Source organism: Lucilia sericata, unplaced genomic scaffold (assembly GCF_015586225.1).
Source record: "Lucilia sericata isolate MDLA Ls3-8-SP2 unplaced genomic scaffold, ASM1558622v1 Contig000018F_arrow, whole genome shotgun sequence".
Classification (NCBI taxonomy): domain Eukaryota; kingdom Metazoa; phylum Arthropoda; class Insecta; order Diptera; family Calliphoridae; genus Lucilia; species Lucilia sericata.
The window spans coordinates 1,131,921-1,276,099 of record NW_023994057.1 but is presented as its reverse complement, the minus strand read 5'-3'; the positions used below and the strand labels follow the sequence as shown (position 1 = coordinate 1,276,099).

The following is a 144,179-nucleotide window of genomic DNA, read 5'->3' as shown; positions in this document are numbered from 1 at the left end:
ACAATAAAATATCGGAGAACAAATTCAAACATACCATTTTTATTGGTTTGAGCTATATTTTTATAAAACGATATGATTTTTAAATTTTTGATTTTTATTTTTTTGGCAAAAAATAATAATTATTTTTTGATTTTTATTTTTTTTGGGCAGAAATAAAAATCTTTTTTAGATTTTTATTTTTTTGGCAGAAATAAAAATCAGTTTATTGTAATATTTTCCGTTTATAATGCATACATACATACATACATACATACATACATACATACATACATACATACATACATACATACATACATACATACATACATACATACATACATACATACATACATACATACATACATACATACATACATACATACATACATACATACATACATACATACATACATACATACATACATACATACATACATACATACATACATACATACATACATACATACATACATACATACATACATACATACATACATACATACATACATACATACATACATACATACGGTTATTACATAACGCTTACGGTCCCTGATTTAAATACATTTGAGAGGATGGTTAAAAATATTTGACAACGCTGTTCATTTCTTAGTTTAAAATTGGTGGCACGCTTTTTAAATCGAAAGCCGAAAATTTTGTTGAAGAATTTTTTATATATTTTAAACCAGAAAGCATGAAAAGTAAAAATTTAAAAAATAAGTAGTATTTATTTATACTTACAAACATAATGTAAAGGGGTTCAATAGACATTTTCATGAAAATAAGATTTTGATTAGTTAGTTAGTTACTAACCATAGTTAGTTAGTTAGATAGTTAGTTAGTTATTTGGTGGGTACGGTTGTGTGGGGGCTAGGCGAAATTATGCACCTATTTTGACCATTTTCAGTAGGCTTCGTCCTTGGGTCAACCGAAGAGTATGTATCAAATTTAAATTAAATTATCTTAATAATTGCGACCTGTAGCAGGCGCACAAGGTTTACACACAGACGGACGGACATAAAGTTTATTATTACCTCTGAAAAGAAACACATTTAGTTGGGTTACAAATGATGGTCCATTTATTAAAATCGATGAAAAAAAGTAATGAGTTATACTAAGCTTTGTAAAAATATTGCATGCTTAATTTCATATTTTCTCGTTCAATATTATAGCAAACTAAAAAAGTTCGTTTTTTGAACGAAAAAGTGTCAAAACGTTCCTTTTACAGATTCTCAATTACTCCGGGCTCTACTTGCTTAATTTTATGTTCTATTATAGAAAACTCAAAAAGTACCAATTAAAGAACGAGAATGTACCAAAATTAGTCCTTTGTACCAGAGTTACAAATAATACTCTATTGGCATAATTATTTTTTGAAACTTTAAAACTAATTTTTTTCAAAGACAAAAAATTTACGCTTAAAAATTATCGCATGTAACTTGAAGCGTAGAATGCGATGAAGATATGAAAAGCACGCAATACTTTGACCCGAAACTCGTAATGTGGATCTCCAGCTTTATTAGAATTCGTACCTTTAAAACTGCAGAGAATGTTTATTTGTAATTGTATATTTTTCCAGTACTTGTTGTAATGTAAAGTATTTTTCAATTCGTGTTGTTGGAGATGTTAAATAACAAACATTGAATGGTGCAGTTTGTAGAATGCACCGCATTACACGAAAAGCTGATTTTCTTGTTGCATTTTTTTTGCAAAAATGTTTTTGACTTTTTATTTTATTTGTTACACTGGTTGTACGTACTGTGGTTAAAAACATTGTGTTTATTTCATTTCATATTTGTTTGTTTATTTATTTGTTAATGTTTCTATGCTGAAACGATTCATTTTTTGCTCAACAAAAAAAATCATCAAATGTACAAATTTTTCAGTACACATTCAATTTAACTATTTTCAGTGCTTTTAATTGTTTATCTGGCTTATCATAGATTTTTGCAATTTTCATCTTTTTTGACATTGTAGTTTTTTATTTATTTTTTGTCCTGTTTTGACATGCTGTTTTCTGTTGTAGTTTTAAGGTTTTGGCAGGATGTATTGCCATAGATTTTAAACTAATTGATTTTCATACAATAGGTTTCTTCAGTTGTTTCTATTCAAAGAAATTGACCATTTAATAATGTTTTTATTTCTGAAAATCAATAGCAGGTAACTCGTACACAGTGTTATGAAAAAAGATATCAGACATATTGCTCATTTACTACAAGACTGACATAATCAAAAATTCGAATTTTTTTGAACTACTAAGTTCAAAAATCTTAAACAAAATATACAATAAGTGGTATCATTGGAATGGTTTTTTGAAGTCACGTCTAGTGTGGCACATAAATACATTTTAATTACAATATTAATGAAAAACCTAACAATTTAACGGACGGTTACTTATGATTAATATATATATCATTGGATATATTTGGATATATTTTTCACTAAAATTTAAAAAAAAAAACTTTTTTTTAACTTGGTCCAGCACAAGAACAGCCATCGCTAGACTTAAAATATTATGGGAATCATTTTAAAACAAAGCAAGGTAAATTTTTAGAGGCGTAACAAAAACTCGTTTTAGCTTTCCATACAGAGTGAGTCGATCCAATATATATTATACGCACCATCATATATTTTATACGCACCATCAAAGCAAGTTAATAATTATGTCTTAGGAGTTTAATGATACTTGTGAATACTTGTGTTTTTAATTTTATGAATCTTAATGCCGTTTTCAAAAGAGGACCTTATATGGTGGATAGGGTCAATTCAGATCCAATCCTCATTAAATTAGCTATATTTCAATAATTACAAAAGTTAATTCTGTCGAATTTCATTATTTTTAAGACATGTGTAGGGGGCCTTACATGACCCTATCATTTGTGGACCGGTTCTCCTAAAATTTGGTAGAGATATTTTGGGTATAACATTACCAAATAAAATAACAAATAGATGTTTTCGAAGCATTGTAGTTGAAATTTACCGGTTCTCCTAAAATTTGGTAGAGATATTTTGGGTATAACATTACCAAATAAAATAACAAATATTTAGATGTTTTCGAAGCATTGTAGTTCAAATTTAGGTGGACAAAATTATTTGAAGCTTATTTTATTAGAGAATTGGTGTCTCTATATAAATATATGTACATATAATATAGGTGTTAATATGTTTCACGTCCGAACTTAAGCTAAATTTTTACTTAAAAGATATACGTGAAAACATGGGTTTTAGTTTTTACAAAAGAATATATATTTTTGAAAATAGACAAAACTATGTAAGGGACGGATGTACAGACTTAATGAATACAGAAAATGATTCCGAGCCAATTGGTGTACTTTAAGGTGTGGTATATATAAGGTGGATTATAAACATCAGCAGAAACGAAAATATAACCTCCAGACTAATATAAAATATAAAAAATGTCTAATATTTAATTTATAAAATTATTTAAAAACATTATTTTTCAAATTAGGCCTTTTAATAATGTTTAATAAAAAACATTTCCAAAAACTTGAACAATTCACGCAATTTAAAGTTTGTATGTACAGTTTGTATGTATGTATTGTTAAATACATCTTGCCCGTTTTAGTAAGGAATATTAAGTGCAACAACAATCAACACTACTGGTAATTGCTTTCCTGCTCTACTTACATAAATATGTACGTATGTATGTATGTGTTCAATTTAACAACGGCATACATACATATGTATGTACATACATACCCTGCCAGCAATTTTGTAGTCGACTACGAGATTTGGATCAATGGGAATCATGGAAATAATGAACAAATCATTCATAATTTTATGGATACCGGTGTTATTATTAGTTCCCCTGCAGAAAACTGATGTCTATTAATTTTAACGAACTAATATCATAACTTGTATTAAAGCGAAATGTAATTTAGATAACTAGAAGTTAAATTTTAAATATATTTAATTAAAATGTAATTAATTAATACAGTAGGGAATACAAAAGAAAACTATTACTTGATTTTTCTGCAACTAACTTTAAGTTAGTTAATAAAGAGTTACCTTTAAGCTATTTTTTAGTAACTAACTTTAAGCTAGTTGAAAAGTCATGCAGAGTCGGACAATTGACTACTGCGTAGGACATCGTCATGTTAAAATAGTCAGTTGGCTCCATTAAAAATAATCCAAGAATCAACCATAACTAGTTGATGAAAAAGTCGGCTTTTAATGCATTTAAAGTTAGTTGAGTTGCTGGCAGGGTATTTTAACGTAGGAAAGTATTCATGTACATATGTATATGTATGTATTTGAAATTAATGTACATGTAGTATAATGTTCTTAACACGGAACTCATTTAACAACAATAGCGGAAAGATGTGGTTTAGAGGAGCAAAAAGAGAAAAAGCAAACAAAAAATTAGTTTACAAAATCAGAATCTCTTTTGCATCTGTAATGGGCATTTGAAAAGGGTCCGTTAAATAAACGAACAAAAAATGTTTAGGTTTTAAACGACACCCACACAAGTGTAGTTATACATATTTAGATACTGTCTAAATATTTGGACATGTTTATTTTTTACATTAGAGAGGCCCAAAAAAATTTGTATAAATAGAATTTTTTGTTAATAGGTGTCTTAAAACGGATAACATTTATACGATTGGAATGGAATTTAACACTAGTTAGATTAAAACGGTAATGAAGAAAATAAGATGAATCAAAAATAAATCTTTACTTTGGGCACCTTTTTGTATATTTACTGTATGAATTTTCTAGCCAGTTTATGTAGATATATGTAGGCTTTCCTCTCGGATCAAATTCTAATAGTGAAATTATGTTGTATTTTAACGTCAAATGGAAGACTGTAAAATATTATTCAATTATTTTGATGGCCGCGCATTGCCGCCAAAGTTTGTAAATGCTTTTATATGGGAGAAAATGGCACTTTTTGGAGTTTTTTTTTTTCTCTAAACGAGGTGTACAACATTGTCTTCAAAAAAGGTAAAAAAATTCAAAATTGGTTAAAAAAGTTTTAAATAATTAAAATATCCCCCGGAATTTTGTGATTCTGAAGACACATACATATATATTAAATTTTTATTTTTAATTTCGGAAATTTTATCAGAAATATCTTTCTGTGGACTCGGAAATAATAATCGCAATATACTTGATCAAAATTAGGCAACAATTTGTAATAATATAATTTTTACGAAATCCTTCAACTTCACATCAGAGGTACGCTAAAACTATGAGAGGTATTGAGCTCATTCTTTTTGTGTTTAATTCTTATATATATCCTTTATAATATCCAGTATAGAAAACCTTAAGTTTTTAAAAATCATTTAACTTACTAGTACATTATGATTCTTATAAAGGTAAACATGATACTTTTTTATACAATTTTTCAAAACTATAAAAAATGTTCTTATTTTTACTTTTATGTGTCTTCAGAATCACAAATTTTAATAACTCAAAACATTTTTAACCAATTTTAAGTTTTTTTATCTTTTTGGAAAGACAATTTTGTAGACATTACGATTTTGCTATAAAATGGTGTAACAATTAATACTTATTGCCTCATTTTTTGAAAAAACGCCGGCTCTTACCCTCAAAATAATTGAATAATAATTTACAGTAATCAATTTGACGTTAAAATACAACATAATTTCACTATTAGAAGTTGATCCGAGAGAAAAGCATATTTTCGACCCACCCTAATGTACATACATACATATGTATGTACATACTTACACTTTTTAAAGCTTTTTTTTAAGTATTCGCCATTTAGCATAAGCTTCAGGGATTATTTTTTGGGGTCTCTATTTTATTTTATTTTTCTTTTTTGTTTCTTTAGATTTTATTTTAATTGAATTTTACAGTTTGGCTTTGTTTGGCAAAATGAATTTTATTTATTTCTCAGGAATTCAATAGATTCTTTTTTATTTGAACTATTTAGCGTTTTTCTCTTTAAAACACAGCGCTACAGCATTAAAATAACCTCCTTTTGAGGCGACGTATGTATGTATGTTTTTTACCAAGTATTTTTTCTTGTGCTTTTATTTAGATTTAGCATTTTGGATTTCTATCGTGAATATCGCATTTATAATTTGTAGAGTTGTGTTTCTAAGCGGGATAGTTTTCCCGGGAATATTTTTTTATAAATCCCTGCAAAGTTTTGTCGGGAATTCCATTTGAAGATTTGAAGGAAACTCTTGCATCAATTTGAATAAACTAAATTTAAACGACAGACTAAATAACTATCAAAATATTGTTATCTGATATAAACTATTGAATCCGGCTCTTACCCCCCGAGATTGTAAATGTAGGAAATATCTTCTCGGGAACAACTTTGTAATTCATGTTCCGATCGGAATTTTTATACACCACCACTATAGTGGGGTATTATGCGTTTGTGCTGATGTTTGTAACATCCACCTTAAAGTATACAACAAATCGGCTAAGAATCACTTTCTGAGTCGATTTAGATTTTATTGTTATTCCGTAAAAATTAAATATAAATTTTACCACGTTCTAATGATACAGAAATGCCCGAAACTTATAAAAATTACATTATGTCTTTAAAATCATCATGTATCGAAAAATTGTACAAATTTCCCGGGAGATCTCGGGAATGAAAATTTTTAGACGTCAAATCTCGGGATTCCAAAAAGTCCGGTAAATTAGAAACTCTATACTGTATATATCTGCGGCAAAAGTATCATTACTTCCTCAAAAGACATCGCCAAGTATTTGTGCTCGTAAGAGCATTTTAATTTATTACCAAACATCTCTATTTGTTTTTGTCATAAAATAACAATTCGTTTGTTTATTTATTTTTACCAAAAAGGAAAACAGGAAGGATCCTGTTAAATGAAATAAATTTATAAGTGTTAAACAAACAATGAAGGTCATTAACAATTCTAATGGTAGTATTTAAGGCATTAATAGTTATTAAAATGTGTATGCATAGGATATTCCCGCCACTGCACAGTGGTATAGGAAAAAAAAGAGGGAAATAATTCGGTAACTTCTAAACGGTTAATCCGATTTTAATGAAATTTGGTATGCACAAAGAGGAGGTGTTGTCGAGTTTAGGTTTTGAATTTGGACCTTATAGGCCAACCAGGGGCCCGGCGGGGGGTCCTCAAATTAGGACACCTCGGCTATGTTAAATTTTTAAAACGATCCTATTTCTTCATTTGTGTTCCGATTTAAAAAAAAGTACTAGGTAAATTCTCTAAAAGATGTTGAGTTTTCCCTAATTAATTTGTCACTTAAAAAACATGTTATATATCAATGGAAAGGTAATTTTGTCTATTTTTCAAAACTGTATATAATTTTTGAAAATTAAAAAATTCGCGGAAGACTTTTTTTAAAAAAAAATTAAAAAATGTTTTTTATTCAGTTTTTGCGAAGATAAAAATTTTTCAAATTGCAATAAAAATTTTATTTATGAATATTTTTTGATGAAATTTTACAGTTAGGTAGATTTTTTTACTCAAAATCCAAAATTAAATAAAAATTTCGAATTTTCTTATTAGAAATCCCGGAATTCCCAAAAAAGTTTTAAAAGATCCCAAAAATGGGATTTTTTGGTTTTTTGCCTATTATATCCATACCAGGGGCGGGGTTATCGAAACCCGTTACAAAATGATTAAGAACATATTGGGTCATATAAAACAGGTCACTATAATTTGATATCGACTATGCGATTTGAGAATTTTTGCTCAAAATTGAATTTTCCATAAAAAATAGGGTTTTTTTGGATGGACCTGGTCCCCTCGGTATCAAAAATTTTTAGGTTTTGTTTCATTTATGGTATTTTATGTAAAGTCAGCTTTCCAAAAAGTATAAATTCTATATACATCTTCTTAGAAACTTTTTAGATAACTTAAAAAGAAAAAGATACTTTTTTCCCCAAAAAAATGGCAAAAAATCGCCTTTTTTTAATTTTTTAAATTAAAGTGCTTATAACTTTGGACTCAGTCATGATTTTTACATAATTCTTTCACTGCTTGATATATAAACTTGTTGTTCAGCAAATAAAAAAAATGGCGAAAATCGGGAATATTTGGACCCGCTATTATCAAAAAACTAAAGTAAGGACGGTAAAAATTTTAAAATTTTAATTTTCAAATGCGAATATCTCCTAAACTATAAGAGATAATTTACTGCTACGACGACATTTTTTGTAGTGCTCGATGAGGAGATTCTATATACGAAATTTTTTTAAATCGGAACTCAAATGAAGAAATAGGATCGTTTTAAAAATTTTACATAGCCGAGGTGTCCTAATTTGAGGACCCCCCGCCAGGCCCTTGGTTAGCCTATAAGGTCCAAATTCAAAAATTAAACTCGACAACACCTCCTCTTTGTGCATACCAAATTTCATTAAAATCGGATTAACCGTTTAGAAGTTACCGAATTATTTCCCTCTTTTTTTTTCCTATACCACTGTGCACTGCCATTTAATTAAAAAACCAAGAGGCGATATAGTAAGCCACGTCTCTATAAAGTAAGAATGTTGTATGTATTTGACTGTACCGTTTCATATCGCACATTTATTACAGGACCGGCATTAATCAAAAAACTTAGTTTTCAGTAAAACAATAAATGCTTTATGACAGTTTACTATTTTTTAAATAACTTTCAAAAAGATTGCCAGATTTGAAATAAACCTGATATATAAGTAGGTATACTTTTCTTTACTTCTTATATCTAAACTTAAACCAAGTTTTTACTTACCAAATAATGTAGGTGAAAACTTGGATTTTAGTTTTGACGTTTACAAAAAAAAAACACTCTTACACCGAAAAGAATAAACATTAGAGTTTAATATTATACATATTTCCTAGTACTCTAGTTCAAAAAACCCGAATTTTAGATTATTTCAGACTTGAAGTAATCTACTATCAAAAGGAGGGCATTGTTGCTTCCATTATAGATGCAGATACACACTTCGTATTATTAAGAATTCCATGTCCAAAGTTGTACATAAGTAAATAATATAAACAACGTAATGACATTGAAGAGTGTAATTGGACAAAACCTGGTCTACCAACTCACTTTAGAAAACCATTGATTTAACCGCATCAACGTTTATTAAAATCAAATTACGTTTCACCTCCTTTCTACATAAAAAGGCAAAAATAGAATTTTAACAAGAATTCACCCATTTTATTTAAATAAATACAAAAGAAGACATAAAATGTTTTTTATACTTATTACATCGAATTAAAGGGAAACTAAAAAGCTTTAGGATTGAAGTTATTAACTTTTCGGCCGGGTAACTGATTGTATTAATTCTGTATGTACAAATCAATTTAATATTACAATTGAATCATTACCGAAAAGGGATACTGTGAGGGTTGAAATAGTACTTAAGTAGAATATATTTCTAACTTATTAAATCATTGCCGCCATCGCAAAAGCAAAATGAAGGAAGAAAGGCAGGAACGGAAAAAATGACTTGCTTAAGTACCATCGGGACTAGAAATAATGATTTTATACAGAATAAGGAAAAGAGTTGTACGTACATACATACATAAATAAATAAATTGAAACAGAAAACATATTAACCCTCCCACCACAAGTATAATTTTCAATTTCTCGTCTTTTTAAATGGGATTGTAAAAGGCAGCGATAAATTATTGTTGATTAATTTTTCAAACAATAAAATTTTAATTCTTTATGAAATCAACACAACAAACCAACCAAACAACGAACTGCGAATTGCTTTACAAATGAGTTTTGAACATTTTTCCAAGTTGCCGTAGTCATCAACAGGGTGGGAGAAGTATTTAGTTTGAAATCTATAGATTGTTTCTTCAGTTGGTTGCTAGGATGTACTTTGCATGGGATTCATTTCTACTTCAGGAAATTTCCACAAAAATAATGTATACATACATACATATTAGGGTAGTTGCGAATGCCAGTTTAGTGAAAGCGAATAATAAATTTTATTTTTTGCGAATGCAAAATCGAATAGTATAATTCAAATTAAATATTCAAAAATTTATTTTTTGAGCGAAAACATAAAAGTCCATTTTCTGGCTAAACTGAAGGCACTAAGGCAAAAAGAAAAAAATCTGTGATCACTTTATTTTCCCACCAAAAATCGTTTTTTTAGCGAAAACATAAAAGTCCATTTTCTGGCTAAACTAGAGGCGCTATTTAAAATAATACATAACTAATGTACAAATACAGATCGGGGAATTTTAATTTTCATTCGCAAAAGTCTAACTTTTCGTTTTGTTTTCTTACAAATAGTATTCGCTAAGATTTAGCGAATCCGAATGTAAAAAAGTAAGCGAATAATTGTCGCATATGCGAAAGCGATCATTCGTTACGTCCCTAATACATAAGTAGTACATGCATACTATTCAATTTATAATTACTTACAGAACTACAAAGTTGCTTGGGAAAAGTGATTAATAACAACAATTTGTGAATCAAATTTGAGGAAAGAGGAATTTATGTTCGATGCTGATGGATGAAAGTGTTCAAGGACATTTTCAATGTGTAAAATAAAAAGTTTATTCTTCAGTTTTAGGCGAAAAGTAAAACAAAAAACGAATGGTATTGTTGCTGTGAGTGTGACGAAAATACAATAAACATAAAGAAAAAGTTGATTAAAAAGTTATTTGTTTTGAATAAAATGCAGACTAAATTAAAAATGTTTTCAAGTTGATTTTTTATATTCTCTAACATGGTCGTTTATTAAATAAATTATTTTTACATCATCATTAGTCGATGTACATAATTGGTTTTCTCTCCGTTTTCGTACTTCCTGTAGACAAAACTTTTAATGAACACAAATTACGGATGAAAATCTTTGTTTAAAACATATTATTTAATCAGTTTATGTTTTAGAATTTTTACGCCTTTAAAAAAGAATATAATCAAAACGACTTCTAGTACAAACGCTTAAAAGAATAGAAAAAAGCACGTGTGATTTTTATAATTAAGCATTTAGCCGAATTTATGTATGTAGCTGTGATACGTTTATTTAAGAAACTTACGGCTTAAACACATTATTTTCGCGTAACTGCGGCTGATAGCTACGTAACGTAAAAATATCAACTTTAAACTGGCAAAAATAATTCTGAATTTCATGCAGTGTAATTAATTTTTTTTTAATCCTTCTGCCGAAAAGATGTTTAGTAATTTAAAAAATAATAATGGTAATAGTTTCGTAATCAATTTTCAAGATACTAATTTTATGAAATTTTACACAAACGTTTCCTTTGAAAATGGTTAAAATCGGTTTATTATTTCAGTTAGCACCCATACAACCGTATTGGGTGCTAACTGCATGTCTACAAAAATCAACAAAACTTTGTTTCATATCAATCTAAATGATACCACCGATGTTAACGTAAATCCCTCTATGAAAATGTATAAAGATAGGCCCATATTACCCTTGCCCTCATATAACTTCTCTTCCAAAAAACCTTTATGTGAAAAAGTTGTTAAAATATTTCTCAGTTAAGGTAAAAACAACAACATAATACCGAAGGACAAACAACAATGTTATTGACAATTTTCCAAAAAACTGAATTATTGATGTTTGAAGATTTTGTAATTTTTCGTATAATTATACCCTACACCACTATAGTGGGGAGGGTATTGTGCGTTTGTGCTGATGTTTGTAACACCCAAAAATATTGATCCTACACCCACCTTACAGTATACCAATCGGCTCACTTTCTTAGTTGATTTAGCTATGTCCGTCCGTCTGTGTGTCCATGTAAACCTTGTGCGCACGCTACAGCCCGCAATTTTTAAGATAATTTGATGAAATTTCGCACCAACGCCACATTTGGTCCAAAAACGAACGCTATTGGTTGAAATCGGTCCATTATTTCACCTAGCCCCTATACAACCGGACCTCCCGAATAGGGCTTTTGAGCTCATAATTACACAGAGAAAACAGATTCGTTGAGACAACCGAATCTGTTTCCAATCGAATTTGGTCGGTTCTAAGAACTATCTCGCTATTCGATTGCGGCAACCGAAAAATTTGGTTTGTATTACTGAATAAGGGCCAATATTTAGATGAAAGATTAGCGATTAATTTAAATTTAATCCTCGAAAGTTGTTTTTGAGTACTCAATTAGTTAATTTTGTTTGCAAGTTTAAGCGCCCAATGGAGATGGTTTAAACTTAAGCATGAAATGCAAAAGTCTAAACAGCTGGTGCAAAAAAATAATACTATTTTTATAAATATAAACATTAAAATGTTATATTTATTGATTAGTATAAATTATGGACACTTCAAAATAAATTTTTTTGTTTTAAATTTAAATTTTCATTAATTTTCATATTAAATTTACAATTGTCTTCTTCTTTTTTGTAAAACATGCATTGGTTTTCTGTTGTTTTGTAAGGCAACACTGTGTAGTTTAATATTGCACTCAAAAACATCAAAGGGGATTAACATCAGATTGAATTTGTTTTTATATTAACTAATCTGATTATTAATTGGCATTTGATTGCCAACTCAAAAACCCGCTCTAAGTGGAACAGGGAACTGTTTTCAAACAATAATTCGGTAGCTATAATTGATACTATCAGTACAAGCAATGGAAATATTAATTGTTAAACACATTCTTGTGGATTGTATTTAAATTGTTCTTATTTTATTAAAAATACACAAAGAACATAAATACATTCATACATACAAGCTACATACAACTACAGACAGAAGAAGAAGACAGAACAAATACATACAGACAGACAGACAGACAGACATAACACAGAAATACAACATCAGACAACATACATACAACATACATACACATACATACAACAACATACATACAACCAGACATACAAACATAACAAAACATACAACATACAACATACATACATACGAAATAAATAAATACATACAACAGACAAAAATACATACAACATAATAACATACATACTACATACTACATAATAACATAATACATACAACATACACATACATACATACATACATACATACATACATACATACATACATACATACATACATACATACATACATACATACATACATACATACATACATACATACATACATACATACATACATACATACATACATACATACATACATACATACATACATACATACATACATACATACATACATACATACATACATACATACATACATACATACATACATACATACATACATACATACATACATACATACATACATACATACATACATACATACATACATACATACATACATACATACATACATACATACATACATACATACATACATACATACATACATACATACATACATACATACATACATACATACATACATACATACATACATACATACATACATACATACATACATACATACATACATACATACATACATACATACATACATACATACATACATACATACATACATACATACATACATGTATAAATATATTTATTAAAAATACGTACAAAATTTTCCGCGGTTACTTTCAGGCTTGTACACGATATACACTTCCCTATATTCTTCGGAAGATATGTATCTTCAAAAAATTGATTGTTTGCTGTAAACGTTGTATAAATTATGAAGTGCAAACCCACATTCCTAATAAATAATAGACCTTACCTGGACCATTCGTTAGGATTTAGGATTCATGCGAAACAACATCCTAAATAAAGCTTTTTACAAAATAATTTAACAATTTTGTTTTATTTAATAATTATTTTTTAAACGTCACACAAAACTACCAATTTTTATTTTTGGTCGATTGTGAACATCGAATTAGGATTTTTTTATCCAAATATTTTATCATAAGAATCAAAATATTTAGCATTAGACTATTTTTCGGTTGCAGCCGTTAATATTTGAGATTGAATCTATTATATTCTAAATGTCAATCGGTTGTATTTACCGAATTTTTAAGAATAAAATTTTAACGACACAAATCTGTTACATTAATTATTTTGAAAATTGTTAAAACCATAATTTGATTACAATCATGGTTTTATGATTCCGAATATAGAAAAATTTCTATTTTTATAGTATTAAGTTGTAACTTAATTTTAATTTTAGTTACCATAATACTGCACTGGGAACTAATTTTCTACCGATCTTTTTTCTGTGTGCATGTTAAATGGTATAGTGTTTCCACAAAAATTGGCAAAACTTAGTTTTATATAAGCCTAAATAACATTTTGCATAAAAACAAATCTCGACAATTTACTTTTATAAGGATCAGCCCAAGTTTTGGCCTAGCCCCCATATAACCAGATCTTCCGATTTGGGCCTTTAGCTCATAACTACGTCAAATGTTCTACCATCTTTCCAAAAATTGGAAGAACTAAGTTTGATATAATTCTAAATAACACTGTTAATTTTCGTAATGATCGGGCCTCATTTGACCCTAGCCCTCATACAAAGTCCCCTTCAAACAATACCAACTTTCATAAAATATTAAACTAACTTTACCACTCTGTGATTTAACAGTGCTGTTAACATATACATTTATTTTCGTGCCGTAAATGTTATCAAGGTTTATTCGAAGTTATATTCGAATTATAATACATATAAAGAGCTTTTATGAACATTTTTAGCAAAGCTTAAAACCTACCTGTGGAATGTAAAAGAAGTTACATGTAGATGTCATTTCGTAAAACGAAATCAAATTGAAATTGATAAAATTAATATTGGGATTAATTTGCATTGTAAATGTATAGTTTTGAGGCATCTCCAAAATGTTTGTAACAAAATTTCTTAAAAAAATGTTTTAGATGTAAGCTTTGTAATAATGTTATGGCTTTTATTATTACCTGAATTTAAATAAATAAAATAGAAAAGCAAGCTTTTGGATATACATAACGTTATCGAAATTAATTTTTTAAAATTACGATATTGGTAATGGTATATTTGAATTGCTATGGGTAAACCGCTATTTAATTAACCCCTCATTTTATAAAACGAAAACTGAAAATACGTTTCAACCATCAAAATAATTCTATCAACCAAAATGATGATATCAATTACCAAATTTCTAAAAAAATTAAAAAAATATTTTTTTCCAATTAACGAATTAACAGAATATCAATAATTGAGACAAAATTTAATATTGATCAATTCATTAATTGTATAAATTAATTTATTAATCAAATGAATTAAACTGTTTGGTACAAAATTTATTAAAAATCTGTTAAGTTGATTATTAAAACAATAACAATGTTAGAGGAAGGAATGCTTGACTTTTAACAATACGTTGGCTATTTACAAAAAATATCACTTTATTATGACATTTGAACATATGTACACAGAAAAAACTAAAAAAAAGTTTTGCACCTATCACCAAAATGATGATATCAATTATCAAATTTGTAAAAAAAATAAAAAAATACTTTTTTTTTCCAAATAACGAATTAATCAGAACAATTAATATCAATAATTGAGACAAAATTTAAAATTGATTAATTCATTAATTGTATAAATTAAATATTTAATAAAATAAAATCTAATTTTTATTAATTTATTAATCAAATGAATTAGTTTGTTTGGTAGAAAATGTATTAAAAACCAATTAAGTTGATGATTAAAACAATCAAATTATTAATTGATTACTCACAATGTTAAAGGAATGCTTGACCTTTAACAATGCGTTGAGCATTTACAAAAAATATCACTTTATTATCAAATTTGAACATATAAAGTGTTTTATAAATTGTCAGGAAACTTGAATATTATATGCCTAAATCGTATTGACTATTTAAGAATTATAAACATTGTTAGCATAAGAAATCAAAAAAAAAAATACTAAAATAGAAAAGTTGGCCAGAAAATTTTTTTCAATCAATTAAAAAACTAATTGAATCAATTAAAAATTTAATCAAATTTGTAAACTTAGGTTTTAAACAACGAGATAATTAAGACAAATAAAAAATTGCTTAAATTAAAATTAAAGAAAGAGAAAAACATGTTAATTGAAAATAAACTACTGATAATTTTTTCTGTGTATGTATATTGACTATTTAAGAATTATAAACATGCTTAGCATAAGAAATCAAAATTAAATATAAAAAAATAAAATAAAATAGGAAAGTTGGCCACGAAATTTCATTAGTCAATTAAAATTAATTGAATCAATTAAAAATTTAATCAAATTTGTAAACTTAGGTTTTAAACAACAAGATAATTAAGACAAATAAAAAACTTATTTAAATAAAAATTAAATAAAGAGGAAAACATATTAATTGAAAATAAAATACCGATATTTTTTTCTGTGTAGAAACAAAGGCAATAATCTCCATTTTAGTGCATATTTCTAAAAATTATTTATATGTTATTTTTCCTATTTACTAAGTACATATAATAGAATTATAAACAAGTTTCTTTCTGTCTTTGTTTCTACACCTCTCATACATACATATGCATATTAGGGTGTCCCGTGAACTACTTTTTAGGAGAAATACCATTAAAACGATGTACTAAATAGGAGAAGAATAAAATATTTTTTTTTTTTTTTTTAAGGTTCTCAGATCCCTACCTGCGATTGAAAATCTTGATCTCAGTACAATATGTTCAAAAAAAATTCTGCAAACTTTTCGAATTTGGTGTCAAAAATTCAGTAATTGTGTGCTTGTCGGGGGAAATTTTTTTTCGATTTTTTGTTAGTGTATTTCTGGTCCGCAAAACGACTTTTATTGTATTATAAGGGACATATAAATTTCAAAAACTTTAACAAAATTCTAAAATGGACTAAACCAAATGCCAAAATAAATATTTTTTGAATATTTTTCTGTAGGAGCTAAAAATGACGATAATTTTGACACACATATAAGCGAAAACAATATCACTCTCCAACCCACTAAAAATCATTTTGTGAACTAAAAATATTCTACAAAAATTTTAAAATTATTTTTCCCGTAATCAGCTTAAAATTTCAGAATTTCTGTGACCAATTTGGAAAAAATCGAAAATATTTTATTTTTCAAAAATTATACTGAGGTCAGGATTTTCAATAAAGTGCAAAAGTACTCATGCTATATTCTTTCAGCGAAAAATCTGTTAAATGATTATTGAATATGGAAAATTTTTTTTTAAATAATTTAGTTAATATACAATGCTACAATAATAACAATAAAACTAAATTATTGTACTTAAATTTTTTCTATATAACGTCTAAAATTAAAGTAAATTCACTTTTTTGTCGGACAAAATAAAGTGTAAATTTTATATATCACTAGCTGACCCGACAGGCGTTGTCCTGTCCAAATTAGAAAAAATGTTTGTGTTCGATTTGTGAATTTGTGAGAAGCTGTTTGAATTGTGTAGTGAAAAAGAGAAAACCACGCAACCGTTTTCCGATTTTAGATAAATCGAAAAAAGTGGGCCTAAAAGTGGGCGTGGTTAATTTTTCTTTCGGTAAAAACTTAAATTAGATTACTACGACCATTTAAATAAAAGATTAGCCATATCGGTGCAGCCGTTTTCCGATTTTAGATAAATCAAAAAAAGTGGGAGTAAGAGTGGGCGTGGTCAATTTTTCTTTCCGTAAAAACCTATGTTGGACTATGACGAACATTTCAGTAAAAAATTGTCCAAATCGGTCTAGCCGTTCTCAACTAACGCAATTACCAACGAACGACAATTGATTTTTATTTATATAGAAGATTATTTAAATTTCTTGTATATCAAAATTTGTCACCTATTTTGGTATTGATTTGGATATTTAGATCTACTTTAGCCATTTTGGTAATTTTTTTACCATTATTATTCGCAATCGCCTTACCTTCCCCTTGCTTTCCCCCATAAGAAATCCGTTTTCATTCACTATGTCATCTGAATTTTTTGATCAATTGTGGTCAAAAATTAAATTATTGGATTTAGGGCGATGCTCTGAACAGGTCATTCCAATTTTCCAGTGTTGTGAAAAATGGTCTAATATTCGACCAAAATTGATTAAAAAACTCCGATGAACTACTGAACAAAAATTGATTTCTTTTAAAAATAATTATATGGGGGAAAGGAAGGGGCAGAGAAGATGATAATAATGGTAAAAATTACCAAAATGGCTTAAGTAGATCCAAATATTCAAATCAGAACCAAAATAGATAAACAATTTATTTTATTTTAGATGTTATACAGAAAAAATTTAAGTACAATAATTTTGTTTTATTGTTATTTTTGAAGCATTGTATATTAACTTAATGAATTAAAAAAAAATTCCATATTCATTAATCATTTAACAGATTTTTCTCTGAAAAAATATAGCATGAGTACTTTTGCACTTTATTTTGTCCGATAGCGTATGTATATCGGTATCAAAATTAAATTACTTAAACCTAAAAACAAAAGAAGTACAAATAATTTAAAATCTGGAAACACAAAAGTTTACAAATATGTATTTAATCGCTTGATTTTTATTAACAGAAAGAATAATTTAAAAGTTTTCGAGGGTATCTTGATTCAAGTTTAATTGATTAAAAGCAAATATCATCATCGTATAGAAATTTTATTTTGTATCAATATTAAACTCGCTGCTTTCTTGCAATAAAAAAGGGGCATGATTTTTAACAAATTCTGCCACCGAAACTAATTAAAAGTCTTACAAAAACAAACAAAAAACTTCATACGATCGCAACAAAAGGATCAATAACACGTTTAAAAAAGTATTGCAAGCGATCTGAAGTAAACAAAAAAACTCAATGCAAACAAATTACACACATATTAATAAAATATGTATAATAAAATGTAAATTTTTAATAAAAAACACAACAACAACAACAACAACAAAAGCAAAGAAAATAATGAAACAAAATGAAAAAAGTAAAGAAAACAAAATATTAAGGAAGAATATGTATGTATGTATGTATGTATATATGTATGTGCGTCCATATGTTAACTTATAATCTAAAATTAAATATACGATTAATTTTGGCATTTAATATTTTAAAAAATATCAAAATTAATGATTGGAAAGATGAAATGAATGAAAAGATATATTTATGGTAATAATTATATTACAATACACGTTATTTTTATAAATTAAAGGAGTTGGAACTAATATATGTCGAAGGTGTGGATGTACTTACATTAGAGGTGCACAAAAAACTTAATTTTGTTTAGATAACCTGCCAAAATTCAGAAATTGAAATAAATATTACTCCTCATAGGACTGGGACTGTTCCAAAACTAATCCAAATATATGGAAAAAACATACTCCATTTAACATTGTGATGTCCTAGGTGAGGTCCACGTAATCCACCCATGCATTACAACGGAGTAATCCCAAAACAACTTCCTTGCTAAAATATGGGGGTATATGATCCTCAACATGGTCTCATGTAATGCAGATTATGGACCATGTTCCATGCCAAAATTACATAGGACTACGAAACGGATCATGTACTCCAATAATGTTTCAGGAGAGTAGGTTTTGGATTTCCTAAAAGAATCATGTACTCCAATAATTTTTGCGGGCTAAGTCTTATTTTGTTCATTAGCAAAGTTTTTGAGTTAAAATATGTATATTTTTTTATAGATATGTCCCTTGCATCCCACTTAGTGACCACATAGCTCTTAAAGGAATTGGTCTAAGCTTTCTTTTGAACTTTAAAAAGAAACGTAAATTTTGAAAAAAAATATGTGAAAATGAAAATGGTGCATGTGCCAAATATTGAAAAAAATCTTATTCTTGAGTTAAAAAAACATTTATATATCAAAAATATCACACTCGCATCGCATTAAGGGACTATAAAGTCTTTTTGAGCACATTTTAAAAAAATAAAAAAAAAATATTTTTTTTTTGGTAAGCATTGAAAAAATAGCTTTCTAAAGTCCTTTGGACAAATTTGAAAAAACCCTGTATGACAAATTTGTCCAACTTTGACCGTCTCTAACTGAAAATTTTTGTTGGCCGTCTATCCAAGAGCACTAACCTTGGTGCAAATTTCATACATTTTCTTAACATATCGACCAAAACTTATCTTTTCCAGAAAATTGTCTATCTAAAAGTTATCGGGAAAAATTATCTTTCGAACGAGGTATAACACAATCTATATTTTTGGGCCCCTCTAATGTACATACATACATATACCACGTAGTAAGCATTAAGTGTGAAGACCTTTGACACTTAAATTTTACTAAATTTAAAATTTATTTTATTTGTTATAGCAGAATGCTTATTGTAATTGTTAGTTTACGATTTTGAATCTTGACTGTATGTTTATGTGTGCAAGTACATTTATGAATTAATCAATCTTTCTTTCAATCAAACACATCTTTAAACAACAAAAAAACTGTAAGTTACTTCAACTAAAGTGTTATAAATATCACACATCAATGAAACTGATGTTTGGTAAGTTTTCGCAATTTGTATTTATTCATTTGGATTTTTTATTGATTGTCTCATTAGCATATATAGTTCTTAATGGAATAAATTTTAAGTCCCCACTCACCATAACGGCTCATTGCGTATACAAGTGCGTGTTTTGTTTTCACATGCTAATTAAATTATTAATTATGTTAATTATATTAACATGTTAAATACATACGTACATATGTACATTGTACATACATACATTTCCAGAAACGGCCTTATTTACAGTTTTAGATGGCAGCTTGCAATGATTTTTATAGTTTTGGCAATATGCCAATGAATTGATTTAACATTTCAGAAAAAGTCTCGACTTTTGAGAATTAATATTTATTTGAAGCAGTATTTTGGGTGGTCCTGAAATATATATACCCTACACCAATATAGTGGGGAGGGTATTATGCGTTTGGGCTGACTCTCAAATATAATGGTCCTACACCCACCTTAATATGTATATAAATCGGACCAGAATCACTTTCTGAATCGATTAAGCTATGTCCGTCCGTCTGTGTATCCTTGTAAACCTTTCGTCTAGCCTCCATATAACCGTATTTTATACAAAAATCGGCAAATCTTAGTTTTACATACGTTTAAATGATACTGACGATTTTCGAATAAACCGGTCCTACTTGGAGTCTAGCCCCCATACAAAGTCCCATTCCGAAAATGACTTCAAGTTTAAAATTCACTTTTAAACACTAGCATAAATAACTTTAATGTCATCGTAAATCGCAGTTTAATTTATATAACAAGTATAAAAGTATAGTTGGGCAGACACGAACATATAATATCGTACACCAGAGGCCAGTTATTTATATAAATAATCGACAACGCAAAATCTTTTTATTTTACTCTTCCGATCTTGGCACCAAAATTGTGTTTTAAAAAAGTTAGCATATTTAAAAAAAATAAAAAGAAAATTTATTTAACTGTTTAGATGTTTTATTTTTTTTTTAATTTTTAAGGATTTTTTTTTAATTTTAGAATTGTAATTTTTCTCATCCCTAACATGGTACTTTGTACAACAGTTGCTAACACAAAATTGCAAATGCCTAAAAGTAAATACTTACGTTACAGATTATTTGTAAGTCATTACTAGAATACTTAGAAGTAATGCAGATTGTATGTAGTAGTCATTGAAATGTAAGTTGTTGTGTAAGTACAAGTGATTACCTGTTTTGTTGCGGGGTATATTTAAAAAAAGTATTATTTATGTATTATATTAAATGAAATTGTTCTCTTTACGAATCTCATATCAAGCAGTACTTAAAAAGTGCTACAACATACATACATATTGTCGTTATTATTTTCAAAACATTTACTTCTTAATTATTTAAACATAAGTTGAACTTTTCATTTCAAGGATACTTGTAATAATTAGCAAAAAAGGAAATAAAAGGGCATGTAATATTTGTATGTGTACATTAGAGATGCCCAAAAATATGAGTTTTGCTTGGATTAGTCTCATTATGTTCATTAGTGTCTAAAACTAACTGGTGCAAAATTAAGGTTTTTAAAAAAATATTTTGTACTTGTTGTTGTACATATTAAGAGCTTTTTATACATACCAAATTTTTTATATACATACATCGATTAAATCTAATAAAAAAAAATTAAAAACATGGAATATTGCATAAATTTATGTTTCATCTGCAACCGTTCAAAAATTGTGTGAATAATGGACGAATTTATATTATGATATTCAAATAAGCTCGTATATCACGTGGAATCATTTAAGAAAAAGTTTTTTTAAATAAAAAAGCAATCGGCCGTAAAAAAAATCATCCTTAGAAAAAAATTAATTTATATTTTTGCATTATGAAAATGATAAAATCCGAGTGTCTAGTATGAAGCCGATAGTAAAAAATAAGGATGGAATGTACCAACTAAAATTTGTGAATGAACGTCTCAAAAAAGATTTAATTTGGTGGGACGACGTTATAAGAGCGTATTTATATTTGAAGTGTCGGAAGAACAATCGTGTAGAAAATAGAAAATTTATAGAAGCATTTAGATTGGCAAAATGAATGGGATAAAATCAGGGTAGATTGTTTGAAAATATTGTATCTAAATTGCCAAATTAGAAAAAAAAACAAATATGTATAATGAAGCTTTAATTTTTGGTAAATTATAATTTTTTCTCCACTTTAGTTAAATCGTCAGCTTCCATTTTTGAATAGGTTGAGAAATTTAAAATCGTAAAAATTTAAATTATTGAACTTGTCTTAACAACATTTGATATCGTAATGAAAAATATTGAAAATTAAATTTGATTAATAAAATTAATATATAAATGAAAACTTAGATTTTTTATAATATAACACCGTGTAACAGTCATATTCCCACATGAAAAATCTATGTGTACAAGAAACTGTGGACCATTAGTATTAACTCTGTGTACTCAGTATTTCATAATCGGCTCTTATGCCCCTGTAATGTTTAAAGGATATACGATTTCAAGAGATGGAATTCCAAATTTATATAATAAATTTGGTATTAGTATTAATATCAAATGAAGATGAGAACCTCTGCTTCAAAATAATATTATTATTTCATTTCATCAGGATTAAAAAAGAAATGGAAGCTTAAAGAAAATTTGCCACAAAAAAGTAATTAAAAGTTTTTGTTTCGAAAATGAGACCTTTTTAAATTTTATTTATTTTCCAATTTTCGTCAAATATATAATATAGATAGAATGTACAGATTCCCAGCTTTCATTTGATACCAATATTAGCATCATACAACATCATCATAAACATATAACATTAAAATATACTTACGTTTGAAATTGTAAGACCTTTTATAAGGACATAAGAGCTGATTATAAAAATCGGAGTACGCGGAATTGCTTTAAATGGGCTCTAGTTTCATATGCATATCGACTTTTCTATGTGGAAATTGTTACAGGGTGTAATATTAGAAAGTACATAAGTTATGGATAACATGACCAGACATCCCTCCGAAAGCGGAATTATCCCACCTTTTAAAGGTTGATCCCGACTTAGATTTAAAACCTGCTTTTCTACATAAGAGGTCAATCAATTTTGGATTTATTATTTTAAAAGCTTAAAATTTTAACTTTAAATTTAGAAATTTTGACGGAAAATAGAGATTCGAAAGAAATATTCTAGTATTTTTAATAACTTTGCAAAAGTGGGTAAATATTAGGGTAATCGACCCGGTTTTTCAACTGGTTTTTTCTGCTTTGCTAGGTCGGTTTTTTCTAAATGTTGGTTTTTCGAATATCGAATAACCCGGTTTTTTACTTTTTAAAAACCGGTTTCGAATACTTTTATTTGCTTTGTATTCAAAGATTACTTCAGTTAAATTTTGAAGTAAATAATAATACAGCCCGTCTAAATTTGAAAAATATTGGAGTCCATGAACTAGACTACATATTTCTAAAGCAATATTATCAATCTTAAGATTATATTCCAATTACAATAATTAATTTGCGTTTGTAATATTATGAAAGTGTTGGAATGCCTACGAGAATTGCCTTAGCAGGGATTTTAAAATAAGCTAGGATTACATAGTTTCTTATGTTTAACAGAAGTGTCCCAATTTTTCCTTATTTGTTTACATTAAAGAAATAATGTAAATTAGACGACTAAATCTAATCATTAGATTCTAATGTTATAATTTTTTAAAATGTTAGAAATCAGTTCAGGCCATGTTTTATTAATCAAATTTAAACATAAACGTAAAATTAAAATAGATTTTTTTATTTATAATGAAAAACCGGTTAACCGGTCAACTGTTCGAAAACCGGTTTTTGGAAAATGTCGAATAATCAATCACCCTAGTATATATAGAGTAATATCAAATAATTTCGAACAAAAAGGTTCAAAGTTCATATATTTTAGGACTTTTTTCAACAAGCTATAAATTTGACATCGTATATTTTCTAAAGCGTTTTTGTCCCTTATTAAAGACTATATCATGTAGTTTAATATTACTATACCTTAAATATTATAGTATTAATATAAGGATAATTATATTCAAAATTGTCCTTGAATGAAGGATATCTCAAAAAACGCACCTTCCATTTTTTTATTTCTTCACCAAAAGTATCTTATTGTGTCATGAGCAAAATATAAAAAAAATCAGAGTTGGACAATCTCAAAAAAATCAGCTTTTAGTAAAATTTCTCACATTATTTCCATACAAATTTCAAAATATACATCTATTCAACAAGAATTATTAAGAATTTTCAATATTTTTGTGATAAGAACACCATATATAAAAGGTTTTCTTCTATAAAAGAGTATTTTCGGAAAATCATCCAGATGCTCTTATTAATATCGATATATGTATACATGTATGTATGTATGACAAGGTTTCGATTGTGGGTATATAAGTTTCGTCTTAGTCAAATATAACGCTTTCACTTGTTTTAATATTACGTTTTATTAAATCCCGATTTAATTAATGGCTTTTTCAAAACATTTTCTTCTAAATCTCGCTTTTTAATCACTCGGATCCCGCTTTTATTCAAAAACCATCTAGCCAAGTTAGTTATGTACCTACAATATAATCCTCTATCACCATTGATTATTCATGAAAGAAAACAATTTAAAATAATTATTTCGTTACCTTTTTCAAAAAAGATGTAAAATGACTATAATCTATAAAAACTAACGTATAAAAAAACTGTAAGCAGGAATGGAATTCTACGTTAAAAACCCTTATAAAAACAACAGAAAATTTTATTTTTATACCTTGATTGCAACTATATTTTCCGAACCTGCCTATAAAGTCCATAACTATTGTTATTTTGATGAATAAAATTTTTACAATAAATCGTTTAAATATTATGATATACGCCTTTATACTTTGAAATATCAACTATAAACAAAGTGCAAATGAAAAATATATCGAGGCCACGGTCACTGCATCACTGATAGTTGGTGCAATTGCATACTAATGCACTTTTACACAACTACTGACTGCACACAGTGTTGCCAGAAAATTAATTTCAAAATATGCTAAAACTTAAAAAATTAAGTGCTAAAATGTTCTACAGAAGAAAAAAAGTGCTAAAAATATTTAATATAAAATACTGATTATGTAGACTCCAATTATGTAGATTACATGACTCCAATATCTCTGGTACTATATCTTCATCGTTATCTTCATTTTGATATGATTCAAATGATTTTATTTTATTTACAATATATGTATATAATTAGTTATATATTCATAAACAACATTTTATTTTGTAAAAGATTTTTAATACTAAATATCTATACAAAATTTGATTTATAAAACTTATGATTGAGGCATGCATTTCGAATTTTAATTCTTTTCCAATTTGTATTATTGAACATAAAAATTCAGCTTAAATAGGATTTCGAATTTTATTTTTAATTATAGCCATTGAAATAGAATATTTCAACTTCGGCATTAGAAAAAGGTGAAACGAGTAATGACAATATAAAACAAGTAAGAAATTATAGTCGGGCGTGGCCGACCATATGATACCCTACACCAATTGCGAATATTAAATGTGATTAATTTCAATAATAAAGCATTTCTGTTAATCTTATATAGGTTCCAAATAATGTCTGTTCATGTTCGATTGTATGCTGACTAGGAGAAATAAAAGACCGATTTCAATCATTTTCAACAGCCATCGTCAATGGATCCAGAAAATAGTATGTGACCCATTTTAACAAATTATATTCAAAATTGCGATCTGTTGCGTGTACACAAGGTTTATACGGTCACAAAGAAGGACATAGCTTAATAAGGACAAATATTTTTGAGTGTTACAAACATCACCACATTGTGCCGACTTTTGGATAGATAGTAGTATATTAGACGTAGTTAAAAAAGATAAACGGCCGAAATCGGAAGGTCCGGATGTATGGGGGCTAAGGCAGAAATTGAGCCGATCCTTATAAAATGTGTTATTGGGAATTATCTATATACATATATAAAAATGAATGTGTGTTTGTTTGTATGTTTATATGTTTGTTTGTTTGTGGGTTTATATGTTTGTATGTTTGAACGTTATAGACTACTAAACGGCTAAACCGATTTTCTTCAAATTTTCACAGCACATTCCTGTATGTCTGGCAATAGGCTACTTTTTATTTCCGATCATGGCGAAAAATGACAGTGTTATTTATAATTATATTAAACTTAGTTGTTCCAATTTTTGGGAAGATAGTAGTATATTTATAGTAGTTATGAGCTAAAAGGCCCAAATCGGAAGGTCCGGTTAAATGGGGGCTAGGGTAAAACTTGGTCCGATCCCTATAAAATTTATTGTTGGGAATTATGTTTATATAAAACTCATTTGTGCCAAATTTCATCGTGATACTAGTGTTTATAAGTGAATTGTGGACATTCAAGTCATTTTCTGAGGGGGACTTTGTATGGGGGCTAGGGTCAAATAATGCCCGATCTTTACGAAAATCACTATAATTATTAAGACATATATAAAACTAAATTTTTCAAATTTTTGTAGAGATTGTGGATCATTTAACATAATTATCAGGTCAAAAGCCCTATTCGGGGGGTCCGGTTGTATGGGGGCTAGGTGAAATAATGGACTGATTTCAACCATTTTCAATAGCGTTCGTCCTTGGACCAAGAGAAGTGCATGTTCCAAATTTCATCAAATTATCTCAAAAATTGCGACCTGTAGAGTGCGCACAAGGTTTACATGGACACACAGACAGACGGACGGACAGACGGACATAGCTTAATCGACTCAGGAAGTGATTCTGAGCCGATTGGTATACTTTAAGGTGGGTGTAAGACCAATATTTTTGGGTGTTACAAACATCAGCACAAACGCATAATACCCTCCCCACTATAGTGGTGTAGGGTATAAATAGACAATTGATTTCACCGATAAAATTTTCAAAATTATATACTTGAATTTAAAAAGACATTGTATCAGATTTTTCATCATAATGTTGTTTTGTAATATCCAACCAATAATAATCAATAATATTTTTATCAGTTAAACTATACCTACTTAATTTTTAATAGAAAACATAGAAACATTTTTTAATTTTTTTTATCAAGCAACTTATGCTTAAAAGCATTTAGCATAATTTTAAAAAACTTCAATGAATGTATTTTCCCGATGCAAAATGCTAAATCAAGCACTGAAGTGCTGAAATGGCAACACTGACTGCACATGAAGACATTTTTTGATAATCTTTAAAAAGAAAATAAAAAACATTGATAAACAAATCCTCTATGACTGTATTGCATAATGTCTACAAAGCCAAATTTCGCATGCATAAATTAAGGTGGTAGTGCACAACACGCGTTGTTGAATAAGTTGAAATACTTACACACTGTAGTTTGTAACGCGTCTGCCGCGAAATGTTCAGCAACTTTCAACTTTTGACGCGTCGGCAGCTGATCAGGGTTGTATTTTATTTTGTGTAGAATAAGAATAAACTAAAATGAAATAAATTTCAACTACAATGAAAGAAAAATATTAAAAAATAAACAAAAACTCTTTAAAATCATGTCAACAGAATATTTTATTTCCAAAAGGATAAAGGTCAATTTTCATAGTGTATAGTTCAATGTCAAATATGTCAGACAGCCCCGAGTTAAATATTATAAAAATACATGGTATGAGGATACCTAAACTCTCTTCTATATTCTAGTGAAAACTTTTCGATGGAGACTCGTGTAGTTCAGGAGTTATTAACCAAAACGTAATTTAAACCCAGTTTTTTATACAAAATCGTATGAAATAGTAAACAAACAAAAAATACACTTTAGTATAAGTTTCAATTTATATGGTAAATTCAACATTGTATCCAACATTGTATCCACTGGTCCGATTTAAATGAAATGTACAAGAAAATTATTGAGGACGATCAGACCTTACTAAAGGTATTCTTTGTCATCACAACATTAAAATAAAAGGTGGAAAACAGCGTGTAAGAAGTTAACTCTTCGACCTCAAAAACTATTTTAAAGCTTCTATCATCTATAAATGAGATCAAATTTAATAAAATAAGGCTAGATCCATATTACAATACTAAATGAATTTTAGGGTTTAAGAGATATAATTTAAATAAAGTAGTGGACAAATGTTAAACAATTAAACTAAAATAATTTTTAAATTTTATTTATGACTAAGTACTACCATTAAGTTTTATAATACCCGTAATGTCTACTATAAGAAAAATTTAACTTCAGCCAAATCGGCCCTTATTTGCAGATTTATGAAGCTTTAATATATTTTTTATAATCGATTTAACTCCACGTACCTCACCTTGTATTTTAAGAAGGTGGTAACAAAGTAAATTTTCAGCAATACTAAATTGTCACTAATAATTTTCTTATACATTTTATTTAAATTGGTCCTATAGTTTACGATATAGAAGAGAGTTTAGGTATCCTCATACCATGTATTTTTATAATTTTTTTTTTGGTCTGGAACTGGATTCCGGTCAAAAAGTTATTGATTTGAGGAACACTTTCAAACCATAATATGTGGGAAATTTCATTAAAATCGAAAATGGTAAATCCGAAAATATCTGTTTTGTTCTGTCCGTTTTAATATGGATTCTCCCAATAGGCTTAAAAAACTTTAAAAGAAAGATAATAATGACGCGTTGTGTGTAACTTGCAGCTTGTAAAGCGCAAAAGGTTTGAAAAGCGTAAAACGCGTTGCCGCCTCAATGCGTGTTGTGTATTTATATGTAATTAATTTATTTTTGCAGCAAATATTTGAACCCAGCAAACATTTAGTCATGACTTTGCTTTACTTACTTTTCAATGACTACTTTTTACCATCTGCATTACTTTTTATACCCACCATCAAAAAAGATGGGGGGTATATTAATTTTGTCATTCCGTTTGTAACACATCGAAATATTGGTCATAGACCCACAAAAGTATATATGTATATTCTGGGTCCTCATTAAATTCTAAGTCGATCTAGCCATGTCTGTCCGTCCGTCCGTCCGTCTGTCTGTCTGTCTGTTGAAAGCACGACAGAGTCCCAATGGAAAGAGCTAGAGGGTTGAAATTTTACATAAATATTTCTAACAGGTAAGGTTTGTTTGGTATTGAAAATGGGCAATATCGGTCCACATTTTCTGATAGCCCCCATACAAGTGGCACCTCGAAAAGCGGCTTTAACAGCCATAACTTGTTTAAAAATACGAATATAGCGATAAAATTCGGCATAAGGAAGTTTCTTATGATCCAAAATCATTATGCAAAATTTTCTGAGGATCGGTTCATAATTGACCCTACCCGCCATATAAGGTCCCCTTCAGGAAATGACTTTAACGTTCATTACTGGCTTAAAAATACTAGTATATAGATGAAATTCGACATAAGTAAGTTTCATACGAGTCAAAATCTATCTAAAAAATTTTATGAGGATCGGTCCATGATTGACCCTACCCCCCATATAAGGTCCCCTTTAGAAAATGACTGCAACGCTCATTAATGGCTTAAAAATACGAGTGTAGCGATGAAATTCGACACAAATAAATTTAATACGAACCAAATTCTGTCTACCAAATTATATTAGGATCGACCCATAATTGACCCTACCCCCTATATAAGGTCCCCTTCAGAAAATTGCTTTAACGCTTATAACTGGCCTAAAAAATACGAGTTTATAGATGAAGTTCGACACAAGTAAGTTTCATTCTAGTCAAACGAGGTTTGATGGTTGGTATATAAGATTAGGCATTGCCGAATATAACACTCTTACTTGTTAGTAGCCTAGTAATGACATACATCGGTTAACCGATAAATTTTTTCGATTAACTGTTCAAATAATTGAAAATTGCCAAATTTCAAATAACAAATAAATTAGTTATTTTGTTTCAATTAATCGATTAGTAAATTTTTATGGTTAAAATTACTATAGTTTCATACAAAATTTAACTTCTTTTTTATATCCTACACCACTTTAGTGGGGAGGGTATATTGGGTTTGTGCTGATGTTTGTAACATACAAAAATATTCATCCTATACCCACACCTTAAAGTATACCAATCGGCTTAGAATCGTTTTCTGAGTCGATTAGGCTATGTCCGTCCGTCTGGCTGGCTGGCTGTCCATGTAAACCTTGTGCGCAAGGTACAGGTCGCAATTTTCAAGATAATTGGATAATTTGGCACGCACGTTTTTTTTGGCCCAAGGACGAAGCCTATTGAAAATGGTTAAAATCGGTCCATTATTTCACCTAGCCCTCATAGAACAGAACCCCCCGAAAAGGGCTTCTGAGCTCATAATTATGTTAAATATACAGGTATATCGATAAAATGAGGCACAACTAAGTTTTATAGAAGTCTGCCAAATTTCATAAAGATCAGGCCCCATTTGATCCTAGCTCCCATACAAAGTCCCCTTCAGAAAATTACTTGAATGTCGATGAAATTCCGCACAATAAAATATTATGTAAATATAAATATATTCACAAAATTTTATCGGGCTTGGTCCATATTTGCCCCTAGCCCCCATATAAAGTCCCTTTCATATAAATCACATTTAATATTCATAACTGGTGTAGGGTATCATATGGTCGGCCACGCCCGACTATACTTTCTTACTTGTTTTTTGTTTAGTTTGAGGAAAGATATTTTGTATAAAAAATTAGTATGTATTTCTTTAAGTTTTTTATTCACAACTAATATTTTACGCCAAAGAAAAATAGTATTGATTATGCAACTAGTTCTACTTATACATATAGCATGTACTCGTTTTAATTTGGGACCAGTGATTCTTCCAACGAAAATTGTCAGCTTCGTTCGTATGTTTATTTAAAATTTCTATTGAGCAGAAAAAAACATAATGGACAAATACGCAAATAATTATCAATACATACTTTAATTTATTGAAAATTTAAATAAAACAAGAACTTATAATGTTTTTTAAATATTCAATAGTTTATTCACCCCCTTGATGACAATAATACAATTTTAATCTATAAGTCACGAAACTAATTTGCAAACTCTGAACCAATTTCTAGTCACGATATATGTACATATGTATAAGTTTATAATATATGATATGTATTTTTGTATACACATTTCTTAAATATTACATAAATCTTGCGAGTGCTTGCGTCAACTTTGCAGATGACACCCTTTTATGTTTTCCCATTGTACAGTGGTAAATATGACAAAATGAAATTAAAATTTCTAGGTAGCATCGTTAAATTTCATTTCAAAATTATATTGTAAAGTATCTATTTTTCGATTTTTAATATGAATTATTTTTAACAAACTCAAAATATATCATCAATACTAAAAGCAAACAGTCGGACGTACGATCTTAGTTAAATTTGGATCCAGATCTGACTAATGTGCACGTCTAATATGCACTTTAAATGAAACCTTATAAATATTTCTTTTTGTTTTTTGAATATTTTTTTAAAATATAAGTGGATTCCCTTTTCATTCTCATATTATTACACAGTTCGACAATCAAAATTAGACATGAACCGGATGATATACATACGTTTGAAACTATAAATTTAATGGAGAAAAACTGCGATTTAGTTTTTCATTTCGTAATCCTGTGTCCTTTTTAAAGGACATCAAAGTTTTAAAAAGTAAATTTTTCAAAAAATATTTTAAAATGCTTCTACTGATCAAATAATGCCAAATTTGATATCAAGCTAACATACATATCTTGTCAAAAGCATCGACTTTATTGAAATGAAATTCAAAAAGGCGTAACAACGAATTAGTCATTTCCACAAACCAGAAAGTCCTAAAATGCAAGATAATAGACAGTGTCTGGACCCACTTACATATGTATATTCAAACATGTTTATTGATTACACCCTGTAACAATTTTGAAAAAAAAGCTTTCACAAATGGAAAAGTTGTTATGCATGTGAAACTAGATTCCATTTATAGCAATTCTGCGTACTCCGGAAAATTCTTATTGAGAGCCTATACCCACTATGAAGTAGCTAGAATCTTTTCGATCAAGGCTTATTATTATTTCGAAAAGATTGCAGAAAATTATATATTTTTTATTTTTTCATCCTAGAAAGAAGTGGTCCACGGTACACCCTAATATATTAAACTATGCTAGATACGTACATACATACATACAACATACATACATACATACATACATACATACATACATACATACATACATACATACATACATACATACATACATACATACATACATACATACATACATACATACATACATACATACATACATACATACATACATACATACATACATACATACATACATACATACATACATACATACATACATACATACATACATACATACATACATACATACATACATACTACATACATACATACATATTTGTTCATACATACATACATACATATTTGTTCATAAGAAATATTTGAAAAATTCTCAGTGTAGACACATTTCTCTTTGTGTTTTAGAATGAAGCCAAGAATTTTACTATGAGTTGTATAGCAAAACACTCATATTGAAGATTATAATGAGTCTTTGACACCTTCATGAATTGTGTGCGGCCAACGTTCATTTATACGACGTCTTACGCATAAATAATAAATCTCAACTACACATTAAGTAACTAAACATGTAGAGAAATTGTGAGTAGAAAAATGAATTTTAAAAATAAAAAAAAAACTTAGTAAATGAAGCATGTTGTACGACAATTCCTTTAAAATGAATTAATCCAAGAAGCCAAAAATAAACACAATTGTCAGCCGAATCGTACAAACTGCTCACCCAGACATTTAGTCCGACAAAGACATTCGCAGTGACAACGCGCAAACGCACAAAAATTAAAAAACGCAGTTGTATGCCTTGTTAAAGAAAACGCGATTTTAAGAGGAACGAACGCATGAACTAAATCAGTGTATAATAATTAAGTACATAATAATACAATACCGCTAAACAACAACTCGTTTTCTTGTCGTATTAATTTACAAAAACAACACGTATGTATTTAAGAATATTTCAAAGTAAATCGGAAATCAAACATACGAAGCATTTTGAACAAAATTTTGGCACAAGATCTCAAGGAACATCAGAACGTTGCGGTTGCGCAAACTGAAAGCAACTATATCGCGGAATAAAATTGTGTACAAAAAATACCAAAAAAAGTGAATTGAAATTACGACACTAGTGTTGAAAATAAGGTTAGAATAATAATAAAATAATAATACAAAAACAATAATCCTTTATACTTATATAGTATATTTATAATATAAAGAACATCAATTTATATGAACATATTCCTATACTGTTAAATTTTAACTAAAAACTTATTTTTCATTATAATACGAGTATATACATATGTATATGTATGTACATATATATGTACATATTTATAAACAAATATTTTGTTTAAATGCTTTTCAAAGTCAAATACCTTTATGGTTTCTGCATTCTGACTTTGTGAAGCGTCAGAATGAGTGAGCCGTGTTTAAGTTTGTAAGTGTGTTTGAAAATTGCATTTTCTGATTGGAATACTAATGATCTTCGCTTTGAATCATAAGTACTAAGATGTCCAAGCAGCCATTCACTACCGTTTATTTGACCACATATAAAGTGGCACTTTATTTAAAAATATATCGATTAAATTGACAATTTAAGATATCAACAGACACTCTACTGTTTATTTTTGAAGTTCTCCATATTCATGTATTTATTTATAATAAACATTTTCTTTTCTACTCATTTCACATCTCACCAATTGATGTACATACATACATACATACATACGTATGTGATGGTATATTTTGATAAAGTTCCACATAATTCTTCTTAGAAAGTAGTGCATTTGGTCAAAACTGCATAAAATGTGAATCAATTGTCATGCATTTATTCACGTTTATCTACGATACGCCATAACCCGAAACTTTCTACGATGCAGTAAATAGTGAATATTACAATTAAGGAAAAATCAAATACAACGACATTGTAAAAAAATTATATAATTTATTCACGTTTATTTTTTACCAAAAATATAACAAAAAGTAAAAGTTATATATGTATGTATGTAGGTAACTAAAGCAACAAAACAATGTTTTTTAATATTACAAAAATATTAAACAATTATGGTTGTAATAGTTATGTATGTATTTAGCTGCAAATATATTTAAATTATTAAATAATAACAATTATATTGAAATCAAACCCATATAGAGTACTTTAACCGTTCAATACAAAACATACCCCAATTTATATGGCAGTTGTAGTTGTAGTTTGTAGATTTTTTATTTGGATACAATTTTTTCATAAGATAAGTACAAGAATATAATTTAAATAATAAAACTTAAAATTGTAATAAAACGTTTTGTCCGATAACTTTTGTGCATACCCGGTTAAGTTGGGTATTGACATAACGGTTTTTCGAGTTTAATATTTTATATATTAAAAGGAAAATAATGAGAAAACTTAAAAAATGTCTGAAATTTAAAGGTACATATGTATGTGATTAAAAAATATTTAATTTGTTTCTTAAATACGTTTTACTGCATTATTTGAAAAAAATATTACTAAGTGATAAATTAGAAATGTGTAAATGTTGAACCAGCCATATAAATTGTATGACATACCCGGGTATGTTGGGTATTGAAAACATAAATTTAGTATGTAAAGTGAGTATGTTAAAAATGTGGATTTTTTTAATAATAAATCATTTAATTTTTCATGCAGAATTTAATCGTGATATTAGTGCTTATAAGTCATTTTCTGAAGGGGACTTTAAATGGGGACTAGGGTCAAATGAGGCCCGATTATTACGAGACTTACATATATAAAACTAAGTTTTGCCGATTTTAATCATTTTCCGTAGACTTCGTCCTTGGGTCAAAAGAAGTGTATGTGCCAAATTTTATTTCACATGGACACACAGATGGACGTACATAGCTAAATCGACTCAGAAAGTGATTCTGAGCCGATTGGTACACTTTAAGTTGGGTGTAGGACCAATATTTTTGGGTGTTACAAACATCAGCACAAACACATAATACCTTCCCCACTAAAAGTGGTATAGGGTCAAATATTGTACGTATAATAGTTCCACTTCAATGTCCATTCGTTTTCTTCTTCATAATTTTTCATTTATTGTACAAAATCTTCGAATGAAAAATTCATTAATTTAAATCATCACGTAATACAAAGTAACCAAACTAGATTTTTTTCAAATTCTAACGGAAAAACAACATTACTTAAAAATTACTTGCAAACCAACAACAAATCGGATCTTGAATAATCTGGACAACAAATATGTATGTAAAGTGGCATTAAAGCATACAGGATTTACATACTTAAATTTTATGGTACATATTAGGGTGATCGATTATTCGACATTTTCCCAAAAATCGGTTTTCAAATAATTGACATTTAAAAAAAACCGTTTGACATTTTTCACTATTAATAAAAAGGTCTTTAAAAATGCAAAAATTAACATTCGAGTTTAAATTTGTTTTAAAATTTTAAAATACAGACTTTAATATTTTTTTTTTTAAATATAAGTATAAAATTATTAAAGTATGCATAATTTTACTCTACTTAGTCATATGTAATGAATAAAATTTCTTCATCAAAATCGGTTCATATTTGTAAATCCTACGGGGTCCAAAAGAGATTTCACCTACAAATTTATTAACTATGACACGTTACTCTGTATTTTTGAAAAAATTGGTATTTAATTCAAATTTTTTCATAAGATAAGTACAAGAATATAATTTAAATAATAAAACTTAAAATTGTAATAAAACTTTTTGTCCGATTATCGATTAGCCGTTTTTTACTATTAATAAAAATGTCTTTAAAAATGCAAAAATTAACATTCGTGTTTAAATTTGTTTTATAAAAAAATTAAAATCTAGACTAGATTATAATTTACATTATTTCTTTAATGTATAAAAATTAAGAAAAAGTGGAACACATTGAAATTAGGTAATTCTAGTTTATTCTAAAATCCTTTGGTGTTATGATAAAAGTTTTCTTAAATTATCAGCCTCAAATTTAAAGTATTCTTCTATCAACAATTTCCATTTATTCCGATAAATTTTGCGATTAAAATATTTAAAAAATTTGGAAAATTAATCCATTTTTCAAAAGCTCCACTTGAAAAATCCAACCTGCATCCAACATTTTTAAAATTAGGGTGGCTGCAATATTAGGTCCTTCATAAGTTTAAGTATCCATTGAATACAAAGCAAATAAATGTATTCGAAACCTAGTTTTCAAAGTAAAAAACCGACAGTAGTAAAACAGATAAAACCGGCTGAAAAACTGAGTCGATCACCCTAGCACATCAAGGTTTAAGCTTAACCAGTTGTTGTTTAAATTCCTTTATCATGGAATATTATAATTTAAAGTTCTTTGATATCAAACGTATACAAACACTTTAAATTTTACTGTATTCGTGCAAAATAATATTTCTCTGATTAAGCTCTAAAGAACTTTTTTTTCAAAAATATAAAAGGTAATTGTCAAAAAAAAATGTTTATTGGAATTAAATTGGAAGATAATAAATAGCCTATTCTAATCCAAAATTTAATTTTATTTGATCAATTAGTTTTGAAGATTAAAAATCGGTCGATTTTGGTCGGTTCAACCTTTATGTATATAAAGCATGGGCCTAAATGTTTTTCTTATTTTTAAATTATTACTTCAGATATAGTCTATCGATTTTCGTTATTGCTTCGCTGTATGATAACTAAATTATCTACATACTGATCTATACATAATATATTTTTTATATTATTTTAAAAATTTCTAAAACAATTAGTCATATGAATCATAGTGAACCCATAAGATGATTCAAATATTTGATGTATTTATGTATCTATACATGGGACTAATAATCAATTTGTTATTGTTACGACAGTTAAAACAAGAAATCACTTAAAAACAATATCTTTTGTTATGGAATACGTTATCAGAGTTTCCAACCCAGACACATTCGATAAATTATTGAATAAAATGAATCATGTTTTTAACAAAAATTTATTAAAGGAAACTCTGATTTTATTTTATTTGTTGTCTCTAAACAAAGAGATTAAAAACGATGGGATTAATTTATATGCCTTTTTATATGTACATACCACAAAAAAGAGGGACAAATATACGATAACAATTGTTCGGGAATATACTGTAAGTTATTTCCAATAATAGAAAATGAATACAAAATAAACAGTAGTAGTTGATCAAAATAATTTTTAACTCTTCATATGTAGTGGGTATATAAGATTCGGCACTGCCGAATATCTCATTCTTACTTGTTAATATTTATTTCACACGATTGTCAATAGATAAACGATTAATTCAATAATTACTTTCTATCTTTTACTCCAGTTGAAAAAAAATTTCTCGTTAAATCACCTTCAACATTAACAAATTTATTTAAAATAATTAAATGCATTTATTGCCATTTGTCCTAAAACGTCGAACGCAAATCAAATCAAACGTACTGAAACTACATACATACATACATATGTATGTACTTATGTATGTGTTACTTTTTTAATTGATTTAACTAGTATATATGTATGTGTGTACACTTTGTTCTCTTCAATAATATTGACTTTAGAAAATAAAAGTTTTTATCAGTAATTCATGACTTGTCTTTTTATTTCTTACCTTGAGTATCGATTTAGTGTCTTGTATTGAAAACGTACTTACTATTTAAATGCGGTATTGGACATTCAAAAGTCATGAACTGAATTTATTACACATAACAGAAACACTCATTGTAGGATTTAACTGTCAGATTTTAGAATCGATTTTGCACATCTTTAAAATTGGGCCATTACTTTCATTTAAAGAAAATAAATAAAAAGGTAAATAGAATCATTCAAAGAACAAGATTTTATTTCAATGTGAAGGCACATATACAATTTATATATGTATGTACATACATACTATGATACACTTTTTATTTATTTTGTTTTACAATATGATTGTTGCATGTTAAATTCATGAATTTAGTAATTGGTCTTAGATTAATTTTGTTATTATGGGTTTTAAAACAACTAGTTTCTAATATGTATCCTTAATTTTTTTCATTATGATTTAAATAAAAAACTTTCCAATAGAAAGTATACATTTAAATCATAGACAGAATCGGATCAAATTTATTATTTGATAGTTTTATCTATTTTTAACTCCATATACATATGTACATATACCAACATATGTATGTATATTGTCTGTACAATCCTCCATTTCCATTCAGAATAAAATTCTTTATTATTGCTTTTATATCTTGTATGGAAGATATCTTCCTAATGTTTGTAGGGATTATGGATTAAGCAATAAAGTGTTACTAAAGTACTAAAGTGACTCAACTCAAAATTTTATTTTTGCGTTTTTATATTCTTTAAGCCTTAAACTATGCACAGGATACTTGTTTATCTTTAAAATAAAAAAATATTAGTGAATTCTGTTCTTGTTAACTGTTCAAGAAAACCCATTACGTCTTTCTTTATGTTTTTTTAGAATTTGTAAAAATTTGTCCCTTTTCTGAAAAAAAAAAATTGAGTTGTGTCACATTTGTACTGGGTTTGCGATATGAAATCCAAAACAATTATACATATGTATTTATTTTATGTCATATCGTCCTGTTTGTATGAAGAAAAAATAAGGTATTGATGTGTCCACGGAAAATGAAAGCTTGGTTCATTCTATGATATAATTTCTTAAAATTGTTGTCCTGGGGTCAATATTTGGTCAAATTGGTCAAATAATAAAAAAATCGTTTTATAACGCTTTTCCTGTTTTTCATGTTTCATGCAAAGGAATATCAGATAAAATATTGATATGTGATATTTTACACTTTTCAATCGAATTCCAGCACGGGTTCCTTTTATCCAATTGGAATAAAATTTAACATCATTAATTATAGACACTAGTGACCAAAAAAAAAAAAAAAAAACAAACAAAATCGACATTTTTTGGGCACATATTTAATATGTAGGTATTAATTAAATAGCTAACACAAGATCGAGTGCTAACTAAATGGAATTTTGAAAAAAAAAAATTTGATATATACATATGTATTTAAAATCTCATAATTTCACACATTTGCATTAAAAATTCTATGTAAAAAATTTTTAAAAAATAATAACTTTCTAATTGCATATAAATGTTTGTTAGTTCCTTTCGAACATCTTTCACATATGGTATCAAAATTGCGTATATTTTCTTTATTAAAAATATGATAAAAATCGTATAAACCTTAAAAAAATACCTTTTCATGCTTTGATCCAGTTCATTATTCAACATTGAAGTCAGGACAAAAAATGCAAGAAATGGTATCTTAGAATGAATTAAATTTTATTTTCGGTGAGAACATCAGAAACTTTCGTTTTGGGCTACCCTAATGTACATACTTAATTTGATTAATATGACAAAACATTTTTTGAATAAAGAAGTAGTATAATTCATACCAAAGTATAACATTCATACAATTATTTCAATATTACAGTGACTCTGTCATTGACGTTGTATTTCCTTAAATCTTCATATAATTTAACGTGCTTGGATGTGTATATACATGTACACCATATGTATATACACATAAACATACATACATATGTATGTACATATGTATGTATTCATGTAGATACATACATAAATATCATGTTAAAACAATATGTATTAATATCCATATAAGATAAATACACAATAGCTTTGTTCCTTAACTTGTCAAGTTTGCAGGTTTTTACCAGAAATTGTAAAAGAGAACAAATTTGAGCAATTAAAATTATTTTCTCTTTGCCAGAATTTGCAGGTTTTAGCCAGAACATTTTTTCCTGGTAAATAGAAAAAAAAATTGTGAAATAAATTTTTTTGTTTAAAAAAATACATTGAAAACAAAAAATGTTTGATATTTTTGATTTATTTTCATAAATAAGTATGTGTGATCGTAGTTTTTCAATTTTATTTTAGGGTCTCATTTTATAAAACGAAACGAAAAACGTTCAAAAAAATTTGTATGGAAAAAATTCAAATTTTAAAAAATTTCCCAGTATTCTTCATACAATTTTTTTACGTTAACGAAAGTTTCGTTTTATAAAATGAGGGGGTTAATTTCAATAGAAATTTATATGAATAAACATCAATACAAATTTATTGAAAGAGAAATTTTGTTTTTTCTGTTCCCGTACTTTTTATAAGTACGAACAGAAAAGTTCTGGAACAAAGCTAATATCTTAACTACAAACAATCAAAACATTAAGAACATTTATAAATTCACAGTTCGAAATTAGATCCGGAGATTTGTTCGTTATTTTTGGATGAAAAATGGTAAAACAAAAATTAAATAGTAAATGTGAATGTATGCATGCATAAGTATTTATTGAAGCACCAATCTGTGAGTGACTTAAAATTGTCGTGACTATGGGATTCAATAAATGGAATACATACTTAAAATTTTATAGAATATTAACAATACCTGGTGTGCGTATCAAAATAATATTACAAAAAACTATTCTTCAATTTACAATAAAGTTGTAAGTGCTAATATAGTGATTGTTGTAGGAGTTGTATAGAGCTTTCCTAGGCTACAACGTTGATTGTGAATTGAACAAATAAATAAAGTAAACATTAATTTGTATGTATGTACATATGTATATACCCAGCAAAAACTTACATTGAAAAGTAATGAATTAAAAAACTAAAAAGCCACTTTTGTGTGTAAAAAATAGTTATCGAGTTTTTGCTGGGTATATACATATGTACATATTTAACATATACATATGTACATACATACATATATAATTTTTAAGGTGACACATTCGTTTTAATTAATTACCTAAGTTTTGGATTATGTATTTCATATTCAGCTTTTATTATTGTCATTGATTTCAAAGTTATTCACGGTTGTCTAAATGGATACAAATATTTATATGTATGTATGTATGCTTCACAAGCCAAAACGATTAACTCCTTCAAACTAAAAGTCTAAAAAAATAAAATAAATAATATATCGTTCTATTAAATTCCTGGAAAACAGCAAACAGAGAGTTAAGTACAAGATTAGTTTAATCTATAATAATTTGACAACACATACATACATACATACACACATACATACATATATGCACATACATACATATGTATGTATGTAAAAAATTCGGATAGAAGATTAAATCAATATGTCACTCGGTCATTATTTCTACTTAGATTTTACCTCTCACTTCAATTACACTTTTGAAAACTATTATGCGCAATTTAATTTATATGTAAATATGTAGGTAAAACTAATTAAACATTCATATTAGAATAATGTGCAAGTATGTACTTAGAAAGTGAGGAAATCATCACCGTCAAAATCATTAAGCTTAATATTTTAATACCTTTACATCCAGCGTGTAAACAAGGAAATTGGTCGATGAATAATTCTGCTAATGGAAGGGTTCAGTAGACAATAACATATATGTTCTTAAAATTGAGTGTATTTATTAAGCTTCACGCAATATTTTTGAAATTGTGATATCATACCTTTTATGGGCGCTTTTGGATCAGCGCTAATATTGGCGTAATTATTTTTTTAAATTTCAACTCCTTCATATCCGTCTGTCTGTGTGTCTGTTGAAATCAATTTTCTGAAGACCCCATATATCTTCGACATCCAAATCTTCAATAATTCTGTCAGACATGCTTTCGAGAAGTTTAAACCAACAACAACATACAGCTGTGTTACTTATTGAAAAAGCGTATGTATGGATGAACATTAGAGTGTCCCGAGGAACAGCCTTTTTAAGAATTTCATGTAGGAATGTAAACTCAATGTACTGAACACGAGAAAAATAAAAAATATTTTTTTTTAATTTAGTGAACTGAGGACCTTATCAGCAATATTAGTACATTGAAACGCATCGTTTTAGAGGTATTCCTCCTAAAAATGGGTCAACGGGACACCCTAATTTACATGTATATATGATGGTTTTGTAACATGAAGCAAATGTACACTTGTGGACATCTAATTAAGTCTTTTTTGCATTTCTAAATTATTTTTTTCGAAATAATTAATACTGATGATATAATTAACAGAATTAACTTAAAAAAACAACAAAAACAAACATAAGCTTATTGTCCTCATTTGGTAAATCTTTTTTCAATCTTCCAGCCGATTGTTTCATTTTGTGACTCGTTTTTTAATCGTCCAGACGATTATTAAAAAAAAAATATTTTAATGCATCAAAAGATGCTTTTGCGAGTAATTTTGACGATTGTTGAACGAATTAGCGAGCATCGAAGGATTGTTATTAGTCAACGATCGTATTTTACTCTTCCAAATGATACATCTATTATTGTAAACCGGTTTATTTATATTACGCTACAATCGCCGATTACGGATTCTGGAGATCGTTGGGCGAATTTTACCGTTATACGAATAAACATTTAGCAAAAACAAATTATTTTGTCTTCTTTTCAACTTAGTTTATAATCAGTGTCGAGACAAGTAAGAATAAAAAGTGGTTTTTGAAGTTAATTAAATTAAAAAAATAATTTTTAATAAAATTTCTTATAAATACTAACTATTAGCTCAAAAGTGTTTTATTGGAAATCAAAAATTAAATTTATAATATAAAAAATTATAATGCTATCCAATAAAGCAATAAGATTAAAGAGCAAACGAAAAGCAAAAAAAAAAGGGTGGAGTTTATGAGGAAAAGTCCTAATGAATTTTTAGAAGAATTTGTTTTTGAATTAAGTGAACTTATTAAAAATGGTTTTGAATTTAAAACAAAATCATATTCAGTCCAGGTTAGAAGCTTTGTAATGGACACACCAGCGAGGGCATATGTACTGGGCATAAAAGGACATAGTGGGTATTTTTCATGTACTCGATGTGAACAGAAAGGACAAAGTGTAGAAAATCGTTTAGTTTTAGTAACTGTAGCTCTGTAGGCGAACAGATGTAAGTTTTAGAAATCGTACTCAGACGGAGCATCATAACATCATGACTCCAATTGCTGTAGAATATATATGCACGTAGTGTGCTTAGGAGTAATGAAAACTTTATTAAAAGCTTGGGTTAAAGTAAAGATCAAACATATTCCCTGACTTCCTGGAATATAAACAAAATATCTGAAATTTTAAATATATAAATATCAATTTACATCTCTGCTGAACCCCTCTCTATACCTTATTCTTTACCTGAATATGGGATAGAGAGGGGTTCGCCTGACCGATAGCCATTTTATATGTATATTATGTCATTAAAGTGATAAAATATCCAGGATGAGGGGAATTTGTAAGTTTTTGTTGATAAGGATAATTTATGCGGTTATTACTTGCAATTGTTATAAACATCCGTAGATATTTATTATGGCATCTATCATTGACGTAGTGTTAATAACCAAATAAATATATTCGACCATACATTTGTATATCGTCATCTACAACGCAAACGGCCCTATCTAACATTTTTAAAATTTTACAGGAGAAGCAAAAAACTATTGAAATTGAAAAGTTTGTTTCTATCAACGCGATTTATTTGTAGAAAATAAACAAATTGTTTAATAGTGAAACCTATCAGTTGTTATGATAGTTGACAATGGCGTATAAAAAAATGGATAAATTGGGCTTTTTACCTTTAATATTTAAAGGTTTTTGTAGATAGGGCCTTTTGTTTTTTGTCAATAAAATAGCTAATTTTGGTCGGAGGAGTCCAATTTTTTGTGAGGACATTTTTGATGCAATTCATTATAATCAACAATAAAATCGATTTTGAATTTTTGGTTAGTTAGGGCCGTTTGCGTTTCAGGTGGCGATATGTACTTAAAGTTTTACTGTAAAATTGTATATTAACTAACTAAAAGCTTTTTTTGACAATATTAGATGCCTTTAAAGAAGTGTCCATTGATTTGGGTCTATTTTCCAAAATATTGTAAATTTGTTTCAAAGAAAAAAATGTGGTAGGCCTTACAGTATATAGTAAATTAGATTTATGTTTTTGGGATTTGATATGTTTTTGTTGTTATATGTTCGAGAAACAAAATTCTCTAAAATTTACAATCAAGGGGAGATATTTGTTAATTTCGTTTACATTAGGCATGGAAAGTTTTCAGTGTACTTATACAATCGGTAGATTGACTTCTATTACCTTGAATATTAAGTTCAATATATAAAGATTAAGAAATGTTTCTGTATTTAAATGTGTGTATATTAAATAAAATGAATATTTAATCACATTATTTACACATATTGTTTTTAATGAGAGGACATTCACTTTTTATACCAAGGAACCACAACAAATATGGGCAAGATATATATACAAATATGTATACATATGTATTTACGTACATACATACATGCTTATGTACACTATCAGACAAAATAAAGAGCAAGTGTACTATATCAACAAAAAAAAAAAACGGTTAACTGAATATTTAAATTGAAAAATTAATTTTGATTCATTAAGTTAATGTACATTTCTGCAAAAATAATAATACAACCAATTGATTTTACTCCATAAATATTTCTTTTTTGTCGGAAAATTTTATATATTATACAAGGACAGAAGATCAGAAGACACTTAATGGACTTCGAAAATGAATCACATTTTAGTGTACTTTAAGACGAAACGATGTGATTTGTTGATATTTAGGGTCTCATTTTATAACACGAAACGACAAACGTTCAAAAAAAATTTGTATAGAAAATTTAAAATTTTCTAAAATTTCCCAGTATTTTTCATACAAATTACATACATATGTATATAATTATATTAGGAGATTATATTGTCAATGCTAAAGTCTATATAACTTTAAAATTTCATTGAAAAATATTCATAAATATAAATTTAATTTAAATTTAAATTTTTTTCAACATAAATGCCAAATTTTTAAAAACAATGTGATTTGTTGATATTTAGGGTCTCATTTTATAACACGAAACGAAAAACGGTCAAAAAAATTTGTATGGAAAAATTTCAAATTTACAAAAATTTCCCAGTATTAACCCTAACCCCCATACAAAGTCTTCTTCAGAAAATGACATCAATGTTCATAATTCGCTTATAAACGTTCAAAAAAATTTGTATGGAAAAACTTCAAATTTTCAAAAATTTCCCAGTATTTTTCATACAAATTATATAATTATATTAGGAGGTTATTATATAATTATATTATTCATTGAAAAGTATTCATAAATATAAATTTTATTTAAATTTTTTTTTTCAACATAAAGCTGTTTTTGCTAAATTTTTACAACGTATGTCTACATGTTGTAATAACCCAGTAGGATTTTGAGTTAACTTTAAACTAACTGGCCATACTATTCAGTTTTTCAATGTAATGTCATAGGAACGAGTTAATACTCACTCACAATACATCAGTTTTAGTTAACCTGAAGTTTCCTCATGATGAGTTAGCATCTAGTGGATAAATAAAAGAGCAGCTGTGAGTAACCTGTGCAATTTTCTTATATTTTTATACTATTATGATCGCTTTAAACTACGCCTCATTACCATGGACCATTATGTACACATTCAAAACTTATCGGACAGACCGTTTAGAACTTACAGAATTATTTCCCTCTTTTCATTTCTATACCACTGCGCTGCGTTTAACGGTGTTAAGAAAATAATTAATAAAATTTTAAAATAAATAAAAAGAAGTATGAAAGTATTTTTTCAGTCGTGGTTTACATTTTCATGGAAATGCCCATATGCATTTTAAAATTGTAAACAACGTGGCAATTTTTTATCGATTAAATACTTACTTGGTATGCATATTCTCGAGCGCATTCAACTTGTTTAAATTAATTAATTTCATAATTATATTTTTATCCATAAAGTGTTTTTTCAGTTCATCTCAATTAATGACAACAAAAAAAACTAAAATATTATTTCCAAAATATGAATATACAAACATATTTTACAAATACTTACATACATACGTACATACTAACATACATACGTAGTATGTATATGTGCATAATTTGCATGATTCTACTTCCACGTAAACGAAAATATTTTTATATTTCACATTATTTGAGGTAGGTCAATTATACCGGTTTTAAATGCACATAACTCCAGTTAAAATTATATAAGCGGAAGATGGCATATTAAAGGAACTGGTTTAATAAGTTAATAAAAATGTTGCAAATACGCCTGCAATCATGATAACAAGCTACAATGAAAGCATGTGCTAAACATGTGTATGCATAGTAAATTATTGTTTATGTCGTGATTACACTGGTCGACAGTATTTTGTTTATATGTATTTGTTTTATGAAATGATATTTGAGAACATGTCACGAAGATGTATTAGTAGTCTTAAAAGGGTTTTTGCTGTATTTGTTGTGAATTGACTACCTTAAAGTGAAAAATTTTTGCTGTCCGTATTTTGGAATGTTTCCCTGAGGATTTAGTTTTGTCGGTTGCATTACAGTTACAAGAAAATTTCATTTATTATAATAAGCCAGCTTTGATGTAATAAATCGGATTGCCTGAAAGGCCATTTTTTAGCATTGAAAACAAATATGCTATATGTAAAATACTAATAAATGTATTAATTGTTTAGTCCCCAATAGTATGTGGTTTATTTTAACGGTAAAAATTAAAATTTTTCAATGAATTTGTATACAGCACAGTGGGTTCGACTGCATCATGCGAATTGTAGCTTAAATATACATACATGTACATATTTATAAAAATATTTAAAAAATAAAGCTACATTTTGTAATAGTAACTGTTATAAGTTTTATTGTAAAATTTAAAAGTTAATAATTATTTTTCAAGGAAATATTTATTCTCAGTTACAACACAACATAAAATATTTTTCAATTATGGTTTATGACATCTAGTTGTTGTGTGGATCTAATCTCATGATCTACACCAGCTTTTCCATCATCTTTTTATTTAGTTTCTTGTAAGAAATATACCGTTATAAACGTTTCGTATCAAATCTCATATTGACCTTTAATGTAAATTTTGACAGCAGGGTTGTCAATTATTCGTGTTTAAAATTATTCGAATAAAAATTTACTATATTTTTTTCATTCGAGTATTCGATTAAATTTTAAAAATTATTCGAACGAATAAAAGTTTTTGTTCGAATAATTTAATAAAATTTGCCAAACACCTTCAAATTCTTAAGATACAGGTAGAAAACGGGTTTCGTACATTAATACACTTATGAATCAGTAACTTAGTTGAATCTCAACCTATTTTAAATTTCTCAACGGATTTAAAAGTGGAAACTGGGGCCTTTATAATGATATACATATGTATACGATGTTTAACTAACAGACGTTTTTACAAACTGTTTTATATAAGAATATCGTACTATTTATTAATGTATTACAAACAGGTCACTATAGGCCCTGTTGTGCGCTGCTTTTTACGGGAGAAAATAATTTGTTGGTAAAAAAAAAACAACATAGAGTTCACTGAATGTATTATCTTTGAATGTTATGAAACTCAGTTTACTTGCCGTAATTCCTAAGAAATTTCCAATCAGTGTTCGTTGAAATGTTCCAATTGACCAAGACATTCTATCTGGGTTCAGTGTTTCAAAGTTTCCGACATATTCTGAATCTGATATGCGATCAGATTGAAAATGAATCACATATAATATTCGTAATTGGTGTAGGGTATCATATGGTCGGCCACGCCCGACTATAGTTTCTTACTTGTTTATTGAAATTGATGCATTATATATTCAAAGGTCAATTTATCCCTCCTATGACAACTTCCATATACCTAACGAATCAATAATATCTTCATTTGTATCTGTAAAAGTTTGTTTTCTTATGATTTATTATGTATGTACGTCTTATTAAGTAATTCATAATATTTCGCAAAATGACATTTTTCAACTAAATGTTATAATATTTTAAATATTTCTAAAAATTTCGGTTAACCGGTTTTTTTATACTCGGTTAACCGAAAAACCGGTTTTTCCAAAATTTGGTTTTTCATAAGCACTAGTCATAGTAGGACTAAGATCCCATTTCATTTTGATATTATCCTCTATGTGGTGTCTCCATTTTAATTTTCGGTGAAGGGTTACACTCTGTCTATCACCGGTATCTCCTTGCCCAGGAAACAGGGTTCAGTACACATAGAAATTGTTGGTTTTCTTGTAAAAGGAAAGATACTTAAAGAACCAAATTAATTAATGTTTATCTGTTTCACTTATTGCAAACATGAAAAAAATTAAGAGAATCAAAACTAGAACCATTCTATTTTTAACATTGCAAAACAAAAATTTTTATAAACTGCAAAAAGTAGTAAAAGTTATGTTCCAATTAAGTATAACATATCTTTTATTTCGATTTGTTTTACAAAATATTAACATAATTTCAATGCTATCTATAATAAAATATTCGTAAAGAGTAACATTCAAATATTATTCGAATATTCCATTAATCGAAAAAAATTATTCGAATTATTCTTTATTTTAAGAATGACAACCCTATTTGACAGTTAAATCAAAGATAGATGTTGTAAACGATAATCGGAGTAAATAAAGTGTTGTAAATTTTAAATACATACATATATTTTCCTTCGAAAATTGGGTCACTTGACACGAAATGACCCATATGTTATATTTTAAATTATTTCGTCATGAAAAATTTTATAATTTTAATTATATATGATATCCTTAAGGCCGGCTAGAGTTCGGGTTTTTTTTATCCTTACAGAATAAAATAAAAATAATACAAAATATGTCCCAACCCTTCTTGTTCGCTTGACATCAAATTTGACATTGTTTGACACAGGATCACGAAATGAAAAACTAAAATCGCAGTTTTTCTCCATTAAATTTATAGTTTCAGACGTCTATCATCCGGTTCGTGTGATTTTTAATGTTAAATTTGCGTAATTTTGTTATCTATATTATTAACACATACCTATTTGACTACTTCCAAAAAAGAACATAAAAATCAGCATGGCTTCAGACGTAGTAAGTTTGTAATCATAAAAAGAAACATCCCTCCTATGACAAACAAGTGTTTTCAGTACTTCCATCAAGAAAATTCTACTCACATAGTTTTACCTTCTTTGGAAGATATTTATTTTTTTTTTTTTGCTGGCTTATAGTACAAAACTCTTACGTGTTTGCATAATAGTCTTTACATAAATGAACATTCATATTAAGAACGCACAAATATAACTAGAATATAAAATCAACACCAATCTGAATGATGTCTTTGGCTTTTATCCAACTTGGCATATGAAAATGACATTAACTTAAATTTAAAATGCATTTTTGCATTTTTTTTGTTAATTTTTGATGTGACTGATGACAATAACATTTGCTATGGTTCTATATAGGGATGCCAATCGGGATTGATTTAAAAATTCCTGAATACCGATATCGGGATCCTGGGCCTTTCGGAATTGCTAAATCCGCTAAACCGGAAAATATAAATAAATTGAAGGGTAACTCGGCCATAAACTAAAAATATTGAGCAAAACGATTTTAAAGTTTTGAAAAATTCTAAAATTATGTATATGAAATTTGTAAAAGTAAGCCTATATAAAATAATTATATTAAAATGTTATGAAAATATTTTTGGTTGGGGTAGCGAAGACATATGGTAATGCAATTAGTTCATAAAATCAGTTTTCGATATCGAGTGGCTTATCATGTTACTGCAACAAGCCCTTCAATTTTCAAAACTTTGGGAAAAATAATAATTCAAAATACTAAGAATAATAAAATAGTATGTACTTTAAATATAGCACTTCATAAATACAAAAAATTTGGTTATTATTTCCTTTGTTTCCTTCGGTACAAAATTTAATTTAATTTCAATATTTATATTCAATATTTACAGATAAATTTATATCTTAAGAAAATAATACATCAACAATGTTGGATCTACCTCTTATATTGGTAAGTTAATGAGTCAAAGTTTTTTTTATAAACTATTAAATGTATTTTTATCAGTGTGTGTTGGGCTGCCTCTTAAGAGCACCTCTTGTATTTGGCCATGGCCGATTAATGGATCCACCTGCCCGTAATGCAATGTGGCGTTTTGGGTATCCAAATCCTGTCAATTACAATGATAACGAATTATTCTGCGGAGGTTATGCAGTGCAATGGGAACAAAATCAAGGTAAATGTGGTGTTTGTGGTGATGCTTTTCACCTAAGAACTCCACGTCCACATGAAGCTGGAGGAGAATATGCAAAAGGGATTATATCAAGATATTATACATCTGGTCAGGTAATATTTTTAACAAAATGTTATATACGTAGTACGTACATACATATATTTACTACATATTATTTAACAATATTGTACAAAATGTCTTTTCAAAAGGATTACTGGAGAAATATATGTATATTTCATACTTTATTTTTCGTATAATCTTTTTAGGAAATCGATGTTGAAGTTGAGTTGACTGCAAATCATTATGGTCGTTTTGAGATGTACTTGTGCCCAAATAATAATCCTCGTAAAGAAGCCAATCAAGAGTGCTTTGATCGTTATCCCTTGTACATATCTGGAAGTAGAGATCATCGTTTTCTTATACCTCGTGATACTAAAAAGAAGGATATTTTCCGCTATCGCGTACGTCTGCCACCCTACGTCACTTGCACACAATGTGTTTTGCAGTGGACTTACTATACCGCCAATATGTGGGGCACATGTTCTAATGGTACTGAAGCCGTCGGTTGTGGTAAAGCAGGTAAGAATTCTTACTTAAAATTGTTTAATGTATCTTTCTTTAAAAATGTCGATCAATTTTATTGCTTTACTTAAAGAAACGTTCCGTAACTGTGCGGATATAGCGATCGTTTCAAATACAGGAGGAGGCTTACCTCCTCTATTTGTCAACAATAGAAATCCCTATTTATTGTACTATAGAGATTATAGAGCTCCCGAAGATAAAAATGTTTTTCCATTGATTGTGAGGTAAGTTAAGAAGGTGTTTTTCGGATGCATTTAGACCCGTTCGTATAAAACGGATTTGATTTCGTTGGGTCTATATTTTGTAAATATTATTTAATAATAATCAAACTATTTGCTTTCTCGCTTTTTATAGAAATTCTTCAAGGCACTAATTAATGTACATACATATAAAAATATACACACATACATATGTAGTTATTTTTAGAGTAAGATATAGGTACATACATACATATTTTGTTAAAAAAAAAGCTTTGTATTAATTTGGATAATAACAACATTAACATTAAACAAATAAAAATATAACAGGTGCTGAATCATACATGTATAAATAATATACATACATCCACATATCCCCAAACACATATTCAGAATTTAAGTTACACAGTAAAATTACACACACACATATGTACATATACACTAAAAATACATACATACATACAAATTTATATATGTATATACAAAGCACAATGTTAACAAATACAAATTAGATAAACAAATTAAATATTAAGTGCAATTGAAAGTATGTAATATTCCTGCTTAATTATTTTTAAAATAAAATATTTTAATAATAAACTAGTACATTTTAACATGAGACTGGTCCAAATAAATCGAAGTTGTGAATTTCGAATATACAGATGAAAAACAATGTCTACTTTCCATTATTATAGATGGAGACACGTTCATTATTTTCCTAGCAAAAAACCAAGTACTCCCAAAAAAGTGTGAGGTTAATTTCATAAAATTTTAAAGCCCTCCAAAATTGCCAAATTAGTTGCAGTTTGGATTCAAAGTTCAAATTTTTAATATTTTTCGTATATTTTCCAAACTATTTATTCCCCTGTTGTTTAATATAACAATTGTAAAATATTATAGTTTTAATATAAGGGTAATTATGTATGTATATTCAAAAATGTCCTTGAGTACAAAAAATGTATATTACATTTTATTTATTCCTTCACCTAAATATATGAGCAATTATCAAAGTTTTTTAATTTTAGAGTTAAAAAAAATCATAAATAATTTTTGATGACACATTCAAAATATTTTGTGTGATTATAAACAGACCCTAATACGTGATGAATCCGTTCGCGTTAATAATTTTGATCGAGGGGCGCAAAAGTTCTAGCGGGTTTCACTTAAATATTTAAAAAAATTCTTAAAAATAGTATTTATATATGTAATATCTGAAAAAAATTGCACATAATTGTAAAAATAATTCGAATTTAGCACTTAAAAATACACAGTAAGAAATTTCATTTCAGTAATTTTTTAACTTGTTGCTTATAGTTTTTGAAAAATCGTGAATTAGTAAAATATAAGAAAAAAACTGTTAATATCTGAATTCTACGAGCTTGATTTATAAGGGAATGCAAATAAAAAATTATAGTTTAAAGGAATTAAATATTTATAGAGTGATGCTTTTTGATGCTAGGTACATTTTATTTGGCCCACAAAAACTACAATTATTTAACTTTTTTGATGCTTTTTTTACATTAAAGCATTAAGAAAACTTTCAACAAACTTGACGAATTTTGAGCATCATCCATGATGTATCTTGGCAAAATGTGTTTAGATAAAAGTGACGTCTTTGTAGCTTACAAGGACATTTTAAGTACGTTTATGATCCCAAACCATTGTGTTTGTCATTATCTTCATGTCTATTCATTAAATGTTTGTATAAGTCGATGTTTGATATATAAAATCGCAAAAATAAAAAAATGAAATTTTGCAAAATTTTTAAAAATTTCATAAAATTGTTGCATTCGAATATTTTTGCATGCTCCTCCGATTTTATATTTCAAAGTAACAAAAAACTCAATTTACGGAATAATTCAAATTATTTCCTATATAAGTGCGAATTTGCCGTGCCAAAAACTAATATTTTAAAAAATTTACGTTCAAGTTTTCCAACTTTTGTAGCTCTCGTTCCGATCTCCTATTCAGGGCACATTAACGAGATGTATACCATACTGTGTATAATTACATCAGCTAACCACTGTTGTCCCAATTTTTATATTTTATTAAGGGGCGTCAGCGCCCGGTCAAAAAACCTGTAAAAAATTCAAAATTGGAAAAAACCTGGTGACAAATTTCAACATCCAAGTTCTAATACGTAATAGCTTGTAAAGAATTTATCTCCTAAGTGTCTTTAGTTAACACTATAACGAATAGTGTCCAAAAGTTTAAAGCTATGGACCAAAAAAATAAACAGAAGGTGAAAAAATTAGTTAGTGACACACGTTTTTTTTAATTTTGTAAACTTTCAAAACCGATTTCGTTTAGAAATGAAGACCTAGAGTTTTACAATTTTTCAACTTATAGGCTGGAATTCTTGTGTATATAATCCTGTAAAAAATTTGTTTGACATTTTATTCTTACCAAAGTTATTAACAATTTAGTTTAATTTCAAAGGAATTAAAAAACTTTGATAATTGCTCATATGTTTATTCCTTGCTCATGACACTATAAGTTACATATTTTTGGTGAAGGAATAAATAAATCTCTTTTGACGTGTTTTGATATACATAATTATCTTATGTTAAGCTACAATATATAGCCATTAACTTGAGACTTAAATTATTAAAACTGGTTAAATTTTTTAGAAAATATGCGATATCAAATTTAATATGCCTGTTGAAAAAGAAAAAATTATCAAATATGAACTTTAAACCACGATAAAATCTAAACCGTTAAGAATTTTTTTAATTTTGGAGAACTTTAAATTTCGTAATTATACAAAAAATATATATATCGTCACCTGAAATCCAAAAAGGCGTAACAACACTTTTAAAAATTTTACAGGAGAGTCAAAAAACTAAATAAAATGAAAGTTATTTTTGTTATAAAAACGACATTTTCTTACAAGTATTGTATCCCAACATCGATTAAGACGTTTGAATATAACTGTACCGCCAGTCATTGTCTATTATGTTGCTTTTTAGGACTTTCTTACTTGTGGAAATTACTAATTTGTTGTTATGCCCTTTTGAATTTAATTTCAATAAAGGGTTCTAAAAATTTGCCAAGCGTCTTTTCGCTTGGTTTGTTGAGTTTCTTTCTGGGTAAATTTACCCAGTATTTGGTATGGATAAAGATATCTGATCTTGAATTCTTTGTATCGAAAATTTTGGAACAGTCTTGCTTATATAATATAAAGTATACAATATATAATACATAATATACATACATATAATATATACATAATATATAATAGTATAAAAGTATTTACATACATATATGGAAGTGTATGTACATTAGGGTATAACCGAATTTTGGGCCTACCACCACGCGATAGCCAATATTGTGTTATTTGAGAAAACACTTATTTCCTCTCGTTCCAAATCAAGAACCTCATGCAAAAAATCAAATTTCTTAAATCGGCCAAAAAATATATAATTTATTTTTTTCTATCCAAGTTGTGAAAATCTTCATTTTATTAAGACTTTTTAATTATGTTAAGTTATGATACAAAGTGCTAAATTTGCGATTTTTCAAATTTTCAAAAAAAAAAAACTAAAGGAAGAAATTTAGATTTGAACCTTTAATGCGATACTATTTGCCAAACACCTCCAAAATCATGAGATATGGGTAAAAATTTTACGTACCTTTAAGCACTTATAAGTCTTTAACATAGTTGAATCTTAACCGATTTTGAGTTTCTAAACGGATTTAGAGAAAAGAAGGTGAGGGCTTTATAATGACATATTTGATGTTTAAGTAACCTGAGTAATATGTGTGCATTTCATCGGCAAACATGTTTTTGATTTTAGTTTTGCACCATTTTCCAAGTTGGAGATTTTTTTACAAAGTATTTTATATAGGAACAGTACTATTTATAAATGTAATAGAAAACTACGTCTCTTCATGGGTAAAAAGCAACATTGTTTTTAAAAATCCGTTAACCATTGACGTTATCGATCTTTTTCTTAATACAAAATAGTTCAAAAAATGATTTTCTGAAGGATGCTTTATGTGGGGAATAGGGTTAAATATGTGGCAATCCCCTCAAAATTTGGTGAACGGATCGGACCTTGCAAATCCTCCTTCAGCAAATGACTTTAATTCCATAATTATCTTAATTACATTAATATCACGATGAAATTCGGCATAAATAGCTTTTATATAAACTTGAATCCTTTCACCAAATTGTATGAGGATCGGTCCATATTGAACCCTATCCCAAAATAATTAATCAATTAATAAATTGTACGGTTCTTATATAAAATACGCTGAAAAAACATCTCCTAAAAACGATGCAAAACTAAAATCAAAAATATGTTTGACGATAAAATGCACTCAAATTTCTCAAGGCAACTTCAACATCATATACACATATGTATATATATATATAAGTGCACTATGTGGTCTCAGGATAAACATTCCTAAAACCAAGGCTATGAGGATCAATGCGACGAACACGAGCAATTTCACTCTACAACAACAACGTATACAAAACGTCCAGCAATCGTTCAGGCCCTATGTTCCTAATAGGAATTACAGGAATTTATATATATATATATACAAATTACTCGTGTTCGTCGCATTGATCCTAATGGCATTGGTTTAAGGAATGTTTATCCTGAGACCACATAGTGCACTTAAACATCATAGATGTCATTATAATGGATTCAGCTTATTCTTTCTATATATACAAATTACTCGTGTTCGTCGCATTGATCCTAATGGCATTGGTTTAAGGAATGTTTATCCTGAGACCACATAGTGCACTTAAACATCATAGATGTCATTATAATGGACTCAGCTTATTCTTTGTTAATCCGTGGAGAAACTTAAAATCGGTTTTCATTTAACTAAGTTAAACACTTATAAGTGCTTAAAGGCACGAAACCCCGTTTTTGCCCGTATCTCAAAATTTTGGAGGTGTTTGGCAAATTTCAAAACCAGATGCTTGTTCTACTCGGATTCGCCTTTCAGAACAATTAAGTTACTTCCCAGGTATTTCAATTTTCGTTTATTTTCTCTCACTGTGTAATTTAAAAACATGATGTTTTAGGTTATAAATGTTGAAATATATAAATACTATACATATTTAATAAGTATCTATTTTATCTATTATGTTTTATATGTATGTATAAATGTTCAAAAATATAACGAAATATTTATTTTTTATAGGGTAATTTCATAAAATTACGAAACAAAAATTAGGATTTTAAACATGACCTTCTCCGATTTCAATGAAATTCAATACATACATTCTTCACATGCATACGTAATTTAAAGTTCACCAAAATTTCCAATTTCCTTACAGTTTAGATTTAATAGAGGTCCAAAGTTCTTATTTTTTAAGATTTTAAAATTAAACAAGCATTAAATTTGACATGATATACATTTTCTAACCCATTTATCCGATTTTAATTGTTTAGTTAATTAAAGCCTATGTCCTGTAATTTAATATTGCTATTGTTTTAATAAGTTTCATTACAAGGATTTTCAAAAATACCTTTGAGTCAAGAGTATCTGAAAAAAGGTATATTCATTTTTCTTTTGCCAAAAATAGGTTATAGTGTCATGAGTCATGTCATGTCATGTCAGATTTTAGCAAAATAATTCACATCACTTCCATACAAATTTCAAAATTTATAAGTTTTAGTTATAAATTTTTTGCCTGAAATTTTTAACATTTTTATTGTGTTCAGCAAGAAACACAATTTTTAAATTTTTTTGGACATTTTGAACCACGATAAAATCTAAACCGTAATGGAATTGGAAATGTTGGAGAACTTTAAATTTCGTATTTATACAGAATGTGTGTACGGAATTTCATCAAATTCGGAGAGGGTAAGGTAAAACCCTGTTCGAAAAATTTTGAAATGTCCCTATGTTCTTATGTATGTATGTTTTAATTACATTTAAAAATTTAACATTATAATTTATTACAAGCTTAAATAATCTAGAAAAACATACATACGTACATATGTATCTATGTATGTCGAAATAATTCCAAAATGCACATTTTATACTTTTTATTTTAATATAAAAAATTTTTGAGTTGTGGTTGTAAAGAAGCGATATGTATTGCAAATGTATGCTTTTTTAATGTTGGCTTGGGTTAAGCTTAACTTATCATTTGTAATTATTAATCAAATTATTTAATTCCGATTTAAATAAATACGATTAATTACTTGGTATGAAACGACATTTACTGTGTTTTACTCTACATATATATTTAAAATTGGTGTTGGTTTTATTCTAAAAATTCAAGAATTTACAAAACAGCTTCTGCAATGATTTCTAAAAATATGTATGTATATCATACAACTAATGTTATAAATGAACGAATTTCGCTTAAAAATACAAACTGTTTATTAAGGTGATGGTCTGTTGTGAAAATGGTTTATGTCTTGAATTTTTTTTTAAATAGTTACGGTCACATAGAAAAACATGTACGATGTTTTTATACCCACCATCCAAAAAGAAGGGGGGGTTTATTGATTTTGTCATAACGTTTGTAACACATCGAAATATTGGTCGTAGACCCACAAAAGTATATATATTCTGGATCCTTATTAAATTCTAAGACGATCTAGCCGTGTCCGTCCGTCTGTTGAAAGCAGGATAGAGCCCGAACGGAAAGAGCTAGGGAGCTGAAATTTTGCACAAATATTGTCTATTGCTGCAGTTTGCTTGGTATTGAAAATGGGTAATATCGGCAGATGTTTTCACCTAGCCCCCATACAAGTAGACCCCCGGAATACAGTTTAAGTATCCATAACTGTTATAAAAGAACGAATATAGCGTCGAAATTCAAAATAAATTAGTTTAATGTGATTTAAAATATATCTACCAGATTTCATAAAGATCGGCTCATAATTGACTCTAAAAACAACCCCCCCCATACAAGGTCCAAATTTTTTCAATAACATCCATACAACAACAACATGTAATGTAGACCACGCAACTTTGTCAACATTGCAACAATTCGTTGTCGCAATCTAAACTTTATGCAAATACGTTGCAAACGTGGTAAGCTCACTATTGGCAACGCATTTTGAGCTTACCACGTTTGTTAATCATAGGGAATAATTAACAATCAACAAGCCTCTACATATTTGTTATATAATACTAATAATTTAATGTATTTATTAAACACCAGTCTACATATATTTAAAGATAAAAGATATTACTGAAGATAATTTTTTACGAGTTAAATCTGAAAAAATGAACTTCTGTAATTTCTTTTTAATCAATTTATGTAAAAGAAAATAGTCGAAACATTTTAACACCTGGCATCCGGATATGTTAAGGCCATTATGAATATTATGAATACCGACATTTGTACAATTCCCACTAAAACTGTCTTGAACAATGTATTTTTTGGATTACAACAGGTACTAGTTGGCGTTGGGGTCAAATAACGTCTTATGCGCCTGCGTTGCTTGCCCCTAATGGGTGGCTCAAAAGTACTTGAAGTTGTTGCGGTATCACGTAATGTTTTGTAATAAGAGTCCTTAACAATTAATGCTTTCGTAAAATTTGTATGTGATTCATCCTTAATTTGATCCCATAGGACACTATCACCACCCTCAGAAAGGGAATGCTTCATGGTCATATGCTGGTCCTCTTCGGTATAATAGTAGTTTTTAGACAAATCATAGGGAATGCTCCAAAGCTTTACAGATTTATTGAATAAATTGTTAAAAAATATTGGATCTTGTTCTAGCATGTTGAATGCAACTTTAGAATTTTTAGGCTTTAGATAACGCATTAATTCGCTTGGGGTTTCCTTAAGCTTTTTAAAAGATGTTCTTTTCAGCTGAAGGCTTTCCAAATTACTTGGTACATAGAATGGACGACTAGATTCCTCTTTAAGCTCAATGATTGTTTTTTGAGCCATATAGAATTCATTTATAATTCCCATATGAAGTCGAATGCCAATTTGATGAACTGAGACCTCCGCATTATATTCACCAGTTAAAACGTACAATTCATATCTTAATTTAGACATTACACGCCGATTTTTATCTTTCGCGATTGAGGGTGTGAAAATCGACTTATCTGTCCCTAAATCATCATGATTTTTTCTAAGAGATGTTGAACTTTTCAGCGTAGCTTCCAATTTTTCACCGAGAGCTCTAAGAATTTCAATTTCTTTATCTAAAGATGGAACATTTTTAAATATAATATCGACTTCGAATTTTTGAGTTTCTGTATTATTGCCCGAATAACTCACTATTTTGTTTATAGATTTGGTTGTTTCGATTTGAAGATTTTGCTCTAAACCCGACGATTCCAAACAGTCTAAAACATTTTTAATAGCAAATTCGTGTTTTAATGTGTTTTGCAACTGAGTTTTTAGAATTTCTGCAAAGAGTTTGGGATTCTGGTCCACATTTCTATATCTACTGTCGGATTTAACAACATCTTTTACGATTTCAATATCTTCCAAGGTCATACATTTTTGGTGTTGTTGCAAAAATTCACGAACATTGTTCAATATCACTATACTGCTCGTAGAGTCGTACTCAGAGTTCATAATTGGAGCCAATTCATATTCTTCATTCGAATCCTCCGAGGAACCTAATTTGCTGTTTAATAAAGATTTCGATTCATCACTGAAACTGCGAGCAGTCATTATCTCTTTGATAGGATCAATATGTAAAAAGGCTCCCTTTTCAGTTCCAGAGGCAGCACTTGGCTTTTGAACGCAGCATTTTTTAGTCACATTCGAGAGCTTGTTGTTGGAACTAGCAGTTGGTAATAATGGATTTCGTGTCAATTGAATTGACTGATTAAACGGTAACTGCTTTAAAGTTTGAAAACGTTGTGAAGTTTTAGAAGTAATACTAGGACGTGATCTCATTACTCCTAAAATATTATCCGTGCTGGGCGCTTTTTTGACTTTACTTAGACGATCCCAGACTGTTTCTCTCTTATTGGCCAAATGTTTATCTGAAAGATATATATTTTAAATATATTACGGATTTTTTGTTTATCTGTAAATTAAAACCTGTGGTCATGCTTTTATTTTTTTTCCGTAGCTTAATATTTTCATTTTCCTTCTCGACTTTAATTGACTGGCGTGCTTTGGAATGGCTGTGCATTGCTTTATAAACTTTTTTTCTTTTATTTTACTTTTATAAATTTAAATTCGTGCTTCTATAATACACATTTTTTTAATTTGACATTGTATTTCAAATTATAACATCATATTGTCCATAAAATTTTTAAAAAGCATTTCGATTGTCTACTGTAGTGCGTTATAAATGTGTTATAAATAATTTTGTAGGATAAGATATGTATTTATTATTTTCTTTTGGGTCATGCCTGAATTACAGAGATCAAAAATGTATTGCCTCAAATGCTTTCCGGAGTTTACCTGGTATGGATCAATGGTGTGAAACGAATTGTCTGCGTTATCCACCAAATTGTCCACAAACAGCATGTCATTGTCCGTAAGTATCATTATAATCAAAAATCGATTATGGTCAGCAACGAATAAAATGTTATCGGTAGTGCAGCCTATAATCTATAGTTTAATGTTAAATTTCTAGATTATTTTTTTAATTTTTAAAATCTTTTGCAGAAACGAGTGTGTTGCCATTGGTGATCTGGAGGGAAAAGAAGGTGCTGACACATATTGTATGGATGCCTGCCTTAACTATGGCTCTAATTGTCCAATTGACAAATGTCGCTGTTTTTAAGTCAATAAGAAATACTGTAACTCTTATTAAATTTGATTTTAACAATAATTACAGTATCTATAAATACATTAAGCTGTGCTTGGAACTCTGTGCCCGCTAAAATTAAATAAATGAATTAAAGAAAGTAAACAATTTTTATATGCATACATACATACATACATACACACGTGTTTTAACAACAATTATGATAAAATTGTATTTTATGATAAAGCATAATATAACAATTACTGGTTGTATCATGATGATAAAGTTTTTAATTTTTACATTTGGTTAAATAAAATTAGTTTTTAATTTTAACTACTATTTTCAAAAACTCTACGTAACTTTCCTACACTAAATTTGGAACTATAATGTTTTTCTTCCCAACCGGGGTAATACATATCATTGGCCGAAATAGTAAGAGGCTTTAAGCATTTACTATTTTGTATAAAATCGGGCATTGAGTCTGGTAGATTTGGGGTAAAACTAAATTTCTCATCCAAGGACTTAAGTGGCCTTCCATTTCTAAGGAATTCAGAACTTTCCAATTGTTTGTTGTTCAATTTTTTAAGATGCTTGGTTTCATAGTCGGTTTGTTCACAAACTTTATTTGATTGATATATTTTAGATTTATCCCTTATAAGTGTTGCTAGTTTTTGCCAATTTTTTACAGCTCTGGGTGATTTATAGGGTACAATGACTTGAAGACTGTCATCATTTGTTAATATTGCTTCATGCATTTTATCGCAAATTTCTAAATCTATAAGATGAACATTTCCACTTAAAGTTAAAACCGAAGTCTTAGCTTCACCGTTTCTATCTATATGAAGATTAATGCAGTCGTTTGAATTGTCTTGTATCTTCGATGTAGTGTTAACTTCCTTGTTTTTTAATGAGTTGGAGACAAAATGAGTTGTCTTTTTTAATTTTTTAATATTGCTTTTTGGATGGTTTTTAAAATTGATTTTAATATTGGTTGAGCATTCTTTACGATATGTTCTAAACTCTTTACATGCATTCTTATGTTGAATATTTTGCATGTTCCAATTAGATATTTCATTCCCGTACTTGATGCGTTTTAATACAGAAGTTTCTGGCTGTGCCTCTGCCAGTCTGCGACTCTTTCGGGGTAATTGACGCCTTTTCCTATTTGTTTCTCTTAAATTGCGCTGAGAAAAGTACTGACCCAAGTTTTTAGCTTTTTTGAAGATTTGCAACCGTTCAGTTTCTTTGGTTTTAGAACTGTCGCATCTTTTAGGGTGCATCCGATGACGTCTCTCTAAATTAAATTTTTTTATCTGTTCAATTTCCTTAAACAACCTATTCAAGCGTACTTGACGCATTTTCATCTCAATCTTAGACTCATTTAAAAAGTTCATACGTTCATACTCTTTTTGAAGCATCTGTAATTGGTCATTTTGTTTGCTCTTCGATGGCATGCGCTGAATGTATGATGTCGATTTTATTTGATAAGACATTTTTTATCGATCTAAATTGAAATTCCGGTGAAATAATAACTTTAATAATTTTGATTTCTAAACTCCTGCGGCCTTATAAATTTACAAAATTTATGATTTTTTTAAATATTTTTTTAAGTATTTACATATGTGTGTACGTAGGGATGCCTATTCCAAAAATTGCAGAATTTTTGGAAATAGAAAATCCTTAATGCCGGTATTCGCAAAAGCCAATTCCGAATGGGAAACTTTATTAATTTTTGTCTGAAAATATCAGTGCAATGGAAAAGGTAATGATATGTAAAAGTTGTCTGTAAGTAAAATGTAAAAAAATTTAACTGTCGACCGAAATATAGAAGCTTCTGAATCACAGTAAGCGAGATATTCTTAACAAAAATTAATGTAACCTTTTACCCCCAATATCTCTCTTAGCGTATATGTGATTGTGACTTTTAATCCCTTAATTGTAATCCCAAGACCTGTTCCAACTTTAATTTAGCTATCAAAAATTCCCCAGTTTACTAATTTTTTCGACCACTTTTAAAGAATAAATAAGAATGGATGAAAATGCAAACAAAATTAATTCAACAGGTATACATATAATTATTTTAACTAAAAATGTTAAATGTAAATAAATTTTCAAAATAAGGAATTAGAGAATGATTTTTTTTTTTAATTTAGAATTCCAGGATTTATAAAAAACAATCCCTATTGGCATTCCTAACACAGTTTTTTAAACAATATAAAATTTTGTTATTTTTCAAGTAGTTTGTCATAAAAATGAAGTATGTATAGAGTAAATTTTTTTATATGAAATCTATTTCTGCTAAGCCTACTATATTTATATCGCACATTTACTACAAGACTGCCATAACTCAATAATTTTTTCGAAACTGCTTGAATGTTTTAATATTTATTAAAAAACGTTTAAAGATAACATGGGATGTGAAAAATTAATCCAGATTGAGATAGTAGAGGTTAATATGTATCTTATTTAATTTTTTACATATCAAATATCTTTTAGTTTTGGCGTTTATAACGTGAAATCGCTCTCAGACATTACAATAAATTTAATAGAAAATATTTTTAAATATTTCAAAAACATCAATATACATTCATAAACTGATCAAATTATGTTTGCCCATAACTTCTTCAATTTAATCATAAGCATAAAGAAAAACTAAAACTTTATTATTTTTAACGATTTTAACTTTTTATATTTTTGTAATAACATAAAAAATGTATATGCATATTTTTCTTGAAAATTACACCAATTTTGGAAAAATAAAAATATGATTGCTGATGAATAAATAGATATAAAATACACAAAATAGGGATTATAAAATGAAAATATTATTTAAATAGAAATAATAACTAATAGATATAATGTGAGATTATTAACATAAATTTAAATTAGATTTTTAATTAAAGCTAAAAAATAATAGAAAATACTTAAGAAAAAGTAAATGCTATCTATTGATGTTCGCTTTGCTTCAATTTTATTTTATGACGAGAAATTTTGATTTTCAAATAACGAAATGGAAATTAGACTTAAATAGAACGGTCTTCAACTTTATTGTTAGTTAAACCAACAACTGTTTTAGGACAAAATCAAAGCTAAATGATATTTTTTGTTAAAAATTTATGTTGGCCTGTCTTATCACACACAGGAACATTGATTAGCAAAACTCAGAAGGACTTGATTTTTCAGTCAATTAGAAGATCAATAATTTCTTTTTCTTTTTAGTTTTTTGTTTATCCACATCTAATTCGGATTCATCAGCATCCTAAATGAAAGAAAGCAAAAAACAATAACATATTAAATTTTTTAATTTGTTTAAATTTTTTATTTGTTTTAGGAAAACGATCGTACTTTGTCAGCATCTAGTTTTTTGCTTTTGCCCAGTTTTTTTGCTTCCTTCTGTTTCTTTTTCTCTTTTTTAGATAACTTTGTTAATGTTTTTCTGGAATTTGAATCATCTTCTCTCTTTGCTATATGCGACTCTAAACGTTGTTTAATGCTCTGAAATAATAATATTGATGTTAGTTGGACAGGTTTCAATTTAAAAGTACTAAAGGACTTTGGCATTTGTATAACTTACTTGATCTTCTTCAGCCTCACGAAGGCGGTCCATTTCCAGGCATTCCACCACTTCGTTACGTAATTTTACCACTTCGACCAAACGTTCTATTAAAGCTTCTTCTCTAGCTTTATCAGAATCAGTTTTATTACGTTCAGGCTGAGCCATTAAAATTCGAATTTCATATTCCAAATCAGCTTGTTCTTGCTCCAGCCGATGTTGACGGCGTCTATACGAATAATAAAAATACAAAATGAAGCTTAACAACAATTCTCTTATACTACATATTTATATAACTAGACTTCAAAAACTTACAAGTACATGAGCTCGGCCTGACGGCGAAACAATTCATTTTTCTCATTTACCAGTTCGAATAGTTGCAATATTAAATTTTCAACTTCTTTGGAATTTTCCACGGTCGATGAACCAGATGCAGAATCTCCGCTTTCGCCAGGCATTCCGCTGGAATTTAATGGTTCACCATTCTCTCCCTCACAGCGATCTCGTATCATTTTCTCTAAAATAACACCCTGCTTTTCTAGACCTTGTTGCTGTACCTCGATTATTTCCAACTCATGTTTAATTTCTTGGAGCGGTAACATTTGTAGAACTTTACGCGGAGGTATAGGTAAGGCTGGTGCTGGGCCTTTTCGGCGCTTCCACTTGCCGTGTGCTGATTTATTGAATAGTGGATCGTTGTCATCAGCACCAGATGAGGTAACTGATATTTGAGACTGCCGATTTCTGTTGTTGGCCTCTTTATTATCTTTAAGCTTCTCCAATTGTCTCTCGCCGAGAGAAGGTGATTTACTCAGATCCTCTATAAGGGGGTTGTGCTCATGCGTTGGAGTTTCTAAATTCTGTGGTATCAAAAGGCGACGATACACAACACTCGGTTCTTCCTCCTGCGCAGCGGAGGATTTTAATTGATTTTGCTGTTTCAAATCATCGCATTGACTAATGTTCTCTTCCACATACTGAAGAGTACCATGTTCTTCTAGTAGTTCTTTGTCCAGTGGTATCAATCGTTTGGAGCTTCGTCTGCTTGACGGTGATACTGTTAAATCTGATTCATTACTGTGCAGCGACTCTAAAGTCTTACCCTCCAACAAAGCTTTCTCTTCGTCGGATAATTTCGAGTCAAATTCACTCTGCAGAGGGTAACTATTCAAGTTTTTTGGCTGCGTACTTACTGTATCAACATGTATTTGTGGAACATGTGATGGTTCAAGTCTTGCCGGTTTTGGAGGAGCCGGTGCGGGCCTCTTCTTTCGTGCCGATTTTGGAGTACCAACGGTGCTCGAGCTAGGAGTAGATGTTTTTGAACTGCTATTAATGGTTTCATTTGACGGGAACAATTCCTTGACAGGAGCTGGTGGCAAAGGAGCTCTACGAGATTTTCGAGATCTAATTGTTCCACCGGCCGACAAATTGAGAGAATTATTTGATGATCTTACGTCAGAATTTCGCAAAAGATGATAAGGAGTAGTATTATTGCTGTGCAATGAATTGGAACTGCCGTAGAATTCACTGGAATTTTGTAATATTGGAAGGGATGAATTATTTGGTGTTGCCGAGGCAGATGAGCTAATGTTCGTATTAGTTTTTGTGCTCAACCGTGGTGTTGGTTCCGGTGTAGGATTCTGTGATTGTGATCTAAGTTTATGTGGAGGAATATATTTGTATTTTAACATTTTGTAATTTATTTAAAAATTAACGATGAATGTAGGTAGGATTGACTAAAAGTGATAATGGATGGATGATGTTGTTGGTTAATACATATTTTCTTCGATTTCTTTCAAAATAGATGAGCGTATACAACTTGAAATTAACACTTGAACTAATAAATATAGTGTTATTAATGTTGCCTGCTGACGTTTATTAAACTAAAGTTCGTTGACCAATGTCACAATATTTTATGAATATCAAACCATATGTACGAATTAATGCACAAAACAAAAACACAAACATATGAAAGTACATACATATAGTATGTTTATACAAAACAAACGCACAAAGTACTTAACAATAAGCCACTCATAAAAGAAATTTGTATATCTTTTCAGCTTTTAGTTTTGTGTTTCTGTTTTAATTTAAAACGGAACTACAACCGTTATTACAAATATTTGTGCGGACCTAGCTAACGACTGCTGCTATGTCAACTTTAAATGCCAAGAAAAAGGTACGCATGCGTAAACACATTATATTGATATACACTCTCTCTGCCTTCTTGTTCATCACTTTGCAATATTTTGTTGATGGTGGTATTTGAATAATTACAATTTTTTATATTAAGTCATATGACACCTACTTAAAAAGTATTTTTAATTATGTAGTTGCATTGCATTGCTTTTTAGTTGTTTTCTTATTTTGTTCTTTAATATTATTGTGTTTTTTATTTCTTTTTTTTTTTTTTTTTTTTTTTTTTTTGAAAACAAATTTAATTTAATATTTTTTCACCGTTTATGCGTTTAGAGTTGTTGTATTGTACAAAGTCAAACTTAAACTGACGATATTGTTTGAAAAGTTCTCTTTGAACACAAGCGTTGTTGTTAACAAGCGAAGAGGTGTAAAACACACGTGTTCCATTGTCATTGTAGGCCATTCCCTAAGTACAACTTAAGATCATAGTCAACAGATCAATAAAATTTATATCGCTCATTTGCTACAAGACTGTCATAATCCAAAAAAGCCGTTTCGAGAAAAATGGCTTTGAATGTTTAATGACATATTACTATTTTTTAAAATAATTTTTAAACAATTAAAGGGATTTAAAAATGTAATTAGATACAGAGAGTATTATTATTTATCTAATGTTCGTGAAAAGGTGAGTTTTAGTTTTAACGTTTACAACACAAAGTCGATATCACATCGAAAATAATAGACATATTTGAAATTTGATAAATCTAAATGAAAGACTTATGTATGACGCATTTTTTGTAGCCCTCAGTTCAAAAAATCCGAATTTTGGATTATGCCAGTTTTGTAGTAAATGAGAGATATGTACATATGTATATGATGATTATATGTAGAATATGTACGTATCGCTATTTGCAAGTGCACTTTGCTAAAAAGTCCAGAGTGTAGTAAAATAGTTTTAATACCTGACAGAAAACAAATACTTTATAATGACTCAAAAATGGCCAGCTACATTTTATCAATGCTGTTTACTGAAAATGGTCCATATATAGAACGTGTTCAAATTTCATATAGTTTTTTAAATGCATTGATTTTACACTTAATTAAAAATATTTCAAATATTTACCATTTTTATTTAATTTTTTTTACAACTCTAATGAAAAATCTGTGTCACTGTCAAAATTAAACGATGTTATGTTCAGCTTTGTAAAAAACATTAAAAAATAGTAGAAGCGAAAGAACAACTACTTTGACAACTTATATCTAAAAAAGGTTAAAAACCGGAAGTCTTTTTCATGATTTTAAAATGTAAAATGTTATTAAGAGACCACTGTTAGTCATAACATATGTATATACATACATACTTAATATGTATGTATCATATTATGATCATATTTATGAATATTTTCTGAGTTTTTGTCTACTTTATACTTCCCAGTCAAAGTTTTTAGTACATTTTATTATCATTAATTACAACGATCACAAAAATAACTCCTTTGTTTGAGTTAATATGTTTTACACGACTGTTCTATTTTATTTTATTGTGAGAGATTAGAGTTTAAGTAGTATTCCCCACATTAATAGCCGGTTAAACATGCTCAGCAGTTCGACAACTTACTACTAGGTTTTTATAGATGAAACAAAAAGTCGTCTTTTCCACGTTTTGTGTTTTTGAAAAGTAGATTTTTCAACTTTTTTAATATGGACTTTTACTTTCTCGATTATTTTTAACATTTTCCGAATTTTTTCGACTTTTCGACCTATTTCTATTTTTTTCCAAAAGAAATTAAATGTATATTTGTATGTATGTACATTAGACAAACGGGCTATAAATAAACGGCGATAATAAAAGGTTTTAATTTTGTAAATAATTGTTTTAAAATTTTGAATTCAGTGTATTTTGGGTGAATTTCTTTATTTTTAAAATGAATTGTTTTAATCGGAAAAATATTACGAAGCAAAATACACTATAATTTAATATATGAACGGGTTTGTTTAATCTCATTTTTCCAAAAAGTATTAGTTTGTAATTTCTATAATATAATTTTTCAATCTTTTAAAGTATATGCAGTTAATTAGCGAAATTTTTTTCTACTTTTTCAGAGAATTTAATTTTTTGTTCATAAAAAAAAAAAAAAACAATTAGAATTTATGATATCCAATTGAAAATATGCATTGTGTAAATTGGGAAAACCCAGAAAAAATATTAAAATATAAATTTTGGTGCGTTTGTTACTGCATTTTATTATTTTTCATGTTGTAAAAGTTTGAAACTGGTGTTTTGAAACTGCCGTCCGAAGGATTTTTAATACATCACCAAATACGGGTTACGCTATCTAATGAGGATAAAAACTTACATTTAAATTAAAACTAATATATTTAATGTAATGAAATGGTTTTATTAGAATATTTCTCATTTAACTTTTAAAAAAGTTATACATTTTAATGTAAAAATCTTTATTGAAAACATAATAGAAAAATGTTTTTATCATGATTGAAAATGATAAAAAAACATTTAATTTATTTAATTTTAATAAATTTCACGCTTTTAAAATATTTAATTTTTGTTTGTTTCTAATTTTAAAGAAAAAATTATATATTTTGTAAACTGCAGAAAAAATGCATAGAAATGGTTACAATCTTTATGAGCGCATTAAAAAAGATCTAAAAAAAGACTTCCTATCATCCGTTACCACATTTTCATCATTAATGGCCAATCTTTAGGTGAACGATTAGGGATTAAGTTAAAAATAATCCTCGAAAGTTGTTTTTGAGTAATCAGTTAGTTAATTTTGTTTGCTAGTTTAACCGCCCAATGGAGGTGGTTTAAACCATAGCTGTAAAATTTCGATTACGATTAATAATCAATTAAATTATTTTTCAAAAATAATCGTAATGATTATTTAATTCCCTGGTATAAAATGTCTGATTATTAATTGATTACGATTAAAATTAATCTAAAAATAATCGGGATTAATTTAAATTAATGAAAATAATCAAAATTAATCAAATAATTAATTTGATTATTTTCAAGAATTATTTTTGATTAATTTCAATATATTTAGTATAATTTCCTACCTCTTTACATTAAGTGTAATGTAAAACTATTTTTCAAGTTATGACACTATTCAATTATATGACTGTTTTATTCAAAACAATAAATTCATCAAGTTTATTTCTATTGAAAACCTTGATCACAGTACAACATATTAGAAAAGAAATTACTGCAATCTTTTCGATTACGGAAAAATAACTAAATTTTTCTTAGTTTTTTTTTTGGAGGAAATTATACTAAAATGCAAAAATGTAAATAGCTGATGCAAAAAAATAATAAAATTTTTATAAAAAGAATAATTTCTTTTTTATAAAACATGAATTTTTTTTTATGAAAAACAGTGACATTTTCTGTTGTTTTGTTGGAATGCAACACTATGAAGTTTAATATTGTACTCAAAAACATCAAAGGGGATTAACATCAGATTAAATTTATGTTTAGATTAACTAAACTGATTATTAATTGGCATTTGATGGCCAACTCAAAAACCCGCTCTTAATCAGTTATTTCTATAAGTAATGGATATAAAAAAATATTTGTATCAAGACTTTTTGCTATATCAACTTGCTATAATAAAAACAAATGTGGTGAATTTTTGTAATTTAGATAGCGACTAAAAGTATGCAATATTTTGTAATTTTTTATTACTGAAAGGAAAATGTATGAATTCTTTATTCATTTTAAAGTCTACAGATCGAACTTTCAAATATCATAACAAATTTTTAAACAAAAATGTATTCACGCTGTAATAAAGTCTCACATATAGAAATAATTTAGGACACACTTTCATGAAATCCGTTATGATGAAATTCTTAGTCCAGATTTAGCACGGCTTCTCCTTTTAGAAAAAGGGGAACCGTGCATATTAATTAATGTACTACCAGCGATTGAAAATCCTGACCTCAGTGTAATTTTTGAAAAATAAAATATTTTAGATTTTTTCGAAATGGGTCTTAAAAATTTCGTAATTTTGAGCTGATTAATATGATTAATATGAATTAATATGATTAATATGAAAATTAATGAAAACTTAAATTTAAAACCAAAAAAATATATTTTGGGTGTGCATAATTTATACTAATCAATAAATAGAAAATTTTAATGTTTATATTTATAAAAATTGTTTTAATTTTTTTGCATCAGCTGTTTACACTTTTGCATTTCATGCTTAAGTTTAAACCACCTCCATTGGGCGCTTAAACTTGCAAACAAAAGTAACTAATTGAGTACTCAAAGACAACTTTCGAGATTTAATTTAATTAATTTTCGAACTTAATTTTGAATATTCGAACATATTATTGTATTGTCATCAGATGTACTTATGCTAAATTTTAGCCAATTTGGGCTACGGGAACTGGTTTTAAAAGCTTTCAAACCTGTGCTCGAATCTTCTAAAAATTTTCCTGAATTCTTATCAAATATATTTTTCGACAATTATAAATACTAATTAAATTTGTTTTTGAAAATTCATTATCAAATTCATTACCATTATCAAAAAAGTTATAATGAAAAAATATAATTTTCATTAAATGGTACTTAAAATATTTTTCATAAAAATTTTTTCTATAAATGGTAATGAAATTTTAATGCTTAATGAAAAATTCCCATGTATGTTATAAATAAGGTCGATAGGATTTTGATAACTTGCTTAACAGACTTAAGTCCTTGACAGCATAGTTTCCGCTCTATGCCCTTTTTGACTATTACCATAAACTGTTCTACTATTATTAAATGAGGCATTGTATAAATATTTATCGCTCATCTATTTTCAAGAAAACTTTGTAGAAAATATGTAGAAGGATATGGTTGCATGGTTCAAATGAATAATAAATGTGACGAAGTGGCAAAAGAGATAAATGATACATCAAAAGATAACTTACATATTTGACCGTGGAGTTGGAATTGGCGTCTTTCTACTTTGCGATCCTGTCAGACTGGAACGTCGGTTGAAATTTTGATTTACTGTATCCTCTTCATCTTCACTGCCGAATGGATTTTTGGATATGCGTGGTGGTGGTGGCCTGGGTGGAGGTATTTTGGGCGTTGAATTGGTTGATGTTTTTGAATTTTGCATTTTTTCTAGTTCTACTTCATCGTCTGATGAATCAAATGGATTCAAATTATCGTTCTTCGTTGACTTTGCTGATGTTCTTAGTTCGACGTTTTCTTTATTATCATTTAGAAATGTTTCATCTTCGTCATCTGATTTAAATGGATTTAAGTCTTCTGGATATTCCTCTATAGTCGTTTTGCTAGTATCCACTGGCGTTGTCTGATTTATTTCATTATCCTTAGAGTTATTTTCTTCTAACTGTTCTTCTTTATCGGCTAAATTATTTTTTATCATTTCATTGTCTTTTGTTTCCATTGTTAAAGGCACTTTATTATTAATTAAAGTTGTTTTAAGATTTATTCTTTCCTTTTCCGTTTCCATTTGAATATTCTTAATTTGAGTTTTTTCTGTGTCTTCACTTAATTCGATATTAAGGGGCTCATTATCTTCTTTAATAGATATAGATTCGTCATTAACTAAATTGTCTTTTGATTGAAAAGGAATTATTACTCCCGTATCATTATTTGTAATTACTTCAAATTGTTGCAGACGAGCACGTACCACACTAAGCCTTTCGGTTGTTTCATTGTCCTCTATATGAAGAGAAATGTCTGGATTTTCCTCTTCGGATTTTGTGCGTAATTCAACGACACTCTCTTCAATTGTGATATTATTTTTCATAGTTTCAACTTCAAGTGATTGCAACACTAAATCAATGTCCTCACTAATCGCAGCTTCTGTGTCCTTCTGTATTTTATCTTCGACTGTTATTTCCTCCATGGTAAACTCATCTGCAGATTTGTCTTTGGTAGTACAATCATTATCATTATTTTCACTATATTCTAAATTATTTTCTAGTTTGTTTGGATGTGATTGAACCATTTCTTCTTCAGTTTGGTGTTCTGTATAGCTCTCGATTTCGGGCGACGGAGCCGATATAATTTCTTCTTCATTTATATTGTTGTTATTGGTCTTATCAATTCTTATGCTAGATGAAAGATTAATTTGTAATTCGGTTGTTTGATTTTCCTTAACTGTTTCTGTTACAATGTTTTGTTGTTCGTCAGCATTTTCTGAATTAGGTCCAATTGCGGTTGGTGACGATCCCAATACCAATTGTGCAGAAACTGAAAAACGTTTAGGTTCTTCAGTTTTCTTTCCAATGTTGAACTCCTCTAATGGTGGCAAGCTTTTAGGAAGTTCTGGTGGTAGAGAGACATTTGTTAAATCATCTGTATCGTCCTCCGAATCAGAGGTTTCCATTTTTGTATTAAGTACATACGAAGACGATTCACTAAGATCTTCTGTATCGTCAACAGTATTATTGAGAAAAGTTGATAAAGCTACATTAGGTTTATAAGTTGCCACAACATTTTCCGAAGTATCTTCCATTCGTTGTAAACTTTTTGATTTTTCTTCGTCACTTAAACTCTTTTGCAAAAGTTTAGTGTCTGAATCGTCTTCCGCTCTTTGATTTTCAAAGAATGCCAATCGGTCTTTTATGGAACTGCGCACAGATTTTGATGAAAAAGGTGAAATATTTTGCTCGCTTTCAGCTTTATTTCTTAATTCGACATCCGAGCTATCTACTGCAGTAGTAACTCCACTGCCAACAGGCAGTGCTTCAGTATTAGTTTGTAATACTTCTTCGTCAGGACATGTTTCGCAGCAGTACTGTTCATCTATTTCAGTTTCGTAAAAACTACCGGGTGTCAATTGATAACCACAGCGAGCACATTTTAAACATGTACGATGGTAGACCTTTTTGCCTACCATCAAGCGCTCAGCCAAAAAAACAGGTAATTGACATTTTCGGCAAGGATCGCGTTTGGGAACGCCAACCACATGGGCCATCTAGAAAAGCAAAAAGAATATAAATAAAAATATTTTTTTACAATGAAATCGATAACTATTAACAGAGCTGAGGTGTTTAGTAGGCCAGTAAATATAACATTTCAGGGACAATTTTTAATGACTTTATGTTATAATGATATATAACTTTCGTATAACTATACATACATACATATGTACTTGGGTCTATATGCCGCTTAGCTAATTGTTTCGAAACTTAAACTAAATAAATAAATAAAATAGTAATGTTAAAATGATTTTAAAAGTATTGCTTATCAAATATACTTTCGGACAGCTATGCCGGCAAGGTCAGATTTAAATATGTACATATTTTAACCAACTTTAGTTAATTGAAATCAATACTTAAACTCTTCAGGCCTAAACATCAATCGGTTGAGTTTTTATGTATTTTTTCTACCTTTTCATGTACAAACAAAACATTACTTGATTTTTTCGTTTTGGAAATAATAGAAATTGTGGTCTGAATTTATTGTAAAATTGAACCTATCAGCTTCACAGGAAAAAACAAAAAACAGAATTTAATGTGTAATTTAGAATTTTGTATAAAAAATATTAGAATGCATTAAATGATCAGAAATATATAAAAAATTTTGTTTATTGAATCAAATTAATTCGATTACTAACTTATGCAACAAAATTATAACAACACAATAATCAGTTTAAGTCTAGCGATGGCCGTTATAAACGGCCATCGCTAGACTTAAAATATTTTGAGAATCATCATAAAACAAACAAGCACTTTTAAGTCATTAACTTATTTGAATCTAACCCGATTTCAAATTCATGTTTATATAATCAGTTTTTGAACAACTTTGTATTAAGAATGTGATCAATAACTCATGAATAAAAGCATAATAATGCATTCCTAATGGTTCCTATATAAAATACTTTGTAAAAACATTCAAATTTAGTTATTGATATACATATATGTAAGTGCTTAAATACGAGAACCCGGTATTTCACCCGTATCGCAAGATTTTGGAGGTGTTTGACAAATTTCAAAAACAGATTTTTATTGAAATAAATCAGAAAAATAGTATCGATTCCTAGCCATTTCAATGAAATATTAAGCATCAATATATTCTATTCAACCGCAACTTTCTGACAATATGCACCTTATTTGTACCACATACAATAGGCATTTCCACCGAAAAGTCTACTTTTGACAAATAAAGTCACGCACCCGTAACTGCCTATATCTTACGCAAATTTAGTTTGATTGGTTTCTTGCTTCACAAATATATAAATAATTACAAGAAATCCCCAAGTTCGAAATCGATAAAGTTTACGGAAAATGTTATTTTAATTGTGTCTGTTTACTATTTTTTTATAAAAAATTAAAAAATAATAATTCAAACGATTTAAAAACCACTAAATTTTTATATCGATCAATTTTCGAATATTGTAATATTGGCACCCATAAATTTTGTAATACATAATATAGACATTAAACATTTAAAAAAGCAATTTAAAAGCACATACAAAGAAGCAATCATATAAAAAGTTTCAATATAAGACAACAGATAAAAAGAAAAGAAAGACAGAATGTAAAAATAGACCGAAGGTATTTGGGTTAGTCTACGATTAGTTTATTTTGTCAGAATCAACTAAAGTTACTAAAAAAACTTACCTGCTTCTTTTAGACAAATACTAAATCCAAGAAAGGTAGAATTACAACAAAAGTTATGACGAAGATAGTGGTGGATGATGTGTGGATTTAAGCAGCGATTCAAACGCAAAAGAAACGTATTCAATGATAAAATCAATTATTAAACAATATACAGTAATAATTAATTGAGATTCTTAAAACATACAAAACAAAAAATGTTTCTTTCTTCTAGATTTAACACAAACAAACGAAACACAAAAAACTTTAACTGAAACTTATCTTAAATATTCTTAAATGTAATATTTTGTATTTGTTTTATAAAATATTAATAATATGTTTGTATAACGATGCTATTGTAATCCTTAATTGTAGAGTGATGTGTGAGATACTTGTTTTTCTTTTATTTTTTATATTTTTTCTAATGATGGGATGTTCAAAATTGATTTAGTTTAATTTGTTCTTTTTTATATAGATTATTGATTGTTCTGTATTTGATCATTCCATATTACTTTTGTTACTTTTCATTTGATATAGAAAAGATACATGTGGTATTGGTTGACTTTATAAACATGATTAGCATGAATATTTTTCAATATTTATTTTTAACAAAATATTTCTGGTTTATATTGGCCGATTATGTCCAGGCTTTTTTCATCCTATTTAGAAAGGGAAAAAGAAAGAAAAAACAATACATATAAAGAGATCATAAAGTTTATAAAAGATTGATTGATTGAGTTAATTTGGTTAGTGGTTACTGTTGAGAAATTAAAAAAAAATTAATTTAAAGAAATAATTTATTTAGAAAATCGTTAGTATTACAAAATATATGTACATATTTATGTATGTTAGTTAGCAAATAAGCGAGCAGGCTGTAAGCTAATTTATTAAAAACAAAGTTATATAACCATATACATATGTATGTAGATACAAATTAATTATTTATAAATATTTACATATTTCAAATATTTGTTGTTGCATGAAACATAACCCGGTACTCATGTAGTAATAGGGACAAAAGCTATATTTCAAGGAATTATTTGTAATTTGATTTTTTCTTAAATTATAAATACATATTTTTTATAATAAGAAAATTGTTTCTATAAAAACAGTACTAAATTTGGAAAATGGTAACCCGCAGCCTCTATCCTTGCATATAAATATCGTGGGTAAAACACTTGTTCACATCAAAATCAAAATTTCCGATTTTGTGTTAATAAATATAATATGTGTTATGTTTCGACTATATGCTAGGGAAAAAGTGAAAATTTCAACATACTTTTTTTACTCTATGTTGAATGGATATTGCCGATTTGAAATTTTTAAAAATTTCAAAAGAAGTTATAACCCTAATGGGCATATTATAAGTTATGCCAGTCTTGTAGTAAATTGGTCGTATTCTTTGGATCCTGATTTATCTTATAATAATGGTTGGTTAACCCTAGCTCTGGCACCAATACTCATGCTTAGTGCCAAAGCTAGCGTTAAAAATTTACTATATTGGATATCAATATTTTGGTTAAAATTCTACCAATAATCAACTAGAAATTCTAGTTCTAGAAATTTTTTGTTTATTACAGATAATTGTTGTTTTATATATGTATTTGCCTTTTTTAAACAATTTTATTTACTTGTGGTTCAACATTATTAATTATACCCTACACCACTATAGTGGGAGGGTATTATGCGTTTGTACTTATGTTTCTAACACCCAAAAATATTGGCCCTACAGTCAACTTAAAGTATACCAAATGGCTTAGAATCACTTTCAGAGTCGATTAACCTATGTTCATCCGTCCGACTGTGTGTCCATGTAAACCTTGCGCGCACGCTACAGGTTGCAATTTTTATTAAAATTCAAGGTAATGATGAAATTTGACACGCATGCCATTGGAAATGGTTGCAGTTGGATAATTATTTTATCTAGATACCATAAAACCTAGCTACTTTCATTACAAACATCGGTACAACTTAGTTATAAATAAGTCACAATGATACTGCAGATTTTCGTAATGATAGGGACCCATTTGACCCTGGTCCCCGTACAAAGTCCCCCTCTGAATATTACTTGAAGGTCAATAATTGACTTATAAACACTTGTATGTATACTATGGAGCTCATCCCGCTTCAAACATTTATGAGGATATGCCCATATTTACCCCTGCTCCCATATAACACACTTTCAAAAAATAACTTTTTTGATCAACAAATAAAAAATGAAAAACAACATAAATGATTTAGTATAAAAAATAATCCACATTGTTAACATACTCACTGGTATCTTATATTCTTATTTGTTTTTTATGTGTGTGTATATGTTTATAATTTTGTGAACAATACCTTATATTTTTGACTGTATGTTGGTTGCTTTATAAAATTAAACTGGAAACTAATAACTACGTCAAGCGTAACAAAACGCGAAAAATAAATGCTCTGATTTTTACAAACTTAAAATTAAATACATAAATGATTTTCCCAACAAAGTTTGTTAGTTTATTCACAATAAGAATAATATTAACTTTTATATGTATGATTATTTTTTAAGAACTTATGAAAAACACATTAATAACTTCCTGTTAATCAATGGAAAACGTACAAAAATAGATCTTAAATGTAATAAACACATGAGACTATTTATTTGAAAAAAGTTTTTTTCGAAAGTTTCTTTGAGAGTCAGATTGTATTAGAGAGTCCGGAGGAACTGAGCGATTCACAATACTATATCTTAGTTTGTTTTGAAATTTACATACATACATATATGCACCTTATAATGCACTAAAGGTCGTTTTGTGGAATAAAAATACTCTAAAAAAACCTTTAATTATTTTGCCCGTGATGAATTAGTTTTATTAAAATTTTAAATAGTAAAATTATTTCATACAAATATTAATACAACCGATAACCGATTTTAATTGTATAATGTTTTAGAAAATAATTTGTAATTAGCAGGATAAGGATATCTATGCAAATGCATATTTGTAGTCATTAACTGATTCAAACAATAAGGAATAAATAAAATGAAAAAAAATCAAAACCAATAGGATGTAAGTTACATTGAAAATATTAAGATGAAAGCCTTTGTAACTAAATTTAAAGCAGTTTTTATAGCTCAAATAGGACGAAATTCGACTTCCTTTTTTCACAAAGATGATAATTAAATCATTAAAAGTGCCATTTTTGTTTTGCTTTTAAAATTTCGACGTTAAAAATTCCAACGAATTTTTAAATTTTTATGAATTTTAAGATAATTTAGAACATAATGTTATCGAATTTCCTTGATAGGGACCTTGAGTTTAATTTTAGGAGTGTAAACTTTAGCAGGAACCTGTATTTTGATATTGATGATTTTGTAACTTAGGGCTTTTTTGATTTCTTATTCATACACACCCAAATTTTTGTATTTAAAGCCATACCTCTTGTTACTATAAATACTTCAAAGTATCCCAGCAAAAAAATTTTGCAGTAGTGCAAAGTAAATGTATGTTTCATGACTTTTTTAATAATAGTGTCCGACCGAACGTTCGGGTACGGGTTCGGTAAAAAGTAAGGTTCGGCCAATGTTCGGTGTTCGGCGAAATTTTGACCGAAACCGAACTTTTTATAAAATGTTTAATTATCATATTTTTACATCATCAAAAAGTTTTAAAAATGCTGAAAATTTGTTTACGATATACATATATAGGTACAAAACGCTTTTTTAACTGTTCGTTTTTTCGGCTGATTTGAAAAACTGTTAACCAGAAACTGATTAAAAAGCTAAGAAAAGTGAAACATTCTCTTGAAAAAACTATAGGACGTAAACTATTGTTGCAGTTTGATTGGTATTCAAAATGGACAAAATCGGTTTACATTTGGACATGGTCTCCATGTAAAGTTCGCTTTAGAAAATGACTTACGTTCATAACAGGCTTAAAAATACTAGTATTTTTATGAAATTATACATACATTTTTTTATGTTCAAAATTTCATATAAATCGGCAAATTGAAATTTGCGAATTGTGTTAAGTATTGTAAGTATATTATCTTTATATTATATATATTTTTTTAGAAACTGTAATTTTATTGATTCGATAAAATTCATTTTGATTTCGATACATATTTAAAACGACATTGGATCATAATATGATCATGTATAACAATATTTTGATAAATACAAAAATATCATGATGAAATATTTTGACGGTATTTAATCATAATATGATATTTTAAAATTGTTACAATAACAATAATATGCTTAGACTACAATCATAATTTTAAACATAATATGTTGCTCTTAGAACATGGTTACTAAAACCATGTTTTTTCTCTGCGTGCTCTTACAGAGAATTATGTCATTGTCAATAAATCGTTTAAAACCCAAAAATAAAAGTAATATTTCACAAAAATGGTTTGTTAGTAGAAATTTATCAATCTCTGGAATTCGGAATTAGTTGATAATTAAGACCCTCTTCAAAAAATCTTCCGGATGTTCATATTTTGGTTTTAAATGTTATAAATTTATTACTTTTTATTCATAAATGCGTTTTTCAGTTAAGAAAAAAGTTCGTGTTCACCGACCTTTGAAAACCTAACAAAGTACGGCCGAACTTTAAAATTTACCGAAGTTCGGGTTCGGTGTTCGGTACCGATCGAAATTTTGTGTTCGGTAGGACTCTATTTAATAACAGTGCTTATACAACTTATTATAAATGCCTTCCTAAATTCAACCTATTCCGCAGTTAAAAAATTCCTTTAAAACTTCAAAAACTAATTCAGATTTTTAATTTAATCAAATGAAATTTATGTGTTATTAGAAATATTTTTGATTATTAATATTATTTTATTATATGTTTTCCTATATTTATTATAATATTTTCCTTAAAAATACTTAAAATATCTTTTAAAAATACATATAAAACAAATAGCTTGAACCAATGAAAAATCGTTTTCGAATCATTGAAATTGCATTGGTTCGATTATTCGAAATTCTCGCATAAACACATGATCTCCAAAGACACGCTAATGTTTAAATCATGCATGTTTCACCTAAATCGAACCACTTCGTCATTACTTGCACCTCTGATTAAACAACATCTTTGTTATGTAACTTTTTGCTGGGATATAATGAATCATTGTTAAAAAATGGCTTAAAGGTCATACTTATATATGTATGTATGTACGTACACATAGCATCGATTTTTGTTATTACGACTACTGAAACACTTTCGTTTTTAGCACGTTACTGCTTCAGTCCCTCTTCTACTCTATAGTTTTATATGAACTATTTTGTAATATTATTTTTACTAATAATTATTTAAACTAGATATTTTTTACTACATAATTTAGGAAATTTTCACTTGTCATTTCTGAGTATTTATACAGAGCAACGAAATTAAGGTTTGTAAAAACTTTTTCAACCAATCCGACTAATATCAACTTTTCCTTCTCAGCAATAATAAAACCTTAAGTACCTTATACTTATCACCACTTCAAAAGTAGCACTAAGTGAATTTTTTTTACCTTCTGTGGAAGTGGTGTTTAATAACTTCAAGTTTATTTCGATTGTAAATCTTGATCTTAGTACAACATGTTAGAAAAATGTTACTGCAGTTTTTTCGAAATGGATCTCAAAAAATCCGTAATTTCCAGCTGATTATGAAAAATAATTTAAAATATTTTTAAAGTTTTTTAGGAAATACTAAATATATGAAAAATAGTCAAAATTAATTCTTGAAAATAATCAACTAATTTTTTGATTATTTTTGATTATTTTAATTTATTTCATTACTCCCTGATTATTTTTAGGTTATATTTAATCAAAGTCAATAAATAATTCAAGAAATTGAAAAATATATATAAAAATAATCTAATTATTAATGATTACGATTATTAATCATTATTTTACAGCTATGCATTATTCTCATTTTTGTATTGTTTTTTATATTTGTTATATTTTTCCTTTACCAGCTGTTTTCTCCGAAATTTTCAAAATTCAAATTCAGGTAATCTATTTATTTTTTTCTATTTATATGGAATTTTTTTTAACACATTTTAAGAAATTGTTAAACAATTGTAAAACTATTGGGTTGCCACAGTTCTTAAAATTTAAGTGACAAAATATCAGTGCTCACTCTCGATTACTTTCCTTTACGTGTTTACAAAATTTGGTCAAAATCGGTGACTATGGGAAAAATCTTTTAAATTTAAAATGGAATTCCTCAAAACGTATATTTTGAAAGCACCATTTTTGTGAGTCGGTCTAATATATGCATGTGTATTTTTATTTCATTTATATTTTTATTTCAAAACGTGACTCATTTCATTGCCGTCTACTGTATCTAATATTTACACTTACTTTTTTAAATAAATAACAAATTACTTGCAACTCAAAAGTGTAAATGAAAAAAGTGATTCATGCAAAAGCAGAATAAAAATCAAAAACACAAAATGCAAACAATTAATTGTTTTTTACGTATTTTATTTTTTGTCATTTTGTCGGAAGTGAAAAATAAAAATAACATTTATACCATAGCTGTAAAATGATTAAAAATCGTAATCATTAACAATTAGATGATTTTTATTAAAAAGGTAAAATAATTGATTAATTACGATTATTTTCAATTTCTTGAATAATCAGGGATTAATTTAAATTAATGAAAATAGTCAAAAAATTTGTTGATTATTATCAAGAATTAATATTGATAATTTTGATTATTTTTCATATATTTAGTATAATTAATTTCCTTAAAAAAAAAACACTATAAAAAATTTTTAAATTATTTTTACCGTAATCAGCTGAAAATTGCTGATATTTTGAGATCCATTTCTAAAATTTTGAAGTAAATTCAATAGTGTCATAAATTGAAAAACTGTTTTTACAAGGAACAATTTCTTTAAGAATTTCATCTAGGAATACCCCTCAAGTGATGCGTATTAAAGTACTGAACACGAGAAAAATAAAAAACAAATTTCCAATTTCCCTACCAGCGATTGAAAATCCTCACCTGACCTTTTATTGAAAAATAAAAATCTACGATTATTTCGAAATGGGTCTCAAAAATTCCGTCGTTTTGAACATATTACGGGAAAAAATAATCTTAATATTTTTGTAGAGAATTTTTGGGCCCACAAAATGATTTTTAGTTGGTTTTATAGGTATATTCTTTTAATTTTTTTAATCGAAATGGGTGTCGAAATTGTCGTCATTTTAAGCTTATACAATGTCTGTTCAATAACTAAAAGTTGTTACTAATTTTCACAAAAATATTTGATATTTGTATTGAAATACAAAAACAATTTCTAATAATTTGTAAAAGTTTTTTGGTAATGAACAGACATACAGACAAATATTTAAAAAATGGTTTGTCATTTGGTTTAGTCAATTTCAGAATTTTTTGATATTTATACAATTTAGAAAAAAATAATTGAAAATGAGATTTTCATTTTAAATAAAAAAAAAAAAAACTAAATGAGATTTTTCATTTGAAATTCAGAAAAATGCAATTGAAAACAAGTAAGAAAGTATAATCGGTCGGTGATTTATTTTTCATAATAAAGCATTTAAAAAACTAATTTGCTAAAAGAGGCTTTATATGGGGGCTAGAGGCAAATATGGACCAAGCCCCATAAAATTTTGTGAATATTTTTTTTGGACATTCAAGTAGTTTATATTGGACATTCAAGTAGTTTATAATGAGAAACAAATAAATGAAAATGATAATATGAATTACAAAATCTCATTTTCAATTGAATTTTTCTAAATTTAAAATGAAAAATCTCATTTTCAATTGAAATTGTCTGAATTTCAAATTGAAAATCTGATCCTCAATTGGAATTTCTGAATTTGAAATGAAAAATCTCATTTTCAATTTTTGTTTTCCGAATTTCAAATAAAAAATCTCATTTTCAACTGTTATTTTCTGAATTTCAAATGTAATATCTCAATTTCAATTGATATTTTCTGAATTATAAATGAAAATTCACATTTTCAATTGCTCTTGTCTAAATGAAATATAAAATTAAATGAAATAACAATTGTAAATGAGATTTTTCATTTGAAATTCAGAAAAGAACTATTGAAAATGGGATTTTTTTTCAATAGTTCTTTTCTGAATTTCAAATGAAAAATCTCATTTACAATTGAGCTTTTCTGAATTTCTGTTGAAAATGGTGTAGTTTAAATATTTTTATTAACTTTAATAATTTTTTGGGACTAGTTTTTGGAAAAAAATAGGCCTCTCTCCTTAAATCAAGACCTCTTGCCATCAAGGTCAACTTAATGTGTGTTTTTATACAGACTGCGATTTTTTTTGGTTTTTTAGCTGTTTATTCATGGCTGTCCATGTAAACCTTGTGCGCAAGATGCAGGTCGCAATTTTCAAGGTATTTTGCTGAAGTTTGGACCATACGTGTTTCTCCCAACGACGAAGCCCATTGAAAATGGTTGAAATCGGTCCATTATTTCACCTAGTCGCCATACAACCCTACCCCTCGGAAAGGGCCTTTGAGTTCATGATTATGTTAAATATTGTAGTATCTCTACAAAAATCGCAAAACTTAGTTCTAGGTATATACGTCTTAATAATTTTCGTAATTATCGAACTATTGACCCAAAGTCCCCTTCAGAAATGTCGTGTTATTTATTCCACTTTAGGAGAGAGGCCTCAAATCGACCGTTATATAGGAAGTTGGAGCTGCGAACAATAAATTAATCAAAAGGTTTGATCTCCACCAATTTAATTAAACGTGGCCTCAAAGGAGGTAGTGAGTAAAGCGAAAGTATGCAATCAATGCAAACAACGCATAACTTGGAAACAGTTATACGGAGTAATAATTCAATTGGTGCAAGTGAGACGCGACTCTTTCGAAAGGTTAGCTACCAACAAACACAGGCCTGATTATCCTGGCGACGACGCGAGCGTTGTTCCCCAACTCTCAGACCCGAATTACGACTGGTTAAAAAAAATGTTTGACTATTAAAAATTAATTGGCATCACGAAAAATACTTTTCTTTTCTGCTAATCAAAGTTTTTTCATATTTAAAAATTAACAAAATTGAAGTGAAAAGAGTTGGGGGCAAATTCTGCCATTCGAAAGCGCTTTATACCCCCAGCCCAACCAATAATTTTTGAGGGGAGTAGTTTTTGGACTACCATAAATGGATGTGGAGGGATCATCAATTATAAATAACAAAATCTATTTTATTTTGAAAAAAAAAAAAGAAAATGTTATGTTTAAATTTGATTGCCCGAACTTTTTTTTTTCATTTTAAAAGATTATAAATTTAGATCTAGTTCAATTTAAAAAAAAAATTGAAAAAAGTGGGACACATTTCTGTTAAAAACCGAAACCGTTTGAAAAACCGAGTGCAGGAAGAGCAATGTGATTTTTTTTACTAATTTTCCATCCCTGGACTATATATAATAAAATGTTTTTTATATTTCTTTCTTTGTTTAATCTTTTTATTTTCTTTATTTTTCTTACCTTTCTTCTTTATTACAGACAGCTTTACTTTGTTACATGAAGAAAACAAAAATGATTTCACTTTTTGGTGACAAATGAATAAAAAAAGTAATCGAGAGAGGCGACAAAAACAAACAAAAGTTTTCGCCCGATGATTTTTTAATTTTTTTTTAATCGTTGTTTCCACAAAATTCACTCCAACTAAAAAAACTACTCACTTTTTTTTACCACACGAATCTTTTTTATTAATTTGGACGGACGGTTTTCTATTTTTGCGACATAAATAAAAAAAGTCTCTTCTCACTCACTCCGCAAACAAAAAATGTTTTTTCTTTAAAATAACTTTTTTCTAATTTTTATTAAACCAAAGAAATTAAATTTTTTTACACACAGAAGAAATAAAACCGCAAGATTACAACACAAACATTACGATAAGAGACTTGGAAATAGACTACTTACTTTTTGTTTCTTTCTTCATATTCTTCCATGAATATATGGAATGAGAGAAAATCATGAAATGTCAGAAAATATTGTGCTGCCCACATTTTTTATTTTAAGCTTGAAGTAAGTGACGTGTCTTTTTTACTAGGTTTTAGTATTTACTCCTCATTGAGTTGCCAATCAAATTGTCGCCTAGTAAATACCAAAACCGCTGTAACGGTAAGGTAAAACGGTCAAATTTGTGGTAAGGCAGTGTTTATCATTGTGATAATGCAGTCTGTCGGCAATGATGTTCAATTTTTGAATAACGGTTTGTGTGGTGAATAACATTATATTCACCACACTTAAGAAACTCACCACACCCGGACGAAACTCACCCACACACACGGTGTGGTAAATTAAAAAATTTTAATGAAAAAAATTTATTCGAAAAAAAAATTTGAAAATTATTAATCAGCCCCCTCACACACCACCAAACCCGTCGTCGACCCACTCAAAAAAGTGAGGTTGAAAAGACACGAAATTTTTCCGTTCTTATTATTCAAAAGATTTTTTATGAACCAAATGAGAATTGGGAAAAAATCAGCAAAAAAATGTTTTTTAGCAAAGTCCCAAACCACAAAATAGTGTTGCCATGTATGTGTGTGTGTGTTTTTTTTTTTTTTTTTGGTAGGTATTATTAATTTTTATTTAGTAAAAAATGTGCTTGGTTTTGGTTATTTTTTAGATTATTTAAAATCGATATTTTTTAGAAACGGTTCGGCCGATTTTAATTAAATTTTATGTCACAAGAACTTATGTTTTCTCCTCTCAAGAGGATTATCCATCCACATCGAATGCAACCGTACTGAAAGCAAGGTAGTGGCAACATATTATATTACCTTTTTGCATCTATTATTTACCCGCCTTTAGATTCTCCGACACTACCACCAATGTCGGAACTTGATGGAACTGGGTTGAGGAGGCACAAAAAAGGGTAGCTTGGGATAGTACAAACAAACACCAATCGCAGGAGACAAGCCCTTATGGATTTCTATGGTCGATGAGACGGGCAGGAGGCTGGAGGATATGGAGGAGACAATGAAACTCCTAATGGACTATCATTTTCCACCCGGTATATCGAATAACATAGATGAACCGATATTGGAGGAAGGGGAGGGAGGCTAACACGGAAATTGTAATTACATCTGATATGGTTAAATGGGCAATCAAGAGCATCCCTATAAAGCTGCAGGGCCGTATGTCATACTTTTAAGGGGAAAGGATCCAAATTACTTGAGCCTGAGGAGGCTCTGAATACGGCCTTGAGCTGGGGGGCTCAACCGAGAGGCCTCAATGTTAGTTAACCCGGCGAAGACAGAAATCTGTCGTTTCACTAGAAAGACAAAAATTTCTACGTATAACTGAACCTTGCTTCCTGGGCAAGAAGATACCGGTGAAAGTCAAAGTTAAGTACTTAGGTGTAATTAGAGGATAGGCTCAACAAGGCACATCGGTGCTGGGCGATATGTAGGAAACCTATAGGCATGAAATGGGGTCCTTGACAAATTGGCTTTATAAAAGTGTAATTAGACCAATTCTAGCTTATTCTTCAATAATCTGGTGGACTGCTTTGGACAAAAAGTGTAATATCAACACTACAGGCAGTTCAGCTTGGGTATAAGTGGTGTGCCATGTGTACTACTTCAACCAAAGCTCTGGAAACGTTGCTAGATATTCCACCCATTGAAACATATTTAAGATATGAGGCGGCGCTTACAGCCGAATCGCTCTTTAGTTTAGGCGAACTGGCCAAAAGCGGTTATAGGACACGTCATCAATGTATATACTGGACACATTGGAAGGTTATAACACAATCATCGGACGTGCCCGATCGCATACCAGACACAGAATATGTCGGTGACTTTGAAACGCTGATCCCAGATAGAATGTCTTGGTCAAGCGGAAAACTAGAGCAAATAAATACTATAGTAGGAATCCGTTGTTATATGGATGGATCTAAATTGGGCCTGGGGTCTCTTCTTATATTGAAGACCCCAGAAACAGAAATATAACACCGTTTACCTAATCATAACACAAGCTTCCAGGCAGAAGTCCGAGCAATAACGGAATGCGTAAATTGGATTAGAATAAACATGACGCCCACAGCGCTTAATATATTTACCGACAGCCAGAAGGCAATAATTAGGGCGATATAAGGTGATAGAACTAAATCTAAGACCGTATTGGATTGTAAGAAAGCTTTAACTGAATACTCCCTAGAGGTAAGGTCTACATCATATGGGTACCAGGACACTTGGGAGTAGTCGGGCGAATGTAATAGCTTTAAAGGGAAGGGAGCTCGAGGTAGTAAACCTGACAAACGCAAAACCATTGGACGCAAAAAAAGCTGAATTAAAAATATGGGTGAGAGAATCCGATAAGACCTTTTGGAATAATGAAACGGTGGGTAAAACCACAAAGATCCTATGATGGGGTGACCCTGATGAGGGCAAGACGAAAAACTCCTCAAAATGAGCAAGTCTGTAGTTGGTATGATGGTACGTATTCTGAGTGGACACACAGGATTACGAGCACATCTATACAAAATTGGCCGTGCGGATTCAGACGAATGAAGAGCATGTAGAGAGGACAGTGAAACTCTGGAGCACTTTCTTTGCCACTGTCAAGTATTCGTCGAAGTTAGATAGATGATCCAAGATCTTGGAAGCGATGTTATTCCGGAAATAACCTTTCTGACTAACACTGATTGGAAAATTCTTAGGAATTACCTCCAGGAAACTGAATTTCTGAACCCTGAAAAATACTCAGTGAACAATTTTTTTTTTTTGGTTTTTTTTCATGAAAAGAGGCGCACAACAGGCCCGATAGTGGCCTAGGTATATTTTCTTCGGATTTGATATACTTTATATACATACCTCCTATCAACCTAACCTACCTACTACTTACATCTTTTTTTGGACCGTCCGTACGCCCGTTTCATAAATTTTTAGCACTCCGTTCCGTCCCCCTTTTTCTTGCTTTCTTCTTTCGCCTTCCTTCCCTCACTCCCTCTACATTTTATTCATATAATTTTTTTTAAATTCTATTTTTTCCGTCTTCTACTTCCTACTTATTACTTACCCCCTCAGTCAGTCATATTGTTTCCTAATTGTAGCTCTTTTTCGACCGCAGTCTGCGGAGTGGGAGTAGTACGTACGTACCTGAAGTTCGACAAAGAGTCATGCTAAACCAAAATCCAAAAAAAAAAGAACAACTCGGCCGGAAGTTCATTAGCAGCAAAAACACATTTCCCGGGTTGCAAAGGATGCCGTCGCGGAAACTGATTTTGAAAGTAGGAGAAGGACTCCATCGGGGGAATCAAGTCTCTCCCATGATAGGATTTTTTGGGCGCTTGAGGTTCTCTTGCTCCCCCATTTTAATCACCAGGACTAGACTAGATGGGTTTTTTGCCAAAAAAGATGTTTTCGCTACAGAGAATAATATTCATATTTATAATATTTTTTTTAACTAGTCAACATGCCTCCTACCTTAAAGGTAGATCGATCTACGGAGACAGGCTCTGCACGAGGTTGTCCGAGTTATAGAAAGAATCCCTCGAATTTGACAGCAAATACATTTTTGATTCGTGGAATCCCGAAGTACTCAATCAAATTTTTCAAAAATTAATCATAGATTAATAATTTTTTGAGTGAGCAGCGTCAATCAACGACTCAAAACTCGTTTGTTAATTAAACAAATTTTAAAATTTTTTCAATATCATCTCATGGGGATTTATTTATGTGGACAATAATAGATCAATACTGTAAGTAGTTGTACCTGCGATTTGAACTCGGTGGATTTAGAGAAAATCGCATTTTTTACTGATTGATTGATGTACATTTTAAATTAAGTATTTTCAGAGTATTTTATTGTCTAGATCAGCGGTTCCCACTGATTTTTACTTCGCGGACCCCTTGAAGAGCTTATTTAATTTCGCGGACCCCCATACATATTTTTTTTCCCGTACATTGAGAATATATATTATTTCAGATAGGTTTTCAATTGCATGTTTTGAAGATAGAATGACTTCTTTGTTGATATGTTAACATGATGTTTAATTTTATGATCGTGAGATCTTTCATGTTCATTTTTCTTCAAGGTAGTTTCTTTATCAAATATTGTCACATGTGCTTTCAAAAATTTGTTGCGATTGCAAAGGGTGAACTGAGTAAGTGAGCTAAGTTTTCGGGAAAATAATATAAGAAAGATGGACTTCTTCTATGTTGTTGCGGAATGCGTTATCCGCATAATATATGATTTGAACTCTTTGTTAAAGTAGTGTGAATTTGGAACTTAAATTTGAATTTTAAAATACCAACGAATTATTTTACTTCATGGTTTTTGGCTACATATTTACGCGAAACGCTATGGATTTTCTGATGTTAATTTAATAATATGTATTGGTCGACAAAATCAAGTTAAAATCTGTGTATCACGTCGGATTGTAATATTTATAAAGAGATGCATAAAGAGTCACCTCTGTTTTGGAAATATATAATTGTTGTCCTTTCAAACGAGAACACTTTTGCTTACAATTTGATAAACTTAAATCTGTAATAAGCTTGTATTTGAATTGAACTTCATACTCCGGAATACCAGTATCCCTAATTTAATTGTAAGGCAGAGTATTATTTGTCTGAAATAAAAACCATTATTTCAGTACATATACAGGAAATAAAAATTACAAATCACGCAGTACTTTACTTTATAAAAGTTATACAATAAATTTGTAGGGCCTAGCTTCTTCCTGATAAACAACCGAAAAAATAAAATTCAAAAAGTCACCAAAAAATTTGGGATTATTGCACAAAAATTGGATATATTTGTACATACATATAAAAGCAGAATATTGTTTATTCATGGTTTTTTTCGTTCGTCTTCGCGGACCCCCTAGGATTTTACTACGGACCACTAGGGGTCCGCGGACCCCCGTTTGGGAACCGTTGGTCTAGATAATATAAACTACAAATCCGAAGTTTTATTCAAATCGGACAATTTAACCCATAAACTGTGGAGGAGTTAGTTCAAAAGTGAAGTATGGGATTCTCAGTGTACCTACCGTTTATACTTATTTACCCCCTTATTAACAAACAAACATTTTTATTTTATAAACAGTTTATAAATTAGATTTTGTATGGAAATTTTGTTTTATAAAATAAAAATGTTGTTTGTGAATAAGGGGGTTAATATATAAAAAATGTTTTTTTGTTTTATTCTGTTTGTTGTTATTCTTTTAAATTATATAAATTATTCAAATAGACAGACGGATAAATCGACTCAGAAAGTGAAGTTCTGAGCCCGCTATATATTTAAGCTGTGGAGGGGGGCGGGGGGTTTACCAATGTTATTGGGTGTTACAAAAAAACATCTGCAGTACAATCGCATAATAATAAATAATACCCTAAACACTCACTATATAGGTTAGTTGGTGTAGGGTATTATAAGAATAACCAGATTTTAAAAGATGGATGTGTAGTAAGAAGTAAAGTAGTTATCATTTATTCTATTACATTGGTACCCCTACGCACAAACACAATTAAAATTTATAATATTTTAAAAATATAGGTAAATTAATAATTAATAAATAAAAATTATAGGTTTAGTAAATTATCGGAAAAGTAGTAATATTATTGGTTAAAAAATATAAATAAATACATGAGGAGGAAGAAAGAACAAGTAATAAAATCCCATTTACCTAGTAAGAAAAAAAGGAAACCTACCTTAGGCGGCGGACCAGAAGATTTTGTTATTTGGGTTTTATCAGTGGCAGAAGACGAGGTGCGTTTCAGTCTGTTGTGTGCATCTAAAACAAAAACAAAATTAAATTTAATAATATGTAAATAAAAAAGCATGGCAAAACAGTAAGTAAAAAACCGTCTATCTATCTATCTATCTATCTATCTATCTATCTATCTATCTATCTATCTATCTATCTATCTATCTATCTATCTATCTATCTATCTATCTATCTATCTATCTATCTATCTATCTATCTATCTATCTATCTATCTATCTATCTATTATCTATCTATCTATCTATCTATCTATCTATCTATCTATCTATCTATCTATCTATCTATCTATCTATCTATCTATCTATCTATCTATCTATCTATCTATCTATCTATCTATCTATCTATCTATCTATCTATCTATCTATCTATCTATCTATCTATCTATCTATCTATCTATCTATCTATCTATCTATCTATCTATCTATCTATCTATCTATCTATCTATCTATCTATCTATCTATCTATCTATCTATCTATCTATCTATCTATCTATCTATCTATCTATCTATCTATCTATCTATCTATCTATCTATCTATCTATCTATCTATCTATCTATCTATCTATCTATCTATCTATCTATCTATCTATCTATCTATCTATCTATCTATCTATCTATCTATCTATCTATATTTTATTATTTGGTTAATCAATGTCAACTACACTAGTGAGTACGGAACGATCGATGTTTTTCCAAATTTAGATTTAGTTGCAGTAGTATATGTCTGTCTGTCATCATATTGTGTTCTCTGGTTTATTAGGATATCTCAATTATACATAAAAGTATCCAGAAAACCTATCCTAAAGTTTGCTGAATAATATCTGGACACATTTAACTAGGGATGTAACGAATGCTCTCTTTCGCTATGCGAATTATTGCTTACTTTTTTACATTCGCATTCCTCTTTTGCATTCGCTAAATCTTAGCGAATGTTTTATTTCTAAGAATATTATTTAGCGAATGAAAATTAAAATTTCCTTATATTATTTGCACTTACTTTAGTTATGTATTTTATTTTAAACAGCTTTTAGCCAGAAAATAAATGGACTTACTTTTTTTATGTTTTCACTCAAAAAAGTGGTTTTTGGTGGTTTTTTAAGTGATCACGGATTTTCTTTTTTTTAGCCCTAACGCCACTCACTTTAGCCAGAAAATTAATGTTAAATTAATTTAAATTATACTATTTACATTATATATATATAAAAAAAAAAAATCACACTTAAATGTTATTATAAATCGCTTACCAAGGAAAACTTACATTGAAAAGTAATGAGTTAAAAACCTAACAAAACCTCTTTTCACTACTTCTTCATTAGCATTTTGAGTCATTATTTTAACACGGTAATGTCATTGGAGGCTAGTACTTCTACGATCGCTTATAAATAGGGAGTTAAAGAAGTACTTGCAATTTCTCTTACAAAGAAGCAGTTGTTGTGTGAGTTGTTTTGATTTTTAATAATAAAAAGAGCCAGCTAGATACGAACCGGATTGTTAGTCAAATGTTCTTTCTACTCACTGCACCACTGCTTTTAGCTATTTTATTGCGCGTCAAATAATGGTTTTCACATACAAATTTAATTTTGTTTCCTTTTTTGTAAAACAATTTATTCTTAACACGCAATTAAATAAAATGTGCAAACAAAATGACAAAGCCAAAAATAATGTAAGTACTTCTATATCAGATTATATGAAAGTCATTACTAGAGTACTTCTAAGTAATACAGATGGTAAGTAGTAGTCATTGAAAAGTAAGTGGTTATGGAAGTACAACTCATTACCGGGTACATAGCTGAGAAACTAGTTTTAAAAAATCCTAATTTAGGGGACTAGCCAGTGCCCCCATCCATCCATACTGTGTAGTAAGTATGTACGTACCTATTTGTCGCATTTAAAAATTATCTCATATTTAAAATACTCATGAAGAGATGATGATATTCCTTCCGCTCCCATCAAAACTTTGACAATCAATCAATGACCTTGGATCTTGATTACTTACTATTACTATTTACTATATAATTACTACTATTTACTATATTATTACGATATTTTGTACTAAAATTTTTAGTTTTCGTGAATCTGTCTGTGGGAAGAAAACTAAGTACTTACTGACTATAATGATTTCACTGGAAAAAAACTCGCGTTGTAACTAACGTAATCAACAGAATTCGAAAAAAAATATGACGTTGATTTCAGAAAATATGCAGTTTTTAACAATTTGTAAATTTTAAGAAGTAAAAACAAATAAATAGTTTTTTTTTTTGGACACTTGGATTTTTCTGTTAAAGATCTTCAAAATTTTAAGCAGCTGCGACATTTTTTTAGTCAATATAAATAAAATTTAAACAAACTTTATTTATTTATATTATCCATCCTCAAAGTTATTTTATTTTTATTATTTTTCTTAACACAAACGAAAGAACGAAGAATATCTGCACTAAAAAAATTAAAAATATACACTAAAAATGTGAAAAATATGCATCCAAAAATATTTCCTTGTGAAAATTATCTTCTATCGTTTTAAAGTACAAATTTATAGATATTTTAGAACTTAAGTTTTTGACAACAAATATATGTATATAATTTATTAATGACAGAGCTACCGCTTTATGTACTCTAATACCGATTTAACAGAACCACGATCTCGGGAATGGCAATAATTTTAAAAAGCCTAGGGAATACTTTGGGTAAGCTACTAGCTCTATCTATTCAAATATAGATGCAATTGTTTGATGAAAAATAGATTTTCTGAAAGAGGGTTTATGTATTTAAAAAAAATAAAACTCTGTAAAATTTAATTTCATAGTTTCACCGATGGAACCTTAGTATTTTGTTATTAATCGAACTTTTTTGATATGTTTCAAAAAGTTCTAAAATATGTAAATATTAAATTTATTGTAAAAATATGTAATACAAAGAAAAAAACACAATTTGTGTTAAAAAAAAAATAAATATGCAAAATATGCGATAGAAATGTTAAAAATATGCAAAATATATGCAATTTAAAGCAAAATATGCAATTTATGAAATCCTTGCCCTGATAATGACAAACTTAAATTTATAAACTTTATAGTTTTTAATGAGACATCCGTCTTACAATATGGAGATGGACCTAATGTTCCAAAAACACGAAAGCCAAGCCCATATTTTATTTTCATTTACAATTTGTGTTCAAGAATAAACTTCGTTCCGTTCAGAAACATCACCACCTGTAGGTTTTTGTTTTTCTATTTTTTTAATTATCAATAATAATTTTTTAAGAAGCGGAGCTATTGTGACATATCACGTTTCGGATTCTTTTGTCAATAGCCAAAGAACAAACAAACTAACCTACTACCAACCATTCATTCATTATTGAATGAATGTTGTTTCTTCATTATTTTAACTCTCTTTCTTGTTACTATTTTTATTGTATTTTATAAACTCAAAAATAAATGAATTGCACAAAATAAATTAATAAATCAATCATGTAAATAAATAAATATATATTATGTATTAAAAATAATTTTTTGATAGATATCCCACTCGCATCCCATTATGGGACTATAAAGCCCTAAAAGGAAATTGTATAAGCTTTCTTCTGAGCAAAAAAGGGACCATTTTGGAAAAAAATTAAAAAATAAACAATGAAGAATTGCTTTCTGAACTCCTTCGGATAATTTTCGCTATGAACAATAGGTGAAAAGTTACACTCATTTCAATAAAACCCTGTATGACCGAAATGTCCAACTTTGACCCTCTCTAAGTCCGCCAGATCTTGACCTATAGAGCTGAGAAATCGGAAGACATCGATTTTAAAAGTTGGGTCACTTGACACGAAATTGCCTATATATATATTAATGGGCAAAGAACTTTGATATCCATGTGAGCATTTGGGCTCAATATTAATAGGAGGCGTGGTACCTCTCATATGAAGTAAATATACAGAAATTCATTTATCTGAAAAACTATTAGCAAGAATCTTAAAAATCGTTAAAAATCGGAAAGTGGGGGTTGTTTTTATATTGTTTTTAGTGTATAGCTAGTTTTTTATATTGTTAAAACACACCAAATTTCAAAATATATTTACATATTATTAATATTAACGAAAAATAAAAGCCAAAATTTAGAAATGAAACAAATTACAAATATTAACACAATCACAATCATCAGGGTTGGTTTGTATGTATTTCACTGTAGTCATCATAAAATGCATCACTGCGTGTTCGAGCAATGGAACACTGAATAGTTGTTGATGTTATTTTTAGTAATAAAAAATATAACAAATAGTAAATTTAAATGCAAACTTGGTGAATAATATCAAGCATTAATCTAAAAATCTGATTTCCCCTTACCATTTTTATACCACCATTGATTGTTGTGGCAACTAAGTATTTATTATGTGTTTTTGCTATTTTTTTTAACAAATGGTCCAAAATCTCATACCGATCGGCCCTGAATTCGACTTTTTCGTTTACTAAACTGTCCGCCAGTTCATGCAAAACTTGTTACCTAACTACCGGTGACGATTTGATTTAACTTTCCATACACGGGCAAGATCATCCATTCAGAAAAAAATACAAATATAAAACATTCATTCATATTTACGTAGATAAGAACATGCCGTTAATCGGCTGATGAGTAAACCATCCTCGTAAAATGTAGGGTTATTACATGCTCGGCTATGTCCGCCTATACACACATGTGCAGTATACTAGTTAGATATGTATTTACATACACCACATTAGTAGGAAGATTATATTGGGTTTGTGCTTGTGTTTGTAACGGACAATAATATTAGTTGGACCTTGTAATCAAACAAACTACAGGTCGCAATTTTGAAGAATGAAATTTGGTACATTTATGTACCAGAGACGAAGCCTATTGAAAAAGGTTAATAACGGTCCATTATTTCACCTAGACCCCAGACAACTGAACCCCCCGAAAAGGGCTTCTGAGCTCATAATTATGTTAAATATACCTGTATATCGATAAAAAGCGGCAAAACTAAGTTACAATCCTTGATGACCTTGCCAAATTTCATAGAGATCGGGCCTCATTTGACCCTAGCCCCCATACAAAGTCCCCTTCAGAAAATTACTTGAATGTCCAAAATTAACTTATAAACACAAATATCGCGTTGAAATTCGGCACAAATAAATATTATATAAATATAAATATATTTACAATATTTTATCGGGCTTGGTCCATATTTGACCCTAGCCCTCATATAAAGCCTCTTTCAGAAAATTAGTTTTTCATCCATAAATTGCTTAAATGTATCGGAAAAAGGCAATAGAAGATAAATGCTTTATTATGAAAAATAAATCACATTTAATATTCATAACTGGTGTAGGGTATCATATGGTCGGTCACGCCCGACTATACATTTTTACTTGTTTTTATAACTTGTGTAGGGTATTATATGGTCGGCCTCGCCCGACTATAATTTCTTACATGTTCTACGTGTTTTTTTGGTTTCATATCGTGCTGTACGAATAACAAAAAAAATACAAGCTTACAAATTTTACGAATGGATATTATTATAGTTTAATAATAATAATAATAATATGACCATAAAAGTGCAGCACTACTAAAAGCAACTAGTTCAACGCAAATATAAATCTCAAATCAACGTTAAAATATTGAAACAAATAGACAAGTAGTTCCGCTTCTATAAACATAACAACACACAGTGGTATAGGAAAAAAAAAAGAGGGAAATAATTCGGTAACTTCTAAACGGTTAATCCGATTTTAATGAAATTTGGTATGCACAAAGAGGAGGTGTTGTCGAGTTTAGGTTTTGAATTTGGACCTTATAGGCCAACCAGGGGCCCGGCGGGGGGTCCTCAAATTAGGACACCTCGGCTATGTTAAATTTTTAAAACGATCCTATTTCTTCATTTGAGTTCCGATTTAAAAAAAATTTCGTATATAGAATCTCCTCATCGAGCACTATAAAAAATGTCGTCGTAGCAGTAAATTATCTCTTATAGTTTAGGAGATATTCGCATTTGAATATTAAAATTTTAAAATTTTTACCGTCCTTACTTTAGTTTTTTTGATAATAGCAGGTCCAAATATTTCCGATTTTCGCCATTTTTTTTTATTTGCTTAACAACAAGTTTATATACCAAGCAGTGAAAGAATTATGTAAAAATCATGACTGAGTCCAAAGTTATAGGCATTTAAATTTAAAAAATTAAAAAAAGGCGATTTTTTGACATTTTTTTGGGAAAAAAGTATCTTTTTCTTTTTAAGTTATCTAAAAAGTTTCTAAGAAGATGTATATAGAATTTATACTTTTTGGAAAGCTGACTTTACATAAAATACGATAAATGAAACAAAACCTAAAAATTTTTGATACCGAGGGGACCAGGTCCATCCAAAAAAACCCTATTTTTTATGGAAAATTAAATTTTGAGCAAAAATTCTCAAATCGCATAGTCGATATCAAATTATAGTGACCTGTTTTATATGACCCAATAAGTTCTTAATCATTTTGTAACGGGTTTCGATAACCCCGCCCCTGGTATGGATATAATAGGCAAAAAACCAAAAAATCCCATTTTTGGGATTTTTTAAAACTTTTTTAGGAATTCCGGGATTTCTAATAAGAAAATTCGAAATTTTTATTTAATTTTGGATTTTGAGTAAAAAAATCTACCTAACTGTAAAATTTCATCAAAAAATATTCATAAATAAAATTTTTATTGCAATTTGAAAAATTTGTATCTTCGCAAAAACTGAATAAAAAACATTTTTTAATTTTTTTTAAAAAAAGTATTCCGCGAATTTTTTAATTTTCAAAAATTATATACAGTTTTGAAAAATAGACAAAATTACCTTTCCATTGATATATAACATGCCTACCTAATGTTTTTTAAGTGACAAATTAATTAGGGAAAACTCAACATCTTTTAGAAAATTTGCCTAGCACTATTATTTTCATCCATAAGGTTAACTCTTAAATTTGTTACATATATGGATGAAAATAATAGTGCTAGGTAAATTTTCTAAAAGATGTTGAGTTTTCCCTAATTAATTTGTCACTTAAAAAACATTAGGTAGGCATGTTATATATCAATGGAAAGGTAATTTTGTCTATTTTTCAAAACTGTATATAATTTTTGAAAATTAAAAAATTCGCGGAATACTTTTTTTAAAAAAAATTAAAAAATGTTTTTTATTCAGTTTTTGCGAAAAAAAATGGCGAAAATCGGAAATATTTGGACCTGCTATTATCAAAAAAACTAAAGTAAGGACGGTAAAAATTTTAAAATTTTAATATTCAAATGCGAATATCTCCTAAACTATAAGAGATAATTTACTGCTACGACGACATTTTTTATAGTGCTCGATGAGGAGATTCTATATACGAAATTTTTTTTAAATCGGAACTCAAATGAAGAAATAGGATCGTTTTAAAAATTTAACATAGCCGAGGTGTCCTAATTTGAGGACCCCCCGCCGGGCCCCTGGTTGGCCTATAAGGTCCAAATTCAAAACCTAAACTCGACAACACCTCCTCTTTGTGCACACCAAATTTCATTAAAATCGGATTAACCGTTTAGAAGTTACCGAATTATTTCCCTCTTTTTTTTTTCCTATACCACTGTGCAACAGTTGCAACAACAATAAGTATCTCTTGTAAATATTTACATTAGGGTAGCCCCAAAAGAAAGTTTTATTATTGTTAGCCAAAGGTTTATAGATAATTTAATAATTCAAACCTATAAAATATTTGTCGAATCATTGCAATCAAGGAAAGGTTTTTCATGTTATAAATATGCGATTATATATGAGCTATAAAATTGGAAAATTTGTATGCTCTAAAATTGTGAAGAAAGAATATGCACCGAAAAATATATATGACCTCCATTTGGACGAAATTTTCAATAATGAAGAAAATTTACTTGTTAATTTTATATCAATTCTTCTGCAAGATTTCAAGAATTTGTTCTGATTTACCTACATCTAGAATGGGTTCATACAGAAACACTTCCGACTCTTGAACAGATATTTTAGCAATAATGAATGATATCGCCTTTACTTCTACAATCAGTTTTGAGAAATATTGTTTTGTTACTAAAGTTCTTCGGCAATAGTTATAATTGGAACGTAGGAATTCTGGAACTAGTAAAATTAAATGTAACTTAATTAAGGATTTCACATTGAAAGAAATTATTTTTTATAATTGAAAAAATAATTATTTTAATTTATAACAAACAAATATTGTAAAAAACAATAAAATTAATAAAAAAATCCAGTTTCATTTTATTCGATTAACTGAATAATTTTGCATTATCCAATTATTAACATAAAACATCAAATAATTACTAAAAATCCAGTTTCCTTTTATTCGATTAACTGAATAATTTTGCATTATCCGCTTGTTAACATAAAACATCAAATAATTATTTGTCGAATAAATCGAATAATAAAAAATACCGAATAGTCGAATACCCAGTAATGAGCGGTAAAGTCATTTTCTGTAGGGGACCTTATATGGGGGTAGGATCAATTATGGGCCGACCCTCATAAAATTTAATAGACATATTTTTGCTCGTATTAAACATACTTTTGTCGAATTGCATCGCTATACTCGTATTTTGAAGCTAGTAGTGAGCGTTAAAGTCATTTTCTGAAGGGCACCTTACATGGGAAGTAGTGTATCGAGCTTTCAAGAGACAGACGAATGAACATGGCTAGATCGTGTTAGAATTTAATAAGGACCCATAATATATATACTATTGCGGCTTATGAGTAGTAATAACCAATATTTCGATGTGTGATGGTAGGTATAAAAAAACTAACTAAAAATTTGGTAAAAGAGAGAAAGAAAGAACTTACCTTGTGCCGCAAAAACTTGATAAAATTGTGAAAGATACGTTAGAATAGATAATCTGTCGGGTACTTCATAGGCAGCCATGTCGTCGGCATCCAAAAGAGCTGGTATACCCAAATATTTTTCAGCTGTTGTAAATGCCAATGCGTTGTTGTAGTATACATCTGATTTGTTTAGTTTGTCAAAATCTCTGAAATCGGTCAACAAGTATTTTTGGATTTATTTCATAAAAGCTCTCGAATGAAACTATAAAGCTAAATTGAATTGAACTTAAAAATGGTCTTATGAAAATGTAATTCAAGTTTACATGCGTAGTATGCGCATTGATTATTAACTTACATTAAATCTGGTCTGAAGTGATGAATCATTGCACAAAAAGCTAAACCATCTCGCCATGATGTAGTCATATTGTCAATTTTAACACCTGAATATCCTTCTGTCATGCGACGGCACCATAATTCTAAAGCTTTTGTACCACGACGTTCTGACATTGCTTCTGTTGTCTATTCTGAATTTTGTAAACAGTTCCAAATAATGTTTTTTGATGTTATCACCAAATTATTTATAATTGAATAGTTAGTTTATTTTTTTAAGCACCACCAAATTTTCTTTTTCACCTGTAAAAAAAGAAACACATGAATTATATACATATACATATGTACATGAATACATCACAGCAAAAAATAAAGGAATCAATCATTATTTTCTAATGATATCTTAATAAAAACCCTGTTAAAAGTGAGGAAAAAGATGTAGGAAAGTCACTATCAATGTGGATAAAGATGTGGAATTTTCATGACAACTTGTAACCAACCCAAAGTGATTCAAATTCGGATGAAAAACCTATGAATTTTACATTAGCGTGTCATTGTTCATTTTTGACAACTTTGAACTACATCTAATTTATTTTTAGAAGCTGTAAAAATCCGATATTTGGATGTCAAATTAAACCACCCAGCAAAAAAAGAACTAACAAAGAAGCGAAAAAGAAGTAGAGTTTACTCCATGGAAGTACTGAAAAAGAGCTGAAGAAGTGATGATTTTAACACAGGCTTGTCATAGGAGGGATGTCCTTTTTATTTGAGTCCAAATTCACTACTTCTGAAGTCATTCTCAAGAAGTAATTTTTATGCTCTTCTTTTGGAAGTTATTCGGAAGTGAATTTGTATTATTATAGAATACAACTAATTTGACTTAAATAATTTTAACATTATGAGGGTAATAGATACATTTAATAAAACAGAAGCCCAAAAGTAAAATTTGTTATCTCCCAAGAATGTAAGAACAAAAAAATATCTTCAGCTTTGAAAAATATAATTATTTTCGCATCTTCGGAAGTCTTTAAACATCTCTTCCTCAGAAGGTTAAAAAATTCACTTAGTGCTAATTTTAAAGTTGTGATAAATGTTATTCTTTTGGAAGTACTTCGTTTTATTTTTGCTGGGCATATTCTTTCAATGAGAGGCGTGTGTAAATAATTTCATTGGTTTTTGTACCAAAATTTGATATACTTCGAACCGATTTCCTAACTTTTAACTGGTTTTTAAAAGCAAAAAATATGTAATCGCATTTTTTTTTCAGTTATTTTTTGCTGGGATATAAAATACCCAAAATACTTAAAATTAGGGTGAAAAATCAATTAAATTTACATAAGCATGTCATTGGATGAATATTGCTTATTTTTGGCAAATATTAACAGCATCCCTCCAATGACACGGTAATGTAAAATTCATAGCTTTTTCACGAAAGAAGCATGATATGATTCTTGAAAACCTAAGACTTTTCTTAATATCGAACTAAATTTTGCAAATGTGATTAATATAATTAATATACATATTACTTTTTTCATTAAATATTGAACAATTTGAGTGTTTGCAAATATAATTTAACCAAAAAATCCTCAAAATCGAAGGATTTTCGTATCAAAAATCGTCAATCGTAATCTGGTTAAATTTACAAAAAAATTTTAAATTTTTTACAAAATTTCACAAACTAAAACAAAACATAGAAAACATAAAAGAGAACACAGAAAACTATGTTTATCAACGGTGTAAAAAAATAATAAAAATATCATGTGGATGAAGAAGACTTTCTCTTTAAACAAAGAAACGAATGAAGCAACATTGCTCACAAAAACAAACTAACAACGACAGTAAACAATACAAAGTAATAATAATTTGTTGTTAAGTTTAGGAGCCATTAAATATTTAAAGAAGTCTGATATGATAGATAGATATGTTTGTATGTATGTATACACATAGATGGATACAATGTTGACAGCAAAAACAAAGTCTAAGCACGTATTTTTTATTTTATTTATGTATATATGTACCTTCAATGTACAATACATACTTATTTTTTTTTTGTTTTTTAAGTTTATTTTAATGCAAATTCATTTTTTCGTTATTATGTATTTTTAAAACGTCCCTCCACTAGCGTGTATATATGTATGGGATGTACATATAAATATAATACATATATATGTGCATTTTTATCTATCAGTTCGTCTGTGACATTTCCAAAGAATTCGTTTACATGCTTGTTCTTTATTGAAACCATTCGAAGAATATTAAATAAATTTCTTTTTTAGGTTGATTCTAAAAGAAAAAAAACAGTAGTTTAGAAGGACGAACTTCTTCACTTCCAGTTTTTAAATCCCAAACGAAATGAATGCTTTGTCTCTCTCTGGCATAACTAAAAATTAATTTTTTTTTAAACTGAGTAAACTTACTAAAAATATAAGAAGTTTCTTCTTAAGTCTTTTTATATCGTAACATGAAAAATGCTTCCAAAAATAATATTTTTCCTTCCGAAATTTATCTCTTATAGTCTTTTACACATACATGTAAAATGTTTATTTTATATATTAAATAATTTTATTTTATAACGGATTTAGCTTCTCCTGTAAAACTATAAAAAGTGATGATACGTAATTTTGCATTTCAGGTGACGATATACTAGTTTTATCTATTTTCAAACATTTCTTTCGGTGTGAGAGTAATTTCTTGTGGTAAACGTTAAAACTGCATCACGTGTTTTCATAGTAAATTTCTATTTTAAATGTAGATGAGAAATTAAAATCCGGTTTTATTTTTCAAATCCCATAATATGTTTAAAAGTTATTTAGGAAATAGTAAAATGTCATACATAAAATATTCAAATCATAAGAAATAATTGTCCAACACACAATCGGAGTTGTATGGTTGTATTGTAGTATTTCAAATTTTTTTAATATTGTTTTGTTTTAAAAAATTTTATTTTAAAAATGTATACGACATACAACGATACAACGATATTGATAGAATGTTAGTAAAGATAAACAAACATTTACAATAAATGTACATACATACTCTACATAATTTTAGTACCAAGGATATTATTATAAATTCCGCGTAGTTTGTTATTAAACTTAATTCCTTAGGATAATAATATACATATGTATGTACATATGTTATGGGTTTAAACAGATGATAAATCTTTAATACCTTGTTACATGTATTTTATATTGTTATTGTTGCTTTATATTTTAATTGCTGCTGTTTGTTATTTACATATTTCTTTTAAACAATGTTTTTCTTCACAACTCACTTAGCACTACTGATTAAATAAAAAAATTACTTCCTCTTATTGATTTTGTTCGATGACTCGCAGATAATTATTAATTAATTTTTTCTTACAATAAACAAAGTTACAAAATATTCTAAATATTCATCTTATTTTTATAAAAATTGCATAGTTTCAGAAAATATCAATCTTACGAGAAAAGTTTGAAAATAATATCTCGAATAAACTGTAATGTAGCAACTTTAATATTCATACATACGATTTAAATTACCTAATAAAGAAATTATCTAACATTTCCTTAGATAGAGGTTTAGAGGTTAAAATGCAAATAAATTTAATTTGCACAAAACTGAATAAATTTATAAAAATCTCATCTTACTCATTTCAACATAATAAGTAGTAAATAACTCTGGAATGAATTTACATAAATTAATGGCTAATTTTGGCTCTTAATTGACAGACATTAGACTTGCTCTTAAAAATATAGAACATATAAGTATTTGAACTTAAAATTGGGGTTTTTTGAACTGTGTAATTAATAATATGGAATGTGCAATATAATGAATTCCATACACATAATTTTATCTTCTTAAAAAAAAATTATATTATTTTCGGTATTAGGGTGAAAAGTTTAGTTTAAAATCAGATAACAAACAAATTAATCTATATTCTATATATCTCGAAACGACGGCTTTTGGATTATAACAGTTTTGTATTGTAGTAAACGGGCGGCATGTACTTTACACATTTTACACAAAAAACTAATTAATTTAACAAGTTCTCAGGGGCACCCCTAATACTAAATAAGCAATGTGATGTGAGAGAAAGATGTACATAACGGAGATAAGTTAATTAATTAATTATTAATTAATGGGTTGAATTTCTAATAAACTTCCAAACTAAAATAAAATGTGAAACATTTTATTTATTTATATTGAACTATAAAGGGGCCAGTCATAGCATTATGTATTATAATAATTATCTAATTTTTTTATTTAACATATTCTTATTATATGTGATAACACATATTAAGTATGTTCGCAAATAATTTTATGTGACTGGATTCCGTTAGAGTATATTCAAAATCCAGCCAGTTCGTTGATAGAGAATTAGTTAATTTTACTATACAATTTTTATTTAGCAAAGATCGCAAGCAAAACTTCAGATGAATATGTATATATGTTTCTAACATGAGACTTTTTAATGCAATAAAACATTTTGAGTGGTTTTAGGTGATTTAAGGAACAAACACAGACAATACGAAAATGTGAAGGGTCAATCATTGCATTGTTTCGTTTTAGGTCTTATTCTCCCTATATTTACTTTATCAGTCGAAAAACAAATGTTCATTCTCAACTTTTGAACTTTGTGCGACGTGTTCATAATATTTTTTATTTGAAGTGTGTTTAATTCTCAGCATTGTAGTCTGAAAATGCCTTTACTGTTAGTTCCGGAAGATTTTTTCCGTTAAAATAAAAAATCTTGCAGTAACTTAGTCAAATTAAAAAAAATCTAAATAGATATTATGCTCAAGCCTAACGCGTTCGGTTATTGTACAAATTAAAAAAAACACGCTTTTAAAGCCTCTCCCTAACTGTCATTTTTTGACCAAGGCGCTTTAGTATACTGATTAAAAAAAATGACTGTGACGAGAAAAATCAATAAAATAGAGCATAGTAAGTAATAGTAAACACAACACGGATGAAACAAAATGTCAAATCATATAAATACAAATTGCTAGTTTTTTGTCATCAGTTTCTATAGTAATATTTTTAAGCTTTTCAACAACAACAGCAGACATATTAAATAAAGACTTATTACGTACGCTTTCACTTGTAGCAAGCGGTCTTTCCATTAATGAAAGCAAATGAATAAAAAAGAAAAAACAACAATTATCTACTCATGAAAATATTATAAATACGTTTTGTTGTTCACGTTTGTACGAAATGTACATATACTACATACATACATATGTATGTAAAACATAAATTATTTATTTGCCTATGCATATATATATATATATATATATATATATATATATATATATATATATATATATATATATTTATATTTATTTATTATTATTTTTAATAAATATATTTATTTTTAAGAAAATTGTCATGGAGCAAAAAATCATATGAAAGAAGAGTAAAATACCTTTTATTTGAGATACATCAAATTCTAAAGGGTAGTTTTTGAGAAAATTTTGTTTTCATCACAAAATAAAGTCATTTCTATTATTTTGTATTTTTCTTATAATTTTATATCTGAATCAAAGTAAAAAAACAACAATAACAAATAAATACATCATTTCTTGTATTACCCAAAAATAACTGTTTTATTTCGTTGTTATTGTTTTTTATGCTTTTATTTATAATTTGTTGAAGAAATTTTCAGAGGTAGTCTCAGATTTTTGCTCATATTTCTGTTATTTATGGAACGAACGAATCAGCAAGATTTTCAATAGGAAACTTCTCGAAAGTATGTCTGACAGAATTATTGAAGATTCGGACCACGAAGATATATACGGTCTCCAAAAACTGATTTCAACAAATATACAGACGGACATATCTTAAACGACATTGCCATCTATAGGGATCCAGATTATATATACTTTACAGGGTCCAAAAAGTATATTGTAGAAATTACAAACGGAATGACAATCTTATATATATATGAAACAATTTTCAAACATAAGTTATTATTAATAACTTATTAATTATGTTTTTTTAAATTTTAAATCAAATTTTATCGTTAACATAAAACTAAGATCATCTATTCATAGAAAATTGTTCATAAACATTTTTGTTTGTGAATAATTTTCTAAAAAAATATTTAGTTATGTAAAATTATTGAAAGAAATTTCAAATTATGGAAAATGCAAGAATGATAATTTAAAGATTATGCCTTGTGCATGATTTACCGTTAGATGACGTAGTTTTTCCCTTTTGAAGGGTTCCAAATATTTTTCATGTGTAGAAATTACAATTTCTTGAAAAACTCTAATGTATATTATAAAAGTTTAGTTACTTTGACAGTTTAGAAAAAAATATTACATCAGTTCTTGAAAAATATAAAGAATTTCGCTTTAAATTTATTCAAATATAACATCAAACAAGTAAGAAATTATAGTCGGGCGAGGCCGATTATTATATGGTGTTACAAAAATAAAATGTGATTTAGTTTTTATAATAAAGCATTTAAGTTGAGTTGTACTTGCCTCAGATATACTTAAGCCATTTATTTTTGACTAAAATTGTGGACATTTAAGTCAAATTTTGAAGGCTATGGTCAAATGAGACACTGTAATTATTAAATTCATGAGAGTCATCAAGGCTAGTATAGATATTGGTTTTGCAGCTTTTTATCGAGATACGAGTATATTAAACATAATTATGAACTTAAAAGCCCTATTCGTCGGGTTCAGTTGTATGGGGGCTAAGTGAAATAATGGACCGATGTTAACCATTTTCAATAAGCTTCGTCTTCGGTACCAGAAGATCATGTGCCAAATTTCATTGAATTATCGTCAAAACTGCGACCTGTAGTTTCATTAAAAGCTTTACAAGCCTATTCAGGAGTTCAGTTGTATGGGGGCTAGGTGAAATAATGGACCGATGTTAACCATTTTCAATACACTTCGTCTCCGGTATCATAGAAGATCATGTGCCAAATTTCATTGAATTATCGTCAAAATTGCGACCTGTAGTTTGATTAAAAGCTTTACAAGCCCTATTCAGGGGTTCAGTTGTATGGGGGCTAGGTGAAATAATGGACCGATGTTAACCATTTTCAATGCACTTCGTCTCCGGTACCATAGAAGATCATGTGCCAAATTTCATTGAATTATCTTCAAAATTGCGACCTGTAGTTTGATTACAATGTTTACAAGCCCTATTCAGGGGTTCAGTTGTATGGGGGCTAGGTGAAATAATGGACCGATCTTAACCATTTTTTTATCGACTCAGAAAATGATTCTAAGCTGGGTATAGGAGCAATATTATTGAGCGTTACAAACATCAACGCAAACCAATATACCCCCCACTAAAGTGGCGTAGGGTATAAAAATATAAAATGGTAAATAAGTGTAGTGAAGGGCGGTAAAAAGGATCCAGAACATAGAAAAACGAAAACAAAATTCACAAATAAAACATAAACATGGACTGAACAGTGGACAAATGTAATCAAAATTAATATTATTAAATATTTTTTATAAAAGAAATTGCAATAAATAAACTTATGAAAAGAATGGTTACTATCTATTAATTTTTAGATAAAAATAATAAATTGTCCCACTGTTATATTTATAGCTGAAATTTATTAACCAATAGGAACACAGATTGTGTGACGTCAGAGCTCCTATATGCGCAGAAAATTATAATTATGTTCGCCTGACGACGTAATCTTTAGTTTATCATTCTTGTGGAAAATGTGCGATAACATATTGATAGAGTTTCTTTATGTAAGTATGTAGAGTAGTAGGCTTATAACTTTTTGCAATTTTTGCGAATATCACAAAAAATCATAGCTGGATTGCCTATTATAGATAATAGTGTACATTTATATGAAAGTTATTAAAATAATTTTTGTAAAAATAACGAAAATAAGCATTTTAGAAATTGCTTTTATGTACGTAATTTTTTATAAAATAGTGTAGGACAGAAAAAGAAAGTTTTATCAAGAATGAATGAAGAAGTAAGACAAGTTCAAAACGTGACTATTAAACGTTTTAGTAAAATATATGTAAATCTTTTTTAAGTAAAAGTAAGTACTTAATAAGTAAGTATTGCTGTTGTAAGTAAATAAATTTTACTACAAATGAATATGAATAAAATATTAGATTCACTCCCAAACAGTGTTACCATATGTCAAGTTTTCCCTTTTTTTGCAAGTTTTTTGAGATTCAAAAAAGTTTTCAAGTTTTATTCCAATAAAAAAAGTTTTTTGAAAATTTATACAGTTTTTCAGTTTTTATTTTATTTAATCAATAAATAAGTTTAAAATAAAAAAACAATGTTAACCATTAACAAAATAATATTTTATACCATTAATATTCGAGATATTCCTAAAAACTGAAAAAAATTGACCGGTGTTGATGACCTTAATCCCTTAGAATAGACGTTAAGGACACAATGCACTTCGACCATATTGTAGAGATTTTGTGCAGCCCATTGGTTCACCATGACGGGTAGTTACCAAAGTTCAGAGGTTTCCTCTTGTAGTACACAGAATCTACATAGATTCATCATGACATTTCAAGTGTAAATTTATGGTGTCTAAGACCACAATATCCAGTAATTCCTTGCTACTGTTGTTAAGGAAAAGTTCTGTACCAATTATCATTAAGCTATTTAAAATTCCTCAATTTGCTAATTTTTTCACTAATTTTTCTTGGGTATTTTGTAATTTTAGTACAAAAAAAGTTTTTTTTGTTGAAAAAAAGTTTTTTTCATAAAAATAAAAAGTTTTCTTCAAAAAATATATGGCAACACTGCTCCCAAACTCAAGTTATTCTCAAAGTGCTCTAAATATTTTAATTTGCTCAAAATACTTTCAAAATCTAAGTTTTGTAGAATATGACAATTTTAAGAATGCGACAATTTAAATTTATTTAGTAAAAATTAAAAGGTCCTTTTGAACGATACGATATTGGATAAATTAAATTTTGAGAGAAGTGATAAAAACATGATTTTGCTTTTCATACATAGTGAATCGGTTTGGTACAATAAAACTGTTTTTAACTTTTATTTATGGCGACTTTCAGTATGTTTTGTACAACTTATTAAAGGTTTCTCAGACCTTCAAAGTGTGTAACATTCATTTTTATGGTTACAAAGAATGAAATTCATTGCAATTTATGTACTTTTCATTAAGAAATGCAATAACAATTTCATTAACACAAACGAACTATAAAACAAACAATCTATGTTCATTTTACTAAAACAATAACAATTACAGCTGTTTATATTGGTAAAACAATTCGTTCTTTAAAAGTAAGAAATGGGTCATTGTACCAAAAGTTAATTTTATTTTTATACCCTTCACCTTCGTGAGAAGAGTATCTATAAGTTTGTCATTCCGTTTGTAATTTCTATAATATAATTTTTCGACCCCATAAAGTATATATATTCTGGATCCTTATAGGTAGCGGAGTTGATTAAGCTGTGTCCGTCTGTCTGTCTGTCTGTCCGTCTGTCTGTCTGTCCGTCTGTCTGTCTGTCTGTCCGTCTGTCTGTCTGTCTGTCCGTCTGTGTGTTTGTTGAAATCAGTTTTTAGAGGACCCCAGATATCGGCGAGATCCGAATCTTCAATAATTCTCTTAGACATGCTTTCGAGAAGATCGCTATTTAAAATCAGCAAAATCGGTCCATAAATACCGGAGATATGAGCAAAAATCCGAGACAACCTCTGAAAATTTCATAAAAAAGAAAATTTTTTTCATGCTTTGATATAACAACACTGCTTATTCATTGAGTATTTCGTTTCATATGTTTGGATGGCTGTGTGTTTCATTGCCTTCTGTATATTGTTTTTGTTTCTTGGTGTATTCAGTTTCGCATGTTTGGATGACTGTTGGTTTCATTGCATTGTGTATTTTGTTTTTGTTTCATTATGTACATCGTTTCTTATGTTTGGATGCTGTTGGTTTTACTGCCTTGTGTATTTTGTTTTTTGTGTGGTTATTTCGTTTAGCATTGTTGTTGTTCATTTTGTTTTGCTATTTCTATAATAATCGGGAAAATGAAATACATTTAAATTTTATGAAATTAATATTTATTAAATACACTATGGTGAAGGGTATATAAGATTCGGCAAAGCCGAATATAGCACTCTTACTTGTTTAGTATAATCCCGAGGCATATTTTTTTGATTTGTCCAATAATAATAACTTTAATAGAAATTGTAAACTGCATTAACACCTTTCTCCTCTTAACCGATTTTGAATAAAATTTATTTTATCTTATGAAAAATAATTTAAATGTTAGATACGTCATTATTATATTAAGGGGACAATATGTCCATAGGTAAACAAAATCTAAATATTTAATATTACGTCTTTTTTCTAGAGCAATGAACTTTAATGAAACTAAATTATGTGCGGTGTCTCGTCGACATGTGGTGTTTGAATTTTCATTCTAATTGTCGAAATATTTGTAAAAATCTACTGATCGAGATTGTATTTTTGCACACATTTTACATATGTACATCCCTAGATATTGACCTAGTTTTTTTTTTCAGTTTATTTTTTATCGATAAAAGTGCACAATTTTTCAAATAATTATTTTAAATAAGTTTTCCTCTTAAATGTTCTACAATCTTACCAAAGTAGAACATGATATAATTTTAGTTCATTATTTATACTTAGGTATATTAGGGTGGGTATGGAGAAACAAATTATATTTCCATCGAAAAAAAAATCTTATCAATATGTATTTTGATGCTGTAAACCAATTTCAATCAAAAAGTCGATATTACATTTTTCGGTTGTTAGCCCTTTTGAATTTCAGGTGACGATATATTTAAGGCCTCATTTATAAAAAGAATTTTATTTTATAAACTTATAAACGGCTAAACCGATTTTGTTGAAATTTTTACAGTGTGTTTCTGTATGTCTGGAAGGACGAGAAGGGCGAGATGCCACTCCTACTTACTAAATAACTATTAAAAGTCTTGGAAACTGGTGCAATTAGAGTTCTCAAAATTTGCACGGACAACTTTGACATCCATAAGATTATTTTTTGACAAAATGGGCGGAATGGCTATAGTGGGCGTGGCACCTTCCATATTAAGAAAATATTAAATCAGTATATCTCAAAAAATATAATAGTTAAATTTTGTCGGAGCCACTTAAGTTTCAATATGACTATTTAGGATGAAAAGTGGGCACAGCAGGGGGCGTGGCACCTCCCATATTAATTAAATACAAAAATCGTTTATCTTGGAAACTATTAGAGTTAAAATCTTAAAATTTTCCAAGAAGAACTTTAACATACATGTAAACATTTTGGGTAATAAATTGGCGGACTACCAATGGGGAGAGCGGCCCTTCACTTTCGTCAGAAGGGTATATATAAGTTTGTCATTCCGTTTGTAATTTCTATAATATAATTTTCCGACCCCATAAAGTATATATATTCTGAATCCTTATAGATAGCGGAGTTGATTAAGCTATGTCCGTCTGTCTGTCCGTCTGTCTGTCTGTGTGTTTGTTGAAATCAGTTTTTAGAGGACCACAGATATCGGCGACATCCGAATCTTCAACAATTCTGTTAGACATGCTTTCGAGAAAATCGCTATTTAAAATCAGCAAAATCGGTCCATAAATACGGAGATATGAGCAAAAATCTGAGAAAACCTCTGAAAATTTCATAAAAAAGAAAAATTTGTTCATGCTTTGATATAAGCAACAATAACAACACTGCTTATTCATTGAGTATTTCGTTTCATATGTTTGGATGGCTGTGAGTTTCATTGCCTTGTGTATATTGTTTTTGTTTCTTGGTGTATTCAGTTTCGTATGTTCAGATGTCTGTTGGTTTCATTGCGTTGAGTATTTTGTTTTTGCTTTTTTTTTTGAGTTTTTCGTTTCGTATGTTTCATTGCCTTGTGTATATTGTTTTTGATTTTTGGTGTATTCAGTTTCGTATGTTTGGATGTCTGTTGGTTTCATAGCGTTGTGTATTTTGTTTTTGTTTTTTTGTGTATTTCGTTTCGTATGTTTGGATGTCTGTTGGTTTTACTGCCTTGTGCATTTTGATTTTTTGTGGGTTTACTTCGTTTAGCGTTGTTGTTGTTCGTTTTGCTATTGCCATAATAATGATATAAACGGGAAAATGAAATAAATTAAAATTTTATAGAATTGATATTTTTTAAATACACTGTGGTGAAGGGTAGATAAGATTCGGCACAGCCGAATATAGCACTCCTACTTGTTTTTTATTTATATTGCTTTTAGGCTAGCAAAGCACACTGCGTAAACTCATGTGCATTTAATAAATCCGTTCACCATTGTTCACTTTTGAATTTATGGACTTGAATATTCACCTTTTAAACATATTTTGTACAATTTTTTAAAATAACTTAGGTATTTGTTATTTTTTATTTCGTTTGACATTGTTTTAAAATGTTTCTAAATACATATTGTAATTGAACAGAATTTGAGCAGGGGTTTCATGAAACAAGTCGAATAAAATTGCACACTTGCACAAATTAATTTTTATTTACTTGATATTTGCAAAGACATGAGTTTTAGTTTTTACGTTTACAACAAAAAATTGATCTCACATCGAATAGACATACATATTTGAAAAATCTATATGAAAGATTTCAGTATGTTGCCCTCTTGTAGTAAATGAGCGATTTAGATGTATGTGTCCTAATAAATAGATTTTCTTTAGATGGGTCTTATTTTGTTTAATGGTGTTCAAAACTAACTGTTGTAATATTTAAATCCAATCGGAAACCAGTGCCGAAAATCCATTTGAAAGTTGTAAAATTGGATAAATAATAAATATTACTTTGATCTGTTCAACAAAAATACCCCCAACAATATATTCACATTTGAGATAAATGTTATTTTCTAAACAATTGGGCGCCTCTAATATAAATATGTATATTGACTTTTTCATATATGTATTGTGATGCAATGTACAAAAATTTACTCTTAACCTTTTTCTGCAAAACATATTATTGCATAACATGACAAAAGTTTTCCAGAACTGCAGGTTTATTATTTATCATCATTTTTTCTGTTTCTACTTTGTAAAGATTTTTATTGTTGTTGTTTTTTACTATTTAAAGATTATTTTTTATTGTTTTTTTTCTTTTGTGCTACATGTTGTTGACTTGCAACGAAGGCAACAGAGTATTTTGGCCTACATATTTAAACACGAACTGGTTGTGGCTGCTTCTGATGGGTACCTATCGTGGCAGCGCCTGCATTGCAAAACTTGCTACTACTACTATAACTATGATAAAACCAATTATGTATGAATGAATGTGACTAACAAAATATTTGCAACATATGGAAAATACTTATTACTGTTCTTCTTCTTTTTATATTTGAGTAGAAAATCAAAGATATAAAGAATCGAATGAATCTTGGATAGCTTTTGGTTTATGTTTTTTTATTTTATGTCTAGTGTAAATGTACATACATATGCACAAGTTTCTTATTTTTAAAAACAGTATGTACTTGAAAAAGGGACAGACAAAGGAGTGATAGGACGGAAAAATGGACTAACAAACAGTTAGTGTACTCTCTGATACATATTAAGTGAAAGGGAAATCTTTATAACCCAAATTATCCTTAGTCTTATGGACCGCAATAATCGCTTATTCATAAAATAATTTACTGCACTACTATTAGTTTATACTTAAAGTTACTTTACAGTATGGAATAACTCTTTGCAGTTTCTTACTATTACCTCACATTTCAATTGTATATTTAACTCTATGACTTTTTATCTCTACAATATTTTTTCTCCTGTTTTTGTTTGTTTTCAGTTTCATGTGGTGTAATATTTACAGGAAGACAGCAGCAACAATACTTTACATTTTAAATATAAAAAATAACAACAAAAGAATTTCAAATGTTCATTTTCATTTAACCAGCTGAACTTTTCTTATTTTTTATTTTCATTTATATTTTTATTTCAAATTAAGTTCATTTGCTTAAAGATCATTTTTTCAGATCTCCGTGTACAATTGCAAGTACGTTTGAGTTTGTAGTGGGTATACATACATACATGCATATTACAGCCAAACCTATTTATAACCAACTCCGGTGCAGTAAAAAAATTTAAATTTTCCACTTTAAAACAATATGAATTATAAATTAATTTCAGTACATAATATTTGAAGTTCGTTAAAAAAGGAGTATGAAATTGTACATGAAGTAGTAAAAACGAAGTTAATTTTATCAGAGCATTCGTTATAAGCAAGTTCATTATAACAAATGTTTTCTGTATGAAAATAGTTACCAAAATGCCGGGACTTCAAAAATAGTCAGTAAAAACCGAGAAGTTATAACCGAGATCGTTAAAAACGGATTTGACTGTATTATACATGCAGGTATTAGGCTGTTGGTGCTTTTGAATGCTGGTACAGTAAAGTACAATACATAAAAAGTATAATAAACATACATAAATCTGATTAATCGTAACTACACCATAAAATTGAAAATAACAAGATTAAATGTATGTATGTATGTATGTATGTATGTATGTATGTATGTATGTATGTATGTATGTAGTATGTATGTATGTATGTATGTATGTATGTATGTATGTATGTATGTATGTATGTATGTATGTATGTATGTATGTATGTATGTATGTATGTATGTATGTATGTATGTATGTATGTATGTATGTATGTATGTATGTATGTATGTATGTATGTATGTATGTATGTATGTATGTATGTATGTATGTATGTATGTATTGTATGTATGTATGTATGTATGTATGTATGTATGTATGTATGTATGTATGTATGTATATGTATGTATGTATGTATGTATGTATGTATGTATGTATGTATGTATGTATGTATGTATGTATGTATGTATGTATGTATGTATGTATGTATGTATGTATGTATGTATGTATGTATGTATGTATGTATGTATGTATGTACAGTTGCGTTCAAAATAATAGGAGTGAAAATTTCAAAAATTTTAAATATAAACTTTTTAGTGAAAGATTTAGATTTTTAATTAAATATTTTTATAATTTATTTATATAACTTGTTCTTAAATTTTTATAATCGTTATTTTAAATATTTAAGAAATTTATTTAAAAAAATATATATTTTTTTAAATTTATATACAAAATCTGTTGTTCAAAATAATAGGAGTATTCGATTTAAGTTCAAATATTTTTAAAATAAAAACAAAAACGAAGTGAATTTCATCTAAAATATTATTAATTAATGTGTGGCAGTACAGCATCAGTCATTTTTGTCAAGATTTTATTTAGAATTTGGGTATATGAGCCTCCGGATCTTAATGTCTTTCCGACAACGGTTTTGAGAGGCTTGATGACACATGTCGTGGCCGATTATCCACAAATATGCAGTTATTTATTCAGAAAACCTTAAAAGACGTTATATGCAAAGTCTTTTAACGTTTTGCTTTAGAATCAGTATGTCGACAACCATGTAATGGCCTACTTCCTATGGAACGACCTTCCACCAATATGGAATCAATAATGTTTTCATACCACAACACCGCCATTTTATCAAATTTGTTTATTGGGAATATGAGAACATATCTTGGGGTAATATGTTTACCTACAACATTTGGTCTACGATACCATTTTACAATTTTTACGACCATACCCTTTTTGTCAAGACCCATCGTGAATCATTCCTATTATACGACTTCTTTGAAAGTTGGTTAGAGCTTAATATTTTTCGATTAATGGACTTCCAATATATTTTCTGAATTCATTTAGATTAAAAAATGTCAAGACCCATCGTGAATCATTCCTATTATACGACTTCTTTGAAAGTTGGTTAGAGCTTAATATTTTTCGATTAATGGACTTCCAATATATTTTCTGAATTCATTTAGATTAAAAAATGTAATTTGTTGTCGTGTTCATGCATTAAAAATTCATCCATGTATAAAACCACCTCTAAATGCGTTACTTAGTAAACTTTATGGGTTTTACTATATGCTTTATGGTCTGAAATTAAATTTTTTCAAAAAAGATTTGTTTAAAAATTGATCTGAACTAACTGAATATTGATCACGATGTTTAATAACTACAATTTGGCTTAGTTAAAATCATTTAAATATAACAGTTTTATATTATATTTTTAATATTTACTACGAATAATGGAAATTAATCTAACTCAGGTTATATAATATACGGTACTCCTATTTTTTTGAGCAGCCGAAATCTGATATGGATTTCGAAAAAAGTGAATACCAAAAAAACTAATGAACCTATATAAAAAATTTCATTTGTTTGGATTTTAAACACTTAACAAACAAATATCGTGAAACAATATTGGATTTCTTTTTTAAATTAAGCTGCACAATTATTTTTAAGTCTCACTCCTATTTTTTTGAACACAGCTGTATGTATGTATGTATGTATGTATGTATGTATGTATGTATGTATGTATGTATGTATGTATGTATGATGTATGTATGTATGTATGTATGTATGTATGTATGTATGTATGTATGTATGTATGTATGTATGTATGTATGTATGTATGTATGTATGTATGTATGTATGTATGTATGTATGTATGTATGTATGTATGTATGTATGTATGTATGTATGTATGTATGTATGTATGTATGTATGTATGTATGTATGTATGTATGTATGTATGTATGTATGTATGTATGTATGTATGTATGTATGTATGTATGTATGTATGTATGTATTGTATGTATGTATGTATGTATGTATGTATGTATGTATGTATGTATGTAGTATGTATGTATGTATGTATGTATGTATGTATGTATGTATGTATGTATGTATGTATGTATGTATGTATGTATGTATGTATGTATGTATGTATGTATGTATGTATGTATGTATGTATGTATGTATGTATGTATGTATGTATGTATGAATGTATGTATGTATGTATGTATGTATGTATGTATGCATGTATGTATGTATTTATGTATGTATGTATGTATGTATGTATGGATGTATGTATTTTTATTTAAATCTTTAGATTCTCAACCTAAATATCAGACATACAACAGCTTTGTTCTTTTGCTCTGCACAATACTGTACTTAGTAAAAAGTGAATGTATTATTACAATGGTTGCATACTATCATCTATCAACAAGTAAATATATGTAACTGTGTGTGTTTTGAAAATACTCTATTATATTCGTACTATTATACTATTAAAAGTGACTACGACGACGAGCTCACTGAACTCTGGCCGCTATTTAATGAAAGTAAGAGTATTTTCCTCTCCTTTTTATGATATCATAGTCAGTCAACTTTTTTCTTTCCTTTTATAACTATTGTCTAAATCTTACCGAACTCATATCTACATACAGTGAATCAACTAAGTTTTTTGCCTACCTTTTTTTAAGAGAATTTTGTTTTTTGTTCATAAATAAAATTTGAAAAAACAGGTAGAGAGTAAATTTATGTTTTCCAATTAAAAATAGAGATTGTGTAAAATGGGAAAACCATGAAAAAAATATTAAAATACAAATTTTGGTGCATTTTATTATTTTTCATCAGAATTTGCATGTCAATAAAGTATTTTGCATTTTTAGAATTCGAGTTAATTTCGTTGAGATTTTCAAATTATTTTTTAATTACTTTTTGGAATTTATTGTTTTATTGTTAAAAGGACGCGTGTTAAGTATTTTCAATTGAAATTTGCAAAAATCATATCCTCATTGTGTGAAACTGTGAAGTTATTTGCCTTAAAAATGTTTAAAGGAAAATAATGAGCCAATTTCAATATAAAAAATTAGTTTAGATTTCTAGAACAAGTATAAATCAATGAAATATAATTATGAGATGTTTAATCAATATCATTAAAAAATATAAAATAGAGTAATTGATGAAATAATCCAAAGAATTATTAGAAAAAACGCACTGAGTGCTTTTTCAAATTCTTTAACTGCCAAAGGGAGGCGACTTGTATCCAAGGAAAACGATTGAATTCCTGATTTATCTTCTCCAAAATCCATATACAAACTAGGAGGAACACTATGTTTAAATTTAGACCTCTAAACTGACCTTAGGTTGCTTGGAACCAATGTAAAGTGAACTGTCGTGTAGTACAGGAAAAATACTTAATTTAGATATTTTAAAATAGAGGTCGTTATCATCACCTAAGGTCAACAAAAGCAATATTTTTCAGCTAATATATACACTCATATATATTTAGAACTCAAATCAAGAATAACTATCCAGATCCAAATACGCCTACTGTATTTTATTCATAAAATAAAGCATTTAAAATATGAGGTTGAAAATCAAGATTTTAGTATGTAATAGTTCTATAGTGGTATATGGTGATGTCCCCATACTTAGAGTGGCTAGAATGACACTTAGTGTTAGATTTATTGAATAAGAATCAATATTTTACAATTCTAAATAAAATTTACACAGTATTCCCCAAATAGATGGGGTGTCCGTAATGTAGTTTTTGTTTACCAATACAAAATGACCAAAAATCCAGATTATTTTTGTTGTAATATATAGATTTATACCCCACTAAACATTTTTTCTAGGTCCAAATCCATTGATTATCTAATATATCATGTATCCAATTCAAAATTACTTATTATTTTCGAAATTAAATCAAAGAAACGATAGATTTCATGTTAAGTCAAATATTGATAAATTCTTATAGGTATATAGGATAATAAATCGGTTAAGAAATGTCCAAATTTAGTCGTTCCACTACTATAATATCTAAAAAATGTTATTCTAATATATAGGAGTAATAAAAATACTAAATTTTATAAAATAATGCAGCAATATTAAAAAAATGAACAAAAAACCTAAAAAGCAAAATACTTTATTGACCTAAAAAATTAACAATACGTTCACATTTTATCAAAAATCTCGTTAATTAATATCACGATTTTACTCTTTTTAAATTTTGCATTATTTGCAAAATTATTCACAAATTTATATCAGATAGAGCTTATTTTTCTACGAAAATATTCATTCAACCAACAGATAGAGAGTTTTTCATGGAAATATAAAATTTTTATTTGAATTAAAATCAATAAATATTATATTTTATACAATTTAATGGAGGAAAATAAACCAAATTGTTGAAAAAGCAACAGATTATAATGTTTTGGTCCAAAATCAAAGTTATATGGTTAAACACGACAATAAAATTGATTTAATTATTATCATAATGAGCGATATCTCAAAAACTATTAGACCGATTTTAAATATTTTGACGGATTTGTGTTCAGCATGTCCAAATTATTAAGAAGACTTGTTTTGTAACAGAAAATCATCCAAAGGGATAGAGTTTGAAGCAATTTTTGGATAAGATAGAGAGTTTTGCATTCAGAATTTTTCTTTTTTTAAGATAGAGAAATTTAAAAAAAGCTATAAAATTGCCAAAAAATATTTTTTTTTCTTTGAAATTTTTATCACTGATGCGGGATAGTTTGCTGAATATTTTGCCATCAAAATCTCATTTTCATGAAAATGACAGATAGCGACTATTGAATATAGTCCCTCGATATGTATGTCTGAAAGAAGCTATAGGCTACTTTTTATTTTGAAATTTTAAGTGGTCGAGGAGCCACGCCCACATACAATATAAGTATTAAAAGTAGCATATCTCAGAAACTTTAGTGTCAATATGATTATTTCAGACAAATATTGCGCGAACTAGCAGCAGGGGGAGTGTCACATCCCATAATAATTAAATATAAAAATTCGTTTATCTTGGAAACTATAAGAGTTAGAATCTTCAAAGAACTTTCCATGTAAACATTTTGGGTAATAAATTGGCGAACTACCAATAGATGGATCGACACCTCCAATATGAGTTAAATAGACAAATTTGTTTATCTGGGAAAATTATAAACTAGATTCTTCAAATTTTGCACGAAGAACATTAATATTCATTTGAACATTTTGGGGAAAAAGGGCGGACTTTCATGGGGGCTTGGAACCCCCATATGAATTAATTAGAAAAAATCGTATATTTAAGAAACTATTTGAGCTAGAATATTCAAATTTTATATGAAGAACTTTGACATTTATGTAAGCATTTAGAGAAAAATTGGAGGACTTTCAATGGGGGAATTGGCACCTCCCATATGAATTAAATACAAAATTTCGTATATCTGCGAAATTATTAAGTTATTATTAAAGCTAGTTTATAATAACCAAGAGATGACTATAAAGTATCTTTAATCTGATGTTAAGTTGGTAATTACACTTTTTACAGTAAAATTACCATAAGACATGTGACATTTTTTCAAGTTGCGTGCAGTACACTCACAACAAAAAACGCTTCTCAGTTTGACAGACTTATTTTCTGGTTTTTGTTTATTTTTTGTTTTTATTCAAAAGATAAAAAGAGAAACGAATAAAAACAGGCTATACATATTTTGGCAAGTAGTTCTCCTTGAAATCTGTATGTATATATATTCGTACGTCTACAAGTACGTTCGTGTAATGTGTAAGAAGTCAGTCTCCCGTAATTTCATGGTTTAGAATAAGTTTCTAACTTCTTATTATACCCTAAAACACTTTTGTGTGGATGGTTTATTCGGTTTGTGCTGATGAATGTGACGCATCGAAATGTTGGCTCTACCCCCTTAAAGTATACCAATTCCTCTGTCCGTCCATGAAAATTATGAAAATCATTATTTCACCTTGCCCTCATACAAACGTACCCCTTCAATAGGGCTTTTGAGCTAATAATTATCTATGTTAAGTGTTTTTGTAACTCTACAAAAATCTGGCATAACTTAGTTTTATATACATAAGACCAAATGCTACTGTCGATTTTCGTCCACCCGGGGCATGTTACCTTGGCGAGACCTCCGCCTTGGTGTTATTGCAATCCCGGGGTATAAAGAGGTGGCCAATACTTCCAGTCTGGCCGGGACTGAAAAATTGGTTACAGTCTTAGCCTGGCTTAGTCCTTGCATATGTCCTGGCTGGTCAGTTGGTTGAGGTTCCTTCGGGATCCACGTAGTGGCTGTGGTTTAAACCCAAATTCCCGGGGAGAGTAAGTGGCGGTTAAAAGACTGATGCATGATAATAGTCAATATTTCGGGATAAGTTCGGTGCTGTTGCCGAAAACAACAGATACCCCACAGAGTAGTGACTGTGGGACTAAGCGTTGGAAATGGGTTGGTGTCAATTGTATATGATACGGGATGAATGTAGAGATATGCGGGCCTCGTCCACCCGTATATCTAAATGAGTGTGTCGTATGTTTTTCACTTATGAATGTGTCGGATAAATGAGAAGTGTGCTGGGTTAAATGATGATGGATGAAAGGTATCATATACAAGTGATACCATTAAATTTTCCTTCCTTGTCCAGATATGTTCAGAGTAAACTCTGTTCATATCAGAATTACCACAGCGTATCACTGTGAGTAAGAACAATGTCTACGGCTTATTGATGGATCGTGCTTCGGTCCACCGGTTACGTCTCTAGGTGCTGTTGCCGAATCAACAGAGCCATAGTAGTGTGGTTGGGCGACATTATGTCGGGGTAGATTGAGCGTGCTCATGACACCTGTCTTTCCCCAACGTGACTACTTTGGCAAGAGATTAGATAGCTCGAGTACTCCAGCAAAGTACTTGTGCATGGACCGGTCAAAGCCAATGTACAAAAATTGCCACCTGAGTTCTTCATTGAAGAACAAAGGGGCGGTGGTAGACCGTTCTCAAGTCTACCCAGTGGATGAAAAAGACCACCGTGAGATAAGGCCGTCAAGGCAGGTGCTCACGTTAAAACTCTCGACAGTCTGTCGATTTTCGTAATGATCGGGTCTCATCTCCCCTATCCCCCATACAAAGTCCACTTCAGAAAATAACTTGATGGTCAATAATTCATACATAAAATTCCCTGCACAAAATTTTATAAGAATAGGCCCAAAACAAACAAAAATTATTCACATTTTTAACATACTCACTGGTGTTGAGTATAATATGGTCGGCCATGCCGTTCTATACATTTTTACTTATTTGTTGTTGAAGTTTGTATTGTGAATTTTTTCAACATGATGAAGTTGAATGTTGCGAGTTTGACGTTACAACATAGTGATTATGGCTATTACCGTGTATATAGGTAGACAGTGTCTACTAGACACTATAGAAGTTCTTGTTTGTATTCAATCGATTAATCGACGATGCTTTGTAAACATTTTTGGAGTATTTGTTCGAATAATTCTATATCAATTTATTGAATAACCGGAATCTTATGATATAATTTTTCGAAAGTAAAGAAAAACTTCAAAATATCAACAAAATGAGCAAAAACCAATAAAAATAATAGTCAAGGACTAAAGTTTACATACACTACAAATTGAATATAAATTTTTTGTTAATATACATATAAAGCTATTTAATTTATATTTATTTAAAGAAAAAAGTTAAAAATAGGTAATATATTTTACACTATTGTTAGAGACAAATTTAATATCTGAGCATATATTACTGCTTGAAGTCTACGGGCATTGGTATCACCCAATCCATAATGATCTCTCCACCATGTATGACCCTTTAATTTTTAACTTTATTGCTAATTACTTTTATGTTGCACTCATAGTTAATCTATTTACTACATAACTAATACTAATTACTAATGTTCTATCAACATGTTTTCATTACTCTTACCATTACCATAAAATGGTAAAATTGAGTGTTGAATGTAGACTTTAGTCCTTGACTGTATTTAAGTATGTATAGATCTAATGGCAAATAGAGTTTCAACATTTTCATTCTCAGTTATTTGATTATTCGAACAGTGCAAACGCTACATGCGCTAGTATTTACGTTGAAATTGCAGTTTGTGTTAAAATAAAAAATAAACGAAAATTCTCCATTAAAAGAAACTGTGCGTACAGTGGTGTACATAAAAGTAAGTACAATCATATGAATCTGTATATATGTGTGTATGTATATAGTATTTATTTATTTATTGCATTTGCAGTCGTAAGCAGGTCTTTTAGAATGTATTTGTTCTTTGGCTGAGCTTTAAAGTTGTTGCAAGAACGAACACTTACTTCTTCTATATGTGTCACTAAGCTCCACTTTGTCTGCGTGTCTGTCTGTACTTATTTCTATCTATCTGAATGGATGGATTGTCTACTTCTTCTATATACAATGTGTATGTATGTATGAGCTTGTAAACTCGTAGTTCTAATAAAAAAATAAATACGAAATACTTTTGCTTGTACTACAAAAAGCCGTTGTTTGTTCTACTAACTTAAATATCGAAGAAGTTTTATTTTTTAGGGTTAATAATAGAACAACTTTAGTCTTCAAAAGGAATCAAAAGATTTGTTTTTTGTTTTAATAAACGGCCTTCTTTTCACATAGATACATACATACATACATACATATGTATGCACATAAATTTATTTCATTGTGTTTTTTTTTTTTTTTTGTTTCTTTTTTATGTTCTGACTTCATTCTTTTAAATGTGGTTTTTAACTAAACAAGTTTTGTATTTAGCTCTACGTATTTATATTTGAATGTGTGTAGTAAATATATATGTATGTAGTATATCCGTTACTAGTATTTGTTAATACGCTTTGGATTTGATTGTTGTTGTTTTCTGTACTTTTGTCAAAAATTGTGGTTAATGGGTTGTTGTTTGTTTCAAGTTTTTAAATATTTTTTTTACTGTTTTATTCCGTAGATTTTTCGCTTAGCTAGTCATCAATCCATATAAATATGGTAAAAATATGGTAAAATTTTAAATTAATTTTATAAAAAAAAACTAAGCACCTATCGAACATATTCGTTGTTAAAATGATTTCAGGGCCAACACTTCATTGAACAGCATGTAAACAGAAAAACACGTACAGGGTTTTTTACGAATGAGTGTAACTTTTCACCTATTGGTTTTTGCAAAAATTGTCCAAAGGACTTTAGATAGCTATTTCAAAAAAGTTTTTTTTTAATTTTTTTCAAATAAATTATTTTCCAAAATGGACCCTATTTTTGCTCAAAACAAACCTTATACAATTTCCTTCAAGGGCTTTATAGTCTCTTAATGGAGTGCGAGTGGGATATCTATCAAAAAAATTATTTTTTAACTCAAGAATAAGATTTTTCAATATTTGACACATGTACCATTTTCATTTTCCCCTATTTTTTCGAAATAGAGTTTTTTTGTTTATTATAATTATTTATTTACATATTTTTTTTTTGAGAAGAAAGCTTATACAATAATTTCCTTAAAGAGCTTTGTGGTCACTTTGGATCCAAGGGTTATATGTATAAAAATATATTATAACTCAAAAATCAAATTTTTTGATCATTCAAATTTGTAATGTATTGGAAAGAGTTAGATTTGGCAATGTGTCATATGGCACCGTCCTGTTGAAGCCACATATTGAAGCCAATAATAGGGTAAAATTTAGTTATTACATCTACAACCACAATTATGGCTGAATTAGGATGATCTTCAATACTCCAACTGTGATATTAAAATTGAAAGTGTATTTATTTATATTTGTAGGTTTTTTGTTTGATAAGTATTAAAAGTCTAATATCTCAGAAACTGTAATAGGTACGTAGAGTTCCCAAATTTTGTATGGACAATTTTGACATCCAGAATGGTCTAGGTGCAATGGACGTTTAAAGAAAATATTGAATTGGTATGACTGAGAAAAAAATAACAGCTAGAGTCCTCAACTTTTTTTGAACCACTTTAGTATCAATGAGTTTTTTGTAAAAAATGGGTGGGCTAGCAATATGGGCGTGGCACCTCCCATGTGAAATAAATACAAAAATTCATATATGTATATGAGAGAATATTAGCGCAAGAACAACTTTGACTTCCATGGAACATTTGGAAAAAAAAACTGGGTGGACTAGCATTTGTGGACGGCGCACCTCCCACATTAATTGAAAGGGAAAATTATTATATTTGCAAAACTATGAGAACGAAGAATTTTAAAATCTTTGTTAGAGCTAGAATCCTCATTTGTAGGAAAATGGGCAGACATTCAATACGTTAGAAAGAAGTGGGTAAACATGAAATTGTTGGCGTAGTATCTTTCAAACAAAATTAATACAATAACTGAAGATCTATTATGCTAATATCTTTAAAAATTGTAAAGTGAGTTTCTTATTTATATTGTGTTTAGGGTATCAAACAAAGCACGCACACTGGGTATAGCTTGTTATCTTTAAAATTAAAACATTATTTTAAGAAACTCAAAAGATAACAACGTAAATAAAGAATAATTCACAATATTTATTTAGAGATAATGAGCTAAATGCCAAATCAGTGTTCTTTGTGTTTAAAACCTAATAATAAATTATTTTAAATTTTTTTGCAATATGTGTTTAAATGTATAGTTTGTACATAAATACCTATGTATTTATATTTAAGAATGTGGCTTCCAGTCGGTTAGTTTTCTATTCTGGTAGACCGGAGGTGGTGGGCACTGATTAAGGAGCGCACGGAAATGGTCTATGCTTTCTTTTGGGCAAAAAAATATTTCATATGATACAACGTTTTCAACAATTTTGAGAAACAGTACCCAGAAAAGTACATATGTCCATGCAGTTTTTGTAGATGACTATTTTTGCTCATTCAAAATATTTATTTATTTACATTGATAAAATTAACTGACATTTCACGTAGGTGTTTCTTATCATTAAAAATATTTATTTCAAGAGGAAGAATGTTTTTTCAAAGTAAATTTATGTAAAAGCTATGATTATGATAAAACCTTAATAAATTTAAAATTTTACTATAAAAGTTAACAAAAAACGCAGCTAATTAACGTTCAATTTGTTTCTTATATTTGTATTACATGTGAGGGGTGTTGAAACAAACAAAGGCAACAAACAGTCTCCATTTCATTCATGACCTTATTTAAAAATAGAGTATGAAGAACATTCAAATTGATTTCGAGAGATATTAAGTAATTCGAGCGAAATAAATGTTTACTTTATTGTGAATATTTCTAAATTTGCTTTCGAAAAATCTAAAACAAAGTAGAGAATAACTGAATAAACGAAGAAGTGGCATAAACTACTCACAGTTGCCTTAAGTCTGTTTTTATATTAATCGTCTTGCCTATATCCAATATCTGGAGGTTGGGACTTAGACGGAGGAAGTTAATTGAACAAAAAATTTTTTATATTATTACCCAAGGTTGAAAAAATTGATTGGTATCAATGGTAATGTATTTGTTTTCACTTGCTTTGAATTTATTTGTCAAATTTAATTGCTAAGTCATGGTCAAAAAAATTACAATTTTAAAATTCAAATCTGTAATATTTTTGTTAATATAAAAAAGTTATTCCAATAAGCATAATTTTACTTTATTTACCACCTTTTTCTCAATTCTTTAACATTATGTTATGACAGTTTTCATACAAAAATGATTTTAACTTCCAGAATAACTACCTGTTAAACGATGAATGCAGGTGGAGAAAATGGGGGTTAGTCATATACAATATATAATACATATGTATGTAATTTAAATCAGTTCATAATTGTAAAGTCCAAAAAAGGTTGCACCTTCAAATTGAAGATCTATGTCACTTTACTCTGTATTTTAAACGAAATTTGTTGTTTGCTTCCACTTTTTTATAAGATACAAGAATATACTATAATTCAAATAACAAAACTTAAATTTATAATGAAAGTTACTTTTTTCGATCACAGACATATATTTTTTTATGTATACCCGGATATGTTGTTGATATGTTTATAGTCCCATAATGGGATGCGAATGGGATATATATCAAAAAAAATATTTTTTAACTCAAGAATAAAATTCTTGTATTGGGGGTAGGATATAATATGACACGATGTCAGTCATACTTTAAAATATAATTTATATAGAGATTTGTAAAAAATTTCACTTTATACTAAAAAATTTCATTGATGATAGCTACTTAATTTTGTTTCAAAAAATATTAATGCAAAATAACGTAAAAAAATAAAATGTTTATTACGTTTTACGTTTATTACGGATATTTCTTTCTGAAATTGATCTCTTATCGTGTTTTACGCATAAATGTAAAATATGGTTTTTATATCTTAAATAATTTTGATTTTATAACGATTTTTGCTTTTCCTATAAAACTATGAAAACTATTTTTCAGCATTTAATTGACGAAAAACTGTTTTTTTAATTTGCTGTTTTTTGAGATATTCTATTTGCCATAAAATTATGTAGTTTGATTGCATGGTTTATAAACAGACAAAGTCGATGAAGCAATAGGATAGAAGCTTGGGCCTTTTATTTGTAAGTCCGCTGTAGTATTCACTTACAGCACCATTTGTTTAGTGTGTGTCAAAAAATGATTTTCAGACACATACTACATTCATTCTAACCCAAAATAAGTATGGGCCTTTTCAGAATTTTCGTTATTTTTCATATTCATACTTTAATCTTTTAAAACAGAAAAGTTTTCTGTTTTCGACCGTCACAGTATATATATGTATATGTATGTACATACATATGTATGCATATACATACATGTTAATGATGAGTACAACGGGTAAAAGTGTGGTTTAAAAATAGTAATTAACTTAAGATTTTTCTCTCTTTTTTGTTTAGCTTTTTTTATAGCACAGAAAAACAGTTTTTAACGTTCTTTTCGATCTTTGGCATAGGATTATCGTGAACATTTTGTTGGTTACTTCAGTAACAATAACAGCGACAACAGAAGTAAAATGCAAGAAAAATATAATAATATTTCATATTAACTGACAACCAAAGCAAAAAAATTAAAAATAACAACAAAAGTGAGAAATATACATAAATACAAGCGAAAAACAACAACCATAATGAAATGAAGTAAAGTATAAGATAAAGAAATAAAAAACAACATCCCAGCAAACACGATGTTTTTGATTTTAAATTTAAACGCGATTTGAATATTGAAACTCCATCTGAATATAATAAAACCATTAAATTTATTTTTTCAAAAACCTCTTGAAAAAGTCAAATTATATTTTTTAAATTCAAAAATGTTGGACTCTAGTCCTGCATCGGGCCTGTTGTGCGTTTATTTACCAGTGCATCTGGTGGCAATCGAACCTACGACCTCCGTTCTGACAGACTAAATAAAACACTAATTTCTAACCTACCGGAGGCATACAGTTTTAATTAAAATATTACCCACACTATATACATATACAATATTTAGTTCACCTTACCACAAATTTAATACACATTGAGTAAAATAAGCAAATATTTCATATCAAATGGGAAAAACTTTAATTTTGAAATGTTTGTGGCTCTGTGCTTGTTGGGATCGATCAAACAAACAGCATACTTTGTTGTTCACAAACATACATTTATGTATATTAACAACATACTTGTATGTATGTATACAAAAATAATATTTATTCATGGATGAGTGTATTTGTCTGAATTTTTAAGAATGTGCATAAAACAACCGTTAAACTAAGCTAACAATTAAAAAAATAAAACTTTATTAAGTAATTAAGCAATATGTATACTGTAAATAGAAGAATTTTGACATCTAGACTCGTTTTACTTACACTCAAGTTTCAAATGATTTAAAATTTTGTACACTTTGCTTTTGATTTCAACTCCAATATGAAATTTTCACAATTTTTATGAATATTCGTCTACAGTATTGGCAAATGTATTTTTTTTATTTAAAACACAAACACAGAGTTGTTTTTACTTTAAAATAAATACTTTTTATAATCACGTTTTTACAATAACACTTTGAATTAATTATTTTCTCTTGGATTTTTTTGTTTGTTTTTACCACGTCTTCTTTCTCTCTTTATAGTATATATTTTCCTTCTTTGTATTAATTATAATAAAAACACAACTCGTTAATATTCAATAAGTAACCTTTTCTAAACTTTTTTTACTGCGATGATGTCACACGTTGATCTCACGACCGGCGTAAAGCAACTGAAACAAATTTAACCAAAACACGAATGTGAAATAATAATATTTTCTTTATTTGTTTGTCTCTCATTCTGCTGGATGTAAATATAGAGTTGCCAGACTTAAAATTATGAATAATAATTTTAAGTCTGGCAACTCTATATCTAGTTTATATCATAATTCTAAAAATATTTCGATATGTTTAAATATTTAAGGTTGTCGTCTACCGTTAAACATTTTTTTGTGTTATCGTTTTATATGAATAATTATTGCAACTTTGAAATCCGTAACTAAAAGACAGCGAAAAAAAAGTATACATATGTATGTGTATAACTAACTCAGAATAAAAAGAACTTTAAGGTTATTTAAGAAAATAATCAACTGGATTGGAAATCGTGATTTAAGTTATTAATTTTTACCTATCTTAAATGTATGTCAGTCGAATCATCGAAAAACAAATGTCTTATTTATTTTTAAAGCTTTGAGTTTTCCTACCGTGTTTCTTGAAGACATCAGTGCCTTTAAAACACCCATTAAGCTCACTACCATTACCGCTAAAATACCATTGCCGAAATTAACCTAAATATCGTTATCTCTAACTTTTCATTTAAATAATTTTAAAATTTTAATTAAAAATCTGGCATGTCGATTTTATATAAATGACGTTATCACTAGGGTTCTATAAATCGACTTTCGAATAATCGAACAATCGACTTTTTGTCGAAAAAAGTCGAAAAGTCGAAGTCGACTATTTTGTTCCAAAAAAGTCGATAACTCGACTATCGTCTATGAAAAAAGTCGAAAAGTCGACTTTGTAAATAAAAGTCGAAAAAAGTCGAAAAGTCGGAAAGTCGAAAAAAGTCGATAAGTCGAAAAAAGTCGAAGAAAGTCGAAAAGTCGATAAGTCGGAAAAAGTCGAAAAGTCGGAAAAAGTCGAAAAGTCGAAAAAAGTCGAAAAGTCGGAAATAGTCGAAAATTTTAAAAAAGTGGAAAAGTGATCAAAAACTCTAAAATAGTCGGAAAAACTCGAAAAAAGTAAAAAAAATAGTCGAAAAAAGTCGAAAAAAAGTCGAAATAAGTCGAAAATAGTCAAAAAGTCGTAAAAAATCGAAAAGTCGAAAAGTCGGAAAAAGTCGAAAAGTCGAAAAAAGTCGGAAAAATTCGAAAAAAGTCGAAAAGTCGAAAAAAGTCGAAAAGTCGAAAAAAGTCGAAAAGTCGGAAAAAGTAGGAAAAAGTCGAAAAGTCGAAAAAAGTCGGAAAAAGTCGAAAAGTCGAAAAAAGTCGGAAAAAGTCGAAAAGTCGAAAGGTCGAAAAGTCGACCATTTATAAAATACTAAAAGTCGAAAAGTCTAAAAGTCGACTTTTAAATAAATGAAAAAGGTCGAAAAGTCGAAAAATCGACTTTTCATAAAATGGAAAAAGTCGAAAGGTCGAAAAGTCGACTTTTAACTAAATGCAAAAAGTCGAAAAGTCGAAAAGTCGACTTTTCGTTTCAACTATAGAACCCTAGTTATCACTTGTTTCAACAGTTGAGAGAGTTTAAACAAAACTGAGTTAATATAATCAGTAGGGTAACCAGTGTTACCATATGTCAAGTTTTCCCTTTTTTTGCAAGTTTTTTGAGATTCAAAAAAGTTTTCAAGTTTTATTCCAATAAAACAAGTTTTTTGAAAATTTATACAGTTTTTCAGTTTTTATTTTATTTAATCAATAAATAAGTTTAAAATAAAAAAACAATGTTTACCATTAACAAAATAATATTTTATACCATTAATATTCGTGATATTCCTAAAAACTGAAAAAAATTGACCGGTGTTGATGACCTTAATCCCTTAGAATAGACGTTAAGGACACAATGCACTTCGACCATATTGTAGAGATTTTGTTCAGCCCATTGGTTCACCATACTAGGCCAAGATAAATGGATTAATCGGTGAGTGTTTGAAGATATCATCTGGGTCTGGGTAAGACAAAATCTTCGTGTTTCGAGTTCCCAATGACGGGTAGTTACAAAAGTTCAGAGGTTTCCTCTTGTAGTACACAGAATCTACATAGATTCATCATGACATTTCAAGTGTAAATTTATGGTGTCTAAGACCACAATATCCAGTAATTCCTTGCTACTGATGTTAAGGAAAAGTTCTGTACCAATTATCATTAAGCTATTTAAAATTCCTCAATTTGCTAATTTTTTCATCTGCCGTACAAATTTATTAAAGTTCCTTTTTCTAAACTTTCCATATTATGAGTAATTCAAAGATCTTTTAGTGTGATGAGTTATTTTAAAACTTTAAAACTAAAATAAAAAATATTCACCTTTTTCGCCAAAAGAATTGAAATCTGTTTCTTCTTAAATTTTCAATCCCTTCGAAGGGAAAATTGATTTCGTGAAATTCCACAACAGTTGATTTTGATCGTAACAGCTTTTTATTGATCAGAAAATTCTATAAAAAATTCACAACAAGGGAAGTTTTTCACGTCAAAAAAGGGAAAAGTTGTAAATTAACTTAATTTTAGTTAGGTTAACTTGGACTTGAAATTAAAATTGCATTTCGTGAAAACTATTGATATTTTAATGTGAATAATACAAAAATAAGTTTGATTCACAAAAATTTAGCATTATTTTTTTATAACTTCACTGTGAAGGAAACAATTACTTGACGATTACTTCAGTTTTTTCACAAAGTTTTGGCTCTTAGTATTTTTGGAAATGAAGAGTTTAATTAAAATTTATTATGGGGAATTTCAAAAAATCTCTTTGACTAGTTATTGAGATCTTGATCGATGATAGCAATTAGTCATTGAATAAGAAAATCGAACATATTTGTAGTAATTTTTTTAATAAACAAATTTTAGCTAAATACTATATTTTTTAAGACTGTGTAAAAATATAATTTTAGCGCTTTTTAGTGCGTTTTGAGTGAATGGCGCCGTCCATTTTAGTATAAAATAGTTGACAACACTGCTTAAAAGCACAAAAAATGCTCTAAATATTGTGTATTTTTTATGATATTTGAAATTTAATTCTATGAAATTAAACTTTTCATAGAATTAACTTAAATCATCGAATGCTTTAAGAATTAATTCTTAGAGGTCTAAAAATTGATAATTGCTGGAATTAAAATTTAATTTAAATTTTTTCTAACAAATCGAAGCCAAATTATTTATATTGTCTGCAACGCACAGCAAAAATATGATATTGCATATTTTTGGTTACCCTGATCTGTATTGCCGTGCATACTTTTTTGAAATTGAATCATAAATTAATCAAGATCTAACTAGATTAGCTAAGCTTAGTGGTAGCAAGGAATGTAGGGCATCAAAAAATACATATATTTTTTCTGTTTATAAAAACAAATAAAAAATCATGGCAACACTAAATAAGTAAGTGCATCTGTGGGATTTTGATGAGTTGTTTGTTGCTTCTCTTGCTTGCTGTTTGCTTGTTTAACAAGTGAGAAATGTAAACAAACCGTTGAATTATATTTTTCGACACTGTTGTCAATTTTTTAAATAAAATAATCGCTAAAGTCTTCTGAAAATTGAGCGATAAAATCAAAACCATTTTTATTATAACATTTTGAAGAAAATGTAATAGAAAATAGCTAAATTTTTAGGATTTTTTAAATTATTACTTCAAAAATCGTTAATATAATTTACCTGTGCTCAAAAATTTTTATTATTTTCGGCGTATGCAAATTTTTTTGTTGACCGATATTGTTAATTTTCATACAAATCTTAAGAAATAAGATCCAGAATAAATAATTTGGGAATCTACGTATGTATTACTAGACTGGTGACCGATACCGTTTTATTAAAATTTAAAATTAAATGCCGGTATTGATACCAATACCGAAATAAACACTAGGATTAAAATACCGATTACCTTTATCCAGATATACCGTTATTATAACGGTATCAGTACCAATTACTAATCAATACCGGTATCGTACCAGTTTCAATACCGAAATGTAATCTCTGTTACGTTTAAAGGTTTTTTGTCAATTTATTATTTAAGCTACTTTTGTTAGACCTAGTCGAACATTTCCAAAAATGTTTGAAATTGGATGGAAAACTCAAAATGGCATGCGTTTAAAAAAATTACATGTCGAAGATTTGAGCGCCCTAAGCATTTTCAAAACTTAATCTCGAATACTCATTGGCTACGGCCTTAATAAATTTTATTCTGATAGAACTAGAAGTAACTAGTTGTACAACTTGTTTAATGAAAGTTCACTATTTCAACTTGTTTTTTACAGAAGTCTATAGAAGAAATCTATAACGCTGCGTACAATGCGTGTTGTGTACTTTCAGCTTCATCCCTTACCTTATTATGTTGATGTAAAATATACGAATGATAATACATAATAAGTTTGGTGCTATTCTAATCAGAAAGTTGACAACATCGTTTTATATGTATACATATACTACATATTTTTTATATGAATGGATCGATGTACCTATACTCTAGTCTCTTTGTGTATGAAAGTTTAAATATTAAACTTTAAAACAAGTGCTTAATATTGTTGAACACTATTCGCACTCTAGTATGTATGAGTAAATTATAAATATAAAAAATCTATGGTTTTGTAAGACAAAGAAAACAAGCAGCAAATTTATAATTTTCATAGAAAATCACTGTTAAAATAATATATGTATATGAATGAATACGTATAATACAAATGTACAAATTACAGTGATTTGTCGATTTAACGAATACCGAGTTAAGCTAATTAGTGGTTTTTCCATTGAGTACCTTAAATATACATACATATTACGAATGAATGAATAAATTTTGTACTCGATGTAACGAATTTCATTTGAAAATTTCAAAATCAAACTGTTGTTAATTCTAATGTATTGTATCAAAAAGTTGTTAATAATACATATGTATAAAAATATTGTTTCAAACTTATCACATTTCTTTCTATTTTTATGAAAATATTGATAGAGTTGGTCTTGCATTTAAAAAATTGAAAATGGCGGCTAGTATATGTTTAACACTTTTTATAATTTCTTAATAATTTAATCATTAGCATTCGATACTATGTATGTATCGAATATATAATGGTCATATTGAATCTGTTATAATCAGTTTATAAAATTTCCCTATAAATATTTCTTATTATCGCCCATCAACCGGAAATCGATTGAAAAGTGTAAAATTATGTATATAAGAGGACCTTTTTAAATTTATTCAAAAATTATGCCATATATCATACTACTTTTTTAGGGAATTATTCTTAAATAATATTAATTTTAATCAATGAAAACAGTCCATAGAATTTATAATTACTATACTACTATAATTATAGTAGTATAGTATTTAGTAGTACATATAGTATTATTAAATTATAATTAAATAAAAATATTTCAACAAAATTGTATTCAAAAATGTTGTTTGCACTTCGTTATTAAACAAAAATTTAAATAAAATTTGGACGTTGTTTTATTCAGCCGATAACTTTATAAAATATATCACTTAAATACATATATATTTTTGTGTTTAATCGAAAAATGTAGGTAGTAAATATCGTCATCATAATCATCAACAAACATTCTTCTTTTCATTTATTTTTATTTTTTTTTTTTTGTATTTTCTGAATCGTTTTTAAATTTTAAATCCCACGTATATTCGTTTGTTTAATTGTTTTTGTACTTAAAAACAAATCGTAGTTGATACCTATTAATTTTATGAGTATAATTATTTTCAGTCTGTGTATGTTGTTCATTCTTTATTCCCTCTCTTCACAAATTGACACGAATTGTCAAAAGAGACTTCTGATCTTAGTTGATCGAGTTCTTTATTAAAATCATTAAGGGTACTGTTTTTTCTTTCACCAATTTGTAGACAAAATTCAAAAATATATAAAAAAATATGTACATATGTACTATATGTATGTATACCGTTGGAAAGGCAATAGCTAAGATATGTGTGGTGTTTGTCATCAAGAGGGAACTCTAATGTGCAATATAGGATCCAAAATCGGGATTGCGAATAGTATTAATAACAAAATTCTTAAAAATCTGATTAAAAAAATATATTTCTTGGTGCATTTCAAAATTTTGAAAAAACAATATAGTATAAGTAGACGAATACTTATTGTATAAATAGATAACTATATTGAAATTGTCAAATATTTATGTCTTAAGATCCTCAACAATAGGCTAAAAGCGAAATATTGTAGTCCAAAGGTTGCAAAAATCAAGTTTTGTTCTAATATCTTGTTTATTATACATACATCCCATATTTGATTCTGATTTAAAGGCGATTTTGCACCTTTAAATAACTCAACATAACATTTTATTTTACTCTATTCATAATAATTTATCAAAGGTTTATAAGACACTTTTATACATTTTGTTATTGTTATGAAGTTAGTTTTTATTTTTTTCAGAAAATCAAGGAAAAACTATATCATTATAGAAAATTCCTTTTATATAATAAATAAATCATATTTTAACCCATAAATCACAAATTTTCAAAAAGTTTATAGGTGAAAAGAAAAATTACTTTTATTTTTAAAATTACTATATATTCAATATATTCAATACAATCAAGATATAAATAAATATTTTTTTGAGATGCTGAACTGTTTAAAAATATCTTGGAGCGATGTTCATTTACTTAAAATTTAAAACTAAGAAATAATTTCTAATATTAAAAGGGATTGGAAAGACAGAAGAACTGTGTTTTTAATACTTAGTTGCTTTTATTGATTTTTAATTATCTTTCTTAGATTTTGTCATTAAATATACATATACTCTAAAGTAAACTTTCTTTTTTAACCATGTAGTCTAGTTGTATTTAAATAGTTAAACAATTTTTCGTTAAGCCGCAAGGTAGAAAATAAAACAAGAGGAAAAAGATATACATATTATTTTTCAACTACATACATATGTTTGTATGTATGTACATATGTATAATAAATATGTATGTATACTTATACATTATTAAAACAAAGTGTATTGTCTTAATTATAAAATTACTTAATTATTTTTATACCCTCCACCACCATCAGTGGTGATAGAGGGTATATATAACTTTGTCATTCCGTGTGTAACACCAAGAAATATTCATCTGAGACCCAACAAAGTATATATATTCTGGGTCCTTATCAAATTCTGAGTCGATTTAGCTATGTCCGTCTGTCTGTCCGTCTGTCCGTCTGTCTGCCTAAAACACGCTCACGTTAAAACTAAGCAAAGGAAGTACGCCAAATTCACCGAAAATATTCATTGTTGTCCTAAGCAGTTTGGTATTGAAAATGAGCAAAATCGGTTCATACCGGGAAAAGTTATGAATCAAAATTTAAAACAACCTCGAAAAAAATAAGCATTTTTTACACATTCGGATGCAATTTTCTCGAAAACTATGCAAGATAAATTCATGAAAATCACCATGAATAAGTTTCTACGCAAGAACTTGATCTCTGCTGAAAATTGCCAGAATCGGTCCACAATTTCATATACCTCCCATACAAAAGTGCATATTCCCGGAAAATGGGTTTTTTGTTAATAACTTCCGCCACAATGTCGATATCTTCACAAAATTTTACAAGTTAAAATCTTATGTCAATAGAATTTATTCAGAGAAAAAATTTTCTGGATCAGTCCATAATTGGACATAGCTCCCATACAAGGTCCCCTCCCGAAAATCACTTAAACGCGCATAACGCATTACATAATTAAGATATCCATATAAAATTTGGTACAAGTATTGCTTATATGTACAGAAATATTACTGAGAAATTTTTTTCCGATCGGTCCATAATTGGTCATAGCTCCCATACAAGGTCCCCTCCCGAAAATCACTTAAACGCGCATAACTCATTACTTAATTAAAATATCCATATAAAATTTGGTACAAGTATTGCTTATATGTACAGAAATATTACTGAGAATTTTTTTCCGATCGGTCCATAATTGGTCATAGCTCCCATACAAGGTCCCCTCCCGAAAATCACTTAAACGCGCATAACTCATTACTTAATTAAGATATCCATATAAGATTTGGTACAAGTATTGCTTATCTATACAGAAATATTACTGAGAAATTTTTTTCCGATCGGTCCATAATTGGTCATAGCTCCTATACAAGGTCCCCTCCCGAAAATCACTTAAACGCGCATAACTCATTACTTAATTAAGATATCCATAGAAGATTTGGTACAAGTATTGCTTATATGTACAGAAATATTACTGAGAAATTTTTTTCCGATCGGTCCATAATTGGTCATAGCTCCTATACAAGGTCCCCTCCCGAAAATCACTTAAAACCACATAACTCATTAGTAAATGAAGATATTCATATAAAATGAAAGTTTTCTTGGATCGGTCCATAATTGGTCATAGCTCCCATACAAGGTCCCTCCCAAAAATCACTTAAACGCGCATAACTCATTTCTAAAGTAAGATATCTATATAAAATTTGGTACAAGTACTGCTTATATGACTGAGAAATATTACTGAAAAATTTTTTTCCGATCGGTCTATAACTGGTCATGGCTCCCATACAAGGTCCCCTCCCGAAAATCACTTAAAACCACATAACTCATTAGTAAATGAAGATATTCATATAAAATTTGGTACAAGTATTGCTCTTATATTTACAAATATTATAATGAAAATTTTTTGGATCGGTCTATAATTGGTCATAGCTCCCATACAAAGTCCCATCCCGAAAATCACTTAAACGCGCATAACTCATTACTGAATTAAGATATCCATATAAAGTTTGGTACAAGTATTGCTTATATGCACAGAAATATTACTGTGAAATTATTTTCCTATCAGTCCATAATTGATCATAGCTCCCATACAAGGTCCCTTTCAGAAAAACACTTAAAGGCACGTAGCTCATTACCTAATAACCCATAAAATATGTGGCATAAATATTTTTTTTGTACACTTAAATGTCATTTCAAATTTTTTTTCATGATTGGTCCATTCTTGGTCGTAGCTCTCATACAAGGTTCCCTCCCGAAAATCACTTAAACGCACATAACTCATTACCAAATATTGATATCCATATATTTAGCAAAAATATACATAAATTAACCTATACAATTGTTGTACGATCGGTCCATATTTGGTCATAGCTCTCATACTAGGTCCCCTCCAGAAAATCACTTAAATGCACAATATTCATTACCAAGTAATGATATAGATTCAGAATTTTGAAATTTTGTCTTTATATACATAATTGGTCATAGCTCCCATACAAGGTCCTTTTACGAAAATCTCTTAAACGCACATTACTCTTTACCAAATAAAGCTATTGATACAAAATTTGGCATAAATATTAGTTTTGTAAACAAAAATTCTATTTCCAGATTTTTTCACTATCGGTTCATAACATGGGTGCGGTCGGTCCCATAAAAGTTTCCTTTCAGAAAATCAAATAAACACTCATAACTTATTACAAAATTACGATATAGATACAAAATTTGACTGAAATATAGCTTTTATGTACAGAAATTTTGCTTAAAGAATTTTTTACAATCGGTCTATAATTGGTCATATCTCCAATATTAGGTCCTGCCCTTAAAAGCGCTTTAACCGTATTTAACTAGTTGCATTATCAATTTGCGTAGAACAAAATTATATATATGTATTTTGAAAATCCTTAAATCTTTCACACACATGCATACATGCAAATTACTAAATATCACTAAGCGCTATTAAAATATAAAGAAAATGGCGTTTGTAATGTTCAATAAATCTTGGAATTGTAATAGATTTATGCTGTTTAAATCTTGGGATTTTTTCTATTTAAGACATGAGAAAACTTATTTCTACAAATATTTGATCAATTAGAAAAGTATTAATATAAAATTAGCTGGTGGAGGGTATTTAAGATTCGGCACAGCCGAATATAGCACTCTAACTTGTTTTTATTATAAACATTGCGTGTTTTGTACATCTCCAGCAATTCGATGCCGAAAAAAACTATTTTTGCCTTTTATTCTTTACTTATTTTTGTATATACATACATATATACACCAAGTATACATATATATATAGTAAGTAATTATCTTTATGTCTAAACTCGTTAATTTGTTATTGCAGCAAGCAGCAGTAAATGCTGTAAAGATGTTGGAAAGTTCTCTAAATTGAATCTTTAATAATGATGATAAAAGTGATCTAAAAACATTATAATTTTCTTGGGCGATCAGAAACCTTCAAACAAATGAAACCTTTTTTGAATTGATATTACGAAAATAGAACATATCACTTAAATTGTACAAAAGTTTTAAGACATTTACTGGTGATCATAATATAAATTTTACTTCATATGAAAATAAGACAACACTACATCCCTACAAATTAAGTTGTAGCATAAAATTAACATTTTGCAGATAAAAATAAAACTAAATATACATACAAATAAGTGTGAAGAATTTTAAGTTGTTATTTCATGAAAAAATTATTCCTTTCTTAAAATGTTGAAACTAAGTAGACTTTTTTATTTATGTATGTATATCTAGTTGAATTCGCAAACTTCAATGTTATCACATATAAACGACAAACAATAGAACACTAACTTAATTACAAATAAACTAACTTACTTAGGAATTCAATCTTTATTAGACTTGTGGTCATATAGTTAATATTATTTGAATAAACTATTATTTATCTAACTTTATAACAGGGTTGGGTAAATTTTTACAATTCGGTATCACATTTGGTATAATCGATTTTGTTCAAATGTTCATGCAAATTGCGAAGGAAGAAAAATCTGGAGTTGTCTTATTATCCTTGTATTTTTCTTATATCGAGAGACATCAATTTTAAAGAAAAAAAAAAAATAATTGTGGCGCTTTAATGCATTTTTTGAGCGGTAAAATACCACAGCACTACCAATATAAGGTAGTGCTGTGGTATTATAATAAAAACCTATTTTTGAAGTCAATTTGGTGAAAAAACTTCCCTCAACGAAAAGAAATTTATAAAATGCGATTGTTCGTATTTGTTAATTATTTTCATATATGTATATTATCTAAAATATGCAATATTATCTCGATTTAATACAAATCCCATAACAAGGTTATAATGGTTGTAAAATAATGTCATTTTCAAAAAGTTATATTTATACAAAACTTCAAAGCGTTTGGTGCGAACTTTTTTCACGATCGCGAAAAAATATTATCATATTCCGTAATATGTGTTCACGCTCTACAAGGTCTAGCTATGGTATTTTTGAAATTTGCAAAAATTGCAAGAGGTTATAACCCTAATATACATTAGAGTGTCCCGATGAACAGCAATATTTTTGGTTCACAAAACGATTTTTAGTGGGCTGGAGAGCAATATTGTGTCACTTTTGACACCCATTTCGATTAAAACCGAAAACAATATTGCTCTCTAGCCCACTAAAAATCATTTTGTGAACCAAAAATATTGCTGTTCCTCGGGACACTCTAATGTACATTAGTGTTATAACTTCTTGCAATTTTTGCAAATTTCAAAAATACCATATTCGAAAAGATTGCAAAATTTTTTTTAACATATTATACTGAGATAAAGATTTTCAATCGCAGGTAGGGAACTGAGGACATTATCAAAAAAATTGTTTTTTATTTTTCTCGTATTTAATACATTGAAACGCATCGTTTTACAGATATATATCTTAAAAAGTGGTCCACGGGACGCCCTAATGTATACATATGTTCTTCAGTTTTATAAGAACAGTGGACACTGATGAAAAAATAAGTCAAAATATGTGTTTGAAATCGGCTGAATAGTTCGAGAATCTAACATTTTCAACCAAATCTTTTTATTCGGGGCATTTTTAATATTTTGATTTCTCAAATTTAGCAAAGTTTTGATTCAATCTGTGTCGAAAAAGTATTGTACTTTTAACTGTCGTTTTGTACAATTTTAAAATATGATTTGCCATCCCTGATTTATAATGGTTCACTCATTCATAACACAAAATATGTATGTATGTACCTGAATGTCATATTAAAAAAGCTTACAATACGAACTAGTGAATGAAACAAAAGACTTAAGAAACAAACCTACTTGTAAGTTAAACAATAACAAATAAATACTTGATGTAATGACTTACATACATAAATATAAGAAAAACCATATGTGTGAATGGCAACAATTACATTAAAGTGTCATATTTCCTAAAACTCTGAAAATATAATTAACATAGCAACAACGTTTCATTCATTACATTTTGTTGGTAGCAAATACATACATAGTCAGGAGTCAAGTTCATTAACATAAAAATAAACCATAGGCCTATTAGATTAGAATTTATAACAAAATACAAATAAAAAACTATAAAAAGTGTTATTATTTACATACATATGTATACTTTTAAACATTTACAACATTTCAAGAAATCCACCTGCGCTGAAGACATAATATTTTGCGCAGTTGCATGTTCACCAAAATTACTAATGGATTGAAAAACTTGTATATATAAGTTGTATTTTTCGTACTGATTTTTTTAAATTTCAAGATACCTTTACCTTTACTAAAATTACTTGTGCTTCTATCTACTAAATAAATATCAATGTTTAATTTTTTAGAACCATAGAAGTTTTATGCACCAAACATATTTTTGTTCCTCCTTAAGAGTCTGTATCAATGGACTCATGCTCTTTCGAAATAACAGTTTCAACTAGATTAGGGTATATTCCTATGTAAGGACATGAAAAAGGGGAAAGTGGTTATTTTAATTTTAGTAGTATTTTACTAGTACAAAAATCACCAGTAATAGTTCTCAACTGTAAACATTCCTATATCATCAAATTAACATAGAGGGTGTTTAAAAAATTGCTAGTACAATTGATTATAGACTTACACTAGTACACATGCATCAAATTGGGTCCTTTAGAACGAATTTATTACTAGTTCTAATGTTCACTAAAAATGGGTTTCCCTTTTTAATCTTCCTGTGTAGTTCGAGTAAAATTTAATACAACATAAGTTTTTTCTATTTTGTGTAAAATCTTTGAAAATTTAATTTTTATTTTAAAAATTTATTATTTGTAACACATTTAAATAAAAACTCTTCAATCTGCAAGTGGTGGACTTGAATTTCTTCTAGTAATAGAATTTTTCTTCAAAACATTTTGCATAAAAAAGACGACATTTACAATAACTTCCTTTCATGTTAGATAATAAATGGTGAATGACTGTTTACGTCCAGTTGCTTGCAGAAGTCTACGTAAGTACGTCTGTTAAATTTAAAAAAATTGTTTTTGAGGCGATACCTGAATGCATTCTGTACATTCTATAATCCACGATTTCAACTTTGGTGGTACGGACAGAAACCAGAATTTGTTCAAACTTTAAATTTGCATTGTTAGGTAAATGTACTTACAACATTTTTATTTTAATTTTTTAGTATTTTTACAAATAAAACCACGGAAAAAACTAATTTCGTAGTAATTTTCACTTGGATTACAATGGAGTAAAATCACCAATAATGGGGACTTTTTGTAAACATTAGAAGTAGTAATTAACTGGTTCTAAAGGACCTAATTGGGTTCAATTATTCTAGTGTAAGTCCATGATTCATTTAGGTTATCCCAAAACTACTCCACTATTGGAGTATTTACATTGGAGCATTTACATGATCCGTTTTGTAATCCTATGTAATGTTTATTTTTTTAAAAACAAAATGGTCCATAGTCTGCATTACATCGGACAATTATGAAATTTTACATTTTACTATTTTTAAAAAAATTTTGAGCAAAACAACGGAATTGAACAATTAAACCAGATTCAGATTGTGGAGTTTAATATGTTTTTTATCTAAATTGAAATTTAATTTAATTTGTCTAATTTTTGTGAAAGCATGTATTTTGGTTTTAACGTTTACAACAAAAAATTGATCTCACACCGAAAATAAGAGACATATTTGAAATTTGATAAACCTATATAAAATACTTTAGAATGAAAAATTTTCCGCAGCCCTCGGTTTAAAAAACCAGAATTGGATTATGTGGTCATAGCCTAGCTAGAACTAGTACTGGTGATTTTTGTAATATAGTAGTAGTGTAGTACAAACAGTAGTATAAACACAAGTTTGGTACTAGTTCCATTCCCTGTAGGGCAGTTGTTTTAATCGTCGACACAAAATGTTTCCTAATCCGTAATTTATAATTGTGGATTATAAAAAATATATTAACTTTTGTTACATCATAAAGTAATAAAGTTTTAGATTAAAAAAAAAAAAAATTGAAATACTTCAGTGATACACCGTATATAGTTTATACTTAAATAAGCATTTCATATGTTTTTAACGCATAATTAACTTAATGATTTTGATTGTAATATTTTTATATTCATCAGTTTATTAAAAGTTATTTGTAATAAAAAACCATTTTGATTTTTGTTGCGTGCTGTTTTATGCAAGTTAAGTATACATATGTATACATACATACATATGTATGAAGAAAATTACACACAATAGAAATCTTGAAATAGAAAAATAGTAAATACAATAATAATATATTGGTAGGAGGTGGTAAGGTGCAGAAAAATAAATTGGATTGTTGCAATTAATCGACCGTAAAATATTTAATTAAGAAATAAAAAATGAAAATACCTATCTATACAAATTTAATAACAAAATACAATGGTATATCTTAAGCATATATGAAATACGTACATACATACATACATGCCTACATACATACATACATACATACATACGTACGTACGTACGTACGTACGTACATACATACATACATACATACATACATACATACATACATAAACCATATAATACATAAATAAATAATTACATAACATACATAACATACATACATACATACATACATACATACATACATACACTACATCTACATACATACATACAATACATACATACCATACTACATACATACATACATACATACAATACTACATACATACATTACATACATACATACATACATACATACATACATACTACATACATACATACATACATACATACATACATACATACATACATACATACATACATACATACATACATACATACATACATACATCATACATACATACATACATACATACATACATACATACATACATACATACATACATACATACATACATACATACATACATACATACATACATACATCATACATACATACATACATACATACATACATACATACATACATACATACATACATACATACATACATACATACATACATACATACATACATACATACATACATACATACATACATACATACATACATACATACATACATACATACATACATATGCATTTTATTTCAAACTATAACTTATTTAATTTTTCATGATGTAATATATTTGGGTCTTATTCATGAACTTTTAAAAGTTTATAAATCAAATTTTCATACCAAATTTGTTCTATAAACATATGATAAATGTTTATGAATAAGGCAGTTAAAATATAAAGAATGAAATTTTGTATTTGGATTTTTT

General features: G+C 28.5%; 4 protein-coding genes across 8 annotated transcripts; 1 reads left to right on the top strand and 3 right to left on the bottom strand.

Moving 5' to 3' along the window:
• The first annotated feature begins 33,030 nt into the window (after positions 1-33,030).
• LOC119607317 lies at positions 33,031-60,921 on the top strand. Its single transcript, XM_037961184.1, has 7 exons — positions 33,031-33,427; positions 50,049-50,107; positions 50,162-50,440; positions 50,594-50,906; positions 50,983-51,133; positions 60,427-60,543; positions 60,675-60,921. Exons 2-7 carry the CDS (start codon positions 50,084-50,086, stop codon positions 60,790-60,792), a joined length of 1,002 nt encoding a protein of 333 aa, XP_037817112.1. The 5' UTR covers positions 33,031-33,427; positions 50,049-50,083; the 3' UTR covers positions 60,793-60,921.
• Positions 58,081-60,376, bottom strand: LOC119607294. The gene is made up of 2 exons (XM_037961169.1): positions 60,099-60,376; positions 58,081-60,040 (listed from the first exon to the last, which is right to left on the bottom strand). The coding sequence occupies exons 1-2, from the start codon at positions 60,190-60,192 to the stop codon at positions 58,368-58,370; spliced, it is 1,767 nt and encodes a 588-aa protein (XP_037817097.1). The 5' UTR covers positions 60,193-60,376; the 3' UTR covers positions 58,081-58,367.
• Positions 60,922-60,964: 43 nt separating the features above from the next.
• Positions 60,965-62,417, bottom strand: LOC119607303. The gene has a single exon (XM_037961179.1). The coding sequence runs from the start codon at positions 62,247-62,249 to the stop codon at positions 61,086-61,088; it is 1,164 nt and encodes a 387-aa protein (XP_037817107.1). The 5' UTR covers positions 62,250-62,417; the 3' UTR covers positions 60,965-61,085.
• A 1,010-nt stretch (positions 62,418-63,427) lies between these two features.
• Positions 63,428-128,752, bottom strand: LOC119607260 (MICAL-like protein 1). Of its 5 annotated transcripts, none has more exons than XM_037961123.1 (9): positions 128,357-128,752; positions 99,918-100,195; positions 99,584-99,768; positions 90,679-90,761; positions 71,384-73,410; positions 64,625-65,965; positions 64,331-64,538; positions 64,102-64,251; positions 63,428-64,015 (listed from the first exon to the last, which is right to left on the bottom strand). In XM_037961123.1, the coding sequence occupies exons 2-9, from the start codon at positions 100,067-100,069 to the stop codon at positions 63,944-63,946; spliced, it is 4,218 nt and encodes a 1,405-aa protein (XP_037817051.1). In that variant the 5' UTR covers positions 100,070-100,195; positions 128,357-128,752; the 3' UTR covers positions 63,428-63,943. The 5 variants fall into 5 exon arrangements, with proteins under 5 accessions (XP_037817051.1, XP_037817066.1, XP_037817075.1 ...); XM_037961131.1 differs by having other exon boundaries at positions 63,429-64,015; positions 64,625-65,839; XM_037961138.1 differs by lacking the exons at positions 90,679-90,761; positions 99,584-99,768; positions 99,918-100,195; positions 128,357-128,752 and adding exons at positions 75,059-75,693; positions 84,497-84,928.
• Between the last annotated feature and the right edge of the window lie 15,427 nt (positions 128,753-144,179).

Excerpts from the sequence above, each read along its gene's own strand:
- LOC119607317 (XM_037961184.1), top strand. The coding sequence starts at position 50,084 with ATGTTGGATCTACCTCTTATATTG. Across the intron at positions 50,441-50,593 it reads GATATTATACATCTGGTCAG|GAAATCGATGTTGAAGTTGA; the intron begins GTAATATTTTTA and ends TAATCTTTTTAG. Across the intron at positions 50,907-50,982 it reads CGTCGGTTGTGGTAAAGCAG|AAACGTTCCGTAACTGTGCG; the intron begins GTAAGAATTCTT and ends CTTTACTTAAAG.
- LOC119607303 (XM_037961179.1), bottom strand. The coding sequence starts at position 62,249 with ATGTCTTATCAAATAAAATCGACATCATACATTCAGCGCATGCCATCG.
- LOC119607260 (XM_037961123.1), bottom strand. The coding sequence starts at position 100,069 with ATGTCAGAACGTCGTGGTACAAAAGCTTTAGAATTATGGTGCCGTCGC. Across the intron at positions 73,411-90,678 it reads CTTCTGGTCCGCCGCCTAAG|ATGGCCCATGTGGTTGGCGT; the intron begins GTAGGTTTCCTT and ends TTGCTTTTCTAG. Across the intron at positions 64,016-64,101 it reads AAAAACTAGATGCTGACAAA|GATGCTGATGAATCCGAATT; the intron begins GTACGATCGTTT and ends TCTTTCATTTAG.
- LOC119607294 (XM_037961169.1), bottom strand. The coding sequence starts at position 60,192 with ATGCACAGCCATTCCAAAGCACGCCAGTCAATTAAAGTCGAGAAGGAA. Across the intron at positions 60,041-60,098 it reads AAATAAAAGCATGACCACAG|ATAAACATTTGGCCAATAAG; the intron begins GTTTTAATTTAC and ends TATATCTTTCAG.